The sequence below is a fragment of the Anarhichas minor genome, unplaced genomic scaffold (assembly GCF_050575085.1).
Source record: "Anarhichas minor isolate MPS153535 unplaced genomic scaffold, ASM5057508v1 ptg000136l, whole genome shotgun sequence".
Classification (NCBI taxonomy): Eukaryota; Metazoa; Chordata; class Actinopteri; order Perciformes; family Anarhichadidae; genus Anarhichas; species Anarhichas minor.
This window is the reverse complement of record NW_027466582.1, coordinates 18919186-19063364: the sequence shown is the minus strand read 5'-3', so window position 1 is coordinate 19063364 and position 144179 is coordinate 18919186. Positions and strand designations below refer to the sequence as shown.

Genomic DNA, 144179 nt, shown 5'->3' with positions numbered 1-144179 from the left:
CTCTGAACATTGAATAAAGCCCGGTTTCATTCTGTTGACATATTAGAGTGAAATGTTTCTTCAGAGGGGATTTTGGATATATCTTTGTCTCACTCCATAAATCAGGAAATACTGTCAACAGCCAAACTCTCATAATTGATCTGTTCTCTCTGACACTTTTTAGTTCAAACATCTGATGTGCTGCCGCTCAAACGTCTCATTTGCACATATAGTGAACTCTCTCCTGAGACTGAGCAGTAAGTCAATCTGGAGCTCTGTTCAAAGGGAAGTCTCGCTTTCCTTTTTTACAAGATGAAGAGACTGAAGAGGAGGATTGGTAGCTTTTATCTTCAGCTTGACGTTAACTCAGCAGCAGAATCAACCCGGGGCCAATGACACAACTGATCACACACCCAATAATCTCTGGTAGAGACCTGTCAATCACCGTGTAGCCCCGCCCTAAAGCATCCCCTGCTTTATGGTCTGTTTGACTCTAAATGGACCATAATTTACTAAATTAGAATTGGCCGCAGCATTATGTGAGAGAGATGGCTTTGCTGCTCTCTGCCTGCATCTGTTCAGCATGTGTGTGTGTGTGTGTGTGTGAAGGTTGGATAGTTGCAATAAATACTCTTGTCACTGTAACTGAGACGCGGTATGAAAAATAATAATTTTGCTTTCATTGAGGTAGGTGTTTGATGAGGTTTTGTAATTCTGTATCTTTGGAAAGGCGACAGTCAGAGGCCGGTGTGTCGTTCTACTGTCAGTCAGGAGCATTTTCCATTTCGGTTTGTTTTGTAGAAACTCTTTTAGGATGATCTGTGAAAAAACATGTTTGAAGACCAAGCTTCACTCCTTTTTAAACTAGTTTGGAAGTAGCAAATAACATTTAAATAGTTCCCTTCATCCTTTCCGTGTATGGATACTGGCCGTGCTGCAGTGTGAAACATTGTGACATGGTGTGGTTTGTGTCTGACCTGTCAACACGTTCTCACTCCCAACTCAAATATGGCAGCTACACTTCAAAACTATGACGCTCGACGGACCCCTCTAGATGGGTCAAGAAGCACATCACTTTCACCCAGGAGACAGCTGTTACAGTCCCGCGTGAAACCAAAAGTAATCAACGACTTTGTGCTTGTTACGTCACGTTGTTATGCCTCTTACGTAACGTATTTTAGAAAGTCTGCTTCGTTTATAGGTCGACAGCAACGTATTCCGTGGTTTGCAGAAATGTAAAATGCCAACTTTGGCGAGTGGGTCGTCGTTACGTAGTTCAGTAGGCTACGATAAGTAGTCGATGAAAGTAGATAACTTTAAATAAGTCAACGCTAACTTTTGGTTTCACACGTGACACTAGCAGCCGTGTGGGTAAACATGTTTGTTTGACCCAACCATCCATCCGTCCACCCGAACCTCCTCACTGTGTTCCTCATGTGAAACGAGAAATCAACTTTGATGTTTTCTGCCGTTTCCTGTGAAGACGGAAGTTTTGAAAAGACTGTATTCATGTAACAAGCGTACATTTACTGTCATAGTTCAGCTCCACACCCTCCTCGCTCTACTTGTCAGTCACTCCCTCCTCATCAGTCTAAACTCCCTTCACCTGTTCACTCCAGCCGTCCAAGGGCTCGGTGCCCACTGGGGCTACCCAGCCAGACTCTGTTCCATCTGCAGCTTCAGACGTTGAAGAGGAGCCGTCTTCCGGCCAGGACGACTCACCCGCCGAGGATGAGGAGAGGATGAAGATGTCAGATGAATATTAGCCCTCCTCCAGGCCCCCTCCGCCCACCCGGCTTGGTTGTGGCTGTTTGGGACGTCGGGAGCCGTCCCTTAAAGGGGGGGTTCTGTCACAGTTCAGCTCCACACCCTCCTCACTCTACTTGTCAGTCACTCCCTCCTCATCAGTCTAAACTCCCTTCACCTGTTCACTCACCTGCCTCTGATCAGTAATCAAGCCCCTATATAGACTCCTGCCTCCCAGACACATTTGCCAGATTGTTCTTCGGTTTTCCATGCCAGACTCTCCAGCACGCTCTCACGGACTGATCTCCTGTTACCGACCCTGCCTGCCCCTGTTCTACCCGTCTTGCCTGACTCCCGGTAAACCCACCAGCCTTCTGATCCTGACCCTGATTAAACTCTGTCTGCTGTTATCGAAGTTTGTAATAAAAGGTCAAAGATCCCTGGAATCCTGTGTGTTGCATTTGGGTCCATATACAACCCGTTACATTTACACGTGTTTGCTGGCTTTTGTAGGAAAACCGTTACGAAGCGTTGTATGTCAGTGTGAGACGTTAAGGGTGGTTATTTGAACATTAGGTAGAAAAAGGCTCAATGGAAATAAGACAAACCTTTCTAATAGAATTCATTAAGAGAGTGAGAGAAATCAGACAGCTCTGAGATTTACTGCATTGGTCTCGTCTCTCGTTTAAAATGTACTGGAGCAGAATGGGACTGAAAGTAAGATGAATTTGACTTTAAAACAGAATTGTTTTCTTGTATTTGCTCATGTGGACTGACCCTTCCTTCACCACACTTGGTATCCAGTCTGGCGTTGTCATATCAACACGTCTTCTTGGTGAAAAGCAGAAAGCCTTGGGCTGTTTCAACCTCTTCAGCCGCTGTCTCCAAAGTTAAGAGAACTCTGAAATAGTTGAATCTTAACAAGGAAATCAAATCATTTTGGGAATGCAAGGACTTGCTGGAGAGGTTAGTGTCTCACAGAGTCTCATTCTTCAAATACAAAGAAATAGATTTTTCTTTTCCGTGTCAAGTTGTCCTTCGACTGAAGGCAACAGGTTGGACTCGGCTGTCGATACCTTGAACCCTCTCTGAGCTGTTTTTGTTCAACATTTCAGGCAGCTGAGATATTTGGGGAAGTAATGACAAACAAATCAGCCACGTATGGATAGAAATAGGATTTCTAAAATACTAAAGTTCAAGAACTCTGAAAGCCAACGGGGGAAAAAAGTGCATAAAAAAATCTTGAGTCTGATATTCTTTACTTTAAAAAGTAACAATGAATGAATTAGTATCTCTTCTTCCTCTGCTCTATTAAAACACATCAGTGAGCGTCGCTGTAGTTCCATCAACACACAACGTAGCTGTGGATTAATCCGCTGCTGAAAATAGTCCCCAACACAGTCACTATTTCCTCCTGTTTGTTTGAAGACGACAGTGACCAGCTGTTTTAGGAGATTACTGAGACTTTTTAAATAAATGAAACTATACGTTGGTAGGACTCGTTCAGTAGGAACCAATGAGCTAAGAGCTACAGAGAAGGAAGTCAGAAGGTCTGAAGAGAAGGTCTAACAATTAGCTGGTTTTGCTCTTTATCGTGGAAATTATTGACAAAGGAAGATAAAGAATACCTCCAGCCTGTTTTGTCATTTACAAAGTCTTGAGCAGATCTGCAGAGCTTTCTATGGACAAGCTTTGTGTTTCCTGGTCTAATTCCCGATACTCCCCTCTCTGCTGCTACAGTGGACAACATTCTCCATGGAAGCTCATCAAAGGATTACAAACCAACATGAAAGGAGTGTGAAGCAAACAGCGTTCAGCTCACGCCTCGACTTTATTGATCTTTAACTCGAGGAGAGAACAAACATGCAGCGGGCGTTGTAGATAGTCATCTCTACATGAAGGTACAGATCAAAGAAATCTGACACTGATGTTATCTCATCTTCACACCAGGAAGGCTTCAGCTCTGTAAACACCAGCTTGTTAACAGTGACTCTCTCCTCAACACATCACATGACACAATGTCAATTCTTTACAATAATCATTCCAGCCTCACAGAGCCTCAAGAGTGACTTGTAGACTTTAAGTCTCATTTGATGAAATGTCACTTGGGGACTGTTGATAACTAACTATTGACATGTTGCTAAGAGAACATACAAAAACATAAAATGTAATTCAACATTATTTTGAAAGAGATGTAGGAAGTTTATTCAGTGGAACCTGTGGTCAGTTTATCTTGGAAAGCCTCATGCAGCGTCCGTAAGGTGAAAAGTCGACCCAAAGCTGCTACCACCGAGATATCAGACTCCAACCTGTTGGGGAACATCCAACAACGAGGGTCAAAGTAACGTCACACAGCCTTCAAAACTAGTTTTTTGCCTGTACATGTATACAATCCAGAGTTCAGTAAAATAGAACTGTCCTCACCTGGTGCCGTTGTGTAGATCAGCTGAGCTGTGTGGAGTCTTCTGATGATCTGTGATGTGTTGGTGATTCTTCTATTGTGTCGTATTTTATCTGACCGTTGGCTTTCTGTTGCGCAAACCCAATCAGGAAGCCCGGATAGACGGCTTCGTTGAATTTAGTGCTGACGGTGTGGAGGTGTGTCACCCAGTTAGTGGTCACCATGTAGAAGGACACAGCGGGCCAGTCCAGACACACTCCCAGCTGTTTAAAGCCAGGCGTGGCGCACCTTTTTATGCTTGTTAGTGTGATTGTATCCAGATGAGTTTTCAGTGTGTCCAATCGAGGCGTCTGAGCCCCGTGTTGATTCCTCTATATGTGACACCTGCGCAAACATAACCAGACCACTCTATTTGTAACGGCGCCCAGTCAGCCCCTTGTTTCACATCGCCTGCTGATAGTTCTCCAACCTCTCTTGGTGGCGGTCAGATGTGTTCGATTTTCCCGACACTGTCTTTTTGTTGCCCTCAGGCAGAGTCAGGACCGGGTGTGCTGGGTCGGGGTCCAGGGTGAACTCACTGGCATCTGGTGGAGAGACCAAGACATAATCTATTACCAGTTATTCTCATCACCATCCACACTGTAATTCACAGCCATGTTCAAATTAAGTATTATACTTTCAAACTGTATCTTACCCCACATTATCATATATACTTAAGAATTGTTTTAATTGAAAATGTATAGTACAATATAATACATATGGCTCTGAAGTTTACTATTTGATAAGATTAACTACAGTAAAAGATAAGACAATGGTTTGTTTATAAAGGCACTGTTAAAAGTAATTGTACATATTAAATATAGGATAAAAGTCCTAATCAAAAATAAGCTGCACGTTTTGAATAAAGATTCTAGTGTTGGAGGTGGAGTTTGATGATTAATCAAAGGTTATCAAGATACCACTCTGGTTTGACAAGATGTTACTTTCTTTGGAATATGACTCATGACAGGAAAGACTTGCACAATGGGAAAGACCATCTCTCTATATAAAGGCAGCTGACCTGCAGTGAGTACAACAGAATCCAGAGGACCAGCTGACTTCTTCCTGCCGCTCTATCACTGACTGTCAGCAGACACGTAAGTCTTCAAGAATGTCATGTTTTATGGTTGTGGAACATAAAGTTTTTTATTTCAGATCTTAATTGATTATATTCACTGTGATTAGTGTAAATGGTGGCAGTGTGCATGCACATTTAAAAAGTAATTCATGTTAGATGTCATTATGGTGATCCATATTTCAGCGCTGATATTTTAATTTGTAGTGATGATATTGGAGCTCACCTGAAGACGCACAGTCATGCTGCTAACTGTTTACTCATGATATGTCTTTCTTTAATGCAGTTACCCACCATGCCCACCTACATCTCACAACTTGATGTGTCCCTCAATGATGTAGAGGAGCAAAATCTCAGAGGCAAGGGCTTCAAGCAGCTCCCAGTTAATCTGAACAAAGGAACAGGTGGAGATTGCATCTATCTTTGGTACAAAGAGGGGCCAAAAGCAATCACTAAGCTTCAAGTTACATTCAACGATGACATGACTGCTGGATTGAGCAGTGCAGGGTACAAAAAGATCTATAAAGATCTCAATTGTGGAGCAGGAGGTAGTAGCGTCTACCTTTGGTCCTACCAAGGGTCTGGAGAGTATGATACTCACATAGTGGACATTGATGTCACAACAGATGCAAAAGATGAAGCTGCAAAGTTTAGGTTCGGCTGGGAGAGACTGGCCTGTGATCTGAACCGCGAGGCCGGAGGGGCCTTGATCCACATCTGGGTGAAGAGAGAGAAACAAACCTACATCTGAGACATCACTGCCACTGATTCCTACGGATCAGACAACGACCTGTTTGGAACCGGTTACATCCGTGTGGATGAAGATACTAACAGGGGAGCAGGAGGATCCTACGTCTTCATCTGGTACCGTCAGACCACCGACCCCAAGCGTGCCCTCGCTGATCTGAAAGTCTCCATCAGTGACAAGGAGGCTCGTGAATATCAGCAGCAACAATACATCAAACTGAATGTCAACCTCAACGAAGGAACCGGTGGTAGCCAAGTGTACCTGTGGTACAAGAAGGAGGAATCCGGCGATCCCATTAAGACCATCGTCCTGCTTCTCAACACAGCTTTGGTTGATGAGTACAGGAAGGCTGGTCTCACTGTAATCGAGAAAGATCTCAACGCAGGCAATGATGGCTACATTGAGCACCTGTGTGTGTATCAGTGAAAGCAAAAAGCCCTCTTCATGGTAGCAGAGCTGAGAATTCCCAACACTCACTGAAGTGGAAAGAAAAGTCCAGCAATGCAGTTAAATCTTTTTGGTGATGGACTCTTTCACTTTTTTTCTCTTTTTCGATGTAAAAATGATGATTCATTATATTACAGTCACTCAATAGTATCACAAAGTATCAAAGGTTTATGGGTTTAATATTAAACTTGCTGATTAGATCAAAGAGTCCTGTTTTATTAGAGAGGACAGGATGGAATAGAAGGTGAAGGAGATCAGACTGATGTGAAAAGGCTCAATACAACAATGATGTTAAATCATTTTAATGATGGATTCTTTCACTTTTTTCTCTTTTTCACTATAAAACAATGTGATTATCATATTACTGTAATACTACTGGTAATATCAGAAAGTATCAATAGTATATGATTTCTACTGTTAAACCTGATGTCAATGAAATGAATCAAACTATTTCACATTGTTTTTTAACACTGTTAATGAATGATGAATATTAAGTCTCTGTGTCACTTTATTCTGCACATTTCCTGCTTTTTAATAAAAACAACTTTGCATATGAAGTGTGTTTGCTTCAGACTCTATAGAAACTTCACTTTGAGTGTTTTTATGTGTTTTCATCACCTTTCATCACCTACTCAGATCTCTGACTCTAGTCAAGTCAAAGGTGCAGCACCACAGTATATAAATACAAGTTAAAGTCCTACATTACTTATTATTGGATTATAATAATGCATGAATATGTACATTGCTTTAATGATGCAGTTTCTTACTGTATTTACTGCCATGTAGCAAGGGATCAATAAAGTCTACATCATCTGTTATTTGTTGATTATATTTATTTTTAGTACTCTGAATCTGTAAAGTAACTAAATGTATCAAATAAGTGTAGAAGAGTAAAAAGTACAACATTAGCCTCTGAAATGTAGTAAAGTAGTACAAGAAAGTAAAGTATAGGAACCTCAACATTGTACAGAAGTACTTGACTGAATGTATTTAGTTACATTTCACCACTGTGGACTCAAGCTGCTCTATTGGACAAAGTCATTATTAGTGTTTTCTGATAACAGAGACTTCACACAATGTCAGTCATCTCATGTCAATCACTTATATTTCTGCAGAGTAAGAGTAACATTGCAAGATTTTAATTTTTTTTTAAGAATAAACAATTTGGCAGAGGTAGGGCAAATCCTTGTCTCAGATTGGCTCTCGGCATACATGTGATCACGTGACACACACACACACACACACACACACACACACACACACACACGAACTAACATTCTTCATTCCTCAGTGTCCCATGTTCGTGAACTGTCTTCTCCACAGGGAGCAGCTAACTACAGTACAGCTACTCTAACTGCAGTAACAACAGATTGATACTGGATATGCATTCATGCATCATCCTCTTCAACAGCACTCTCTCATAAATAACCATAAACTGATGCAACACCATGTATGTGATGTTTCCCCAGAAGCTGAAGCAGACTCGGTCACACTGAAGCTGCATTCTCCAGGACAATAAAGAAGTTCCTCCAGCACTTGAACTGAGATCATGAGCTAAATGATTCCTGTATATTTTATTTATTTATATATCTGTTGTTTATTGGTTGAATAAATAGCTCTGGATAGATGACTATTTATTGTGTGATAGTCTAAATAGCATAATATTAAAGGTGCAAGATAAGGGATTGGCAGCAGATCGATTGCCTCTCAACAGATCTCAACATGACGACGGCAAGTCTGCATGAACATGGACTGAAAGCATGCAGGGCGGCCCGGCTATGTCCACAAAACAAGGAGAAGCCCGGATACCAACACACATACAGAGGGAGAGCGGCTTCATTCTCAATAGTTGTTTACTGCTACATTAATGTTCAGAATATCATAAAGACAACCTTTAAACAAACACTCTGCTCTTTGTTTGCTGTATTTCTTGTTACAATGAAAAACACAGATATAGATTATAGGCGTCTGCTGCTATATTAGTAGGGGTGGGAATCACCAGAGGTCCCGCGGTACGATATTATCACGATACTGCGATATTATCACGATACTGCGATATTATCACGATACTGCGATGTTCTGAGTATTGCGATAACATAGGCCTATATTGCGATTTATTACTTTTTTCAACTTCAAATTATGTCCCCAAAGGAAAACTGTGTCAACATGTTTTATCTAATAAGATAAAGTTTTCAGTCTGTTCATCTCACTTCAATCATTTTTATTGCAGCAAAATAGGATTGTCAAGCAGACAGACTGACCAACAATGTCATAAATGTTGCACCTGACAAACTGAACTGTTTGTATTAGTCCAACTTAACTGAATGCAAACATGTCTATAACTTATATAAGTAGGACATAAGAGTTATATAACTCAGTATAACTTGCGATGCGTGGACATCAAGGCAGAGAGCCAGTTATGCGCTGCACTCTCCCCATGAGCCTGGCTACTGTTGGCAGATTTAACCCCGTTGTGAGGCCAGATTGAGCGTGTGAGCGAAACACTTCACATGCAGGAATCCCGCTAACTGAACGGCAACGCCCACGTTAGAAGCGTTGTTACAACCACCAGGTTTTTGTCGGCAATCCCACATTCTTGTGCTGCATTTAGCAGGAGGTCTGTAATGTTTGCCCCGGTGTGACTTACGTGTACTGCTCTAGTTTGGAGAACGTGAGACAGCAGTCGGCAGTCCTCTGAGATAATGTGCTGTTAAAGTCACATAGGAATCCACTGCGCTTGACGTCCACGCATCGCAAGTTAATGCAACTCTTTCTGCTGTACTCAAAGACTCCTCAACTTGAAGCTTCACTTCTCTGTAGAGCTTGGGCACAGCTGTGTCGGTGAAAAAACGCTGCGACGGTGTCATATTCATGTGTCATATCAATGTGTCACATCCATGACCTTCTTCCCTTCCTTGTTAAAAAATCCAAAATAAGTCCAGACGTCTGATTTAAACGCGGAAGGTGCATTTCTGATTTCTTTCTCTTTGTTTTGACCAACTTCCTACCAATCACGCTGACCCGGGACCTTTGCTGACCTCACCAGAAAACAACTCAGCACCATCTAGTGGACTGAAAAAGCAATTGATTTGATTTTTCTAGTAATTATTATTATTTTTTTTTTTTATAGTTTATATAATAAAAGATCGATACTTGGCGTCCGTGTACAATATCGCCACGCAAAATATCGCGATAATATGCTGTATTGATTTTTTCCCCCACCCCTATATATTAGTCCACACATATCACATGCAGCACTTTAAAGCTACTATAAGAAGAAGAAGAAGAATCATATAATAATAATAATCATAATAAGTGGGATAATGATGTACAAAAGGTTTAGATGCTAACATTTGGCGTTTAACCACAAGCTACATTTTATTTTTATTTAGGTTAATATCCACAGCAGGTATGTGTGAGCCTTACCTTAATGTAGTATATTTACAAGTATGAATAGTATATAAAAACAACATAAACATAAAAAATACAGCAACAATCAAACTAGTAAACTGCCGATATGACAATACTACTCATTGTCTACAGGTGGCGGTGCATTAAAAATATCATATATTAGTTTCCATTTCCAAGAATTTGAGAACACTGTTGTGGGAGGAGCAATCTTAATTATTACAGTACTTCTTTTTTCAGCCCTGATCCTTTTGTTTCTGATCAAACAGTTTAGTTTTGGCTCAGAAAGGCCGAGACTTGAGAAAACTCCAGGGCTTAGAGAAAGCCTCAGTGAAAACTAGTGCTGCAAAATGTCAAAGTTTCTCTGTCCGTGGTTCATCCGTCATTCAGCAGGATAACAAAAATACCCTTGAAGGAGACCAGAGGGGTAGTACAGGACCACTATGGACTGTTCTGGTTTCTGGAGAGACTCTAATACATCCTGCCACATCGTCTCACATTGCCTTTGCTTCATTGTGTAGTTTGCTGCTTATACATCAATCCCCCTTCTTTTTATTCTGAAAGCACAGAAGTTAATGGGCCAAGACCTTGACCTAAGATGGACACGGATATGCAGGCAGTCAGCTGCATGGATCACAAGTTACATGATGCAAGCTTATGATAGCTTGTTGCAGAAACAAGTTATAAAACAGTTTACTTATAAGAATATAAAATACTTATAAGAATATCATATTTCCATTACCCAACAGCAAGATGCATTTGAGCATGTATGTTAACACAAAGGGTGAAGGTGTACTGAGTTCAGAGCAAAAGTACAAGTGCTTAAGCATTTACACAATATACTAAGACCGTGGCACATGAGGTAGAGAGGGTTGTCCGGTAACCGCAAGGTTGTAAGGGTTAGGGTTGTAATTGTCCCTGAGCAAGACACTGAACCTCTAACTGCTCCCCGGGTGCTTCTCAGGGGCAGCCCACTGCTCCCTATATACTAGGGATGGGTCAAATGCCCCTTATTAGTCACTGCAGGACTAATAAGGGATTGTTTCATCTTTAAAATATATACTAAGTAGAAATGTATCATTACAGACCTTCAGTTCATCCTTGAGGTGGAAGGTCAACATCTCACTTTGAAACAGTTGAAAACACCTTCTGAAGCATCCTAAACAATCTCTCCTGTGGAGAGACTTCAGGTGGACGTATGAAGAAGGGATGCAGGCTACCCAGAGTCAATCAACGCAGTCAATAACAATTCATATGACTTTATTATTATTCTGTGCAAATTCAAAAGGACAAGACTGGTCTCAATAAGAGACGTGTGTCCAGGGCCCTCTCAGGACCAGGATCCGGCCCTGCTGTCTCGTCTCTTACATTCATCAATAAGAAAAACATAGACGATACTGCTGACAGGGGATCAGTCCAGCAGCTAAACAGCTACGACGAGTATTTTATCACGTTTAGTGTTTTTCTTACATTTCAAGTACACATTTGCGTGGCGACTGAGATTCTTGTTGAGAAAACCAACCTCGCTTATTCTCACAAATACATAATCAATAATTAGCGGGCAAGATTTGTCAGCTGTTTAACGAGATGTAGAGATCCAGAGACCATCAGTGGGTGACGACCAGTGTGTTCAGGTCTTCTGATCCTGGTTCTGTTCCCAGCTTTGACCCCTCAGATGAATTCTATAGTTATATCACTAAAACAAGTAAACCGACAAACACAAGGTGCAGGGTTCATGGGTCTTACAGTCACACTCACTGTAAAAAGTGCAAACACACACACACACACACACTGGGCGACCTTTACAGTGGCTACTGTTGAAGGTGGAGAGGGAAGCTACCAATGTTGTTAGTGCATCATAGTATACTTTACCCTCTATACATGATAGCTCTACAGGCTCCTTCAGAGGGCCACTGGATGCCGGTCCTGGCATCCTTCTTCCTGTTACTAATTCATGGGGAGAGAAACCCGTACTGCTGTTTATTAATGATCTAATGCTCATTAGTACATGTGGTAATGCCTCTACCCAATTGAGGCCGGTTTCTCTGCAGGCTTTTGACAATTTGTCCTTGAGAGTTCAGTTTGCTCTCTCCACCTTCCCCTGGGAAGAGTGCGTTATGTTTAACACAGCCTCTACCTTTTTTAGGTCCTTGCTTGAAAAATGTGTACCATTATCTGATCTTATCCTCATAGGGAGTCCATGCCTAGAGATATGTTGATTTACCAAATATTTTATCACCGACGTGGCGTCGCCTTTTGTAGTGGGGACTGCCTCCACCCACTTTGAGAAACAGTCGACTATTACTAACATGAACCTGTGAACTCCGACTCGTTGTTCTTGTCCCATGTCTGTATAATCGATCATTATTTCTTGCCATGGCGCTGTAGGAACTGGATAGCTGCCCATGGTTGGTTTCACTGTTGGTTTAGCATTATGTTCATTACATATTTTGCACTGTAGTACATTAGTACGTCTCTAACCCCCTCTTTTTTCTGGAATAAGGTGGCATTGACAATGCCTGCTTTTTCAGAAACATCCAAATAGAAAGGCAATGTGCAGTCTGGCACAGAGAGTGAGACTGCTTCTGACAACGATTGTTTGAGTGAAATGAACTGTGCTTCAGCGTTAGCGGTCCAAGTCAGCTGCGCTGTGAGGTTGCGATGACCTACAGCGGCGACAAGGGCACATAGGCCTAGAAAAGAGAGCATGTCTTTTACTGTGGTAGGTTTTGAGTGGTGCAGGATTGATGTTTTATGAGCACTAGAGAGGCCAGAAGAGTTTTGAGCAACTTCTCGGCCTAAGAAGGCAACAACCTGTCTGCAGAGTTGAACCTTAGTTTTGCTTACTTTAAACCCGCATTCAGCCAATCGTGCGAGCACCTGGTGGCTTGCACTCATGCATGTCTCTGCTGACGGTGCAGCAATCAGTAAGTCGTCCACATATTGAATTAACAATACGTCCTCAGGAAGTTCAAGAGTTGACAAGTCATGTTTCAAATGTTGGTTAAACAGTCCTGGCGAGAGAACCAAGCCTTGTGGCAGTCTGGTGTAGGTGTACTGCTGTCCCTGGAAAGTAAATGCAAAAACCTCTTGTAAGGCTGGGTCAAGTGGAAGACAGAAAAACGCATTTGCGAGGTCAACGACAGTGAAATGCGAGTGAGCAGGAGACAATGATGAGAGAGCAGTGTGAGGGTTGGGCACGGACATAGAATGTGTGGTGATTATTTTGTTAATCAACCTTAAGTCATGAACCATTCTAGTTCAAGAATGGTGGAGCAAGAACTGAACTTCTGACTCACCCAGAATCTCATAGGTATTTTATTATTGCTTCAACTAAGTTGTCTTTATAGCTGTACTTAGGCTTGCCTCAGTGGTGATTGGACTGAGTTTCTGCCTGTCTGAGGAGGTGTGATTTAGTCTCAGCTGCTGAATAGCTTTGCTAATTGCAAGGGAGGAGCCTACACTCCTGGCAGACAATCGGTAGATTGCTGTCCTTAAGCACTTCTGTAGGCTGGAAGCGTCAGGCAAACGAAGGCTAGGGCGAACAAAGGCAACAAGGTGACTTTTTCAAGCCCGACTTCGTCAAGCTAAGACTTCTCGAACGTGTAGTTACCTCATTTTTATTGTTCAAACCATGTGTTTGCATCCGATCTCGGTCCTCTCTTCTGCTCGGTGGTCATGTAGACATTGGGCCACTCCCAGGTGCCGTGACCCCGCTAACCTCATTTATCCTACTCTCTCAGCTCATGTTGAGCAAGTGGTATCGGGAGGGCTCTGGAATTGCCAGTCGGCAGTGCCGAAAGCTGAGTTTATCTCGGGCTACGCTTCCTTGCTCTCTCTCAGCTTTCTTGCTCTAACTGAGACCTGGATCACGCCAGAAAATACCACCACACCTGCAGCTCTGTCAGAAGTGTACTCTTTCTCTCACACTCCCAGAGCTGCGAGGCGGGGTGGTGGTACTGGCTTGCTAATTTCCCCAAAATGGAAATACACTCTTGTCTCGGTTCCTCAGTTCTCCCCGTCCTCTTTCGAATTTCATGCGGTTACTGTCACTTATCCAGTCAAGCTCACCATTGCTGTTGTGTATCGCCCACCAGGCCCTCTTGGTGAGTTCTTGGAAGATCTCGACACATTAGTCTCACACTTCCATGATGATGGCTCCGCACTCATCCTGCTCGGAGACTTTAACATCCAGACTGATAAATTAGAACCGCTTCTTTCCTTCCTCTCCTCATTTGACCTTTACCCCGCCTCTTCTCCTCCTACCCACAAGGCCGGCAACCAGCTGGATCTTATCTTCACTAGACACTGTTCTACTGCTAACCTCTCCGTCACTCCCCTCCAGCTCTCTGACCACTATTTCATGTCCTACTCCCTCTCCTCTCACCCCGTACTTCCACCACCTACCCACATGGTTTCTACCCGTAGTCATATCCGCTCCCTCTCCCCGGCTGATCTTTCATCTTCTGTTACCTCTGCTCTCCCTGACCCTGAAGCCTTCTCTCTCCTATCCCCTGATATTGCTACTGATCTTCTCCTCTCCACCCTTTCCTCTTCTTTGGACAACCTCTGTCCCTTCACCTCCAGGCCTGCACGGCCAACCCCACCTGCCCCGTGGCTGTCGGACTCAGTGCGTAATGACAGACGGAGCCTAAGAGAGGCTGAGCGTAAATGGAGAAATGGCAAACTCCCGGGGGACCTTCTTAACTTCCAAGCTCTTCTTTCCACTTTTTCCATCACTCTATCTACTGCTAAAGCTGCTTTCTTTCGCTCCAAAATCCTAACCTCTGCTTCCAATCCTAAAAAACTCTTCGAAACTTTCTCTTCACTCCTCCAACCCCCACCCCCTCCTCCTACGTCCTCCCTTCTCCCTGACGATTTCGCCAACTTCTTTGTCAAGAAGGTAAACGATATCAGATCCTCCTTCTCTCAGCCCCCCTGTCCACCCTCTCCCTCTCTACCATCTCCAGCTCTTCCCCCACAGCTCTCCCTCCCCTCTCCATGCCCCATCTTACCCTATCTTGCTCCCCTCTCCCCTAACGAGGTCCTCAACCTTGTTACATCTAACCGCCCCACCACGTGCTCCCTTGACCCGATCCCCTCCCCTCTTCTTCAGTCTATTGCGACTGAACTCCTTCCTTTTCTCACCCACCTCATGAACACATCTCTTGTTTCAGGATACTTTCCCACGGCTTTCAAGACTGCTAGAGTCACCCCCCTTCTGAAGAAACCATCACTTGACCCCTCTGATGTCAAGAACTTCAGACCGGTGTCTCTTCTACCCTTTCTTTCCAAAACACTTGAACGTGCTGTCTTTACTCAACTATCCTCCTATCTCCACCAAAACAACCTCTTGGACCCTCACCAGTCCGGGTTCAAAGTGGGTCACTCGACTGAGACAGCCCTCCTTGCGGTGACGGAGTCGCTTCATGCAGCGAGATCTAACTCTCTCTCCTCTGTCCTGATTCTCCTGGACCTGTCTGCGGCGTTTGACACTGTTAACCACCAGATCCTCCTATCCACCCTCGAGGGGATGGGCGTTTCAGGCTCTGCACTCTCCCTGTTTGCATCCTACCTGACAGGTCGATCCTACCAGGTGTCATGGAGGGGCTCTGTGTCGGAACCACGCATACTGACTACGGGGGTTCCGCAAGGCTCAGTCCTGGGCCCCCTTCTCTTCTCGCTCTACACAACATCTCTGGGTTCTGTTACATCTCTGGGTTCTGTTATTCGCTCGCATGACTTCTCCTACCATTGTTATGCCGATGACACCCAGCTGGTCTTGTCATTTCCCCCAGGGGACACTCAAGTGGAGGCACGCATCGCTGCGTGCTTGGCTGACATCTCGAAGTGGATGACGACACACCACCTCAAGCTCAACCTGGACAAAACCGAGCTACTGTTCCTCCCGGGGAAGGGTTGCCCGCACCGAGACCTGTCCATCACCATTGATGGTGACGCCAACTCAGACTGCGAGAAACCTGGGTGTGACCCTGGATGACCAACTGTCGTTCTCAGCAAACATTGCATCGGTTACACGCTCCTGCAGATTCCTGCTCTACAACATCAGGAGGATTCGCCCCTTCCTCACTGATGAGACGGCGCAGGTGCTAATCCAGGCTCTTGTCATCTCCCGCCTGGACTACTGCAACTCACTACTTGCCGGAGCCCCGGCGCTGGCCATCAGACCTCTGGAGCTTGTCCAGAAAGCTGCAGCTCGCCTGGTGTTCAATCGCCCCAAGTTCTCCCACACAACTTGCCTTCTCCGTTCTCTACACTGGCTACCTGTAAGAGCCCGCATCCAGTTTAAGACTCTGGTGCTAGCCTACAGGGCAGTGAAAGGAACAGCTCCTTCCTATCTCCAGGCCATGGTCAAGCCCTACACCCCCGCCCGACCACTTCGCTCTGCTACCTCGGGGCGACTGGTTGCCCCGTCGCTCAGAGGTCCCTACGGCCGATCGACCCGGTCACGGCTGTTTTCTGTCCTGGCCCCATAGTGGTGGAATGAACTCCCCACTGATGTCAGGCCTACCCTGAGCCTCCCACTTAGCACTTATTGTATTCATACTAGTTTGCTGCACTTATTGTATTCGTATTAGTTTGTGGCACTTATTGTATTTGTTTGTTTCTGAACTGTACGTTTGCTCTGGTTTATGCTCTTAGATGCTTGTTTGAAAAAGGAGATGCACTTGTGACTTCTGGTAACTAGTAGTTCTCTTGAAAACCGATGTTGAATACACTTATTGTAAGTCACTTTGGATAAAAGCGTCTGCTAAATGACTGTAATGTAATGTAGTGTAATGTACATTACAAAATCAGAACGCTTTGTGTTCTTATCAAGTGTTTGGTCCAGTTCTGTGTAAGTCACACCTGCTTTGAGAAAGTTAACAACTGTTTTCTTGTTGGGCCAGAATCAGCTTTATTCTTGTTGTTTGCATTCAGCTAACGTGTTAATCATCATGACTAATGATAGTTTGTTCAAACGTGCAGCTTGAAAGAAGTCTGAGCTCTCTTAAAAAGCATTTTTACATCATGAGGAACTTCTTAAGTTAAAAGACTGGGTAAAGGATTTTCACTTGTATTTTTTACACTTTTTACAAAGTTGTCTTTATTGAAATGTGCAGAATAAAGTGATACAGAGACGTAACATTCAATCATTCATAAACATTTTCCTATCACATCCCCTTCCTCTGGAATGACCTTTCTGCTCACATCAACAGTTGAGGCCTTTAAATCCCAATTTGAAACTCATCTTTTGGTCCTAACCTTCAGTTATTTGCTTTTTCTTTGATTACTTCAGGCCTCTTATCTGTTGCCAGTAACGCAATTATTCCCTGTCTGAGAATTCCAAAGAATCTTTCATTGTACCTGTTGTCATTAACCTTTCAGCAGCTCAGTCATTGTGCAGTCATTACCTGTAGAAGCCATATTCCAAAGAATTGTTATTTTTCTAAATACTGTCTCACAACAGATAAAACACACCTTGGTTACCTTTAATTCCATTCTCACACTCAGCCTCTGACTTTCTGCCATAAGTCCTGAAGCTATCTTGTCCAGCACTTGAAGTCAATGTCTGTCCTGCTGACGAGAACATAGTAAACGTCCTGAAAAGCACTGCATCTCTCTGAGCCTGTGTTTGTTTGTTGTCCCACAAACACATGAGCATCCAAGCTGTGTGCCTCTCTCTCTCTCTTCTCCCTCTCTCTCTCTCTCTATCTTCTCCCATAAGGAATTCTCAAGTTAATGTTGTTTTTACAAGTAATAAAAGTAAAGCATTTTTTCTTTAATTCTTCACATAAGTCTAAAATGTCCCTTTATCAGTTTATTAAATGATGTCCTACAAGCACATGTCTCTGGTCTCCTAGTTTGTCCTCCTTGTCCTCTCTCTTCACTCAGGCTTAATGGTGCTGGGCTATCTTCAAGCCTTGTGTTTGGCAGGACTTTGAGGAAGACGCGTCTATCATGAAAAGAAGCAGAACATGAACACACACACACACATCACACACACACACACACACGCACAAACACACATTTCTTTGGGTGAAATGCACCCTTATTGTGACTCTGCAGACACATTTTAACATTTGGTTTGCAGTTATCATAACATCTGTAACATCTAATACAGCTGTGTTCTGTTTGAACTCACTCAAAACCAAACTAGATGAGAAATGAGAAGCTGCCAGGGTACAAAGATAAACTACCAAAGACACACCAGAAAAATGAGAGTTAAATATTTATCCTGAACATGAGAATGCTGGATTCACCCCACGTCAACAATCTAATTTATTTACAATAAATAGAGATGAAACTGAAATGGTGTACAGCCTAGCTGTGGAACCGATACCCCCTCCTAGTGCGAGAGAAGCGCTGGAAGACGGCTTGTTCAGTAACCTCTGACCTAGGTAACGAACGCACGCCCAAGATCTACACGCGAGACCATCTTAGCCTGCTTAGTGAGGCGAAAGCCAGGATAACTTAATAACACTAGCCACCGCCGTATCACTGATTTCAGGCTAAAAACGTCGGCCTCCCCGACAGCCGGATATCAACGGATTTAGGTGTGTGTGTGCAATAGGTGTGGGAGGACTGGAAGTACCCCAGGGTAGACCCGCTCTAAAGGGCCACTGGAGGAGGAACCCTGTGTGGTTGGGAAACTCACTCGGTTCTTCAGGGCAGTAAGGACCCTGGCCCTAACACCCCCAATTTAGATGCCAATCTGACCCCTATTGCTTCCTAATACACAACAGCTAATGTCTAATTATTATCATCACACTGCAACATCACATAAAATACGTTTGCAGAGCTTCAAAGTCAATCTGAGCCAACCAAGTTAGTAAATCACAACAATGCTGAACAACACCATCTTAACCTTATAGCTTGTAACAGGAATGTCATTCAAAATGTCATGTCTGATTTATTTACCACTGTCAGCCTATCGCAGGGGAAGAGCACTCTTACCTTTAGGAGACTACGAGGACCCCACCAGAGATGAGCAGCACTGGACTTTAGTTGGAATGCACAAAATACAAAACACTTTTATTTGGTTTTCACAAAAAGTAACTTCAAATATTACTAAAAATGAATATCGGAAAATGATCTAAAAGTTAATACAAAATGTCAAATGTCTAGAGCATGAACCCTCCAGAAGTCATCAAAAAAGCCTCCGTCCTTCGTTGTCTCCTCTTATACGCTTCTCCTTGGCGCTTCCTGCAACCTCCAGGTCCATATCGTGTAGAGAACAGATCACTCTCAAGTCATAGTGTGGATTACAACACCATCTGGTGTGCACACAGAGGATTACTCAAATAGTCCCTTACATGTGGAGATGTGGTTTGAAAGGTTTATTCTGAATGATGACTTTCAGGTGAAATGCACCTTTATTGTAGTGATTTACAATCCATGATCTCTCTGAAGCATAATAGAAGATAGTGGAGCAGGGAGGAAGTTCTGCTGCTGGTGGATGAGCTACATCAGAGAGATCATATAATATTTAAATATATAGTAGACCAGGGGTATTTCATTCATATTCAATGAGGTACATTTAGAGAGAATCTCCTCATGCAAAGGTCCAGAACATCACAATAATGTTTAACTTGTGCTGACTTAGTCCCATATATATTGAAGTAGACAACAGTTCTATCAACATCTGTATGTAGCCAACAACTGACTGTCAAATCAAAGAAAGAAAGTTTGATTGAATAATATCTTAACAATATTTATTGTCTGTTTTTTTGTCAGCAGTGCAGTTTAAATGCTTTCGGGCTTCAACAATTTTCAGACGGGTAGTCTCCCATTTCTTAATTTTCAGCAATTTTTTACAATTCATTTCAGCTTTCAGCATTCCAATGCATTTTCTAGTTTTAAATACAATCTCGCTTTAGGTCCAAACACTGACAATGCTCCATAAATGGGGAAAATGGAAGATTTCAAAAATACCCCTCCTTTTCAGACAACTAGTTGCAATGAAGGTTGTATTTGGGAGATGACTATAAAAGATGAACAGCTTCCAACCCAACACACTCTCAAGATTTTTTTACAAATGGAAAAGTCTGGCCAAAACAATTTATTCTGATTTACAGTACTTCAAATTTTGCATTTTTACTCAACATGTATTCATCTGCTATAGTTACTAGTTACTTTTATGTCACAATAAAAAAAAGACTGTCTATCGCCATCAGCCACTGTCATTAGAATCAAATGTATCCTCTCTGGACATTGGATACATGTAGCTAATTCCATAGCAATCCACCCGATAGATGTTGAGAGCCACAATGCCGCTAGCGTTAAGCTATATGTGTTATCAACTTATAAAATATGATATATTATTATAGATATTATAACCCTGCACACCCACGGAGGTGTTTGCAGTTATTGTGTCTGATTAGAGCTACTAATGATGAAGGAGCACTAAGCTATTCTGGGATTTATGTGAGATCACCAATCTCCATGTACAAGCTTTGGGGCTTTCTTTCTGTATGTGCTGAAGATAAGATTTGAAGCTGCAGGCCTTTAAGGTCAGTAAGCACAGTGACACCTGTGCTCCCAGTTGACCACACAAGAAAAATCTGCGCTGTATAAATATTCCGTGCAATAAAAAAATGTCTGTATATATAATATTTTTAGTTATTGTGGATTTTTACTTTTTCGTTTTCGTTTTCGTTACCATTTATACTTGTTTTTACTATGTCTCTTGTTTGCACCATTTACTATGCCGCTGTAATCATGTACATTTTTCCACTGCGGGACTACAGTACAGAATCAAATCCCAGGATGCACTTTGTCAGACCCCATTCGTCTTCCCCTCCCCAGAGAAATAAGGAAACCAAAATATCATAAAAATTTTTTTTTTCAAAACGGATATAAAAGTACGGACAAGCAGAAAGACGCTACTGTGTAGCTGCGGCTGTCGGCCAGGAGGGAGCGGTCGCCCTTGGCCACGAGGCCGCCGTCGGCCAGTAGGGAGCGGTCGCCCTTGGCCACGAGGCCGCCGGCGGCCTGGAGGGAGCGGTCGCCCTTGGCCACGAGGCCGCCGGCGGCCTGGAGGGAGCGGTCGCCCTTGGCCACGAGGCCGCCGTCGGCCAGGAGGGAGCGGTCGCCCTTGGCCACGAGGCCGCCGTCGGCCAGGAGGGAGCGGTCGCCCTTGGCCACGAGGCCGCCGTCGGCCAGGTGGGAGCGGTCGCCCTTGGCGCCGAGGCCGCCGTCGGCAAGGTGGGAGCGGTTGCTTTCAACAAGAACGTATAGGTGGACAGCTGATGCCTCAACATCCACTTCATTGGCTTCCACTGTCACTGAAATAAAGACATTCGATTAATAAATTAAAATCTAAGACGTGATTTTCAACTTCTCTAGACTTTTACAGTGCTTTGAGAATTCTCTGTTCATAAACTTAAAGCAAACACTTGCTCTTAATATTTGGCTTTAAAGATTTAAAATATATATGTTTTACTACAACACGACAGTACATACACCTCTCACGGTGTCCAATGATAAATACGCAGCAACTGTATACCTGAAATCTTATAGTCAATGTAGCTTAGACATTTCTTTGGAATCCAAACACCAAAAGACAGACAAAGCATTAATGAAAACTTAACTAATCACATTATGACACCAGGAACCTGAGCCGTACACAAACTTGCATTTTTCCAATAGGGTTAAGCAGAACCTGCTCACCTTTTTTATACTTTCGCACAGACATGGCCTCATGTGAATGGTGAAGTGTAAGGGCCTTCTTTATGAACGTTTGGCCTTTTTTAACAAATGCTGTGGAGGCGGTCAAGGAGACTGGTTTTATGGGATGCAGCTCCTGGAGTGTACACCCCTCCTCTGTCAATCACAACAGAGAGCGAATGAGGGATGATGTGAAGAGAGGAGGAAGGCAGATATAGATGAGACAGAAGGTTTTCACCAAATCTCCCCGTTTATGAAGAGAAAACGGACTAAACTGACCTCCTGGGCAGAGAGTGCAGCTCATTCAGCAAGGTTACGGCTGCTTGTACCAGAGCAGAGACTGTAGCGACATAACCAGGCTCTGTAAACCAGAACAAAAACACAAACAAGATAAAAACAGCTCCAGAAATGGTCAACGTTCATTTTTATTTTTTTTTACTATTTCTTTTGTTTATTAGCGGTTTTCAAATGACAACAAAGACCAAAGTGAATTGAAGTGTTTAATCTAGATTTAAGTAAACATCCTCTCACAGGAGTTTAGCCCACTAAACTGCTGTCCAGGATAATTGAAATGCTCGCTTGCGCTTCAGCTCATCAACTTTGTCTTTTCTCGCGAGTGCCCGATCGCTACTGAGCATGAGCAACTCTCAACAGAGACGAGAAGGAAGCGTGACGGCTCACTCCTTAGCTACTTCCATCATCAGCTCTGGAACAACAACATGTGTTTGATTCTTTTTACCACTTACCAGATCGAACAAGGGAATTGCTAGATGTACTATCAACCCCGCTTACACCGTCCTGCTGCTCTTAATACTCCCTCGGGCACCAAATGTGGATGAATCCACCGCAGGATATAGTCCCCAACAAATGCACGATTTACTCCTGTTTGTGTAAGAAATTCTAAAAACGACACAGAGCCTTTTGATACAGAACACCAGCCTGATCCTTTAACTGCTAACTGCTAAAGCTGAATGGGCCTTTTTCACAGCACTACTTGTACTACTACACAGCAGGAGAAGCACAGGTGTTACTCACAACCCCTGATGAAATAATCATGAATTGTATAATGATATATGTTTCCATTAAACACAACTAGAAGCCTATGTGTACTGTACTTTACCTGCTCCTATGACCTGAGTGCAGATCTTTGCGTTGGGTCGGCCCTGCGTGGGATCTGAACCCTCTGAGCAGCCCTCCCCAAAAAGTGTCACGCTGAAACACGTGTCTTCTATCTGAGGGAAGAGAAAGAACCGAATGGGCGGACAAATCCATGAAACTACTGCACAACAAAGTGAGCAGCTAAACACAGTGTAGGAAAGAGACATCTGGTAAATCTTCTTATGTTAGGGTGTTTTTGTATCCCTCCTAGTAGCTCATAGTTGACCACTCACATTTAATTTGACACGACATTAAAGCACCAAAATGCTCTAAATCCATACTTACCCCGACCAATCAGGGACAGAAACACAAATAACCAAAACTGTTGCTAATTCTGTTGGACCCCATCACTCAATATGAGAACATGATTAAGAAAATAGGTTTTCAGGGCCTTTAACAATACAAACTTAATGTTGCTGGCTTTCCTTTCACTTGGTTACTGCGGCCGATGTTTAGCAGCCATTTCACAGGCTTTCAATTCATCTCAGAGTCCCACAATGATACAAAGAGCACTAGTACAGTATTTATGTCACCTGCTTCAAGGTTGGACCAGATTTGGTGAACAAGCCAAAGGAGAAGAGTGATGGGAACTTTAGGAAAGACAAAGAACAAATATATCAATCATACCAATATATCAATACATATACTGTATATTTAAATGTCACAAAATGGTGCTTACAGCAGAATGATATGCTAAGTCTGTAAGGACCATTTACTGACTCCATTGACTCTCCATGACTTGCAGTGCTGACAAATGAAGCATTAAAACTGTATAATTCATGTTGGTTAGAGACATTTCTACGCTCACAAGCATCAAGTAGTACAACAGTAGTACAACAGAAGTACAACAGAAGTACAACAGTAGTACAACAGTTGTATAACAGTTGCTGCATTTAACGTGAGTAGCTTTGGGTAAGCCTTTCAGCTAAATACCCACACCTAACTGTGACATTCATCAGCGTTTAAATGCCTGGAATAATCCTAAAGCTGGAGTTTGGGAAATGTTTAACTTTAACTACCACCACTGAAATAAATAATATTAAATAATAATAATAAAACACAGCGCGAGTCCTTGTGTTGATTTTATCTTACTGGCGACCGGTGTTCCTCCTCGTAGAGGAAACTGTCACGATCAGGCTTTTCCTTCTGTGTTCTGTGTGTGTGTCTTTGTATAGCTCCACCCTCCTCACTCTACCTGTCAGCCACTCCCTCAGCACCAGTCTAACTCCCTTCACCTGCCTCTGATCACTAATCAAGCACTCCCTCATCAGCACAACTCTCCTCACCTGTTCTAGCCACTATTTAAACCCCTGCCTCTCAGTCACTCACTGCCAGATCATTGCCATGTCTACCTGCCAGTTTGGCTTGTCCTGTTCCCCACGTCTGCCTGCCCTGCCTCGTCCTGCTGGATTTCCCCCCTTCGTCTCTATTCTCGTCTGTGAATTCCCTGTGTGTTCTTGTAAGTGTCGTGTGTTCATTAAATTCCCACTTCCCTCTACTTCTGGTCTGGTCTGCGTTTGAGTCCTCCATCATGCCCCGTGACAGAAACGCTGGGATCTCTACTGAGGGGTCAGAACCCATGAATGGGATGGCCTACTGCTCCATCTCTCTGCTGAAAAACACAAACCCCCTGGACGAACACACACACACCAAATTACAAAAGGAGGAAGCACAGTGGTCAACGCTCACCATTTACTCATTTAGTGTATTCCAGCTCATTTTATCCCCCCCCCCCCCCCCTGCACCACATGTTCATTACATTAAATTAAATATACTTGGTGAGGATTGCATTTGCTGAAATGAAACTATATTAAAAATGATTAAAAATAACTCCATATTTCACTCTGGAATCAAACTATTGAAACGAAGGTCAGGCGTCAAAAAGATGCATCAGTTTCAGAGGAAAATCCCTCTCTGCTGTACATTAAAGAAACACCTTCCTTCACTAATCGCTGCCAAGCTCCAGACAGTAATGGCTCAGTTATAGCCTCACCTCTTTTTGACTTTGGCTCCCACCACAGGCAGCGGCTTGTGGCCGAGCTTCTTCCTCAGCTGGCGGAGGGATCCGCTGTCTGCGAAGCCGTACACGGCGAACCGCTAAGTGGCATCGTGGCCATCCAAGTCCTGCAAGGGGGTTGAGATGGCTTTAACCTGGGTCACGGACAGCGCAGAGGAAACCAGTGCTATCCAAGAGTCCCCTCCGTACACACCAAAGGTTTGATGTGAAGACACGATTCATTTATTCTGACTGACAGTTATGTGACGTGAGCATGCTGGGGATGGCTTTGCTCACCTTTAAAAACAGGACTGGCACTGCAGCCAAGTCAGTTAAAAGACTGAATTAATTAATTACTTAATCTAGTTACTACTAAAGAAAATGAATATATAAGCATCAGGTTTTAAAAGTGAGTGTCTAGTGTTGTACACCTTTATATATTGAGAATACTGAATGTTTAACTTTTTACCGACTTCATTGAGTAAACCAGTTACAGGCTCTATGGTTCTCAATGGCTGACTGAGCCTTCTGTTTTTACCTTTGAACTGCTTCTGTGTGTAGAGAACACCCAGGTCGGCCGGTACGGAGTCGAAGCCACAGCTGCCGATCACATCCACTCCCCTGTCCAACGCCTTAGTGTGGTGCTCGAGCTGCATGCGCTCTAGGAACTATAGAGGATGGATACACACACGTACACACCAAAACTAAATGCACCTGAACCGCCACGCACAGAGAAGTCGATATAGTCCGTCTACTTAAAGATGAGTTATAACCGAGCTATAATACAAAGTAACACAGTGAATCAACACCTAAAAAACACAGTGGACATTTCTTTTCCTACCTGAGGCTCCCCACAGATGTCCATGTAGTGAGCTCCATTTGCTATGCAGGCTTTGACCACTGGTTGGCCATAAAACCTGTACTGAAAGGACAAAGAGCATAGAGAGAATAGTTTCTACACAAACCACAATATTTCAGTGTTGTCGGTTCGAATCCAATTCACAAACGTGTGTCAAATGTCATCTGAAAGTCTCCTTCGCCCCCCTCCCTGAGACAAAGTGTGGATAACATACTTACAGGGCCCACACAGTTGAGAATCACCACGCCTTGTTGGCACATGATGGCCAGCGATTCCTCGACAGACACATCAGCAACAATGATTTCAACGTCCGTCCTCAGCTCTGGCATAGCTGTCAGAGGAGAGGAGATATTTCTGTAAATGAACAGTGGATAACTACACAGAGCCCTCACCTCATTTGTGGTACTCTATGTGTTCATGTCAGACTTTAACTGCAACACCACATATACAATACAGGAAGTCTGTGAAGCATTATTGAGCCACCTTTATTTCATGGTCATTAAAAGCAAAGCTGAAAATATCAGATATCTTTAATATATGAATGTAATTATTTCTAAATGCTTATTGCTGCATATCAGCTGTCTCAGTGCTCTGGTATTACGTTGAGAGGGGCGCGTGACCTGTCCTCAAATACAGTGAACTACTGTGACTACAGCATAAACTAGAAAAATCTCCCTTTCTCATTGTAAAGTGACTTTGCTGGACTGGGTCAACTGTGAGCTGCACCGCTCAATAACCAACTGTCCATCCAGAAAGCTCGTTAGCTGTTTCGGGGCAAAACAAGACATTTTATTTAGGGCTCAGGTTCAAAATTGTTCATAATTATAGATAATTATTGTTTAATTTACATTATTTATTATGATTATAGTTGTATTATTTTTAAAGATTTACAATGTACATGTGTTTATTCCACAGGTGACGTTATGTTATTCCACATTTATTTAATATTCTAACATATCCAATATCTAGGGCACGATGCACTCACTCAACTACAAACTAGAAGAACAAATCCCCCAAAAAGCCTTTCGTTTTTTCGTTACCCCTACCCGAGGTAGAACAAAGCACAACCAGGTTTTTCTAACTTTAATGTGTCTAGTTTTTAAAGAAATGGACTGTTGTATGAAATATTTTACTGCTAAATGAGTTTTTTTGGTTGATGTTTGGATTCTCCCCAAAACCGCAAATGTAGGCTTCTCCAAAAGGGACAGCGTCTGCCTTATCACATGTATCTCTGGAAACAATGATCATAATGTCACCAAATGTGAACTGGATGTTCACGGACAGTTATTGCATCCAATAAAGCAAATGTTTCATCCATACCTCTGTTCATCTTTGAAATGTGCACAGTTAAACAAACATGAATTATAAGCAGAACGTGAATAGGAAACTAAAAATCCAAAATCCATGTGTATATACGTATGTCTGTCATTATCATAGTAAGGAGACTGATACTGATCACAAAAGAGTCATTTATACACCAAAGACTGTTATCTTATCATAAAAGTAGGTTATCTGACTATTCCCTTCACCCTCTGATGTCACCAGCCCTAACAGGGAACTAGTGCAGCCTGCACTTCAAACTGACTCATACAATGGGGCCCTATTGGTGTAGATGAGTGAAGAGAAGGACACAAACCATAGATTAAAGCTAAGAACAGGTTATAAGATGAATATATATGGTAATAATCTTTCTTCATCACTATAGGGACAGCCTTTCTCTATATTGTATGTGATCTTTGAATAACGCATATGATGCTGTGAGCCTACAGCTGCATGACACAATATGTTTACATGATTTAATTGAAAACTTTGAATTAATGAATTGGAAAAATTGGAATACATATATGTACAGTATGTAGATATACACTGTACTATATATAGTTTATTACATATAAAGCTATAAAGAAGAATTTTAGCTTTCTATTCATCATTCCTACTTTTAAGATTTACCTAGTATCTTAAATAATAATTCATATGTGCAATAATGTGAATTCAACTGTTTAATCTGTATACTGATTACATTTAATTTTTACAGTTTCACTCATTTATTATATCTTGCTTTAGTTTACTAATGCTTCTTGTTATTGCACAATCTCCTTTTCTGCTGCAACATTGCAAATGTATTATCTTAGCTTATCATATAAGGCATTGATTAATCTCCTAAGAGCACACAGTCAAATGTGTACAGCATTGTTATCAGCCTCAGACAGCTGTAAAGGCATAAACATTATGTGGCATTTTAAGATTTACATGAATGTGTTGTGGATGTGACTGATAGAGCTGTCAAGCATTAACGCAGTGTGCTGCCCTCTACAGGCCAGCCTCGGAGGTCACGTGCGTCTCATGCTGACAGGAGCTGCTCCCATCCCTCCTACTGTCCTCACCTTGCTCAGAGCTGCAATAGGCTGTCAGGTAACACACACACACACACACACACACACACACACACACAGGCCCTTGTTTCAAATGTTATCTTGATATCTATGTCTCTTTCTATCACCTGTCCTGAAAATCTGCAGTGCAACAGGTCATTTAAATAAAAAAGTAGAAATGCTCCTTCTCTGTCCCCAATAGGTTCTATGTTGCATAATCCTGTGTTTGTAGCAGCAGTAGTAGTCATGATAATACTAATAATCATGTGTTTTTTCTTTGTCTCAGTTCTATGAAGGTTATGGAACACAGAGTGTACTGCTGGATGCACCATGACCATGCCCGGAGACTGGAAAGCAGGTAATAAATAAGAAGGACTTACTCAAGTGTTACATCTCTCAACGCTCTGAGTTATAAAGAAAAAGTTGAGTGAATGCTCTGAACTTGACCTCATGCCCGCAGGTCACGTTGCAGCTCCTCTGCCCTGTAACTCACTTAAACTGGTGGATGTGCCCGAGATGAAGTACCTGGCTGTAAACGGGGAGGGAGAGGTGAAATACAAAGACAAGCAGACATCTTCACAGAAGCTCTGTCTTTTACCATAATATTACATCACTCATACGTGTGTGTGTTAGTGTCTAGGTGTGTGTGAAGGGCCTTAACGTGTTCCAGGGCTACCTGAAGGACCCCGAGAAGACTGCGGAGGCCATCGATGCAGATGGATGGCTTCACACAGGAGACATTGGAAAATGGCTTCCTGTAGGTGTAGTGCCGTTTTGACTTATGTTTGAATCAACCTCGCTTCATTCATCTCAGCTTCACAATAGCTATTTTGAGATAATATTTTCATGAAGGATGTTTTTAAAAGGGAAATATCAAAGTGCAGCTCTGTAGCTTCTCAGGACTTTACTGGCAGGAACCACACACAATACCTCCTACACACACGTACACACACACCTTTTCATTTCAAGTAGACGACTGAGCATTGAAACGGGTTCTCAAACAGCTCACACACTGCATCTTCAACATTTCAGTGTCTTTCTCAGATGTCATGATTTTATCTTATTGTGTTTCTCGAGTTCGTAGAAAGTTGAAATCCACAATGGATAACGGGATTGTTTCTGTTGGGTCCTTTCTTTCATGAATAAGCTTGGGTCCAATTAGGACCCTGTTAACCAGCAGAGTGAGCAATATTAAAGATAATCTGAACAGAGCCAGGTGGAAACAGGGAATTCAGCTACTAAAGAACATTCAGGACAAAGGCAAACTGTCAGTGTTTTTAACTTACTGATACACTCTCATGTACGTGTGAATAAGGTCAATAAGGTCAAATGTAAATTTGAAGAAAAAAAAAACACACATGCACGCGCTTTGGTGTACTGCAGGGATTCCCAAAGTGTGGTGCGCTCGCGCGAGCTGCCTCTAGGGTGTGCGCGAGAGGAACAATGTAATGGTGGTCTAATGGTGCAGTCCTGTCTCCTAAAAATTACGTTCCCCCAAAACTAAAATGCATTCTCAATTATGTTTGACCATAAACGTATTTTCTCCCTGATTACGTTTGTGTTTGATGTATTACAAATACGTTTCTCATCAACATATCTTTGCCATACTCTAGTCTTTATTATTTTTCTGTGATCTGCCTCGCCTCTACCCCCGCCACCCACAAGTTGTTCCCCCGTGGCCTGTTCCGAGGGCTGACAGACACTGACGATGGGGTGCCTCAGGGCGGGGGCGGCTGGAGACCTCGCGTCCGGCGCCGAAGGGTGAGCGCCCGCCACTCGGAACCATAAAACCAAGTCCCGGATTTCACCCGGGGGACATTCTGGAGGTATTGTGGCCGGGTGATGTGCCTCATTGCTGGGGCGGTATGAGCCGAGAGTGGCGGGGTGTTATGGAGGTATATTTTATTTATTTGTATCCATCTAACCCTAACCATAACTTCCACTAAGAAGCCACGTCCCCACCCAAACCTAACCCTTAAGAGAGTCACGGTTACTCCCGGATTTTACACGCGGGCCTTTGTGGAGGTATTGTAGCCGCGTAATGTATCGTTGCTCGGCCTGGATGAGCGCGTTTCTGCTGGAGACAGGCGGGGTGTTTTGGTAGTATTCTGACCGCATAATAGGGAGAAGGAGAGGCGGTGGTGGAGAGGGAAAAAAAGGTTAAAGTGTTAAAATGTTGATTAGAAACGTATTTGTAATAAGTCAATGTAATAAGTCAAACACAAACATAATCTGGGAGAAAATACGTTTTTGGTCAAAGGTAATTGAGAATGCATTTTAGTTTTGGGGGAACTTAATTTTTAGGAGACAGGGCAGCAGTGAGGTTCTGGCTAACAGCTGTCTGAAGCCCTCTTATTTACGTCGCCACCTGAACACCAAGCATGCCAGTGCAAGTCAAAAGTTCCTTACATTGTTCATATCGAAATTGGAGGAGTTACAAAACAGCCCAAAACAACTGCAGTCTCATTCATGTGTTGGGTCTACAAAACACGCACTGCGGGCTTCATATCTGGTCAGTTACAGTGTGCTTACCAGCTGCCAAAGAGATGGTGGAATGTATGATTGGAGAGAGAGAAGCAAACAAGTTGGACATGATCCCGGTGTCCAACAACACTGTGTCGCCGCATCGATGCTTTGTCCGAAGACATCCTGGCTACATTAGTCAGTCCGGTGAAGAAGAGTGAGGTTTACTCTCTGCAAGCAGACGAGTCTACACATGTGGCCAATCTGGCCAATCTTCTGGTGTACGTCCGTTACCTTTTCGAAGGCACAGTGCAGGAAGATTTTTTTGTCTTTTTTGTGTTTATCTTGTAAACAAACGCCACGCGCGAGCAAACTGTTCTCTCATTGGTCCGATTTTTATAAATAGGCTCTGTTGCTTTTTTTTTTTTTTTTTAGGTGTAATTGGGGGTGCGTGAACCCGGTCGGGATGTAGAAGGGGGTGCGTGGCCTAAAACGTTTGGGAACCGCTGGTGTACTGTATATACCACTAAAATAGACCACGGATCTTTTATGATTAAATCTTTACACTTTAGCTAAATGTAAACAGATTTGAGTCAAAATCTCTCACAACTGTTATCAGACTCATGATTTAAAATCACAAACCTATTTCTTAATATTCAAAGTTGATCCTAATTTTTAAGAAACTTCAATGTACTGATTATACATTAACTGAGGTTAACACCATAACTTCAGAAACTTTTTTGATTATTATTATTAGTATCATGATTGTTGTTGTTAGTATTTATTATTATCATTATCATTATTAAGATTATTTCTAGTATATACTTTAATGTCCGTTTGAAACTGAGTAAAAAAATGTAATATCATTTAAATTTGGAAGTGAGGTCACATCAATTTAATTTTAGCCAAATATCACAAATCATGTTTTATTGAATGCATGATTATAATATTTTTTTTATTAAAGTCTGTACATCATATGATACGTGTCACCATTCACCCATTCACACCCATTCATACACTGATGACAGGTGCTACCATGATGTGGACAGGAGGAGCCCGGGATCAAATTTTCGATCTTCAGATTGTTAGACCGGTGATTCTCAACTGGTGGGTCGCGACCCAAAAGTGGGTCGCAGACCCGTTTTCAGTGGGTCGCGGGCCTTTGCCTGACAAAAAATAAATACAAATAAAAATGTTGTGATTTTATTTTGAAGGGCATTATTTGTGCATTGGAATTATTCCAGCATTTACTTGTTCAGTGGTGCAGGAAAAACACCCAATGCGTTGTGAATCACATCATGTGATGCACCTCAGCCAATCAAATATGGGTATTCTGACAAGTGTCCTGACTTGAGTGAGATGTACACACACCGTGACACACGGGGGAGAGACGAGGATATAGATAGCAGGGCAGGGCCCCGTTCCTCGTACGTGGCTAACTGAGTTAGCCGGATAATTTTCAGGATAACATTACATAGATCAGGCTTTTCAGTTCCACGAAGCAAGTTTGGCAAAATCAACATAGCAACACATCCATAAGCTTGAACCTGCTCCAGCGCAGGCTAACTGAAGGTAGCTGGATAAGCTTGCCACACCCCCGGAAAAAATGGCAGCTCCTGTCATATACGGTAGTCTAATGCGCTTGCCCCAGGGGTTTCATTAGGCCTATTTTAGGGGGGCTGAAGCCCCCCTAAAATGTTCTTCAGTCTCCCCAAATAATTTGGCATTATTGGCTTTAAAAAAATAAAAAATAAAAATATATATATTGTTTTGGTGATGTCATTAAATTAAACTATTGTTTCTCACATGGACAAGTTATTTATAACTCTAACATGCTACATCTGTGCGTGCATTCTGGTTTGTATGTTTTCTCCCCCTTCAAATTACAATCCAACAGCCTATCATCATACCTAACGATGTAAAGTTGACACTGTCAGGTCCATTCTCCATCCATTGTGTGCGGCCCTTTTAAGAATTAGGATTTGGGAGTGACGCGGATATGAAAGCTAGTTTATCCGTCTTTCCTTTACAAGCAGGAAAATTATTTCTCTCTCTTTATTTGAGAAAAGTTCATATTTGTGTTGTCAAATTTCACTATGACCCTGAAATTCTGTCTCTTGTGTTATCATATACTGAATGCAAGCAAGACTACAGAGCAAAATCACACTCTTTCTGATTGAACCAATCTATGAACTGTCTGAAAGAATGGATATCCACGGCCCCAAATGGGGCGCGCAAACATGCCACTCTCCTTGGGGCTTAGCCCCCCCTTTCTTTGAATCCTAGAAACGCCCCTGGCTTGCACATATACTGGGGGTTATACGGGAGTTCATGTAAAGTGAGACACGGTGATCCATTAAACATTATTGTGATGTTCTGGACCTTTGCATGAGGAAATTCTCTCTAAAAGTACCTCGTTGAATATGAATGAAATACCCCTGGTCTACTATATATTTAAATATTATATGATTTCTCTGATGTAGCTCATCCACCAGCAGCAGAACTTCCTCCCTGCTCCACTATTTTCTATTACGCTTCAGAGAGATCATGGATTGTAAATCACTACAATAAAGGTGCATTTCACCTGAAAGTTATCATACAGAATAAACCTTTCAAACCACATCTCCACATGTAAGGGACTATTTGAGTAATCCTCTGTGTGCACACCAGATGGTGTTGTAATCCACACTATGACTTGAGAGTGATCTGTTCTCTACCCGATATGGACCTGGAGGTTGCAGGAAGCGCCAAGGAGAAGCGTATAAGAGGAGACAACAAAGGACGGAGGCTTTTTTGATGACTTCTGGAGGGTTCATGCTCTAGACCAGGGGTCTCAAACTCATCTTCACTCTGGGCCACATCAGCATCATAGTTTCCCTCAAAGGGCCGGTTGTAAATGTAAGACTGTATAACTGTAACTACTCCTAACATATTGTTAAATAACTGTCTCTGCATTTGATTATTGTTGATTCAAGTGTAAAAATATTGTACATGCAGTTATATAAATGTAAAACTATATTTAAGCACATTTCTGTTATTATAACTTAAATCCTTTTAATTTAGGGTTAATAAACCCACATTACTCTATCAAAGATCAAACTATTAAAGAAAATATCAAAGACAAATATCAAACAAGTTATTACAATAACTTTGTTCAATGCTTAAAATCCTTTCAAGGGTGCGTTTGCACAATCCCACGTGAAGTATTTCATGTGTTTTAAAGACACGTTTAAAGTAGTCTTCAATGTACTCACAATACATTTCCATTCCAAGTGTACAGTAACCAGCCAAAGAGCTGCTTCTGTGACTGTGTTTAAGTATCTCATAATTTCGACTAAGGGGATATATTTATTATCAAGTCTAACTTGAGGCTAAAATGACGTGGTGGGCCGGATTTGGCCCGCGGGCCTTGAGTTTGAGACCCCTGGTCTAGACATTTGACATTTTGTATTAACTTTTAGATCATTTTCCGATATTCACTTTATGTAATATTTGAACTTGCTTTTTGTGAAAACCAAATAAAAGTGTTTTGTATTTTGTGCATTCCAACTAAAGTCCAGTGCTGCTCATCTCTGGTGGGGTCCTCGTAGTCTCCTAAAGGTAAGAGTGCTCTTCCCCTGCGATAGGCTGACAGTGGTAAATAAATCAGACATGACATTTTGAATGACATTCCTGTTACAAGCTAAGGTTAAGATGGTGTTGTTCAGCATTGTTGTGATTCACTAACTTGGTTGGCTCAGATTGACTTTGAAGCTCTGCAAATGTATTTTATGTGATGTTGCAGTGTGATGATAATAATTAGACATTAGCTGTTGTGTATTAGGAAGCAATAGCGGTCAGATTGGCATCTAAATTGGGGGTGTTAGGGCCAGGGTCCTTAAGCTGCCCTGAAGAACCAAGTGAGTTTCCCAACCACACAGGGTTCCTCCTCCAGTGGCCCTTTAGAGCGGGTCTACCCTGGGGTACTTCCAGTCCTCCCACACCTATTGCACACACACACCTAAATCCGTTGATATCCGGCTGTCGGGGAGGCCGACGTTTTTAGCCTGAAATCAGTGATACAGCGGTGGCTAGTGTTATTAAGTTATCCTGGCTTTCGCCTCACTAAGCAGGCTAAGACGGTCTCGCGTGTAGATCTTGGGGGTGCGTTCGTTACCTAGGTCAGAGGTTACTGAACAAGCCGTCTTCCAGCGCTTCTCTCGCACTAGGAGGGGGTATCGGTTACACAGCTAGGCTGTACACCATTTCAGTTTCATCTCTATTATTTATTGTAAATAAATTAGATTGTTGACGTGGGGTGAATCCAGCATTCTCATGTTCAGGATAAATATTTAACTCTCATGTTTCTGGTGTGTCTTTGGTAGTTTATCTTTGTACCCTGGCAGCTTCTCATTTCTCATCTAGTTTGGTTTTGAGTGAGTTCAAACAGAACACAGCTGTATTAGAAGTTACAGATGTTATAATAACTGCAAACCAAATGTTAAAATGTGTCTGCAGAGTCACAATAAGAGTGCATTTCACCCAAAATAATGTGTGTGTGTGTGTGTGTGTGTGTGTGTGTGTTCATGTTCTGCTTCTTTTCATGATAGACGCGTCTTCCTCAAACTCCTGCCAAACACAAGGATTGAAGATAGCCCAGCACCATTAAGCCTGAGTGAAGAGAGAGGACGAGGAGGACAAACTAGGAGACCAGAGACATGTGCTTGTAGGACATCATTTAATAAACTGATAAAGGGACATTCTAGACTTATGTGAAAAATTAAAGAAAAAATGCTTTACTTTTATTACTTGTAAAAACAACATTAACTTGAGAATTCCTTATGGGAGAAGAGAGAGAGAGAGCGGCACACAGCTTAGTTAAAGGTAACCAAGGTGTGTTTTATCTGTTGTGACACAGTATTTAGAAAAAGAACAATTCTTTGGAATATGGCTCCTACAGGTAATGATTGAACAATGACTGAACTGCTGAAAGGTTAATGACAACAGGTACAATGAAAGATTCTTTGGAATTCTCAGACAGGCAATAATTGTGTTACTGGCAACAGATAAGAGGCCTGAAGTAATCAAAGAAAAAGCAAATAACTGAAGGTTAGGACCAAAAGATGAGTTTCAAATTGGGATTTAATTTAATAAACTGATAAAGGGACATTTTAGACTTATGTGAAAAATTAAAGAAAAAAACTTTACTTTTATTACTTGTAAAAACAACATTAACTTGAGAATTCCTTATGATGTTGAAATTATTTTACAAAAAAATAATACGTTAGCTGATTCAATATGTAGAGTTCATAAAAAGGGTAGTTTTAGTGTATTATATTCATTGATTTGAACCTTTGATCAGATATTTCACAACTTTTTATTCGTGGCATTCTTCAGGAGTGCAAACAACAAGAATAAAGCTGATTCTGGCCCAACAAGGAAACAGTTACTTTCTCAAAGCAGGTGTGACTTAAACAGAACTGGACCAAACACTTGATAAGAACACAAAGTGTGCTGATGGACCAGCACAGGACAAGAAGGAGAGAGAGAGAGAGGGAGACAGAGGGAGAAGAGAGAGAGAGACAGAGGGAGAAGAGAGAGAGAGAGAGAGAGAGACAGAGGGAGAAGAGAGAGAGAGAGGGAGACAGAGGGAGAAGAGAGAGAGAGAGGCACACAGCTTGGATGCTCATGTGTTTGTGGGACAACAAACAAACACAGGCTCAGAGAGATGCAGTGCTTTTCAGGACGTTTACTATGTTCTCGTCAGCAGGACAGACATTGACTTCAAGTGCTGGACTTATTTGGGTCTTTGAGACTGAGACTGGCCCGTGAGAAGGATAATGATTCAGGTTCAAGCAAACACAAGCAGTGAGACCCAAACATCACTGGACGTGGACAAGATAGCTTCAGGACTTATGGCAGAAAGTCAGAGGCTGAGTGTGGGAATGGAATTAAAGGTAAACAAGGTGTGTTTTATCTGTTGTGACACAGTATTCAGAAAAATAACAATTCTTTGGAATATGACTCCTACAGGTAATGACTGCACAATGACTGAGCTGCTGGAAGGTTAATGACAACAGGTACAATGAAAGATTCTTTGGAATTCTCAGACAGGGTATAATTGCGTTACTGGCAACAGATAAGAGGCCTGAAGTAATCAAAGAAAAAGCAAATAACTGAAGGTTAGGACCAAAAGATGAGTTTCAAATTGGGATATAAACATAAAAATGATGATTCATTATACTACAGTCCCTCAATAATATCATAAAGTAACAATGGTTTCATGGGTTTTAATGTTAAACTTGCTGATTAAATCAAAGAGTAAGCAACTGATATCAGACAGATATGAAGAGGCACAGTCCAACAATGATGTTAAATCATGTTACTGATGGATTCTTTCTCTTTTTCATTATAAAACAATGTGATTATCATATTACTGTAATACTACTGGTAATATCAGAAAGTATCAATAGTATATGATTTCTACTGTTAAACCTGATGTCAATGAAATGAATCAAACTATTTCACATAATTGTTTTTCAACAGCATTAATGAATGATGAATATTAAGTCTCTGTGTCACTTTATTCTGCACATTTCCTGCTTTTCAATAAAGACAACTTTGCATATGAAGTGTGTTTGCTTCAGACTCTATAGAAACTTCACTTTGAGTGTTTTCATGTGTTGTCAAACTGCTAAAGTGATGTTTTGGACTCACAGTGGTGGAAGAAGTACTCAGATCTCTGACTCAAGTAAAAGTATCAGTACCACAGTGTAGAAATACAAGTAAAAGTCCTGCATTTAAAAATGTAGGTAAGTTAAAGTACAAAAGTACTTTAAAGTGATGAACTCATTTGTTAGTGCTTGTGTTAGTCTGTTATATATTTAAATATGATATGATTTCTCTGATGTAGCTCATCCACCAGCAGCAGAACTTCCTCCCTGCTCCACATTTCATCTCTATTAAGTACAGTAAATATATTAGATTGTTGTTATTTAATCTCATTTTGTGGACTTCACTCAAATAAAGCTTGAGTTGTTGTTTTTAACATTTTTGCAGAATATGAGAGTAAAACATAACTTTTCTTCTTTTTTTTGTAATTCTTTATTAGATTCATTGAGACTGAGACTGACCCGTCAGAAGGGTAACAGCAGCACAGAGAGGGCCCAACACTGTAGAGAGCTTTAGACAGCCGAGGTCACAGATAAGAAGTTTGAAACATGACGTCAGAAGAGAGCGTTGGTGAATAAACACTTTTGCCTTCAGACGTCTTCAAATAACTGGCTGTGTGTTTACCAGCAGCCCCGCTGAGGACGTGTCCAACAGACACAGGGTCACCCATGTGTCCCATTGTACATGGAAGGTTGGACTGGTTCATATGAACACATATCAATAAACACACAATAAACACATGAGCATTGGAACAAGGTAGCTTTGGTGATTGTTTTGGAAAGAATTCAGAGGTTGAGTTTGATGATATTTACTGAAAGGTAATCAAGATATCAATAGTTTGATAAGATATTATATACTTTAGAATATGACTCCTCACAGATAATAACTAAACAATGAGCTACATTTTGTAGAAATACTAGTAAAAGTACTGCATTCAAAAGTTTACTTCAGTTAAAGTACAAAAGTACTAACATCGAAATATACTTTAAGAACTAAAAGTAAAAGCAAACATTACACAGAAGAGCTTATTTCAGAATAAGAATTATATTATTGAATTATAATTATGAACGCATCAATATGTACATTGCTTTAATGTTGCAGTTGTTTTACTTTATATAGTGCTAAGTAGCAAAGGATCAATAAAGTCTACATCTTTATTGATTTGTTGATTATATTCATTATTATTACTCTGAATCTGTAAAGTAACTAAAGGGGTGTAGAAGGGGCCGTTTGCAACACTGTTAATGAATGATGAATATTACGTCTCTGTGTCACTTTATTCTGCACATTTCCTGCTTTTCAATAAAGACAACTTTGCATATGAAGTGTGTTTGCTTCAGACTCTATAGAAACTTCACTTTGAGTGTTTAGTGTGAGTCAACCCCCAACGACATTTGTTGGAACTTAAATCACAGCGTTTGTGTTGCATTTTATGGCTATTAAACACATGTATTACCCATGTCTGCCATTGGACATGGAAGGTTTGACTGCTCCGAAAAGACAAGATTTAAAATATTAAGACATTTAGTTTTGTCCAGATTGTTCAGCTGCAACTTTTTGTTGAGCTGGAAACGATTAAATAGAAACAAAAAAGACACATGAGCCGTGGAACAAGGAAGCTTTTGTGCTTGTTTGGCAAGAGTTTAGAGGTGGAGTTTGATGATATTAATCAAAGGTTATCAAGATACCACTCTGGTTTGACAATATGTTACTTTCTTTGGAATATGACTCATGACAGGAAAGACTTGCACAATGGGAAAGACCATCTCTCTATATAAAGGCAGCTGACCTGCAGTGAGTACAACAGAATCCAGAGGACCAGCTGACTTCTTCCTGCCGCTCTATCACTGACTGTCAGCAGACACGTAAGTCTTCAAGAATGTCATGTTTTATGGTTGTGGAACATAAAGTTTTCTATTTCAGATCTTAATTGATTATATTCACTGTGATTAGTGTAAATGGTGGCAGTGTGCATGCACATTTAAAAAGTAATTCATGTTAGATATCATTATGGTGATCCATATTTCAGCACTGATATTTTAATTTGTAGTGATGATATTGGAGCTCACCTGAAGACGCACAGTCATGCTGCTAACTGTTTACTCATGATGTGTCTTTCTTTAATGCAGTTACCCACCATGCCCACCTACATCTCAGAACTTGATGTGTCCCTCAATGATGGAGAGGAGCAAAATCTCAGAGGCAAGGGCTTCAAGCAGCTCCCAGGTGATCTGAACAAAGGAGCAGGTGGAAATGAAATCTATCTTTGGTACAAAGAGGGGCCAAAAGCAATCACTAAGCTTCAAGTTACATTCAACGATGACATGACTGCTGGATTGATCAGTGCAGGGTACAAAAAGATCTATAAAGATCTCAATGCTGGAGCAGGAGGTAGTAGCGTCTACCTTTGGTCCTACCAAGGGTCTGGAGAGTTTGATACTCCCATAGTGGACATTGATGTCACTACAGATGCAAAAGATGAAGCTGCAAAGTTTGGCTTCGGCTGGGAGAGAGTGGCCTGTGATCTGAACCGCAAGACCCGAGGGGCCTGGATCCACATCTGGGTGAAGAGAGAGAAACAAACCTACATCTGCGACATCACTGCCACTGATTCCTACGGATCAGACGCCGACCTGTTTGGAACCGGTTACATCCGTGTGGATGAAGATACTAACAGGGGAGCAGGAGGATCCTACGTCTTCATCTGGTACCGTCAGACCACCGACCCCAAGCGTGCCCTCGCTGATCTGAAAGTGTCCATCAGTGACAAGGAGGCTCGTGAATATCAGCAGCAACAATACAGGAGTGTGGATGTCAACCTCAACGAAGGAACCGGTGGTAACCCAGTGTACCTGTGGTACAAGAAGGAGGAATCCAGCGATCCCATTAAGACCATCGCCCTGCTTCTCAACACAGCTCTGGTTAATAAGTACAGGAAGGCTGGTCTCACTGTAATCGAGAAAGATCTCAACGCAGGCAATGGTGGCGTCATTGAGCACCTGTGTGTGTATCAGTGAAAGCAAAAAGCCCTCTTCATGGTAGCAGAGCTGAGAATTCCCAACACTCACTGAAGTGGAAAGAAAAGTCCAGCAATGCAGTTAAATCTTTTTGGTGATGGACTCTTTCACTATTTTTCCTCTTTTTCGATGTAAAAATGATGATTCATTATATTACAGTCACTCAATAGTATCACAAAGTATCAAAGGTTTATGGGTTTAATGTTAAACTTGCTGATTAGATCAAAGAGTCCTGTTTTATTAGAGAGGACAGGATGGAATAGAAGGTGAAGGAGATCAGACTGATGTGAAAAGGCTCAATACAACAATGCAGTTAAATCATTTTAATGATGGATTCTTTCACTTTTTTATCTTTTTCACTATAAAACAATGTGATTATCATATTACTGTAATACTACTGGTAATATCAGAAAGTATCAATAGTATATGATTTCTACTGTTAAACCTGATGTCAATGAAATGAATCAAACTATTTCACATTGTTTTTTAACACTGTTAATGAATGATGAATATTAAGTCTCTGTATCACTTTATTCTGCACATTTCCTGCTTTTCAATAAAGACAACTTTGCATATGAAGTGTGTTTGCTTCAGACTCTATAGAAACTTCACTTTGAGTGTTTTCATGTGTTTTCATCACCTTTCATCACCTACTCAGATCTCTGACTCTAGTCAAGTCAAAGGTGCAGCACCACAGTATATAAATACAAGTTAAAGTCCTACATTACTTATTATTGGATTATAATAATGCATGAATATGTACATTGCTTTAATGATGCAGTTTGTTACTGTATTTACTGCCAGGTAGCAAGGGATCAATAAAGTCTACATCGTCCGTTATTTGTTGATTATATTTATTTTTAGTACTCTGAATCTGTAAAGTAACTAAATGTATCAAATAAGTGTAGAAGAGTAAAAAGTACAATATTAGCCTCTGAAATGTAGTAAAGTAGTACAAGAAAGTAAAGTATAGGAACCTCAACATTGTACAGAAGTACTTGACTGAATGTATTTAGTTACATTTCACCACTGTGGACTCAAGCTGCTCTATTGGACAAAGTCATTATTAGTGTTTTCTGATAACAGAGACTTCACACAATGTCAGTCACGTCATGTCAATCACTTGTATTTCTGCAGAGTAAGAGTCAAATTGCAAGATTTTAATTTTTTTTGAAGAATAAACAATTAAATATAAGCAGAGGTAGGGCAAATTCTTGCCTCAGATTGGCTCTCGACATACATGTGATCACGTGACGCTCGCACACACACACACACACACACACACACACACACACACACACACACACACATGAACTAACATTCTTCATTCCTCAGTGTCCCATGTTAGTGAACTGTCTTCTCCACAGGGAGCAGCTAACTACAGTACAGCTACTCTAACTGCAGTAACAACAGATTGATACTGGATATGCATTCATGCATCATCCTCTTCAACAGCACTCTCTCATAAATAACCATAAACTGATGCAACACCATGTATGTGATGTTTCCCCAGAAGCTGAAGCAGACTCGGTCACACTGAAGCTGCATTCTCCAGGACAATAAAGAAGTTCCTCCAGCACTTGAACTGAGATCATGAGCTAAATGATTGCTGTATGTTTTATTTATTTATATATCTGTTGTTTATTGGTTGAATAAATAGCTCTGGATAGATGACTATTTCTTGTGTGATAGTCTAAATAGCATAATATTAAAGGTCAGAATATCATAAAGAGAACCTTTAAACAAACACTCTGCTCTTTGTTTGCTGTATTTCTTGTGTTACAATGAAAAACACAGATATAGATTATAGGCGTCTGCTGCTATATTAGTGCACACATATCACATGCAGCACTTGAAAGCTACTATAAGAAGAAGAAGAAGAAGAAGAAGAAGAAGAAGAAGAAGAAGAAGAATCATATAATAATAATAATAATCATAATAAGTGGGATAATGATTTACAAAAGGTTTAGATGCTAACATTTGGCGTTTAACCACAAGCTACATTTTCTTTTTATTTAGGTTTTCAATATCCACAGCAGGTATGTGTGAGCCTTACCTTAATGCTGTGGCGGGCCGTGCATTTTATACCTGGGCCTTCAGTGCTGTCCTACTACAGTTGAACCATCTCCTAATAACCTCATTATGATGCCACAGCTAGAGCTCCTCACTCTACCTGTCAGCCACTCCCTCAGCACCAGTCTAACTCCCTTCACCTGCCTCTGATCACTAATCAAGCACTCCCTCATCAGCACAACTCTCCTCACCTGTTCTAGCCACTATTTAAACCCCTGCCTCTCAGTCACTCACTGCCAGATCATTGCCATGTCTACCCGCCAGTTTGGCTTGTCCTGTTCCCCACGTCTGCCTGCCCTGCCTCGTCCTGCTGGATTTCCCCCCTTCGTCTCTATTCTCGTCTGTGAATTCCCTGTGTGTTCTTGTAAGTGTCGTGTGTTCATTAAATTCCCACTTCACTCTACTTCTGGTCTGCGTTTGAGTCCTCCATCATGCCCCGTGACAGAAACGCTGGGTTCTCTACTGAGGGGTCAGAACCCATGAATGGGATGGCCTACTGCTCCATCTCTCTGCTGAAAAACACAAACCCCCTGGACGAACACACACACACCAAATTACAAAAGGAGGAAGCACAGTGGCCAACGCTCACCATTTACTCATTTAGTGTATTCCAGCTCATTTTACCCCCCCCCCCCCCCCTGCACCACATGTTCATTACATCAAATTAAATATACTTGGTGAGGATTGCATTTGCTGAAATGAAACTATATTAAAAATGATAAAAAAAAACTCCATATTTCACTCTGGAATCAAACTATTGAAACGAAGGTCAGGCGTCAAAAAGATGCATCAGTGTCAGAGGAAAATCCCTCTCTGCTGTACATTAAAGAAACACCTTCCTTCACTAATCGCTGCCAAGCTCCAGACAGTAATGGCTCAGTTATAGCCTCACCTCTTTTTGACTTTGGCTCCCACCACAGGCAGCGGCTTGTGGCCGAGCTTCTTCCTCAGCTGGCGGAGGGATCCGCTGTCTGCGAAGCCGTACACGGCGAACCGCTAAGTGGCATCGTGGCCATCCAAGTCCTGCAAGGGGGTTGAGATGGCTTTAACCTGGGTCACGGACAGCGCAGAGGAAACCAGTGCTATCCAAGAGTCCCCTCCGTACACACCAAAGGTTTGATGTGAAGACACGATTAGTTTCTTCTGACTGACAGTTATGTGACGTGAGCATGCTGGGGATGGCTTTGCTCACCTTTAAAAACAGGACTGGCACTGCAGCCAAGTCAGTTAAAAGACTGAATTGATTAATTACTTAATCTAGTTACTACTAAAGAAAATGAATATATAAGCATCAGGTTTTAAAAGTGAGTGTCTAGTGTTGTACACCTTTATATATTGAGAATACTAGAATGTTTAACTTTTTACCGACTTCATTGAGTAAACCAGTTACAGGCTCTATGGTTCTCAATGGCTGACTGAGCCTTCTGTTTTTACCTTTGAACTGCTTCTGTGTGTAGAGAACACCCAGGTCGGCCGGTACGGAGTCGAAGCCACAGCTGCCGATCACATCCACTCCCCTGTCCAACGCCTTAGTGTGGTGCTCGAGCTGCATGCGCTCTAGGAACTATAGAGGATGGATACACACACGTACACACCAAAACTAAATGCACCTGAACCGCCACGCACAGAGAAGTCGATATAGTCCGTCTACTTAAAGATGAGTTATAACCGAGCTATAATACAAAGTAACACAGTGAATCAACACCTAAAAAACACAGTGGACATTTCTTTTCCTACCTGAGGCTCCCCACAGATGTCTATGTAGTGAGCTCCATTTGCTATGCAGGCTTTGACCACTGGTTGGCCATCAAACCTGTACTGAAAGGACAAAGAGCATAGAGAGAATAGTTTCTACACAAACCACAATATTTCAGTGTTGTCGGTTCGAATCCAATTCACAAACGTGTGTCAAATGTCATCTGAAAGTCTCCTTCGCCCCCCTCCCTGAGACAAAGTGTGGATAACATACTTACAGGGCCCACACAGTTGAGAATCACCACGCCTTGTTGGCACATGATGGCCAGCGATTCCTCGACAGACACATCAGCAACAATGATTTCAACGTCCGTCCTCAGCTCTGGCATAGCTGTCAGAGGAGAGGAGATATTTCTGTAAATGAACAGTGGATAACTACACAGAGCCCTCACCTCATTTGTGGTACTCTATGTGTTCATGTCAGACTTTAACTGCAACACCACATATACAATACAGGAAGTCTGTGAAGCATTATTGAGCCACCTTTATTTCATGGTCATTAAAAGCAAAGCTGAAAATATCAGATATCTTTAATATATGAATGTAATTATTTCTAAATGCTTATTGCTGCATATCAGCTGTCTCAGTGCTCTGGTATTACGTTGAGAGGGGCGCGTGACCTGTCCTCAAATACAGTGAACTACTGTGACTACAGCATAAACTAGAAAAATCTCCCTTTCTCATTGTAAAGTGACTTTGCTGGACTGGGTCAACTGTGAGCTGCACCGCTCAATAACCAACTGTCCATCCAGAAAGCTCGTTAGCTGTTTCGGGGCAAAACAAGACATTTTATTTAGGGCTCAGGTTCAAAATTGTTCATAATTATAGATAATTATTGTTTAATTTACATTATTTATTATGATTATAGTTGTATTATTTTTAAAGATTTACAATGTACATGTGTTTATTCCACAGGTGACGTTATGTTATTCCACATTTATTTAATATTCTAACATATCCAATATCTAGGGCACGATGCACTCACTCAACTACAAACTAGAAGAACAAATCCCCCAAAAAGCCTTTCGTTTTTTCGTTACCCCTACCCGAGGTAGAACAAAGCACAACCAGGTTTTTCTAACTTTAATGTGTCTAGTTTTTAAAGAAATGGACTGTTGTATGAAATATTTTACTGCTAAATGAGTTTTTTTGGTTGATGTTTGGATTCTCCCCAAAACCGCAAATGTAGGCTTCTCCAAAAGGGACAGCGTCTGCCTTATCACATGTATCTCTGGAAACAATGATCATAATGTCATCAAATGTGAACTGGATGTTCACGGACAGTTATTGCATCCAATAAAGCAAATGTTTCATCCATACCTTTGTTCATCTTTGAAATGTGCACAGTTAAACAAACATGAATTATAAGCAGAACGTGAATAGGAAACTAAAAATCAAAAATCCATGTGTATATACGTATGTCTGTCATTATCATAGTAAGGGGACTGATACTGATCACAAAAGAGTCATTTATACACCAAAGACTGTTATCTTATCATAAAAGTAGGTTATCTGACTATTCCCTTCACCCTCTGATGTCACCAGCCCTAACAGGGAACTAGTGCAGCCTGCACTTCAAACTGACTCATACAATGGGGCCCTATTGGTGTAGATGTGTGAAGAGAAGGACACAAACCATAGATTAAAGCTAAGAACAGGTTATAAGATAAATATATATGGTAATAATCTTTCTTCATCACTATAGGGACAGCCTTTCTCTATATTGTATGTGATCTTTGAATAACGCATATGATGCTGTGAGCCTACAGCTGCATGACACAATATGTTTACATGATTTAATTGAAAACTTTGAATTAATGAATTGGAAAAATTGGAATACATATATGTACAGTATGTAGATATACACTGTACTATATATAGTTTATTATATATAAAGCTATAAAGAAGACATTTAGCTTTCTATTCATCATTCCTACTTTTAAGATTTACCTAGTATCTTAAATAATAATTCATATGTGCAATAATGTGAACTCAACTGTTTAATCTGTATACTGATTACATTTCATTTTTACAGTCTCACTCATTCATTATATCTTGCTTTAGTTTACTAATGCTTCTTGTTATTGCACAATCTCCTTTTCTGCTGCAACATTGCAAATGTATTATCTTAGCTTATCATATAAGGCATTGATTAATCTCCTAAGAGCACACAGTCAAATGTGTACAGCATTGTTATCAGCCTCAGACAGCTGTAAAGGCATAAACATTATGTGGCATTTTAAGATTTACATGAACATGTTGTGGATGTGACTGGTAGAGCTGTCAAGCATTAACGCAGTGTGCTGCCCTCTACAGGCCAGCCTCGGAGGTCACGTGCGTCTCATGCTGACAGGAGCTGCTCCCATCCCTCCTACTGTCCTCACCTTGCTCAGAGCTGCAATAGGCTGTCAGGTAACACACACACACACACACACACACACACACACACACACACACACACACACAGGCCCTTGTTTCAAATGTTATCTTGATATCTATGTCTCTTTCTATCACCTGTCCTGAAAATCTGCAGTGCAACAGGTAATTTAAACAAAAAAGTAGAAATGCTCCTTCTCTGTCCCCAATAGGTTCTATGTTGCATAATCCTGTGTTTGTAGCAGCAGTAGTAGTCATGATAATACTAATAATCATGTGTTTTTTCTTTGTCTCAGTTCTATGAAGGTTATGGAACACAGAGTGTACTGCTGGATGCACCATGACCATGCCCGGAGACTGGAAAGCAGGTAATAAATAAGAACGACTTACTCAAGTGTTACATCTCTCAACGCTCTGAGTTATAAAGAAAAAGTTGAGTGAATGCTCTGAACTTGACCTCATGCCCGCAGGTCACGTTGCAGCTCCTCTGCCCTGTAACTCACTTAAACTGGTGGATGTGCCCGAGATGAAGTACCTGGCTGTAAACGGGGAGGGAGAGGTGAAACACAAAGACAAGCAGACATCTTCACAGAAGCTCTGTCTTTTACCATAATATTACGTCACTCATACGTGTGTGTGTTGGTGTCTAGGTGTGTGTGAAGGGCCTTAACGTGTTCCAGGGCTACCTGAAGGACCCCGAGAAGACTGCGGAGGCCATCGATGCAGATGGATGGCTTCACACAGGAGACATTGGAAAATGGCTTCCTGTAGGTGAAGTAGTGCCGTTTTGACTTATGTTTGAATCAACCTCGCTTCATTCATCTCAGCTTCACAATAGCTATTTTGAGATAATATTTTCATGAAGGATGTTTTTAAAAGGGAAATATCAAAGTGCAGCTCTGTAGCTTCTCAGGACTTTACTGGCAGGAACCACACACAATACCTCCTACACACACGTACACACACACCTTTTCATTTCAAGTAGACGACTGAGCACTGAAACGGGTTCTCAAACAGCTCACACACTGCATCTTCAACATTTCAGTGTCTTTCTCAGATGTCATGATTTTATCTTATTGTGTTTCTCGAGTTCGTAGAAAGTTGAAATCCACAATGGATAACGGGATTGTTTCTGTTGGGTCCTTTCTTTCATGAATAAGCTTGGGTCCAATTAGGACCCTGTTAACCAGCAGAGTGAGCAATATTAAAGATAATCTGAACAGAGCCAGGTGGAAACAGGGAACTCAGCTACTAAAGAACATTCAGGACAAAGGCAAACTGTCAGTGTTTTTAACTTACTGATACACTCTCATGTACGTGTGAATAAGGTCAATAAGGTCAAATGTAAATTTGAAAAAAAAAAAAAAAACACACACGCGCTTTGGTGTACTGTATATACCACTAAAATAGACCACGGATCTTTCATGATTAAATCTTTACACTTTAGCTAAATGTAAACAGATTTGAGTCAAAACCTCTCACAACTGTTATCAGACTCATAATTTAAAATCACAAACCTATTTCTTAATATTCAAAGTTGATCCTAATTTTTAAGAAACTTCAATGAACTGATTATACATTAACTGAGGTTAACATCATAACTTCAGAAACTTTTTTGATTATTATTATCATGATTGTTGTTGTTAGTATTTATTATTATCATTATCATTATTCAGATTATTTCTAGTATATACTTTATTCAGTAATGTCCGTTTAAAACTGAGTAAAAAAATTTAATATCATTTAAATTTGGAAGTGAGGTCACATCAATTTAATTTTAGCCAAATATCACAAATCATATTTTATTGAATGCATGATTATAATAATTGTTTTAATAAAGTCTGTACATCATATGACACGTGTCACCATTCACCCATTCACACCCATTCATACACTGATGACAGGTGCTACCATGATGTGGACAGGAGGAGCCCGGGATCGAATTTTCGATCTTCAGATTGTTAGACGACCCTCTCTACCTCTCACCCACAGCCGCCCCGGTGGACCTGGGACTCCTCTCCTCCGGTGGACCTGGGACTCCTCTCCTCCGGTGGACCTGAGACTCCTCTCCTCCAGTGGACCTGGGACTCCTCTTCTCCTCCGGTGGACCTGGGACTCCTCTCCTCCTCCAGTGGGCCTGGGACTCCTCTTCTCCTCCGGTGGGCCTGGGACTCTTCTCCTCCGGTGGGCCTGGGACTCCTCTCCTCCTCCAGTGGACCTGAGACTCCTCTCCTCCTCCAGTGGGCCTGGGACTCCTCTTCTCCTCCGGTGGGCCTGGGACTCCTCTTCTCCTCCGGTGGGCCTGGGACTCTTCTCCTCCGGTGGACCTGGGACTCTTCTCCTCCTCCGGTGCACCTGAGACTCCTCTCCTCCTCCAGTGGGCCTGGGACTCCTCTTCTCCTCCGGTGGGCCTGGGACTCCTCTTCTCCTCCGGTGGGCCTGGGACTCTTCTCCTCCGGTGGACCTGGGACTCCTCTCCTCCTCCGGTGGGCCTGGGACTCCTCTTCTCCTCCGGTGGACCTGGGACTCTTCTCCTCCGGTGGGCCTGGGACTCTTCTCCTCCGGTGGACCTGGGACTCTTCTCCTCCAGTGGACCTGAGACTCCTCTCCTCCTCCGGTGGGCCTGGGACTCCTGTTCTCCTCCGGTGGGCCTGGGACTCTTCTCCTCCGGTGGACCTGGGACTCTTCTCCTCCGGTGGACCTGAGACCCCTCTCCTCCGGTTGAACTGGGACTCCTCTCCTCCGGTGGGCCTAGGACTCCTCTTCTCCTCCGGTTGACCTGCAGATAGGGTTGGGGATTAAGATTTTAGGAATTCAATTCAAGTTTTCACTGTGTTAATCCCCTTAATCTGGTACGTCATATTGTAAACTCTTTACTTGTGTATTGACACATGTGACAGCAATGTAGAGGAATAGTTGGTCCACACTTTGCTTTTCATATTTGCAAGTTTCTTAACAATCCCCCGGTTCTTAGAAATTTGAAAAGGCTTCTCCACAAACGTACTGTAGTCGAGTGGATCCTCGCTTTAGAGTTGTATTATTTATAATTCATCCAGTTCAATTTGAAAACAGACAATAAATATTGTTAAGATATTATTCAATCAAACTTTCTTTCTTTGATTTGACAGTCAGTTGTTGGCTACATACAGATGTTGATACAACTGTTGTCTACTTCAATATATATGGGACTAAGTCAGCACAAATTAAACATTATTGTGATGTTCTGGACCTTTGCATGAGGAGATTCTCTCTAAAAGTACCTCGTTGAATTCTAATGAAATACCCCTGGTCTACTATATATTTAAATATTATATGATTTCTCTGATGTAGCTCATCCACCAGCAGCAGAACTTCCTCCCTGCTCCACTATCTTCTATTACGCTTCAGAGAGATCATGGATTGTAAATCACTACAATAAAGGTGCATTTCACCTGAAAGACATCACACAGAATAAACCTTTCTAACCACATCTCCACATGTAAGGGACTATTTGAGTAATCCTCTGTGTGCACACCAGATGGTGTTGTAATCCACACGACGATTTGAGAAAACTCAAATGTAAAGGATCCAGCCAGTCCAGCAGAGTTTGACATGATGCTTAAAGCCCCTGAACTCATAAGTATTTCTCTAAAACATTCGATATTCTCAACCAAATAGGCATCAATCTGACCCACATATTCATCAAGAGTTTAACACGGAAAAACTTCTTCAGGACTTTGTGGGTGATGTTCGATCAGATTTGATTGACAGCCATCTCTAAAGCCCAAAAACCAAAGTGTGAAAATGAGATGCTGTGGTTTTATGGAGGGTTGTGTGCTGTTCTAGGTCTATACGCTTCATGTTAGCCGAGCTAACAGGCTGCTGGCTATCGATTCATATTTAGAGAGTGGTATCTATCTTCTCATCTAACTCTGCAAGAAAGGGAAGAAGCTAATTTCCACAAGCTGTCAAACTATGATGATGATGATGATGAGGTTACATTCTTGATAAAGTGATTTACAATGTTTTCGTGGAGCTTTGTGAGCTGTTTTCAATGCGTCCGTCTCCAACACGCCTGTCGATGCAGAAGAAACAGTGTAGAACAATTCATCAAAAGTGCACGTTTAATGTGAGCTCTGTGTATCTTACAACAGTCTGAGGCTGGCTGCTTCAAATGTAACCAGCGGATCTGTCGCGCATAACTGTGGCTTGACTGTGCAGATGGAACAGACACCTGCAGCCTTCAGGTGGCTGTAAAGAGTCACCAGTGAAAAGGAAAGACCTTCAGTATAGAACTAAAGTGCCTCAGAGAACAGCAGTGTTCACGTTTACTCGTTGTAAAGAACCCAGCGCCTGTAAGCTAACCCTAACCCATGATGCAACGATCGACAGGGACGGGGCAGACTCAGAGGTTTGAGGATCACAGCACGAGCTCGCCAGCTGCATCACACTATTAGAATGCCCTCCTTTGAACACATGGAGGCCAGCAAACTCCATTAGCTGCAAGATGAGCAGGCTCCACCTTGTACTGGAGCAGCAGCACAACCAGCAAACAAACAGGTACAGTAGTACTCCAGGAAATATTGGCTGCCCAAGTTAACTGGTTTAGTGGCCGGAGTCGACAGTCCTATTCATTTTTACAGTTTATGCATGGTTTAAATATATATTTTTAAAGTTTTAATGGTTGGCATTTCAAATCTAATACCAATACACCAAATGAACAACAACAATAATAGTAATAATGATGAATTGATATATTGTTTTAGTGGTTATAGTCTTGTATATCTTGTATATCTTGTCTTGTATGTTGGCGACTAAAGTTTATAGTTTATCCACCTTTTTTGTACGCCATGAGAGAGCTTCTGTTGATATGCACTACCTCTCATCTGTCTCATGTTTCATAGTTTCTCTGAGTATTAAAGAAAACTGAACAGTTCTTTAATCTACAAAAAACTGTATTACTTTAGTTGTATTACTTAACGTTGTCTTTGCTATATTACGCTTTAGAGCAGAGGTCTTCAACAGGGGGTCCGCAGCCCCTAGGGGGTCCGCGGAGGTACTGCAGGGGGTCCGCGAAATTTTTGGTTGATTAGACTATTTAAAATTTTTTTTTTTTTTTCTCTAAACATGAATGTGTCCATTATTTTAATAGTTCAGTATTGTATGAAAGATAACATGTGTATGCATGGCAGTGGCACTAATAGCATCACTAATTTTTCGTTTCCACATTTATGTTTAAGAGCAGCAGGACGGTGTAAGCGGGGTTGATGGTACATCTAGCAATTCCCTTGTTCGATCTGGTAAGTGGTAAAAAGAATCAAACACATGTTGTTTTTCCAGAGCTGATGATGGAAGTAGCTAAGGAGTGAGCCGTCACGCTTCCTTCTCGTCTCTGTTGAGAGTTGCTCATGCTCAGTAGCGATCGGGCACTCGCGAGAAAAGACAAAGTTGATGATCTGAAGCGCAAGCGAGCATTTCAATTATCCTGGACAGCAGTTTAGTGGGCTAAACTCCTGTCAGTCATTTACTTAAATCTAGATTAAACACTTCAATTCACTTTGGTCTTTGTTGTCATTTGAAAACCGCTAATAAACAAAAGAAATAGTAAAAAAAAATTTAAATGAACGTTGACCATTTCTGGAGCTGTTTTTATCTTGTTTGTGTTTTTGTTCTGGTTTACAGAGCCTGGTTATGTCGCTACAGTCTCTGCTCTGGTACAAGCAGCCGTAACCTTGCTGAATGAGCTGCACTCTCTGCCCAGGAGGTCAGTTTAGTCCGTTTTCTCTTCATAAACGGGGAGATTTGGTGAAAACCTTCTGTCTCATCTATATCTGCCTTCCTCCTCTCTTCAAGCATCATCCCTCATTCTCTCGCTAGCTCTATTGTGATTGACAGAGGAGGGGTGTACACTCCAGGAGCTGCATCCCATAAAACCAGTCTCCTTGACCGCCTCCACAAGCACAGCATCAAGTTCTCAGTCAGGAACTACCAGTAGCCCTTTGAAAGGTGGAGTCAGTGATTTTAATCAGAACACTTTTGGTCACAGTCAGTGAATATCTCCTCAGTCAGTTAGCTGTCCATTCTGTGAGTGCACATCTGGTGTTCAGATGCAGTCCTGGCTCTGATGGGGAACATACACTATTCCAGCCAATCAGCAACAGAGAGCACTGGTGCTGGGGCACAGGACAGAGGAACACTTCCATGGGTGTACAAAGAGAAAGGCAGTGGAAGGTAAATCTTTTTTTATTTGACTGGGTTGTTGAGTTCAAATATGAACTCTTTCTGCAGAATCACTGACTCCACCTTCAACAGTAGCCACTGTAAAGGTCGCCCAGTGTGTGTGTGTGTGTGTGTGTGTGTGTGTGTGTGTTTGCACTTTTTACAGTGAGTGTGACTGTAAGACCCATGAACCCTGCACCTTGTGTTTGTCGGTTTACTTGTTTTAGTGATATAACTATAGAATTCATCTGAGGGGTCAAAGCTGGGAACAGAACCAGGATCAGAAGACCTGAACACACTGGTCGTCACCCACTGATGGTCTCTGGATCTCTACATCTCGTTAAACAGCTGACAAATCTTGCCCGCTAATTATTGATTATGTATTTGTGAGAATAAGCGAGGTTGGTTTTCTCAACAAGAATCTCAGTCGCCATGCAAATGTGTACTTGAAATGTAAGAAAAACAAAAACACTAAACGTGATAAAATACTCGTCGTTGCTGTTTAGCTGCTGGACTGATCCCCTGTCAGCAGTATCGTCTATGTTTTTCTTATTGATGAATGTAAGAGACGAGACAGCAGGGCCGGATCCTGGTCCTGAGAGGGCCCTGGACACACGTCTCTTATGGAGACCAGTCTTATCCTTTGAATTTGCACAGAAGAATAATAAAGTCATATGAATTGTTATTGACTGCGTTGATTGACTCTGGGTAGTGTTGAGTTCGAGAGCCTCTTAAACTGTGGGGAAGACCGCCTTTGACCCGGCCTTACTAAAAAGTCAGCCGGTTTCAATTATGAACAAAAGTATTTCATACTTCAGAAGCTAAAACAATTGCAAAGTGAAGTACATTATTTACAGTTACATAAAATATGACCCCGTGCCTCCCCCCAGAAAGCATTACCACCCACCCGGTGGTACAGGAGCAAGAGACAGAATCTTTCTCTGACTCCCTCTTCACAGTTTGAAAACCCCTCCCCTCTTGTCCATCTTAGTTCCTATTGGCTAACTCCAGCTGGCTCCTCCTTCTCTCTCAGCCAGCTAGGACCCCTGGCTCGGGTGATGCTCCTTCTGCGTCCGCTGCAATTGCCTGTCTAGAAATCTCTGTCTATCCCTCCGCTACTCTTTACAGTTTAATACATTCAATGACTGTCTTTTATGGTTTAACACTTCTATGATAAACATTCTATATAAAGATAGGATTTGCAACTTTTGGCAAAAACGTCACACGTTTTACAAGCATAGCTGGTACTCCCCAAGTATGTGCTATATTATTATCCACCTGTAAGAGGTGCTACTAATTCTACTAAGAAACATTTCTAACTATAAAAAACACTCCTATAATTATGACTAATTATGAATTCTTAATTATGAATCATTAAACACTTCTATTATAATTTCTTAAAGCACAGTTCTAAATCCAAATTTCCTACAGTAGCCTGCATCCCTTCTTCATGAGTCCACCTGAAGTTGAGCATGAACCTTTTTCCACAGGAGAGATTGTTTAGGATGCTTCAGAAGGTGTTTTCAACTGTTTCAAAGTGAGATGTTGACCTTCCACCTCAAGGATGAACTGAAGGTCAAAGGTCACTGTGACCTCTGTAATGGGAAAATATGTTATAGTATCATGTGAAGTTTTAAAGAATGTACAACTGAAAGTGAGGAACACAGGCAGACAACAGAACAGCAGTTCTGCAGATGATTTTAATTAGTTTTGTATCCAGGTGTCTTGTTATCTTTTCCCACAAGGGTGAGAAGTGAAGAGACTCTGTGTCTTTGTTGGTAAGACAAAGACACAGAGAGACCTTGACTCCAGAACTCAATGTCCGCAGAAACAGACAGCCTGTGTCTGAAATACTTATACTCCCCTTTTGACACATTATCTGAAGTTGTAAAGGCGTGAACCTTTTGTATGCATAAATGATGTTGAATGTTGCACTTTGTCAAAGCTGTTGTGCTTTCTTCCCTCTTGCAAGAAAATAAACGGAAAAAGACAACTTTGAATCTTCTGATGACTTCATTATTGATATGTGAACAAAAACTCTCTTCTCCCGATTAACCTAGACATTTTCCACCACACCTCACAACACACCTTTTTGACCATAACTCAATAATGAATTTGCATAATTATGATAATTCATGAATTGCAACATTATTTATTGAGTTATTAATTGAGTTATTCAACATTAGTAATTATTTTGAACATTGTGGACAGACATTCAGCGGGTGAGTTATGATACATTTCGACTTAGTATATACAGTATTTGAAAGATTAAACAATCCCATATTAGTGCTGCAGTGACTAATAAGGGGCATTTGACCCATCCCTAGTATATAGGGAGCAGTGGGATATGCATATCCAGTATCAATCTGTTGTTACTGCAGTTAGAGTAGCTGTACTGTAGTTAGCTGCTCCCTGTGGAGAAGACAGTTCACTAACATGGAACACTGAAGAATGAAGAATGTTCATGAGCTCTGTGTGTGTGTGTGTGTGTGTGTGTGTGTGTGTGTCTGAGTGTCTGACAGGGAAAATGTGGAGAGAAATAGATCTCAATACTGAACTCTAAAGCATGTTTCATGATACACATAAAACATTTACATATTTGATTTCATAGAAAGCACAAATGCATCTTCCTCCTCACAAACCAATACAACCAAACTAGGAAAGAAAAACTTGTACATGAATGAATAACTTCACCAAAAATGCTCTAAAGAGCCAACTGGCTCAGTGTGAAGAATAAGAAGCAAGAACAACTTGAAGTGATCACATGTATACCGAGAGCCAATCAGAGGCAAGGATTTGCCCTACCTCTGCCAAATTGTATATTCTTTAAAAAAAAATTGAATCTTGCAATGTTACTCTTACTCTGCAGAAATATAAGTGATTGACATGAGATGACTGACATTGTGTGAAGTCTCTGTTATCAGAAAACACTAATAATGACTTTGTCCAATAGAGCAGCTTGAGTCCACAGTGGTGAAATGTAACTAAATACATTCAGTCAAGTACTTCTGTACAATGTTGAGGTTCCTAGACTTTACTTTCTTGTAAAGTCAGAACTAAACATGGAGAAGCAGCGTTCAGTTGTTCTGCTCCACATATCTGGAACAAAGTCCCAGAGAGCTGCAGGTCTGCTGAGACCCTCAGCTCCTTTAAATCAAGATGGAAGACTTTTCTGTTTGCTGCCTTTAATTGAACCATATTCAAGGATATTAATCACTTTCCTGCATTTCTGCATTTTACTACTGTATTTTATATCTTACACTGCTTTTTAGTGTTTTAATGACTGTTTTTAATGTTTTAATAAATGTTCTTAATTGTTTTTAAATCTCCTTTTCTTTTGCCTTATGTTTTGATGCTTTTAATGGTTTTGTGTGAAGCACTTTGAATTACCTTGTTGTTGAAATGTGCTATACAAATAAACCTGCCTTGCCTTGTACTACTTTACTACATTTCAATGGCCAATATTGTACTTTTTACTCTTCTACACTTATTTGATACATTTAGTTACTTTACAGATTCAGAGTACTAAAAATAAATATAATCAACAAATAACGGATGATGTAGACTTTATTGATCCCTTGCTACCTGGCAGTAAATATAGTAAAAAACTGCATCATTAAAGCAATGTACATATTCATGCATTATTATAATCCAATAATAAGTAATGTAGGACTTTAACTTGTATTTATATACTGTGGTGCTGCACCTTTGACTTGACTAGAGTCAGAGATCTGAGTAGGTGATGAAAGGTGATGAAAACACATGAAAACACTCAAAGTGAAGTTTCTATAGAGTCTGAAGCAAACACACTTCATATGCAAAGTTGTCTTTATTGAAAAGCAGGAAATGTGCAGAATAAAGTGATACAGAGACTTAATATTCATCATTCATTAACAGTGTTAAAAAACAATGTGAAATAGTTTGATTCATTTCATTGACATCAGGTTTAACAGTAGAAATCATATATTATTGATACTTTCTGATATTACCAGTAGTATTACAGTAATATGATAATCACATTGTTTTATAGTGAAAAAGAGAAAAAAGTGAAAGAATCCATCATTAAAATGATTTAACTGCATTGTTGTATTGAGCCTTTTCACATCAGTCTGATCTCCTTCACCTTCTATTCCATCCTGTCCTCTCTAATAAAACAGGACTCTTTGATCTAATCGGCAAGTTTAACATTAAACCCATAAACCTTTGATACTTTGTGATACTATTGAGTGACTGTAATATAATGAATCATCATTTTTACATCGAAAAAGAGAAAAAAAGTTGAAAGAGTCCATCACCAAAAAGATTTAACTGCATTGCTGGACTTTTCTTTCCACTTCAGTGAGTGTTGGGAATTCTCAGCTCTGCTACCATGAAGAGGGCTTTTTGCTTTCACTGATACACACACAGGTGCTGAGTGTGGCAACGATTGCCTGCGTTGAGATCTTTCTCGATTACAGTGAGACCAGCCTTCCTGTAGTCATTAACCAAAGCTGTGTTGAGAAGCAGGACGATGGCCTTAATGGGATCGCTGGATTCCTCCTTCTTGTACCACAGGTACACTTGGTTACCACCGGTTCCTTCGTTGAGGTTGACATTCACACTCTTGTATTTTTGGTCCTGATATTCACGAGCCTCCTTGTCATTGATGGAGACTTTCAGATCAGTGAGGGCACGCTTGGGGTCGGTGGTCTGACGGTACCAGATGAAGACGTCGGATCCTCCTGCTCCCCTGTTAGTATTTTCATCCTCACGGATGTAACCGCTTCCAAACAGGTCGGCGTCTGATCCGTAGGAATCAGTGGCAGTGATGTCGCAGATGTAGTTTTGTTTCTCTCTCTTCACCCAGATGTGGATCCAGGCACCTCCGGTCTTGCGGGTCAGATCACAGGCCACTCTCTCATAGTCAAAGCCAAACTTTGCAGCTTCATTGTTTGCATCTGTAGTGACATTAATTTTCACTATGGGAGTATCAAACTCTCCAGACCCTTGGTAGGACCAAAGGTAGATGCGATCACCTCCTGTTCCAGCATTGAGATTTTTATTGATCTTTTTGTACCCTGCACTGCTCAATCCAGTAGTCATGTCATCGTTGAATGTAACTTGAAGGTTAGTGATTGCTTTTGACCCCTCTTTGTACCAAAGATAGATTTCATTTCCACCTGCTTCTTTGTTCAGATTACCTCGGATCTGCATGAAGCCCTTGCCTCTGAGATTTTGCTCCTCTGCATCATTGAGGGACACATCAAGTTGTGAGATGTAGGTGGGCATGGTGGGTAACTGCATTAAAGAAAGACACATCATGAGTAAACAGTTAGCAGCATGACTGTGCGTCTTCAGGTGAGCGCCAATATCATCAGTACAAATTAAAATATCAGTGCTGAATTATGGATCACCATAATGACATCTAACATTAATTACTTTTTAAATGTGCATGCACACTGCCACCATTTACACTAATCACAGTGAATATAATCAATTAAGATCTGAAATAGAAAACTTTATGTTCCACAACCATAAAACATGACATTCTTGAAGACTTACGTGTCTGCTGACAGTCAGTGATAGAGCGGCAGGAAGAAGTCAGCTGGTCCTCTGGATTCTGTTGTACTCACTGCAGGTCAGCTGCCTTTATATAGAGAGATGCTCTTTCCCATTGTGCAAGTCTTTCCTGTCATGAGTCATATTCCAAAGAAAGTAATATCTTGTCAAACCAAAGTGGTACCTTGATAACCTTTAATTAATATCATCAAACTGCACCTCTAAACTCTTGCCAAATCAAGCACAACAAATGACTTGTTCCACTGCTCATGTTTCTTGCCATTAACCTTCCAGCAGCTCAGTCATTGTGCAATCATTACCTGTAGGAGTCATATTCCAAAGAATTGTTATTTTCTAAATACTGTGTCACAACAGATAAAACACACCTTGGTTACCTTTAATTCCATTCCCACACTCAGCCTCTGACTTTCTGCCATAAGTCCTGAAGCTATCTTGTCCACGTCCAGTGATGTTTGGATCTCACTGCTTGTGTTTGCTTGAACCTGAATCATTATCCTTCTCACGGGCCAGTCTCAGTCTCAAAGACCCAAATAAGTCCAGCACTTGAAGTCAATGTCTGTCCTGCTGACGAGAACATAGTAAACGTCCTGAAAAGCACTGCATCTCTCTGAGCCTGTGTTTGTTTGTTGTCCCACAAACACATGAGCATCCAAGCTGTGTGCCTCTCTCTCTCTCTTCTCCCTCTGTCTCCCTCTCTCTTCTCCCTCTGTCTCTCTCTCTCTTCTCCCTCTGTCTCCCTCTCTCTCTCTCTCTCTCTCTCTCTTCTCCCTCTGTCTCCCTCTCTCTCTCTCTCTCTCTCTTCTCCCTCTGTCTCTCTCTCTCTTCTCCCTCTGTCTCCCTCTCTCTCTCTCTCCTTCTTGTCCTGTGCTGGTCCATCAGCACGCTCTGTGTTCTTATCAAGTGTTTGGTCCAGTTCTGTTTAAGTCACACCTGCTTTGAGAAAGTAACTGTTTCCTTGTTGGGCCAGAATCAGCTTTATTCTTGTTGTTTGCACTCCTGAAGAATGCTACAAATAACAAGTTGTGAAATATCTTATCAAAGGTTCAAATCAATGAATATAATACACTAAAATACCCTTTTTATGAACTGATATTGAATCAGCTAACGTATTTTTTTTTTGTTAAAATAATTTCGACATCATAAGGAATTCTCAAGTTAATGTTGTTTTTACAAGTAATAAAAGTAAAGTATTTTTCTTTAACTTTTCACATAAGTCTAAAATGTCCCTTTATCAGTTTATTAAATGATGTCCTACAAGCACATGTCTCTGGTCTCCCTACGTCTATCATGAAAAGAAGCAGAACATGAACACACACACACACACACACACACACACACACACACACACTGTGTAAAGCTCTCTACAGTGTTGGGCCCTCTCTGTGCTGCTGTTACCCTTCTGACGGGTCAGTCTCAGTCTCAATGAATCTAATAAAGAATTACAAAAAAAAGAAGAAAAGTTGTGTTTTACTCTCATATTCTGTAAAAATGTTCTTAAAAACAACAACTCAAGCTTTATTTGAGTGAAGTCCACAAAATGAGATTAAATAACAACAATCTAATATATTTACTGTACTTAATAGAGATGAAATGTGGAGCAGGGAGGAAGTTCTGCTGCTGGTGGATGAGCTACATCAGAGAAATCATATCATATTTAAATATATAACAGACTAACACAAGCATTAACGAATGAGTTCATCACTTTAAAGTACTTTTGTACTTTAACTTAACTACATGTTTAAATGCAGGACTTTTACTTGTATTTCTACACTGTGGTACTGATACTTTTACTTGAGTCAGAGATCTGAGTACTTCTTCCACCACTGTGAGTCCAAAACATCACTTTAGCAGTTTGACAACACATGAAAACACTCAAAGTGAAGTTTCTATAGAGTCTGAAGCAAACACACTTCATATGCAAAGTTGTCTTTATTGAAAAGCAGGAAATGTGCAGAATAAAGTGATACAGAGACTTAATATTCATCATTCATTAACAGTGTTAAAAAACAATGTGAAATAGTTTGATTCATTTCATTGACATCAGGTTTAACAGGAGAAATCATATACTATTGATACTTTCTGATATTACCAGTAGTATTACAGTAATATGATAATCACATTGTTTTATAGTGAAAAAGAGAAAGAGAAAGAATCCATCACTAAAATGATTTAGCATCATTGTTGGACTGTGCCTCTTCATATCAGTCTGATATCAGCTTTATTCTTGTTGTTTGCATTCAGCTAACGTGTTAATCATCATGACTAATGATAGTTTGTTCAAACATGCAGCTTGAAAGAAGTCTGAGCTCTCTTAAAAAGCATTTTTACATCATGAGGAACTTCTTAAGTTAAAAGACTGGGTAAAGGAGTTTCACTTGTATTTTTTACACTTTTTACAAAGTTGTCTTCATTGAAATGTGCAGAATAAAGTGATACAGAGACGTAACATTCAATCATTCATAAACATTTTCCTATCATATCCCTTTCCTCTGGAATGACCTTTCTGCTCACATCAGCAGTTGAGGCCTTTAAATCCTAATTTGAAACTCATCTTTTGGTCCTAACCTTCAGTTATTTGCTTTTTCTTTGATTACTTCAGGCCTCTTATCTGTTGCCAGTAACGCAATTATTTCCTGTCTGAGGATTCCAAAGAATCTTTCATTGTACCTGTTGCCATTAACCTTCCAGCAGCTCAGTCATTGTGCAATCGTTACCTGTAGGAGTCATATTCCTAAGAATTGTTATTTTCTAAATACTGTGCCACAACAGATAAAACACACCTTGGTTACCTTTAATTCCATTCCCACACTCAGCCTCTGACTTTCTGCCATAAGCCCTGAAGCTATCTTGGTCCACGTCCAGTGATGTTTGGACCTCACTGCTTGTGTTTGCTTGAACCTGAATCATTATCCTTCTCACGGGCCAGTCTCAGTCTCAAAGACCCAAATAAGTCCAGCACTTGAAGTCAATGTCTGTCCTGCTGACGAGAACATAGTAAACGTCCTGAAAAGCACTGCATCTCTCTGAGCCTGTGTTTGTTTGTTGTCCCACAAACACATGAGCATCCAAGCTGTGTGCCTCTCTCTCTCTCTTCTCCCTCTGTCTCCCTCTCTCTCTCTCTCCTTCTTGTCCTGTGCTGGTCCATCAGCACACTTTGTGTTCTTATCAAGTGTTTGGTCCAGTTCTGTTTAAGTCACACCTGCTTTGAGAAAGTAACTGTTTCCTTGTTGGGCCAGAATCAGCTTTATTCTTGTTGTTTGCACTCCTGAAGAATGCTACAAATAACAAGTTGTGAAATATCTTATCAAAGGTTCAAATCAATGGAAATAATACACTAAAATACCCTTTTATGAATTTTACATATTGATTCAGCTAACGTATTATTTTTTTGTTAAAATAATTTTGACATAAGAAATTCTCAAGTTAATGTTTTTACAAGAAATAAAAGTAAAATATTTTTCGTTAATTTTTCACATAAGTCTAAACTGTCCCTTTGTCAGTTTATTAAATGATGTCCTACAAGCACATGTCTCTGGTCTCCTAGTTTGTCCTCGTCCTCTCTTGTCACTCAGGCTTAATGGTGCTGGGCTATCTTCAAGCCTTGTGTTTGGCAGGACTTTGAAGAAGACGTAAGGATGAAGGGGAAAACCCAACTATAACAAACACACCTACAAATGTTCCCTTTAAGTGTTTGTTCAGTTCTGTGTAAGGTTATCGTTATTGTGAACGTACTGAAACCCTGGCACCATGTAACATAGAATTCCACTTTTCTTCCTGCACTGGCTTCAAAACTGAAGACACAAGAAATAAACTTTTGGTTTGTTGTATAGAAACAAAGCATTAGCTTTAATATTGTGTTCTCGACCGCATCGGGTAGACACAAGACATCAGTTTTAAATTATCTCAAGTTTAAAAATGTTATGTTTTAATTCAATTCAATTCAATTTATTTTTGTGTAGCCCAAAATCACAAATTACAAATTAGCCTCAGAGGGCTTTACAATCTGTACACATCGCCCCGAGGCAGCAGAGCGAAGTGGTCGGGTGGGGGTGTAGGGCTTGACCATGGCCTGGAGATAGGAAGGAGCTGTTCCTTTCACTTTCCTGTAGGCTAGCACCAGGGTCTTAAACTGGATGCAAGCTTTTACAGGGAGCCAGTGTAGAGAACTGAGAAGGGAAGTTGTGTGGGAGAACGGTCCGTGTACGTTTTAGTCATCTGTTTTACCGTTAAGACGAAAATACGGAAACACCATGGTATTCTTGTTTTTCGTTTCAAACCAAAAACGGAAAAACCAAAGTCAAATAACGAGCCGTATTTCGTTTTTGCAAATCCCTTTTTTGTTTTTTCCTTTAAAACGAGACGCAGAGCACAACAGGTAACCCGGAAAGAAGAATATTTCAAAATAAAAGTGAAGACGATATAATGACCGTATGCAAGAAATTAATACATTAATTAATTAATTAATCTGGGCCGATGGGAGTGCGTTAGCATCAGTAGTTGACTACATGCTGTTTAATATTCATTTATCTATGTACACAGCAATAATTAAGTTTTCGATTAATCGGTGCATTGTTTGATGCAATACAGTTCGTGATATAGTTTAATCAAAGTCATTTTCGTGTTCACAGAGCACTGATATTTATTTTTCCACCGTATTGTGCTGTTGATTTAGTGAACGTGAAGTAGATGCAAAGTCAAAGTGTTTGCCATTTTTACCAGTAGATGACAGTATAAGTGTATTTAAACCATAGATTTAGTCATATTTACCTGTGCCTTTAGGTTATTGATACAGATGTATTTAATGCTGATTATTTCATCTGATATTTGATGTTTATGGTTAATTTGCATTAGTTGTATACATCATGTATTTACATGTTATATTTGTGTCATTTAAGAACTCAACATAGCAGCAAGACACACCAAGAAGCAAAGTAACAGAGTAACCAAAAATATTTTTTTTAAGTATTAAAAAATGCACAATATATACAATGAAATAGAATAGTGTTAAATGAACTAACTAGGTGAATAACAGTAGTGCAAAATCAACCCCAGCAAACAACAGTGAAGCAGTGTGTAATTATGTGGAGGATGATCTGGCCAGAGGTGATTTATTGTAAAGTGTTATTGCAGAGGGCAGGAATGTTTTCCTGTATCGGTCCTTGTGACAGCGGAGCTGGATCAGTCTGTTGGAGAAAGTGCTCCCCTGTCCCTGCAGTAGGTGGTGGAGAGGGTGGTCCGCGTTATCCAATATGGATAATAAGTTCTTCAGTGTCCTCCTCTCCACCACCTCTTCCAGATAGTCTTGTTTGCAGCCAATGATGGAGCCGGCCTTCTTAACAAGTTTGTTAAGTCTGTTGGTGTCTCCGGCTCCAATGCTGCTCCCCCAGCAGACTACAGAAGTACAGTGCACTGGCCACAACAGACTGGTAGAACATCTCCAGCATCTTGCTGCACACGTTGAAGGATCGAAGTTTCCTCAAGAAGAAGAGTCGACTCATCCCCTTCTTGTACACAGCGTTGATGTTGGTCTGCCAGTTCAGTCTGCTGTCGATGGAGAAACCCAGGAACTTGTACTCCTCCACCATGTCCACATCCTCTCCCAGAACTCTCAGCGGTTGTGGAGCCGTCGTCTTCCTCCTGAAGTCGACCACCATCTCTCTGGTCTTGGCCACGTTCAGACGCAGGTGATTTCTACCGGCCCACTCCACAAAATCATCCACTACTGCCCTGTACTCCTCCTCCCGTCTGTTCCTTATACACCCGACCACTGCAGAGTCATCAGAGAACTTCTGCAGATGGCATGACCCTGAGTTGTACTGGAAGTCAGTGGTGTACAAGGTGAGCAGGAAGGGAGACAGGACAGTTCCCTGTGGGGCTCCAGTATCACTGACCACCGTATCAGACAGCACACGGCGTAGTCGGACAAACTGTGGTCTGCCTGTGAGGTAGTCAGTGATCCAGGAGACAGTGGACGCGTTAACCCCCATCACACGGTGCTTCTCACTCAGCAGCACTGGTTGGATGGTGTTGAATACACTGGAGAAATCAAAGAAAGTGATTCTCACAGAGCCACCGGATCCATCCAGGTGCGACTGAGCTCGTTGCAGCAGGTAGATGATGGCGTCGTCCACTCCCACATGAGGCTGGTATGCAAATTGCAGAGGGTCCAGTGAGGATTTCACCTGCGGTCGGAGGTGGGCCAAGACCAGCCTCTCCAGCACCTTCATCACATGAGATGTGAGGGCAACTGGTCGGTAGTTATTGAGGCCAGATGGTGTCGTCTTCTTTGGTACAGGAACCAGGCACGACGTCTTCCACAGCACCGGGACTTCCTCCTGCTTCAGGCTCAGGTTGAAGAGGTGTTGCAGGACAACAGACAGCTGGCTGGCGCAGGTCTTCAGGACCCTGGGGCTGATGCCATCAGGTCCAGCAGCCTTGCCTTGGTGGAGTCTCTCCAGCTGTCTCCTAACCTGGCCAGTCGTCACAGAGAGGGCGGGGAGGGTGGAAGAGCCCTTTGATGTTGAGGGCTCTGTGTCCATGCAGCTCACCAGGGGGGACAGAGGGGGAGGTGGTGGTGTTTGGGAGGTGTGGTGTGTGGAGGACATAGATGAGGGCTCTGAGCTAAACCTAAATTGAAGAAAGAGTTTAGCTCGTTGGCCCTCTCCAGGGAGCCCCCTGGTTGTCTGCCTCCAACCTTGAAGCCGGTAATCTGCTTCATCCCCGTCCACACCTCCTTCCCGTTGTTCTGCTGGAGTTTGGCCTCCAGCTTCCTCCTGTAGGTGTCCTTGCACTCTCTGATCATCAACTTCAGGTCGCGCTGGACTCTCCTGAGCTCGTCCCTGTCCCCAGACCTGAAAGCTGCTTTCTTCTTGTTAAGAAGAGCTTTCAGGTTGGACCCATATGTGGGTTAAATGCTGTAGTCCAAATAAAATGACTTCAGTTTTAATGCCATTGAGTTACAGAGAGTTTGACTCTAGAATGTTTTCATTTGTTTTCCCTAATCTCAAAAGACAAGAGCAAAAACCAGATTAATTGGTTCTCTTTTCTTCTTTGCTGCCATGTTACCGGTCTCGTGACCCCTCAGATTGATCTCTGGAGCTGTAGGCGGATGCAGACCGTCAGGATGAATTGAGTTGGGAACTAATGCAACAGACTACCAGTTATTTAGCATGTTGGCCACACCAGCATGACACTGTCTCGTAAAATTAAGTTCCCATCCAATAACACTGGTCTGCAGAAGACTGCTGTGGGAGGAGGGCTGTTGAAAACTGTTGAAAACTGCGACTGCGATATGAGAGAAAAAACATGTCCCTCGAAATGTAATTGAAATTGCAGTTTAATGATATTGGAATGTAATTTTGTAGGAAAAAGGAATGTTTCTAGTGAGATACAATATTAGTTTCCTCTTTCGTTGTAAATTGGATTAATTTGCTCTATTATCACGAAGGTCAAAGGTCACATTTTGCCTGAGTACACTGTGTTGGCCTTCATAGTGATTTAAATGATCAGATCCCCTTCCAGGCAGCAGGTGCTTGTGATTCTATACAGGCAGTATGACGCGTCTCCTTTAAATAAAAAGTTTGGAATTTTATGTGGTACTTATTTCGCTTTCAAGTCAATAAAGTAGTAAAGGAAAAACTAAGTTTGCTAGTGTAATGCATGCACAGAAAACACATTGTGATAAGTGTAACCACAAATATTAACAATATCTGATGTAATTGATCTTGTTTTGAACAATAAGATTAAACAATAATAAAAAGTTCAAAAACATTTATTGAATTTCAAATATATTCTTAATATATTATATATATATATAATAGTACATTGCAAATACATTGCCAATAATTTTACTATTTGCAAATATATAAAATATACTAACATTGTACGTCTAACAATTTACAAATTAAATCTTTAAACACACTTTCAAATATATGTAATGTAGTGCATTTTCGAGAAATATAACAAAAATATACTTAAGAGAGAGCAAAAAAATTCTGATTTAAGTTAATATGGAACTGCTCGTTGTTAGACTTCCGTCTGATGACCGCTCGCACGTCCGAGGCTCTCGTCTGCGGAAACTCTTGAATAACAGCATCTGTTAAGAGAAGAGACGAGAAATGATGTCACACAGCATATTCATACAACATTTTCTTCTATTTTGACTACACAGGAAATCCTGTTGAACCAATATTATTTTTTGAACAGTAAATCAGGATTAATATTGAGGAACTATATCAATATGATATGCCAATATTCCTACCAGTGCAGGTCAAACATATATTTCATCACGGGTGGTGTGTTGAACATGTGATCCTGCTGCTTTATAAATCACAGAAGCTTTAAATGATCTACATACGAGTCAAGACAATTACCTACCTGTTATGGCCTGCACTTTGGCAACGTCCAGTTGTCTTTTAGGAGGTCCCACTTTCCCAGACTTCCCAGTCAGGGTGGACAGTACAAGGACCTCCTTTGTGAACACCAGAGCAGCCAGCTCCTGGAAAAAAAGGGTCATGATCGATTAAGCCGCAGGAAGGCCCTCTTTGAAACCATCACTGTGCTGCCAGCCAAGGCCTGCTGTATATGAGAGAATCAATGGAACACATTAATATACAGTTGGAAGATCTCTCCCTGCCTATTAGGAATTAATAGACCTTATTCACATATGAATACAATGTGCTTCATTATTTAAAACACTGCCAGTAGTCTGTACATCTCTCTATGGTGTGGAGGTTCCCACTCTCTACTAATTCACATGACTGATGTGTGACACATGTAACCTAGTAAATCCCATCACTTTATTTCTGACACATTTGAACTTGAACAGCAGACGATGCTGGGGAAGACAAAAGGAACGTGGTGTCATTTTTCTATAGCCCTTACACTGAGCAATCAACATTTACTTCACAATGACAAGTTAAAGCAAAAAAGTTCAGCATTGTTTTCCTTTCTCAAAATCACAGACATGTTCTATACCTATTCAACAGGTGTGAACTGAGTTTTGTGGGCTGTCGCAATGACTTGTTATAACTATTAGTGATATTAGGATCTTAAAACATTTTCTGTAATACAAAACAGTACATGTGGCTGGTTACATTGACTTACCATATACTTCAGAATGAGATGTCCATCATCTTCCTCAAGTTGGATGCCTAGAGGATGGCCGCCCTTGAAAGCGCTTGTCGCCTGTATAAAAGGATTACACTTGTTGAAATATCCCTCAAAACATCAATAATTACAAAAAATGTTTAGAATATATATATAGGGCCTATGGCAGTGGTTCTCAAACTTTTTCTGTCACGCCCCACTTTGGAGGAAGAAAAATGTTCATGCCCCACCGCCCACAAAAAATAGCTTATTGTGGCTGCAATTAACCTGTTTTGCACTGAATATCTTTCTAAGATAATAACAATAAAGTGCAACCTGTGAAAAACTAAACAAAACAAGTTCAAATATTTGGCAATAAAGAGTTTTACTGAGTTTTACACTGCATATCTTTTCAAAACAACAATAACGTGCAATCTGTGCAAAACAAAACAAAATGCTCCAGATATGTGTCACACATATCTGGAGCATTTTATTTTAAATATGAGCTTTAAAATGTAGCATTCTAAAAGTAAAATAGCTGTGATTTAACAGCACGTGGGACTGTTGGGACTGTTAGTACACTGGCTGTGGTCATCACAGTGAACAGTGTGTACAGTGTGATGAGAGGACATGTGAGCCCTTGTTGCTGTACTTTATCTCCTTGGAGCAGAGGCTGCATTTAGCATACCTGCCTTATCAATGTATTTAAAACACTGTGACAGCAGGAAGCTGTACTCACGTCTGTTTAGACCTCCACCTTTATCCAGGCCCAGCTCCACCTTTATCCAGGCCCAGCTCCACCTTTATCCAGGCCCACCTCCACCTTTATCCAGGCCCAGCTCCACCTTTATCCAGGCCCACCTCCACCTTTATCCAGGCCCACCTCCACCTTTATCCGGGCCCACCTCCACCTTTATCCAGGCCCACCTCCACCTTTATCCAGGCCCAGCTCCACTCACAGCTCAGCCCTGCGTCAAGCTGCGCTACACAAACAGCCTCCTCTCCCTGGAGCTCTTTGACCTCATCATCTCATCAGTATCTGGGCCTTTCATTCTACTTTGAGTTAAAACAAACAACCTGCAACCAGATCCGCCGGTGGTTTAACGTTAACGAGTGACCGCGTGAACTGAACCGGAACACGGGGGGCTTCATGTTTCATCACGTTACGTTTTTTCCTCCTAAATCGTGATAATGACGAACATTAACAGTCCACGAAGTTCCGCATGCAGTGGACGTTAACTTAACCCAGCAAGTATGAACGGTAACGGGACATAACGTAACTTAAACTGTAACGGAGGGAAAGACGGTGTAGACATCTTAACGCTGATTGGCCAAGACTCGACACGTCACATCAGAGATGTTTTATTGTGAAGATCACGACATCACCTTTTCTCCTCGTCTCACTCCAATTTGAGAAACGCTGGCTGGCCAGTTGACCCCCCCCCCCAAAAAAAAACCCCTCTACGGATCTACACGATTCACGTGGATGATATATTTTGATTCAAAACAGCGAATTTCGCCGAAAAGCGACAAGTTTGCAGGTAAGAATAAAGTTCTTGAAATAAAAAAATTCTGCATTTCCCCCTGCGCCCCACCTGCAATACCGCCGCGGCCCACAGTTTGAGAACCACTGCTTTAAAGGTTCTCTTTATGATATTCTGAACATTAATGGAGCAGTAAACAACTATTGAGAATGAAGTCGCTCTCCCTCTGTATGTGTGTTGGTATCCGGGCTTCTCCTTGTTTTGTGGACATAGCCGGGCCGCCCTGCATGCTTTGTGAGGAATTTAAGTTTTGAAGCTCCTAATTATGGATATTATATGTTACAATGTGTTTACTTATGGAAGTTTAGACCAATAAATGTGTTTGAGTGTCTGTGTGATCAGGTTTGAGGAATATGCTGGAGCGGGGGTTGGGCGAAAGTGTCTGCTTGAGGTGTTGGAGAAGAACAATAGCCCAAGAGCCAAGGGGGGTTGGGAAGTAGCTTCGTGAGGTGTTATGCTACATCCATACTACTCCGTTTCTATTTGGAAGCAGATTTGTCAAATAGAAACGATCTCCGTCCACACGGGAGTTTCAGCATCATTCTCGAGTTGATCTGCATCCACACGGCAACCTTCGAAGACGGACAGCACGTGACCATTAACGTACACTGGGCATGCGCGTGATGGTGTAAACAGGAAGTGGATTGGTTGCTTAGTTAAAAAAAATACGACAGAGTAATAAAGTAGTCTTTAATAATGAAAGGTTGTATTTGATACTTAAGATCTTCCTCTAAAATCTCCCTCTATAAACTCAAACAGACACAGTTCGTGGAACGTTTTAGAAGTTTTATTTTTCAGACTTAGTTACAGCGCTGCGGGTCTCTCTCTCTCTCTCTCTCTCTCTCTCTCTCTCTCTCTCTCTCTCTCTCTCTCTATCTCTCTCTCTCACATCAAACTTACTTTAAAATCAACACTTACACGTAAACGTTTACTAGATTATGGGTCCATAAATGTGGTCAACACACGTCTCTCACTCTATTCTGCTCTTGCTTAGCCATCATGTAACATGTCCGACTAGCTAGCTTCTAAGCTAATTTTAACATTACCGCCAATGGAGAAATGCGAACCGCGATTAGCATTTAATACAACACAAATGCTATACTAAAAGAGCGAATAGAATATATCTCCGTACATCTTTTCATGCTTCATAAATACATACTTACAGACTAAGGTCTCTCAAGGCTACCAAACGGAAGAAGTAAAACGTTAGTGCAGCGTGTCTTCTCATTAGAATCTAAAAACAACGAGGCACTAACTACGGCAAGAGAAGAGGGATAAATACGAGCATGCAAATGTCATTTTTTCTAAACACATCAGTTTCCGACCGTCCACACTCAAACGCAACCCCGGAGTTTTCAAACACCTCCAATCTCGGGGGTGTTTTCAAACTCCTCCGTTTCGGCTGCTCCAAAACTCCGGCGTAGTGTGGCTGCTCAGTGTAAACGTAGCAAAACATGTGTTTCCAAACGTAAACAGAGTAGTATGGACATGGCCTAAGAGGTCTCAACAGGTCAAGAGCCAAGGAGGGGCTTGTTGGACTTCAGCCAATCAATGAGCTGATCGATGAGCTGAGAGATGTAACTTTGAGGGGACAAAAGGGTCTAAAGCTCTGGCGGGTTTCAGATCTTCTGCTGGCCACCCAGGAGGCATACCAGTCTCCTGGGTGGCTCGGATTGGATCTCACATTTCATGGAATTTATATATTTGTTTTCTATCGATAGTGTAATTCAGGTTGTAACTGTTTAGCCTCTGTAATTATTAAATACATTTTTGATTATAAACCGGATCCAGCTGACTTTTTGGCACGCAGCAGCGAGAGACGTGCGGTCTTCCACAGTTCCGAGAGGTTCTACTCTGTGGGGGCTGAAATCTTCCCCACCAAGAGAAGGCCGGAGAGCACGCTCCACTGTTGTTTTACAGTAGAGTTGCTTCTTAATAAATCTACCATAAACTGGTCTACAATTAAAAGTATTTAATCCTACTGAAGCTAATACAATTACAGAATGAAGTACACTACTAACAAAATATATAATAATATGATCCGCGCGGAAAAGCTATTCACTCGCGACTCAGCCCGGAAACACAGATGTTTCCGGGCTGAGAGCCGGGAAGAAAGAGAGTGAATTCCTTTCCAGCACTTCCTCTTACAGTTTGAAATCCCCTCCCTTTTGTCCATCTTAATTCCTATTGGCTAATTTCGGTTGCCTCCTCCTGGCGTCAGGCTTCCGAAAACCCTCGCGCGGGTACAACCTGCAAATGTCTGTCTAGAAGTCTGACTTTCCCTTGGCTATTCTTCACAGTTTAATACATTCAATGACTGTCTTTTATGGCTTAACACTTCTATGGTAAACATTCTATATAAAGATTAGGATTTGCAACTTTTGGCAAAAACCTTCACAAGTTTCACAAGCAAATATAAAGGTGCTACAAATTCTACTAAGATACACTTCTAACTACAAATCACTTCTTCAATTATGAATCTTCTAATTATGTATTTCAAAACACTTATAATTATGATTTCTTAATTATGAATCATTAAACACTTCTATTATGATTTCTTAAAACACTTCTAAACCCAAATTTCCTACAACTCCCAACACTTTTAGTCCATGTTCATGCAGACTTGCCGTCGCCATGTTGAGATCTGTTGAGAGGCAATCGATCTGCTGCCAATCCCTTATCTTGCACCTTTAATATTATGCTATTTAGACTATCACACAAGAAGTAGTCATCTATCCAGAGCTATTTATTCAACCAATAAACAACAGATATATAAATAAATAAAACATACAGCAATCATTTAGCTCATGATCTCAGTTCAAGTGCTGGAGGAACTTCTTTATTGTCCTGGAGAATGCAGCTTCAGTGTGACCGAGTCTGCTTCAGCTTCTGGGGAAACATCACATACATGGTGTTGCATCAGTTTATGGTTATTTATGAGAGAGTGCTGTTGAAGAGGATGATGCATGAATGCATATCCAGTATCAATCTGTTGTTACTGCAGTTAGAGTAGCTGTACTGTAGTTAGCTGCTCCCTGTGGAGAAGACAGTTCACTAACATGGGACACTGAGGACTGAAGAATGTTAGTTCATGTGTGTGTGTGTGTGTGTGTGTGTGTGTGTGTGTGTGTGTGTGTGTGTGTGTGCGTGCGTGCGTGCGTGCGTGCGTGCGTGCGTGTGTGTGTGTCTGACACGGAAAATTTGGAGAGAAATTGATCTCAATACTGAACTCTAAAGCATGTTTCATGATACACATAAAACATTTACATATTTGATTTCATAGAAAGCACAAATGCATCTTCCTCCTCACAAACCAATACAACCAAACTTGGAAAGAAAAACTTGTACATGAATGAATAACTTCACCAAAGAATGCTCTGAAGAGCCAACTGGCTCAGTGTGAAGAATAAGAAGCAAGAACAACTTGAAGTGATCACATGTATGCCGAGAGCCAATCAGAGGCAAGGATTTGCCCTACCTCTGCCAAATTGTATATTCTTTAAAAAAAAATGTAATCTTGCAATTTTACTCTTACTCTGCAGAAATATAAGTGATTGACATGAGATGACCGACATTGTGTGAAGTCTCTGTTATCAGAAAACACTAATAATGACTTTGTCCAATAGAGCAGCTTGAGTCCACAGTGGTGAAATGTAACTAAATACATTCAGTCAAGTACTTCTGTACAATGTTGAGGTTCCTATACTTTACTTTCTTGTAAAGTCAGAACTAAACATGGAGAAGCAGCGTTCAGTTGTTCTGCTCCACATATCTGGAACAAAGTCCCAGAGAGCTGCAGGTCTGCTGAGACCCTCAGCTCCTTTAAATCAAGATGGAAGACTTTTCTGTTTGCTGCCTTTAATTGAACCATATTCAAGGATATTAATCACTTTCCTGCATTTCTGCATTTTACTACTGTATTTTATTTCTTACACTTACACTATATCTTACATATCTTAGTGTTTTAATGACTGTTTTTAATGTTTCAATGAATGTTCTTAATTGTTTTTAAATCTCCTTTTCTTTTGCCTTATGTTTTGATGCTTTTAATGGTTTTATGTGAAGCACTTTGAATTACCTTGTTGTTGAAATGTGCTATACAAATAAACCTGCCTTGCCTTGTACTACTTTACTACATTTCAGAGGCCAATATTGTACTTTTTACTCTTCTACACTTACTTGATGTTTAGTTACTTTACAGATTCAGAGTACTAAAAATATATATTATCAACAAATAATGGACGATGTAGACTTTATTGATCTCTTGCTACCTGGCAGTAAATATAGTAAAAAACTGCATTATTAAAGCAATGTACATTGTCATGCATTATTAATTATAACCAATAATAAGTAATGTAGGACTTTAACTTGTATTTATATACTGTGGTGCTGCACCTTTGACTTGACTAGAGTCAGAGATCTGAGTAGGTGATGAAAACACATGAAAACACTCAAAGTGAAGTTTCTATAGAGTCTGAAGCAAACACACTTCATATGCAAAGTTGTCTTTATTGAAAAGCAGGAAATGTGCAGAATAAAGTGATACAGAGACTTAATATTCATCATTCATTAACAGTGTTAAAAAACAATGTGAAATAGTTTGATTCATTTCATTGACATCAGGTTTAACAGTAGAAATCATATACTATTGATACTGTCTGATATTACCAGTAGTATTACAGTAATATAATAATCACATTGTTATATAGTGAAAAAGAGAAAAAAAGTGAAAGAGTCCATCACCAAAAAGATTTAACTGCATTGCTGGACTTTTCTTTCCACTTCAGTGAGTGTTGGGAATTCTCAGCTCTGCTACCATGAAGAGGGCTTTTTGCTTTCACTGATACACACACAGGTACTGAGTGTGGCAACAATCACCTGCGTTGAGATTTTTCTCGATTACAGTGAGACCAGCCTTCCTGTAGTCATCAGCCAAAGCTGTGTTGAGAAGCAGGGCGATGGTCTTAATGGGATCGCTGGATTCCTCCTTCTTGTACCACAGGTACACTGGGTTACCACAGGATTCATCGTTGAGGTTGACATTCACAATACTGTATCTTTGGTCCTGATATTCACGAGACTCCTTGTCACTGATGGAGACTTTCAGATCAGCGAGGGCACGCTTGGGGTCGGTGGTCTGACGGTACCAGATGAAGACCTTGGATCCTCCTGTTCCCTTGTTAGTATTTTCATCCACACGGATGTAACCGGTTCCAAACAGGTCGGCGTCTGATCCGTAGGAATCGGTGGCAGTGATGTCGCAGATGTAGTTTTGTTTCTCTCTCTTCACCCAGATGTGGATCCAGGCCCCTCCGGTCTCGCGGTTCAGATCACAGGCCAGTCTCTCCCAGTCGAAGCCAAACTTTGCAGCTTCATTGTTTGCATCTGTAGTGACATCAATGTCCACTATGGGAGTATCAAACTCTCCAGACCCTTGGTAGGACCAAAGGTAGATGCTACTACCTCCTGCTCCAGCATTGAGATCTTTATAGATCTTTTTGTACCCTGCACTGATCAATCCAGCAGTCATGTCATCGTTGAATGTAACTTGAAGCTTAGTGATTGCTTTTGACCCCTCTTTGTACCAAAGATAGATTTCATTTCCACCTGCTCCTTTGTTCAGATTACCTCGGAGCTGCTTGAAGCCCTTGCCTCTGAGATTTTGCTCCTCTACATTACTTTGGGACACATCAAGTTGTGAGATGTAGGTGGTCATGGTGGGTAACTGCATTAAAGAAAGACACATCATGAGTAAACAGTTAGCAGCATGACTGTGCGTCTTCAGGTGAGCGCCAATATCATCACTACAAATTACAATATCAGTGCTGAAATATGGATCACCATAATGACATCTAACATAAATTACTTTTTAAATGTGCATGCACACTGCCACCATTTACACTAATCACAGTGAATATAATCAATTAAGATCTGAAATAGAAAACTTTATGTTCCACAACCATAAAACATGACATTCTTGAAGACTTACGTGTCTGCTGACAGTCAGTGATAGAGCGGCAGGAAGAAGTCAGCTGGTCCTCTGGATTCTGTTGTACTCACTGCAGGTCAGCTGCCTTTATATAGAGAGATGCTCTTTCCCATTGTGCAAGTCTTTCCTGTCATGAGTCATATTCCAAAGAAAGTGACATATTGTCAAACCAGAGTGGTATCTTGATAACCTTTGATTAATATCATCAAACTCCACCTCTAAACTCTTGCCAAACAATCACAAAAGCTTCCTTGTTCCACGGCTCATGTGTCTTTTTTGTTTCTATTTAATCGTTTCCAGCTCAACAAAAAGTTGCAGCTGAACAATCTGGACAAAACTAAATGTCTTAATATTTTAAATCTTGTCTTTTCGGAGCAGTCAAACCTTCCATGTCCAATGGCAGACATGGGTAATACATGTGTTTAATAGCCATAAAATGCAACACAAACGCTGTGATTTAAGTTCCAACAAATGTCGTTGGGGGTTGACTCACACTAAACACTCAAAGTGAAGTTTCTATAGAGTCTGAAGCAAACACACTTCATATGCAAAGTTGTCTTTATTGAAAAGCAGGAAATGTGCAGAATAAAGTGACACAGAGACGTAATATTCATCATTCATTAACAGTGTTGAAAACGGCCCCTTCTACACCCCTTTAGTTACTTTACAGATTCAGAGTAATAATAATGAATATAATCAACAAATCAATAAAGATGTAGACTTTATTGATCCTTTGCTACTTAGCACTATATAAAGTAAAACAACTGCAACATTAAAGCTATGTACATATTGATGCGTTCATAATTATAATTCAATAATATAATTCTTATTCTGAAATAAGCTCTTCTGTGTAATGTTTGCTTTTACTTTTCGTTCTTAAAGTATATTTTGATGTTAGTACTTTTGTACTTTAACTGAAGTAAACTTTTGAATGCAGTACTTTTACTGGTACTTCTACAACAGAGATGCTATAGCTGATTGTTTAGTTATTATCTGTGAGGAGTCATATTCTAAAGTATATAATATCTTATCAAACTATTGATATCTTGATTACCTTTCAGTAAATATCATCAAACTCAACCTCTGAATTCTTTCCAAAACAATCACCAAAGCTACCTTGCTCCAATGCTCATGTGTTTATTGTGTGTTTATTGATATGTGTTCATATGAACCAGTCCAACCTTCCATGTACAATGGGACACATGGGTGACCCTGTGTCTGTTGGACACGTCCTCAGCGGGGCTGCTGGTAAACAAACAGCCAGTTATTTGAAGACGTCTGAAGGCAAAAGTGTTTATTCACCAACGCTCTCTTCTGATGTCATGTTTCAAACTTCTTATCTGTGACCTCGGCTGTCTAAAGCTCTCTACAGTGTTGGGCCCTCTCTGTGCTGCTGTTACCCTTCTGACGGGTCAGTCTCAGTCTCAATGAATCTAATGAGTCGAGCTCTTAAAGTCAATGTCTGTCCTGCTGACGAGATCATAGGTTCTCCTTCTTGTCCTGTGCTGGTCCATCAGAACGCTTTGTGTTCTTATCAAGTGTTTGGTCCAGTTCTGTGTAAGTCACACCTGCTCTGCTGCCTCGGGGCGATTGGTTGCCCCGTCGCTCAGAGGTCCCTGCGGCCGATCGACCCGATCACGGCTGTTTTCTGTCCTGGCCCCACAGTGGTGGAATGAACTCCCCACTGATGTCAGGCCTACCCTGAGCCTTCCACTTAGCACTTATTGTATTCGTACTAGTTTGCTGCACTTATTGTATTCGTATTAGTTTGTGGCACTTATTGTATTTGTTTGTTTCTGAACTGTACGTTTGCTCTGGTTTATGCTCTTAGATGCGTGTTTGAAAAAGGAGATGCACTTGTGACTTCTGGTGACTAGTAGTTCTCTTGAAAACCGATGTTGAATACACTTATTGTAAGTCACTTTGGATAAAAGCGTCTGCTAAATGACTGTAATGTAATGTAGTGTAATGTACATTACAAAATCAGAACGCTTTGTGTTCTTATCAAGTGTTTGGTCCAGTTCTGTGTAAGTCACACCTGCTTTGAGAAAGTTAACAACTGTTTCCTTGTCGGGCCAGAATCAGCTTTATTCTTGTTGTTTGCATTCAGCTAACGTGTTAATCATCATGACTAATGATAGTTTGTTCAAACATGCAGCTTGAAAGAAGTCTGAGCTCTCTTAAAAAGCATTTGTACATCATGAGAGACTTCTTAAGTTAAAAGACTGGGTAAAGGATTATCACTTGTATTTATTACACTTTTTACAAAGTTGTCTTTATTGAAATGTGCAGAATAAAGTGATACAGAGACGTAACATTCAATCATTCATAAACATCTTCCTATCACATCCCCTTCCTCTGGAATGACCTTTCTGCTCACATCAGCAGTTGAGGCCTTTAAATCCTAATTTGAAACTCATCTTTTGGTCCTAACCTTCAGTTATTTGCTTTTTCTTTGATTACTTCAGGCCTCTTATCTGTTGCCAGTAACACAATTATTGCCTGTCTGAGGATTCCAAAGAATCTTTCATTGTACCGGTTGCCTTAACCTTTCAGCAGTTCAGTCATTGTGCAATCGTTACCTGTAGGAGTCATATTCCAAAGAATGTTTCCTTTTCTAAATACCGTGTCAAAACAGATAAAACACACCTTGTTTACCTTTAATTACATTCTCACACTCAACCTCTGACTTTCTGCCACAACAAGACTTAGAGCTATCTTGGTGATCTTTGGATCTCCCTCCTTGTTTGTTTCCTTTCTCCTATCTGTGTGAATGGTGGGCTTGAGTTTTGCCTCTTGTGTGTTTCTGTAGTCTTTCTTCTTCCAGAGGAGTGAACTATGAGGGGAGATTGATGGGGTAGTGGGCTAAGTTGAGGCTAAAGCTGGAGTTTTTGATGTCACGATGGTGACTTTATTGTAACCACTAGATCACCATGGTAATTTACGACTAATCTGCTCCGGAGTAAAAATGTTCAGTGTATCAGTTATACTTACTTATTCAGCATTTCTTTCCTCTGTGTCTCTGATCAAATGTAGACTGTTTCTGGGGTTTACTGTTTGTTGTTGGATGTCCCACAAGCACATGTCTCTGGTCTCCTAGTTTGTCCTCCTTGTCCTCTCTTGTCACTCAGGCTTAATGGTGCTGGGCTATCTCCAAGCCTTGTGTTTGACAGGAGTTTGAGGAAGAAGGAAGGATGAAGAGGAAAACCCAACTATAACAAACACTCCTACAAATGTTCCCTTTTAGTGTTTGTTCAGTTCTGTGTAAGGTTATCGTTATTGTGAACGTACTGAAACCCTGGCACCATGTATCATAGAATTCCACTTTTCTTCCTGCACTGGCTTCAAAACTGAAGACACAAGAAATAAACTTTTGGTTTGTTGTATAGAAACAAAGCATTAGCTTTAATATTGTGTTCTCGACCGCATCGGGTAGACACAACACATCAGTTTTAAATTATCTTAAGTTTAAAAATGTTATGTTCTACAATAAATAACACGATTGATTACATGTCATCATGGGTTAGGGTTAGCTTACAGGCGCTGGGTTCTTTACAACGAGTAAACGTGAACACTGCTGTTCTCTGGGGCACTTTAGTTCTATACTGAAGGTCTTTCCTTTTCACTGGTGACTCTTTACAGCCACCTGAAGGCTGCAGGTGTCTGTTCCATCTGCACAGTCAAGCCACAGTTATGCACGACAGATCCGCTGGTTACATTTGAAGCAGCCAGCCTCAGACTGTTGTAAGATACACAGAGCTCACATTAAACGTGCACTTTTGATGAATTGTTCTACACTGTTTCTTCTGCATCGACAGGCGTGTTGGAGACGGACGCATTGAAAACAGCTCACACAGCTCCACGAAAACATTGTAAATCACTTTATCAAGAATGTAACCTCATCATCATCATCATCATAGTTTGACAGCTTGTGGAAATTAGCTTCTTCCCTTTCTTGCAGAGTTAGATGAGAAGATAGATACCACTCTCTAAATATGAATCGACAGCCAGCAGCCTGTTAGCTCGGCTAACATGAAGCGTATAGACCTAGAACAGCACACAACCCTCCATAAAACCACAGCATCTCATTTTCACACTTTGGTTTTTGGGCTTTAGAGATGGCTGTCAATCAAATCTGATCGAACATCACCCACAAAGTCCTGAAGAAGTTTTTCCGTGTTAAACTCTTGATGAATATGTGGGTCAGATTGTTGCCTATTTGGTTGAGAATATCGAATGTTTTAGAGAAATACTTATGAGTTCAGGGGCTTTAAGCATCATGTCAAACTCTGCTGGACTGGCTGGATCCTTTACATTTGAGTTTTCTCAAATCATCGTGTGGATTACAACACCATCTGGTGTGCACACAGAGGATTACTCAAATAGTCCCTTACATGTGGAGATGTGGTTAGAAAGGTTTATTCTGTGTGATGTCTTTCAGGTGAAATGCACCTTTATTGTAGTGATTTACAATCCATGATCTCTCTGAAGCGTAATAGAAGATAGTGGAGCAGGGAGGAAGTTCTGCTGCTGGTGGATGAGCTACATCAGAGAAATCATATAATATTTAAATATATAGTAGACCAGGGGTATTTCATTCATATTCAATGAGGTACATTTAGAGAGAATCTCCTCATGCAAAGGTCCAGAACATCACAATAATGTTTAATTTGTGCTATGAATTAGTCATAATTCATAGCACAGTGTGGACCAGCTATTCCTCTACATTGCTGTCACATGTGTCAATACACAAGTCAAGAGTTTACAATATAACGTACCAGATTAAGGGGATTAACACAACTGAAAACTTGAATTGAATTCCTAAAATCTTAATCCCCAACCCTATCTGCAGGTCAACCGGAGGAGAAGAGTCCCAAGTCCACAAGAGGAGTCCCAGGTCCACTGGAGGAGAGGAGTCTCAGGTCCACAAGAGGAGTCCCAGGTCCACTGGAGGAGAGGAGTCTCAGGTCCACTGGAGGAGAGGAGTCCCAGGTCCACCGGAGGAGAGGAGTCTCAGGTCCACCGGAGGAGAGGAGTCCCAGGTCCACCGGAGGAGAAGAGTCCCAGGTCCACCGGAGGAGAGGAGTCCCAGGTCCACCGGAGGAGAGGAGTCTCAGGTCCACCGGGGCGGCTGTGGGTGAGAGGTAGAGAGGGTCGTCTAACAATCTGAAGATTGAAAATTTGATCCCGGGCTCCTCCTGTCCACATCATGGTAGCACCTGTCATCAGTGTATGAATGGGTGTGAATGGGTGAATGGTGACACGTGTCATATGATGTACAGACTTTATTAAAACAATTATTATAATCATGCATTCAATAAAATATGATTTGTGATATTTGGCTAAAATTAAATTGATGTGACCTCACTTCCAAATTTAAATGATATTACATTTTTTACTCAGTTTCAAACAGACATTACTTAATAAAGTATATACTAGAAAAAATCTTAATAATGATAATGATAATAATAAATACTAACAACAATGATGATAATAATAATAATAACAATCAAAAACGTTTCTGAAGTTATGGTGTTAACCTCAGTTAATGTATAATCAGTTCATTGAAGTTTCTTAAAAATTAGGATCAACTTTGAATATTCAGAAATAGGTTTGTGATTTTAAATTATGAGTCTGATAACAGTTGTGAGAGGTTTTTTCTCAAATCTGTTTACATTTAGCTAAAGTGTAAAGATTTAATCATGAAAGATCCGTGGTCTATTTTAGTGGTATATACAGTACACCAAAGCACGTGTGTGTTTTTTTTTTTTTTTCAAATTTACATTTGACCTTATTGACCTTATTCACACGTACATGAGAGTGTATCAGTAAGTTAAAAACACTGACAGTTTGCCTTTGTCCTGAATGTTCTTTAGTACCTGAATTCCCTGTTTCCACCTGGCTCTGTTCAGATTATCTTTAATATTGCTCACTCTGCTGGTTAACAGGGTCCTAATTGGACCCAAGCTTATTCATGAAAGAAAGGACCCAACAGAAACAATCCCGTTATCCATTGTGGATTTCAACTTTCTACGAACTCGAGAAACACAATAAGATAAAATCATGACATCTGAGAAAGACACTGAAATGTTGAAGATGCAGTGTGTGAGCTGTTTGAGAACCCGTTTCAGTGCTCAGTCGTCTACTTGAAATGAAAAGGTGTGTGTGTACGTGTGTGTAGGAGGTATTGTGTGTGGTTCCTGCCAGTAAAGTCCTGAGAAGCTACAGAGCTGCACTTTGATATTTCCCTTTTAAAAACATCCTTCATGAAAATATTATCTCAAAATAGCTATTGTGAAGCTGAGATGAATGAAGCGAGGTTGATTCAAACATAAGTCAAAACGGCACTACACCTACAGGAAGCCATTTTCCAATGTCTCCTGTGTGAAGCCATCCATCTGCATCGATGGCCTCCGCAGTCTTCTCGGGGTCCTTCAGGTAGCCCTGGAACACGTTAAGGCCCTTCACACACACCTAGAAACCAACACACACGTATGAGTGACGTAATATTATGGTAAAAGACAGAGCTTCTGTGAAGATGTCTGCTTGTCTTTGTGTTTCACCTCTCCCTCCCCGTTTACAGCCAGGTACTTCATCTCGGGCACATCCACGTTCTTATTTATTACCTGCTTTCCAGTCTCCGGGCATGGTCATGGTGCATCCAGCAGTACACTCTGTGTTCCATAACCTTCATAGAACTGAGACAAAAAACACATGATTATTAGTATTATCATGACTACTGCTGCTGCTACAAACACAGGATTATGCAACATAGAACCTATTGGGGACAGAGAAGGAGCATTTCTACTTTTTTGTTTAAATTACCTGTTGCACTGCAGATTTTCAGGACAGGTGATAGAAAGAGACATAGATAACAAGATAACATTTGAAACAAGGGCCTGTGTGTGTGTGTGTGTGTGTGTGTGTGTGTTACCTGACAGCCTATTGCAGCTCTGAGCAAGGTGAGGACAGTAGGAGGGATGGGAGCAGCTCCTGTCAGCATGAGACGTGACCTCCGAGGCTGGCCTGTAGAGGGCAGCACACTGCGTTAATGCTTGACAGCTCTATCAGTCACATCCACAACACATTCATGTAAATCTTAAAATGCCACATAATGTTTATGCCGTTACAGCTGTCTGAGGCTGATAACAATGCTGTACACATTTGACTGTGTGCTCTTAGGAGATGAATCAATGCCTTATATGATAAGCTAAGATAATACATTTGCAATGTTGCAGCAGAAAAGGAGATTGTGCAATAACAAGAAGCATTAGTAAACTAAAGCAAGATATAATAAATGAGTGAAACTGTAAAAATGAAATGTAATCAGTATACAGATTAAACAGTTGAGTTCACATTATTGCACATATGAATTATTATTTAAGATACTAGGTAAATCTTAAAAGTAGGAATGATGAATAGAAAGCTAAAAGTCTTCTTTATAGCTTTATATATAATAAACTATATATAGTACAGTGTATATCTAGATACTGTACATATATGTATTCCAATTTTTCCAATTCATTAATTCAAAGTTTTCAATTAAATCATGTAAACATATTGTGTCATGCAGCTGTAGGCTCACAGCATCATATGCGTTATTCAAAGATCACATACAATATAGAGAAAGGCTGTCCCTATAGTGATGAAGAAAGATTATTACCATATATATTCATCTTATAACCTGTTCTTAGCTTTAATCTATGGTTTGTGTCCTTCTCTTCACACATCTACACCAATAGGGCCCCATTGTATGAGTCAGTTTGAAGTGCAGGCTGCACTAGTTCCCTGTTAGGGCTGGTGACATCAGAGGGTGAAGGGAATAGTCAGATAACCTACTTTTATGATAAGATAACAGTCTTTGGTATATAAATGACTCTTTTGTGATCAGTATCAGTCCCCTTACTATGATAATGACAGACATACGTATATACACATGGATTTTTGATTTTTAGTTTCCTATTCACGTTCTGCTTATAATTCATGTTTGTTTAACTGTGCACATTTCAAAGATGAACAGAGGTATGGATGAAACATTTGCTTTATTGGATGCAATAACTGTCCGTGAACATCCAGTTCACATTTGGTGACATTATGATCATTGTTTCCAGAGATACATGTGATAAGGCAGACGCTGTCCCTTTTGGAGAAGCCTACATTTGCGGTTTTGGGGAGAATCCAAACATCAACCAAAAAAACTCATTTAGCAGTAAAATATTTCATACAACAGTCCATTTCTTTAAAAACTAGACACATTAAAGTTAGAAAAACCTGGTTGTGCTTTGTTCTACCTCGGGTAGGGGTAACGAAAAAACGAAAGGCTTTTTGGGGGATTTGTTCTTCTAGTTTGTAGTTGAGTGAGTGCATCGTGCCCTAGATATTGGATATGTTAGAATATTAAATAAATGTGGAATAACATAACGTCACCTGTGGAATAAACACATGTACATTGTAAATCTTTAAAAATAATACAACTATAATCATAATAAATAATGTAAATTAAACAATAATTATCTATAATTATGAACAATTTTGAACCTGAGCCCTAAATAAAATGTCTTGTTTTGCCCCGAAACAGCTAACGAGCTTTCTGGATGGACAGTTGGTTATTGAGCGGTGCAGCTCACAGTTGACCCAGTCCAGCAAAGTCACTTTACAATGAGAAAGGGAGATTTTTCTAGTTTATGCTGTAGTCACAGTAGTTCACTGTATTTGAGGACAGGTCACGCGCCCCTCTCAACGTAATACCAGAGCACTGAGACAGCTGATATGCAGCAATAAGCATTTAGAAATAATTACATTCATATATTAAAGATATCTGATATTTTCAGCTTTGCTTTTAATGACCATGAAATAAAGGTGGCTCAATAATGCTTCACAGACTTCCTGTATTGTATATGTGGTGTTGCAGTTAAAGTCTGACATGAACACATAGAGTACCACAAATGAGGTGAGGGCTCTGTGTAGTTATCCACTGTTCATTTACAGAAATATCTCCTCTCCTCTGACAGCTATGCCAGAGCTGAGGACAGACGTTGAAATCATTGTTGCTGATGTGTCTGTCGAGGAATCGCTGGCCATCATGTGCCAACAAGGCGTGGTGATTCTCAACTGTGTGGGCCCTGTAAGTATGTTATCCACACTTTGTCTCAGGGAGGGGGGCGAAGGAGACTTTCAGATGACATTTGACACACGTTTGTGAATTGGATTCGAACCGACAACACTGAAATATTGTGGTTTGTGTAGAAACTATTCTCTCTATGCTCTTTGTCCTTTCAGTACAGGTTTGATGGCCAACCAGTGGTCAAAGCCTGCATAGCAAATGGAGCTCACTACATAGACATCTGTGGGGAGCCTCAGGTAGGAAAAGAAATGTCCACTGTGTTTTTTAGGTGTTGATTCACTGTGTTACTTTGTATTATAGCTCGGTTATAACTCATCTTTAAGTAGACGGACTATATCGACTTCTCTGTGCGTGGCGGTTCAGGTGCATTTAGTTTTGGTGTGTACGTGTGTGTATCCATCCTCTATAGTTCCTAGAGCGCATGCAGCTCGAGCACCACACTAAGGCGTTGGACAGGGGAGTGGATGTGATCGGCAGCTGTGGCTTCGACTCCGTACCGGCCGACCTGGGTGTTCTCTACACACAGAAGCAGTTCAAAGGTAAAAACAGAAGGCTCAGTCAGCCATTGAGAACCATAGAGCCTGTAACTGGTTTACTCAATGAAGTCGGTAAAAAGTTAAACATTCCAGTATTCTCAATATATAAAGGAATACAACACTAGACACTCACTTTTAAAACCTGATGCTTATATATTCATTTTCTTTAGTAGTAACTAGATTAAGTAATTAATCAATTCAGTCTTTTAACTGACTTGGCTGCAGTGCCAGTCCTGTTTTTAAAGGTGAGCAAAGCCATCCCCAGCATGCTCACGTCACATAACTGTCAGTCAGAATAAATGAATCGTGTCTTCACATCAAACCTTTGGTGTGTACGGAGGGGACTCTTGGATAGCACTGGTTTCCTCTGCGCTGTCCGTGACCCAGGTTAAAGCCATCTCAACCCCCTTGCAGGACTTGGATGGCCACGATGCCACTTAGCGGTTCGCCGTGTACGGCTCCGCAGACAGCGGATCCCTCCGCCAGCTGAGGAAGAAGCTCGGCCACAAGCCGCTGCCTGTGGTGGGAGCCAAAGTCAAAAAGAGGTGAGGCTATAACTGAGCCATTACTGTCTGGAGCTTGGCAGCGATTAGTGAAGGAAGGTGTTTCTTTAATGTACAGCAGAGAGGGATTTCCCTCTGAAACTGATGCATCTTTTTGACGCCTGACCTTCGTTTCAATAGTTTGATTCCAGAGTGAAATATGGAGTTATTTTTAATCATTTTTAATATAGTTTCATTTCAGCAAATGCAATCCTCACCAAGTATATTTAATTTAATGTAATGAACATGTGGTGCAGGGGGGGGGGGGGGGGATAAAATGAGCTGGAATACACTAAATGAGTAAATGGTGAGCGTTGACCACTGTGCTTCCTCCTTTTGTAATTTGGTGTGTGTGTGTTCGTCCAGGGGGTTTGTGTTTTTCAGCAGAGAGATGGAGCAGTAGGCCATCCCATTCATGGGTTCTGACCCCTCAGTAGAGAACCCAGCGTTTCTGTCACGGGGCATGATGGAGGACTCAAACGCAGACCAGACCAGAAGTAGAGGGAAGTGGGAATTTAATGAACACACGACACTTACAAGAACACACAGGGAATTCACGGACGAGAATAGAGACGAAGGGGGGAAATCCAGCAGGACGAGGCAGGGCAGGCAGACGTGGGGAACAGGACAAGCCAAACTGGCGGGTAGACATGGCAATGATCTGGCAGTGAGTGACTGAGAGGCAGGGGTTTAAATAGTGGCTAGAACAGGTGAGGAGAGTTGTGCTGATGAGGGAGTGCTTGATTAGTGATCAGAGGCAGGTGAAGGGAGTTAGACTGGTGCTGAGGGAGTGGCTGACAGGTAGAGTGAGGAGGGTGGAGCTATACAAAGACACACACAGAACACAGAAGGAAAAGTCTGATCGTGACAGTTTCCTCTACGAGGAGGAACACCGGTCGCCAGTAAGATAAAATCAACACAAGGACTCGCGCTGTGTTTTATTATTATTATTATTTAATATTATTTATTTCAGTGGTGGTAGTTAAAGTTAAACATTTCCCAAACTCCAGCTTTAGGATTATTCCAGGCATTTAAACGCTGATGAATGTCACAGTTAGGTGTGGGTATTTAGCTGAAAGGCTTACCCAAAGCTACTCACGTTAAATGCAGCAACTGTTATACAACTGTTGTACTACTGTTGTACTTCTGTTGTACTTCTGTTGTACTACTGTTGTACTTCTGTTGTACTACTGTTGTACTACTGTTGTACTTCTGTTGTACTACTGTTGTACTACTTGATGCTTGTGAGCGTAGAAATGTCTCTAACCAACATGAATTATACAGTTTTAATGCTTCATTTGTCAGCACTGCAAGTCATGGAGAGTCAATGGAGTCAGTAAATGGTCCTTACAGACTTAGCATATCATTCTGCTGTAAGCACCATTTTGTGACATTTAAATATACAGTATATGTATTGATATATTGGTATGATTGATATATTTGTTCTTTGTCTTTCCTAAAGTTCCCATCACTCTTCTCCTTTGGCTTGTTCACCAAATCTGGTCCAACCTTGAAGCAGGTGACATAAATACTGTACTAGTGCTCTTTGTATCATTGTGGGACTCTGAGATGAATTGAAAGCCTGTGAAATGGCTGCTAAACATCGGCCGCAGTAACCAAGTGAAAGGAAAGCCAGCAACATTAAGTTTGTGTTGTTAAAGGCCCTGAAAACCTATTTTCTTAATCATGTTCTCATATTGAGTGATGGGGTCCAACAGAATTAGCAACAGTTTTGGTTATTTGTGTTTCTGTCCCTGATTGGTCGGGGTAAGTATGGATTTAGAGCATTTAGGTGCTTTAATGTCGTGTCAAATTAAATGTGAGTAGTCAACTATGAGCTACTAGGAGGGATACAAAAACACCCTAACATAAGAAGATATACCAGATGTCTCTTTCCTACACTGTGTTTAGCTGCTCACTTTGTTGTGCAGTAGTTTCATGGATTTGTCCGCCCATTCGGTTCTTTCTCTTCCCTCAGATAGAAGACACGTGTTTCAGCGTGACACTTTTTGGGGAGGGCTGCTCAGAGGGTTCAGATCCCACGCAGGGCCGACCCAACGCAAAGATCTGCACTCAGGTCATAGGAGCAGGTAAAGTACAGTACACATAGGCTTCTAGTTGTGTTTAATGGAAACATATATCATTATACAATTCATGATTATTTCATTAGGGGTTGTGAGTAACACCTGTGCTTCTCCTGCTGTGTAGTAGTACAAGTAGTGCTGTGAAAAAGGCCCATTCAGCTTTAGCAGTTAGCAGTTAAAGGATCAGGCTGGTGTTCTGTATCAAAAGGCTCTGTGTCGTTTTTAGAATTTCTTACACAAACAGGAGTAAATCGTGCATTTGTTGGGGACTATATCCTGCGGTGGATTCATCCACATTTGGTGCCCGAGGGAGTATTAAGAGCAGCAGGACGGTGTAAGCGGGGTTGATAGTACATCTAGCAATTCCCTTGTTCGATCTGGTAAGTGGTAAAAAGAATCAAACACATGTTGTTGTTCCAGAGCTGATGATGGAAGTAGCTAAGGAGAGAGCCGTCACGCTTCCTTCTCGTCTCTGTTGAGAGTTGCTCATGCTCAGTAGCGATCGGGCACTCGCGAGAAAAGACAAAGTTGATGAGCTGAAGCGCAAGCGAGCATTTCAATTATCCTGGACAGCAGTTTAGTGGGCTAAACTCCTGTCAGAGTCATTTACTTAAATCTAGATTAAACACTTCAATTCACTTTGGTCTTTGTTGTCATTTGAAAACCGCTAATAAACAAAAGAAATAGTAAAAAAAAATAAAAATGAACGTTGACCATTTCTGGAGCTGTTTTTATCTTGTTTGTGTTTTTGTTCTGGTTTACAGAGCCTGGTTATGTCGCTACAGTCTCTGCTCTGGTACAAGCAGCCGTAACCTTGCTGAATGAGCTGCACTCTCTGCCCAGGAGGTCAGTTTAGTCCGTTTTCTCTTCATAAACGGGGAGATTTGGTGAAAACCTTCTGTCTCATCTATATCTGCCTTCCTCCTCTCTTCAAGCATCATCCCTCATTCGCTCTCTGTTGTGATTGACAGGGGAGGGGTGTACACTCCAGGAGCTGCATCCCATAAAACCAGTCTCCTTGACCGCCTCCACAGCATTTGTTAAAAAATTAAAGAAGGCCCTTACACTTCACCATTCACATGAGGCCATGTCTGTGCGAAAGTATAAAAAAGGTGAGCAGGTTCTGCTTAACCCTATTGGAAAAATGCAAGTTTGTGTACGGCTCAGGTTCCTGGTGTCATAATGTGATTAGTTAAGTTTTCATTAATGCTTTGTCTGTCTTTCGGTGTTTGGATTCCAAAGAAATGTCTAAGCTACATTGACTATAAGATTTCAGGTATACAGTTGCTGCGTATTTATCATTGGACACCGTGAGAGGTGTATGTACTGTCGTGTTGTAGTAAAACATATATATTTTAAATCTTTAAAGCCAAATATTAAGAGCAATTGTTTGCTTTAAGTTTATGAACAGAGAATTCTCAAAGCACTGTAAAAGTCTACAGAAGTTGAAAATCACTTCTTAGATTTTAATTTATTAATCGAATGTCTTTATTTCAGTGACAGTGGAAGCCAATGAAGTGGATGTTGAGGCATCAGCTGTCCACCTATACGTTCTTGTTGAAAGCAACCGCTCCCTCCTGGCCGACGGCGACCTCGGCGCCAAGGGCGACCGCTCCCTCATGGCCGCCGGCGGCCTCATGGCCAAGGGCGACCGCTCCCTCCTGGCCGACGGCGGCCTCATGGCCAAGGGCGACCGCTCCCTCCTGGCCGACGGCGGCCTCATGGCCAAGGGCGACCGCTCCCTCCTGGCCGACGGCGGCCTCATGGCCAAGGGCGACCGCTCCCTCCTGGCTGACGGCAGCCTCATGGCCAAGGGCGACCGCTCCCTCCTGGCCGCCGGCGGCCTCATGGCCAAGGGCGACCGCTCCCTCCTGGCCGACGGCGGCCTCATGGCCAAGGGCGACCGCTCCCTCCTGGCTGACGGTGGCCTCATGGCCAAGGGCGACCGCTCCCTCCTGGCCGCCGGCGGCCTCATGGCCAAGGGCGACCGCTCCCTCCTGGCTGACGGCGGCCTCATGGCCAAGGGCGACCGCTCCCTCCTGGCCGACGGCGGCCTCATGGCCAAGGGCGACCGCTCCCTCCTGGCCGACGGCCGCAGCTACACAGTAGCGTCTTTCTGCTTGTCCGTACTTTTATATCCGTTTTGAATAAAACTTTTTTTAATGATATTTTGGTTTCCTTATTTCTCTGGGGAGGGGAAGATGAATGAGGTCTGACAAAGTGCATCCTGAGATTTGATTCTGTACTGTAGTCCCGCAGTGGAAAAATGTACAGGATTACAGCGGCATAGTAAATGGTGCAAACAAGAGACATAGTAAAAACAAGTGTAAATGGTAACGAATATTAAACAAGTAAAAATCCACAATAACTAAAAATATTATATATACAGACATTTTTTATTGCACGGAATATTTATACAGCGCAGATTTTTCTTGTGCGGTCAACTGGGAGCACAGGTGTCACTGTGCTTACTGACCTTAAAGGCCTGCAGCTTCAAATCTTATCTTCAGCACATACAGAAAGAAAGCCCCAAAGCTTGTACATGGAGATTGGTGATCTCACATAAATCCCAGAATAGCTTAGTGCTCCTTCAACATTAGTATCTCTAATCAGACACAATAACTGCAAACACCTCCGTGGGTGTGCAGGGTTATAATATCTATAATAATATATCATATTTTATAAGTTGATAACACATATAGCTTAACGCTAGCGGCATTGTGGCTCTCAACATCTATCGGGTGGATTGCTATGGAATTAGCTACATGTATCCAATGTCCAGAGAGGATACATTTGATTCTAATGACAGTGGCTGATGGCGATAGTCTTTTTTATTGTAACATAAAAGTAACTAGTAACTATAGCAGATGAATACATGTAGAGTAAAAATGCAAAATTTGAAGTACTGTAAATCAGAATAAATTGTTTTGGCCAGACTTTTACTTTTGTAAAAAAATCTTGAGAGTGTGTTGGGTTGGAAGCTGTTCATCTTTTATAGTCATCTCCCAAATACAACCTTCATTGCAACTAGTTGTCTGAAAAGGAGGGGTATCTTTGAAATCTTCCATTTTCCCCATTTATGGAGCATTGTCAGTGTTTGGACCTAAAGCGAGATTGTATTTAAAACTAGAAAATGCATTGGAATGCTGAAAGCTGAAATGAATTGTAAAAAATTGCTGAAAATTAAGAAATGGGAGACTACCCGTCTGAAAATTGTTGAAGCCCGAAAGCATTTAAACTGCACTGCTGACAAAAAAACAGACAATAAATATTGTTAAGATATTATTCAATCAAACTTTCTTTCTTTGATTTGACAGTCAGTTGTTGGCTACATACAGATGTTGATAGAACTGTTGTCTACTTCAATATATATGGGACTAATTCAGCACAAGTTAAACATTATTGTGATGTTCTGGACCTTTGCATGAGGAGATTCTCTCTAAATGTACCTCATTGAATATGAATGAAATACCCCTGGTCTACTATATATTTAAATATTATATGATTTCTCTGATGTAGCTCATCCACCAGCAGCAGAACTTCCTCCCTGCTCCACTATCTTCTATTACGCTTCAGAGAGATCATGGATTGTAAATCACTACAATAAAGGTGCATTTCACCTGAAAGACATCGTCCAGAATAAACCTTTCAAACCACATCTCCACATGTAAGGGACTATTTGAGTAATCCTCTGTGTGCACACCAGATGGTGTTGTAATCCACACTATGACTTGAGAGTGATCTGTTCTCTACACGATATGGACCTGGAGGTTGCAGGAAGCGCCAAGGAGAAGCGTATAAGAGGAGACAACAAAGGATGGAGGCTTTTTTGATGACTTCTGGAGGGTTCATGCTCTAGACATTTGACATTTTGTATTAACTTTTAGATCATTTTCCGATATTCACTTTCTGTAATATTTGAACTTGCTTTTTGTGAAAACCAAATGAAAGTGTTTTGTATTTTGTGCATTCCAACTAAAGTCCAGTGCTGCTCATCTCTGGTGGGGTCCTCGTAGTCTCCTAAAGGTAAGAGTGCTCTTCCCCTGCGATAGGCTGACAGTGGTAAATAAATCAGACATGACATTTTGAATGACATTCCTGTTACAAGCTAAGGTTAAGATGGTGTTGTTCAGCATTGTTGTGATTCACTAACTTGGTTGGCTCAGATTGACTTTGAAGCTCTGCAAACGTATTCTATGTGATGTTGCAGTGTGATGATAATAATTAGACATTAGCTGTTGTGTATTAGGAAGCAATAGCGGTCAGATTGGCATCTAAATTGGGGGTGTTAGGGCCAGGGTCCTTAAGCTGCCCTGAAGAACCAAGTGAGTTTCCCAACCACACAGGGTTCCTCCTCCAGTGGCCCTTTAGAGCGGGTCTACCCTGGGGTACTTCCAGTCCTCCCACACCTATTGCACACACACACCTAAATCCGTTGATATCCGGCTGTCGGGGAGGCCGACGTTTTTAGCCTGAAATCAGTGATACGGCGGTGGCTAGTGTTATTAAGTTATCCTGGCTTTCGCCTCACTAAGCAGGCTAAGACGGTCTCGCGTGTAGATCTTGGGGTTGCGTTCGTTACCTAGGTCAGAGGTTACTGAACAAGCCGTCTTCCAGCGCTTCTCTCGCACTAGGAGGGGGTATCGGTTACACAGCTAGGCTGTACACCATTTCAGTTTCATCTCTATTTATTGTAAATAAATTAGATTGTTGACGTGGGGTGAATCCAGCATTCTCATGTTCAGGATAAATATTTAACTCTCATTTTTCTGGTGTGTCTTTGGTAGTTTATCTTTGTACCCTGGCAGCTTCTCATTTCTCATCTAGTTTGGTTTTGAGTGAGTTCAAACAGAACACAGCTAGTTACAGATGTTATGATAACTGCAAACCAAATGTTAAAATGTGTCTGCAGAGTCACAATAAGGGTGCATTTCACCCAAAGAAATGTGTGTTCGTGCGTGTGTGTGTGTGTGTCTTTATGTGTGTGTGTGTGATGTGTGTGTGTGTGTGTGTGTGTGTGTGTGTGATGTGTGTGTGTGTGTGTTCATGTTCTGCTTCTTTTCATGATAGACGCGTCTTCCTCAAACTCCTGCCAAACACAAGGCTTGAAGATAGCCCAGCACCATTAAGCCTGAGTGAAGAGAGGGGACGAGGACAAACTGGGAGACCAGAGACATGTGCTTGTAGGACATCATTTAATAAACTGATAAAGGGACATTCTAGACTTATGTGAAAAATTAAAGAAAAAATGCTTTACTTTTATTACTTGTAAAACCAACATTAACTTGAGAATTCCTTATGGGAGAAGAGAGAGAGAGCGGCACACAGCTTAGTTAAAGGTAACCAAGGTGTCTTTTATCTGTTGTGACACAGTATTTAGAAAAATAACAATTCTTTGGAATATGACTCCTACAGGTAACGATTGCACAATGACTGAGCTGCTGAAAGGTTAATGGCAACAGATACAATGAAAGATTCTTTGGAATCCTCAGACAGGCAATAATTGCGTTACTGGCAACAGATAAGAGGCCTGAAGTAATCAAAGAAAAAGCTAATAACTGAAGGTTAGGACCAAAAGATGAGTTTCAAATTAGGATTTAAAGGCCTCAACTGCTGATGTGAGCAGAAAGGTCATTCCAGAGGAAGGGGATGTGATAGGAAAATGTTTATGAATGATTGAATGTTACGTCTCTGTATCACTTTATTCTGCACATTTCAATAAAGACAACTTTATAAAAAGTGTAATAAATACAAGTGATAATCCTTTACCCAGTCTTTTAACTTAAGAAGTTCCTCATGATGTACAAATGCTTTTTAAGAGAGCTCAGACTTCTTTCAAGCTGCATGTTTGAACAAACTATCATTAGTCATGATGATTAACACGTTAGCTGAATGCAAACAACAAGAATAAAGCTGATTCTGGCCCAACAAGAAAACAGTTGTTAACTTTCTCAAAGCAGGTGTGACTTACACAGAACTGGACCAAACACTTGATAAGAACACAAAGCGTTCTGATGGACCAGCACAGGACAAGAAGGAGAACCTATGATCTCATCAGCAGGACAGACATTGACTTTAAGAGCTCGACTCATTAGATTCATTGAGACTGAGACTGACCCGTCAGAAGGGTAACAGCAGCACAGAGAGGGCCCAACACTGTAGAGAGCTTTAGACAGCCGAGGTCACAGATAAGAAGTTTGAAACATGACGTTGGAAGAGAGCGTTGGTGAATAAACACTTTTGCCTTCAGACGTCTTCAAATAACTGGCTGTTTGTTTACCAGCAGCCCCGCTGAGGACGTGTCCAACAGACACAGGGTCACCCATGTGTCCCATTGTACATGGAAGGTTGGACTGGTTCATATGAACACATATCAATAAACACACAATAAACACATGAGCATTGGAGCAAGGTAGCTTTGGTGATTGTTTTGGAAAGAATTCAGAGGTTGAGTTTGATGATATTTACTGAAAGGTAATCAAGATATCAATAGTTTGATAAGATATTATATACTTTAGAATATGACTCCTCACAGATAATAACTAAACAATCAGCTATAGCATCTCTGTTGTAGAAGTACCAGTAAAAGTACTGCATTCAAAAGTTTACTTCAGTTAAAGTACAAAAGTACTAACATCAAAATATACTTTAAGAACGAAAAGTAAAAGCAAACATTACACAGAAGAGCTTATTTCAGAATAAGAATTATATTATTGAATTATAATTATGAACGCATCAATATGTACATTGCTTTAATGTTGCAGTTGTTTTACTTTATATAGTGCTAAGTAGCAAAGGATCAATAAAGTCTACATCTTTATTGATTTGTTGATTATATTCATTATTATTACTCTGAATCTGTAAAGTAACTAAAGGGGTGTAGAAGGGGCCGTTTTCAACACTGTTAATGAATGATTGAATATTACGTCTCTGTGTCACTTTATTCTGCACATTTCCTGCTTTTCAATAAAGACAACTTTGCATATGAAGTGTGTTTGCTTCAGACTCTATAGAAACTTCACTTTGAGTGTTTAGTGTGAGTCAACCCCCAACGACATTTGTTGGAACTTAAATCACAGCGTTTGTGTTGCATTTTATGGCTATTAAACACATGTATTACCCATGTCTGCCATTGGACATGGAAGGTTTGACTGCTCCGAAAAGACAAGATTTAAAATATTAAGACATTTAGTTTTGTCCAGATTGTTCAGCTGCAACTTTTTGTTGAGCTGGAAACGATTAAATAGAAACAAAAAAGACACATGAGCCGTGGAACAAGGAAGCTTTTGTGATTGTTTGGCAAGAGTTTAGAGGTGGAGTTTGATGATATTAATCAAAGGTTATCAAGATACCACTCTGGTTTGACAATATGTCACTTTCTTTGGAATATGACTCATGACAGGAAAGACTTGCACAATGGGAAAGACCATCTCTCTATATAAAGGCAGCTGACCTGCAGTGAGTACAACAGAATCCAGAGGACCAGCTGACTTCTTCCTGCCGCTCTATCACTGACTGTCAGCAGACACGTAAGTCTTCAAGAATGTCATGTTTTATGGTTGTGGAACATAAAGTTTTCTATTTCAGATCTTAATTGATTATATTCACTGTGATTAGTGTAAATGGTGGCAGTGTGCATGCACATTTAAAAAGTAATTTATGTTAGATGTCATTATGGTGATCCATATTTCAGCACTGATATTGTAATTTGTAGTGATGATATTGGAGCTCACCTGAAGACGCACAGTCATGCTGCTAACTGTTTACTCATGATGTGTCTTTCTTTAATGCAGTTACCCACCATGACCACCTACATCTCACAACTTGATGTGTCCCTCAATGATGGAGAGGAGCAAAATCTCAGAGGCAAGGGCTTCAAGCAGCTCCGAGGTAATCTGAACAAAGGAGCAGGTGGAAATGAAATCTATCTTTGGTACAAAGAGGGGTCAAAAGCAATCACTAAGCTTCAAGTTACATTCAACGATGGCATGACTGCTGGATTGATCAGTGCAGGGTACAAAAAGATCTATAAAGATCTCAATGCTGGAGCAGGAGGTAGTAGCATCTACCTTTGGTCCTACCAAGGGTCTGGAGAGTTTGATACTCCCATAGTGGACATTGATGTCACTACAGATGCAAACAATGAAGCTGCAAAGTTTGGCTTCGACTGGGAGAGACTGGCCTGTGATCTGAACCGCGAGACCGGAGGGGCCTGGATCCACATCTGGGTGAAGAGAGAGAAACAAACCTACATCTGCGACATCACTGCCACCGATTCCTACGGATCAGACGCCGACCTGTTTGGAACCGGTTACATCCGTGTGGATGAAAATACTAACAAGGGAACAGGAGGATCCAAGGTCTTCATCTGGTACCGTCAGACCACCGACCCCAAGCGTGCCCTCACTGATCTGAAAGTCTCCATCAGTGACAAGGAGTCTCGTGAATATCAGGACCAAAGATACAGTATTGTGAATGTCAACCTCAACGATGAATCCTGTGGTGACCAAGTGTACCTGTGGTACAAGAAGGAGGAATCCAGCGATCCCATTAAGACCATCGCCCTGCTTCTCAACACAGCTTTGGCTGATGACTACAGGAAGGCTGGTCTCACTGTAATCGAGAAAAATCTCAACGCAGGTGATTGTTGCCACACTCAGTACCTGTGTGTGTATCAGTGAAAGCAAAAAGCCCTCTTCATGGTAGCAGAGCTGAGAATTCCCAACACTCACTGAAGTGGAAAGAAAAGTCCAGCAATGCAGTTAAATCTTTTTGGTGATGGACTCTTTCACTTTTTTTCTCTTTTTCACTATATAACAATGTGATTATTATATTACTGTAATACTACTGGTAATATCAGAAAGTATCAATAGTATATGATTTCTACTGTTAAACCTGATGTCAATGAAATGAATCAAACTATTTCACATTGTTTTTTAACACTGTTAATGAATGATGAATATTAAGTCTCTGTGTCACTTTATTCTGCACATTTCCTGCTTTTCAATAAAGACAACTTTGCATATGAAGTGTGTTTGCTTCAGACTCTATAGAAACTTCACTTTGAGTGTTTTCATGTGTTTTCATCACCTTTCATCACCTACTCAGATCTCTGACTCTAGTCAAGTCAAAGGTGCAGCACCACAGTATATAAATACAAGTTAAAGTCCTACATTACTTATTATTGGTTATAATTAATAATGCATGACAATGTACATTGCTTTAATAATGCAGTTTTTTACTATATTTACTGCCAGGTAGCAAGGGATCAATAAAGTCTACATCGTCCATTATTTGTTGATAATATTTATTTTTAGTACTCTGAATCTGTAAAGTAACTAAATATCAAGTAAGTGTAGAAGAGTAAAAAGTACAATATTGGCCTCTGAAATGTAGTAAAGTAGTACAAGGCAAGGCAGGTTTATTTGTATAGCACATTTCAACAACAAGGTAATTCAAAGTGCTTCACATAAAACCATTAAAAGCATCAAAACATAAGGCAAAAGAAAAGGAGATTTAAAAACAATTAAGAACATTCATTGAAACATTAAAAACAGTCATTAAAACACTAAGATATGTAAGATATAGTGTAAGTGTAAGAAATAAAATACAGTAGTAAAATGCAGAAATGCAGGAAAGTGATTAATATCCTTGAATATGGTTCAATTAAAGGCAGCAAACAGAAAAGTCTTCCATCTTGATTTAAAGGAGCTGAGGGTCTCAGCAGACCTGCAGCTCTCTGGGACTTTGTTCCAGATATGTGGAGCAGAACAACTGAACGCTGCTTCTCCATGTTTAGTTCTGACTTTACAAGAAAGTAAAGTATAGGAACCTCAACATTGTACAGAAGTACTTGACTGAATGTATTTAGTTACATTTCACCACTGTGGACTCAAGCTGCTCTATTGGACAAAGTCATTATTAGTGTTTTCTGATAACAGAGACTTCACACAATGTCGGTCATCTCATGTCAATCACTTATATTTCTGCAGAGTAAGAGTAAAATTGCAAGATTACATTTTTTTTTAAAGAATATACAATTTGGCAGAGGTAGGGCAAATCCTTGCCTCTGATTGGCTCTCGGCATACATGTGATCACTTCAAGTTGTTCTTGCTTCTTATTCTTCACACTGAGCCAGTTGGCTCTTCAGAGCATTCTTTGGTGAAGTTATTCATTCATGTACAAGTTTTTCTTTCCAAGTTTGGTTGTATTGGTTTGTGAGGAGGAAGATGCATTTGTGCTTTCTATGAAATCAAATATGTAAATGTTTTATGTGTATCATGAAACATGCTTTGGAGTTCAGTATTGAGATCAATTTCTCTCCAAATTTTCCGTGTCAGACACACACACGCACGCACGCACGCACGCATGCACACACACACACACACACACACACACACACACACACACACACACACACACACACACACACACATGAACTAACATTCTTCAGTCCTCAGTGTCCCATGTTAGTGAACTGTCTTCTCCACAGGGAGCAGCTAACTACAGTACAGCTACTCTAACTGCAGTAACAACAGATTGATACTGGATATGCATTCATGCATCATCCTCTTCAACAGCACTCTCTCATAAATAACCATAAACTGATGCAACACCATGTATGTGATGTTTCCCCAGAAGCTGAAGCAGACTCGGTCACACTGAAGCTGCATTCTCCAGGACAATAAAGAAGTTCCTCCAGCACTTGAACTGAGATCATGAGCTAAATGATTGCTGTATGTTTTATTTATTTATATATCTGTTGTTTATTGGTTGAATAAATAGCTCTGGATAGATGACTATTTATTGTGTGATAGTCTAAATAGCATAATATTAAAGGTGCAAGATAAGGGATTGGCAGCAGATCGATTGCCTCTCAACAGATCTCAACATGGCGACGGCAAGTCTGCATGAACATGGACTAAAGGTGTTGGGAGTTGTAGGAAATTTGGGTTTAGAAGTGTTTTAAGAAATCATAATAGAAGTGTTTAATGATTCATAATTAAGAAATCATGATTATAAGTGTTTTGGAATACATAATTAGAAGATTCATAATTGAAGAAGTGATTTGTAGTTAGAAGTGTATCTTAGTAGAATTTGTAGCACCTTTATATTTGCTTGTGAAACTTGTGAAGGTTTTTGCCAAAAGTTGCAAATCCTAATCTTTATATAGAATGTTTACCATAGAAGTGTTAAGCCATAAAAGACAGTCATTGAATGTATTAAACTGTGAAGAATAGCCAAGGGAAAGTCAGACTTCTAGACAGACATTTGCAGGTTGTACCCGCGCGAGGGTTTTCGGAAGCCTGACGCCAGGAGGAGGCAACCGAAATTAGCCAATAGGAATTAAGATGGACAAAAGGGAGGGGATTTCAAACTGTAAGAGGAAGTGCTGGAAAGGTATTCACTCTCTTTCTTCTCGGCTCTCAGCCCGGAAACATCTGTGTTTCCGGGCTGAGTCGCGAGTGAATAGCTTTTCCGCGCGGATCATATTATTATATATTTTGTTAGTAGTGTACTTCATTCTGTAATTGTATTAGCTTCAGTAGGATTAAATACTTTTAATTGTAGACCAGTTTATGGTAGATTTATTAAGAAGCAACTCTACTGTAAAACAACAGTGGAGCGTGCTCTCCGGCCTTCTCTTGGTGGGGAAGATTTCAGCCCCCACAGAGTAGAACCTCTCGGAACTGTGGAAGACCGCACGTCTCTCGCTGCTGCGTGCCAAAAAGTCAGCTGGATCCGGTTTATAATCAAAAATGTATTTAATAATTACAGAGGCTAAACAGTTACAACCTGAATTACACTATCGATAGAAAACAAATATATAAATTCCATGAAATGTGAGATCCAATCCGAGCCACCCAGGAGACTGGTATGCCTCCTGGGTGGCCAGCAGAAGATCTGAAACCCGCCAGAGCTTTAGACCCTTTTGTCCCCTCAAAGTTACATCTCTCAGCTCATCGATCAGCTCATTGATTGGCTGAAGTCCAACAAGCCCCTCCTTGGCTCTTGACCTGTTGAGACCTCTTAGGCCATGTCCATACTACTCTGTTTACGTTTGGAAACACATGTTTTGCTACGTTTACACTGAGCGGCCACACTACGCCGGAGTTTTGGAGCACCCGAAACGGAGGAGTTTGAAAACACCCCCGAGATTGGAGGTGTTTGAAAACTCCGGGGTTGCGTTTGAGTGTGGACGGTCGGAAACTGATGTGTTTAGAAAAAATGACATTTGCATGCTCGTATTTATCCCTCTTCTCTTGCCGTAGTTAGTGCCTCGTTGTTTTTAGATTCTAATGAGAAGACACGCTGCACTAACGTTTTACTTCTTCCGTTTGGTAGCCTTGAGAGACCTTAGTCTGTAAGTATGTATTTATGAAGCATGAAAAGATGTACGGAGATATATTCTATTCGCTCTTTTAGTATAGCATTTGTGTTGTATTAAATGCTAATCGCGGTTCGCAATTCTCCATTGGCGGTAATGTTAAAATTAGCTTAGAAGCTAGCTAGTCGGACATGTTACATGATGGCTAAGCAAGAGCAGAATAGAGTGAGAGACGTGTGTTGACCACATTTATGGACCCATAATCTAGTAAACGTTTACGTGTAAGTGTTGATTTTAAAGTAAGTTTGATGTGAGAGAGAGAGATAGAGAGAGAGAGAGAGAGAGAGAGAGAGAGAGAGAGAGAGAGAGAGAGAGAGAGACCCGCAGCGCTGTAACTAAGTCTGAAAAATAAAACTTCTAAAACGTTCCACGAACTGTGTCTGTTTGAGTTTATAGAGGGAGATTTTAGAGGAAGATCTTAAGTATCAAATACAACCTTTCATTATTAAAGACTACTTTATTACTCTGTCGTATTTTTTTTAACTAAGCAACCAATCCACTTCCTGTTTACACCATCACGCGCATGCCCAGTGTACGTTAATGGTCACGTGCTGTCCGTCTTCGAAGGTTGCCGTGTGGATGCAGATCAACTCGAGAATGATGCTGAAACTCCCGTGTGGACGGAGATCGTTTCTATTTGACAAATCTGCTTCCAAATAGAAACGGAGTAGTATGGATGTAGCATAACACCTCACGAAGCTACTTCCCAACCCCCCTTGGCTCTTGGGCTATTGTTCTTCTCCAACACCTCAAGCAGACACTTTCGCCCAACCCCCGCTCCAGCATATTCCTCAAACCTGATCACACAGACACTCAAACACATTTATTGGTCTAAACTTCCATAAGTAAACACATTGTAACATATAATATCCATAATTAGGAGCTTCAAAACTTAAATTCCTCACAAAGCATGCAGGGCGGCCCGGCTATGTCCACAAAACAAGGAGAAGCCCGGATACCAACACACATACAGAGGGAGAGCGACTTCATTCTCAATAGTTGTTTACTGCTCCATTAATGTTCAGAATATCATAAAGACAACCTTTAAAGCAGTGGTTCTCAAACTGTGGGCCGCGCCCCTCTAGTTGGGCGCGGCGGTATTGCAGGTGGGGCGCAGGGGGAAATGCAGAATTTTTTTATTTCAAGAACTTTATTCTTACCTGCAAACTTGTCGCTTTTCGGCGAAATTCGCTGTTTTGAATCAAAATATATCATCCACGTGAATCGTGTAGATCCGTAGAGGGTTTTTTTTTGGGGGGGGGGGTCAACTGGCCAGCCAGCGTTTCTCAAATTGGAGTGAGACGAGGAGAAAAGGTGATGTCGTGATCTTCACAATAAAACATCTCTGATGTGACGTGTCGAGTCTTGGCCAATCAGCGTTAAGATGTCTACACCGTCTTTCCCTCCGTTACAGTTTAAGTTACGTTATGTCCCGTTACCGTTCATACTTGCTGGGTTAAGTTAACGTCCACTGCATGCGGAACTTCGTGGACTGTTAACGTTCGTCATTATCACGATTTAGGAGGAAAAAACGTAACGTGATGAAACATGAAGCCCCCCCGTGTTCCGGTTCAGTTCACGCGGTCACTCGTTAACGTTAAACCACCGGCGGATCTGGTTGCAGGTTGTTTGTTTTAACTCAAAGTAGAATGAAAGGCCCAGATACTGATGAGATGATGAGGTCAAAGAGCTCCAGGGAGAGGAGGCTGTTTGTGTAGCGCAGCTTGACGCAGGGCTGAGCTGTGAGTGGAGCTGGGCCTGGATAAAGGTGGAGCTGGGCCTGGATAAAGGTGGAGCTGGGCCTGGATAAAGGTGGAGCTGGGCCTGGATAAAGGTGGAGCTGGGCCTGGATAAAGGTGGAGGTGGGCCTGGATAAAGGTGGAGCTGCGCCTGGATAAAGGTGGAGGTGGGCCTGGATAAAGGTGGAGGTGGGCCTGGATAAAGGTGGAGGTGGGCCTGGATAAAGGTGGAGGTGGGCCTGGATAAAGGTGGAGCTGGGCCTGGATAAAGGTGGAGGTGGGCCTGGATAAAGGTGGAGCTGGGCCTGGATAAAGGTGGAGGTGGGCCTGGATAAAGGTGGAGCTGGGCCTGGATAAAGGTGGAGCTGGGCCTGGATAAAGGTGGAGCTGGGCCTGGATAAAGGTGGAGGTGGGCCTGGATAAAGGTGGAGCTGGGCCTGGATAAAGGTGGAGGTTCTAAACAGACGTGAGTACAGCTTCCTGCTGTCACAGTGTTTTAAATACATTGATAAGGCAGGTATGCTAAATGCAGCCTCTGCTCCAAGGAGATGAAGTACAGCAACAAGGGCTCACATGCCCTCTCATCACACTGTACACACTGTTCACTGTGATGACCACAGCCAGTGTACTAACAGTCCCAACAGTCCCACGTGTTGTTAAATCACAGCTATTTTACTTTTAGAATGCTACATTTTAAAGCTCATATTTAAAATAAAATGCTCCAGATATGTGTGACACATATCTGGAGCATTTTGTTTTGTTTTGCACAGATTGCACGTTATTGTTGTTTTGAAAAGATATGCAGTGTAAAACTCAGTAAAACTCTTTATTGCCAAATATTTGAACTTGTTTTGTTTAGTTTTTCACAGGTTGCACTTTATTGTTATTATCTTAGAAAGATATTCAGTGCAAAACAGGTTAATTGCAGCCACAATAAGCTATTTTTTGTGGGCGGTGGGGCATGAACATTTTTCTTCCTCCAAAGTGGGGCGTGACAGAAAAAGTTTGAGAACCACTGCCATAGGCCCTATATATATATTCTAAACATTTTTTGTAATTATTGATGTTTTGAGGGATATTTCAACAAGTGTAATCCTTTTATACAGGCGACAAGCGCTTTCAAGGGCGGCCATCCTCTAGGCATCCAACTTGAGGAAGATGATGGGCATCTCATTCTGAAGTATATGGTAAGTCAATGTAACCAGCCACATGTACTGTTTTGTATTACAGAAAATGTTTTAAGATCCTAATATCACTAATAGTTATAACAAGTCATTGCGACAGCCCAAAAAACTCAGTTCACACCTGTTGAATAGATATAGAACATGTCTGTGATTTTGAGAAAGGAAAACAATGCTGAACTTTTTTGCTTTAACTTGTCATTGTGAAGTAAATGTTGATTGCTCAGTGTAAGGGCTATAGAAAAATGACACCACGTTCCTTTTGTCTTCCCCAGCATCGTCTGCTGTTCAAGTTCAAATGTGTCAGAAATAAAGTGATGGGATTTACTAGGTTACATGTGTCACACATCAGTCATGTGAATTAGTAGAGAGTGGGAACCTCCACACCATAGAGAGATGTACAGACTACTGGCAGTGTTTTAAATAATGAAGCACATTGTATTCATATGTGAATAAGGTCTATTAATTCCTAATAGGTAGGGAGAGATCTTCCAACTGTATATTAATGTGTTCCATTGATTCTCTCATATACAGCACGCCTTGGCTGGCAGCACAGTGACGGTTTCAAAGAGGGCCTTCCTGCGGCTTAATCGATCATGACCCTTTTTTGCCAGGAGCTGGCTGCTCTGGTGTTCACAAAGGAGGTCCTTGTACTGTCCACCCTGACTGGGAAAGTGGGACCTCCTAAAAGACAACTGGACATTGCCAAAGTGCAGGCCATAACAGGTAGGTAATTGTCTTGAGTCGTATGTAGATCATTTAAAGCTTCTGTGATTTATAAAGCAGCAGGATCACATGTTCAACACACCACCCGTGATGAAATATGTTTGACCTGCACTGGTAGGAATATTGGCATATCATATTGATATAGTTCCTCAATATTAATCCTGATTTTCTGTTCAAAAAATAATATTGGTTCAACAGGATTTCCTGTGTGGTCAAAATAGAAGAAACTGTTGTATGAATATGCTGTGTGACATCATTTCTCGTCTCTTAACAGATGCTGTTATTCAAGAGTTTCCACAGACGAGAGCCTCGGACGTGCGAGCGGTCATCAGACGGAAGTGTAACAACGAGCAGTTCAACCAAAAGAAAGGAACATAATGTGGAGCATGTTTGTGTTTCTATTTAGTGAGCGAGAGTCTGCAGCGGTGCAATTTGTTTTGATAGTTCAGTGTTCTGTGTTGTTTTAATTTGAAACATGGTCATTCTGTTTTGTTTAGTAATACATGTACCATATCAACTTAAATCAGAATTTTTTTGCTCTCTGTTAAGTATATTTTTGTTATATTTCTCGAAAATGCACTATATTACATTTATTTGAAAGTGTGTTTAAAGATTTAATTTGCAAATTGTTAGACGTACAATGTTAGTATATTTTATATATTTGCAAATAGTACAATTATTGGCAATGTATTTGCAATGTACTATTATATATATATATAATATATTAAGAATATATTTGAAATTCAATAAATGTTTTTGAACTTTTTATTATTGTTGAATCTTATTGTTCAAAACAAGATCAATTACATCAGATATTGTTAATATTTGTGGTTACACTTATCACAATGTGTTTTCTGTGCATGCATTACACTAGCAAACTTAGTTTTTCCTTTACTACTTTATTGACTTGAAAGCGAAATAAGTACCACATCAAATTCCAAACTTTTTATTTAAAGGAGACGCGTCATACTGCCTGTATAGAATCACAAGCACCTGCTACCTGGAAGGGGATCTGATCATTTAAACCACTATGAAGGCCAACACAGTGTACTCAGGCAAAATGTGACCTTTGACCTTCGTGATGATAGAGCAAATTAATCCAATTTACAACGAAAGAGGAAACTAATATTGTATCTCACTAGAAACATTCCTTTTTCCTACGAAATTACATTCCAATATCATTAAACTGCAATTTCAATTACATTTCGAGGGACATGTTTTTCTCTCATATTACGGTCGCAGTTTTCAACAGTTTTCAACAGTTTTCAACAGCCCTCCTCCCACAGCAGTCTTCTGCAGACCAGTGTTATTGAATGGGAACTTAATTTTACGAGACAGTGTCATGCTGGTGTGGCCAACATGCTAAATAGCTGGTAGTCTGTTGCATTGGTTCCCAACTCAATTCATCCTGACGGTCTGCATCCGCCTACAGCTCCAGAGATCAATCTGAGGGGTCACGAGACCGGTAACATGGCAGCAAAGAAGAAAAGAGAACCAATTAATCTGGTTTTTGCTCTTGTCTTTTGAGATTAGGGAACACAAATGAAAACATTCTAGAGTCAAACTTTCTGTAACTCAATGGCATTAAAACTGAAGTCATTTTATTTGGACTACAGCATTTAACCCACATATGGGTCCAACCTGAAAGCTCTTCTTAACAAGAAGAAAGCAGCTTTCAGGTCTGGGGACAGGGACGAGCTCAGGAGAGTCCAGCGCGACCTGAAGTTGATGATCAGAGAGTGCAAGGACACCTACAGGAGGAAGCTGGAGGCCAAACTCCAGCAGAACAACGGGAAGGAGGTGTGGACGGGGATGAAGCAGATTACCGGCTTCAAGGTTGGAGGCAGACAACCAGGGGGCTCCCTGGAGAGGGCAAACAAGCTAAACTCTTTCTTCAATAGGTTTAGCTCAGAGCCCTCATCTATGTCCTCCACACACCACACCTCCCAAACACCCCCACCTCCCCCTCTGTCCCCCCTGGTGAGCTGCATGGACTCAGAGCCCTCCACTTCAAAGGGCTCTGCCACCACTGACACTATGACCCCCCTCCCCTCTCTGTGACGACTGGCCAGGTTAGGAGACAGCTGGAGAGACTCCACCAAGGCAAGGCTGCTGGACCTGATGGCATCAGCCCCAGGGTCCTGAAGACCTGCGCCAGCCAGCTATCTGTTGTCCTGCAACATCTCTTCAACCTGAGCCTGAAGCAGGAGGAAGTCCCGGTGCTGTGGAAGACGTCGTGCCTGGTTCCTGTACCAAAGAAGACGACACCATCTGGCCTCAATGACTACCGACCAGTTGCCCTCACATCTCATGTGATGAAGGTGCTGGAGAGGCTGGTCTTGGCCCACCTCCGACCGCAGGTGAAATCCTCACTGGACCCTCTGCAATTTGCATACCAGCCTCATGTGGGAGTGGACGACGCCATCATCTACCTGCTGCAACGAGCTCAGTCACACCTGGATGGATCCGGTGGCTCTGTGAGAATCACTTTCTTTGATTTCTCCAGTGCATTCAACACCATCCAACCAGTGCTGCTGAGTGAGAAGCTGCGGGTGGTGGGGGTTAACGCGTCCACCGTCTCCTGGATCACTGACTACCTCACAGGCAGACCACAGTTTGTCCGACTGGGCCGTGTGCTGTCTGATACGGTGGTCAGTGATACTGGAGCCTCACAGGGAACTGTTCTGTCTCCCTTCCTGCTCACCTTGTACACCACTGACTTCCAGTACAAGGTCATGCCATCTGCAGAAGTTCTCTGATGACTCTGCAGTGGTCGGGTGTATAGGGGACGGACGGGAGGAGGAGTACAGGGCAGTTGTGGATGACTTTGTGGAGTGGGCCGGTAGAAATCACCTGCATCTGAACGTGGCCAAGACCAGAGAGATGGTGGTCGACTGCAGGAGGAAGACGACGGCTCCACAACCGCTGAGAGTTCTGGGAGAGGACGTGGACATGGTGGAGGAGTACAAGTACCTGGGTGTCTCCATCGACAGTAGACTGAACTGGCAGACCAACATCAACGCTGTGTACAAGAAGGGGATGAGTCGACTCTTCTTCTTGAGGAAACTTCGATCCTTCAACGTGTGCAGCAAGATGTTGGAGATGTTCTACCGGTCTGTTGTGGCCAGTGCACTGTACTTCTGTAGTCTGCTGGGGGAGCAGCATTGGAGCCGGAGACACCAACAGACTTAACAAACTTGTTAAGAAGGCCGGCTCCATCATTGGCTGCAAACTGGACACTCTGGAAGAGGTGGTGGAGAGGAGGACACTGAAGAAACTATTATCCATATTGGATAACGCGGACCACCCTCTCCACCACCTACTGCAGGGACAGCGGAGCACTTTCTCCAACAGACTGATCCAGCTCCGCTGTCAAAAGGACAGATACAGGAGAACATTCCTGCCCTCTGCAATAACACTTTACAATAAATCACCTCTGGCCAGATCATCCTCCACATAACTACACACTGCTTCACTGTTGTTTGCTGGGGTTGATTTTTGCACTACTGTTATTCACCTAGTTAGTTCATTTAACACTATTCTATTTCATTGTATATATTGTGCATTTTTTAATACTTAATATTTTTGGTTACTCTGTTACTTTGCTTCTTGGTGTGTCTTGCTGCTATGTTGAGTTCTTAAATGACACAAATATAACATGTAAATACATGATGTATACAACTAATGCAAATTAACCATAAACATCAACTATCAGATGAAATAATCAGCATTAAATACATCTGTATAATAACCTAAAGGCACAGGTAAATATGACTAAATCTATGGTTTAAATACACTTATACTGTCATCTACTGGTAAAAATGGCAAACACTTTGACTTTGCATCTACTTCACGTTCACTAAATCAACAGCACAATACGGTGGAAAAATAAATATCAGTGCTCTGTGAACACGAAAATGACTTTGATTAAACTATATCACGAACTGTATTGCATCAAACAATGCACCGATTAATCGAAAACTTAATTATTGCTGTGTACATAGATAAATGAATATTAAACAGCATGTAGTCAACTACTGATGCTAACGCACTCCCATCGGCCCAGATTAATTAATTAATTAATGTATTAATTTCTTGCATACGGTCATTATATCGTCTTCACTTTTATTTTGAAATATTCTTCTTTCCGGGTTACCTGTTGTGCTCTGCGTCTCGTTTTAAAGGAAAAAACAAAAAAGGGATTTGCAAAAACGAAATACGGCTCGTTATTTGACTTTGGTTTTTCCGTTTTTGGTTTGAAACGAAAAACAAGAATACCATGGTGTTTCCGTATTTTCGTCTTAACGGTAAAACAGATGACTAAAACGTACACGGACCGTTCTCCCACACAACTTCCCTTCTCCGTTCTCTACACTGGCTCCCTGTAAAAGCTTGCATCTAGTTTAAGACCCTGGTGCTAGCCTACAGGAAAGTGAAAGGAACAGCTCCTTCCTATCTCCAGGCCATGGTCAAGCCCTACACCCCCACCCGACCACTTCGCTCTGCTGCCTCGGGGCGATTGGTTGCCCCGTCGCTTAGAGGTCCCTGCGGCCGATCGACCCGGTCACGGCTGTTTTCTGTCCTGGCCCCACAGTGGTGGAATGAACTCCCCACTGATGTCAGGCCTACCCTGAGCCTTCCACTTAGCACTTATTGTATTCGTACTAGTTTGTGGCACTTATTGTATTTGTTTGTTTCTGAACTGTACGTTTGCTCTGGTTTATGCTCTTAGATGCGTGTTTGAAAAAGGAGATGCACTTGTGACTTCTGGTGACTAGTAGTTCTCTTGAAAACCGATGTTGAATACACTTATTGTAAGTCGCTTTGGATAAAAGCGTCTGCTAAATGACTGTAATGTAATGTAGTGTAATGTACATTACAAAATCAGAACGCTTTGTGTTCTTATCAAGTGTTTGGTCCAGTTCTGTGTAAGTCACACCTGCTTTGAGAAAGTTAACAACTGTTTTCTTGTTGGGCCAGAATCAGCTTTATTCTTGTTGTTTGCATTCAGCTAACGTGTTAATCATCATGACTAATGATAGTTTGTTCAAACATGCAGCTTGAAAGAAGTCTGAGCTCTCTTAAAAAGCATTTGTACATCATGAGGAACTTCTTAAGTTAAAAGACTGGGTAAAGGAGTATCACTTGTATTTATTACACTTTTTACAAAGTTGTCTTTATTGAAATGTGCAGAATAAAGTGATACAGAGACGTAACATTCAATCATTCATAAACATTTTCCTATCACATCCCCTTCCTCTGGAATGACCTTTCTGCTCACATCAGCAGTTGAGGCCTTTAAATCCTAATTTGAAACTCATCTTTTGGTCCTAACCTTCAGTTATTAGCTTTTTCTTTGATTACTTCAGGCCTCTTATCTGTTGCCAGTAACGCAACTATTGCCTGTCTGAGGATTCCAAAGAATCTTTCATTGTATCTGTTGCCATTAACCTTTCAGCAGCTCAGTCATTGTGCAATCGTTACCTGTAGGAGTCATATTCCAAAGAATTGTTATTTTTCTAAATACTGTGTCACAACAGATAAAAGACACCTTGGTTACCTTTAACTAAGCTGTGTGCCGCTCTCTCTCTCTCTCTTCTCCCATAAGGAATTCTCAAGTTAATGTTGTTTTTACAAGTAATAAAAGTAAAGCTTTTTTTCTTTAATTCTTCACATAAGTCTAAAATGTCCCTTTATCAGTTTATTAAATGATGTCCTACAAGCACATGTCTCTGGTCTCCCAGTTTGTCCTCCTCGTCCTCTCTCTTCACTCAGGCTTAATGGTGCTGGGCTATCTTCAAGCCTTGTGTTTGGCAGGAGTTTGAGGAAGACGCGTCTATCATGAAAAGAAGCAGAACATGAACACACACACACACACATCACACACACACACACACACACACACATCACACACACACACACATCACACACACACACACACACACACACACACATTATTTTGGGTGACATGCGCTCTTATTGTGACTCTGCAGACACATTTTAACATTTGGTTTGCAGTTATCATAACATCTGTAACTAGCTGTGTTCTGTTTGAACTCACTCAAAACCAAACTAGATGAGAAATGAGAAGCTGCCAGGGTACAAAGATAAACTACCAAAGACACACCAGAAACATGAGAGTTAAATATTTATCCTGAACATGAGAATGCTGGATTCACCCCACGTCAACAATCTAATTTATTTACAATAAATAGAGATGAAACTGAAATGGTGTACAGCCTAGCTGTGTAACCGATACCCCCTCCTAGTGCGAGAGAAGCGCTGGAAGACGGCTTGTTCAGTAACCTCTGACCTAGGTAACGAACGCACCCCCAAGATCTACACGCGAGACCGTCTTAGCCTGCTTAGTGAGGCGAAAGCCAGGATAACTTAATAACACTAGCCACCGCCGTATCACTGATTTCAGGCTAAAAACGTCGGCCTCCCCGACAGCCGGATATCAACGGATTTAGGTGTGTGTGTGCAATAGGTGTGGGAGGACTGGAAGTACCCCAGGGTAGACCCGCTCTAAAGGGCCACTGGAGGAGGAACCCTGTGTGGTTGGGAAACTCACTCGGTTCTTCAGGGCAGCTTAAGGACCCTGGCCCTAACACCCCCAATTTAGATGCCAATCTGACCGCTATTGCTTCCTAATACACAACAGCTAATGTCTAATTATTATCATCACACTGCAACATCACATAAAATACGTTTGCAGAGCTTCAAAGTCAATCTGAGCCAACCAAGTTAGTGAATCACAACAATGCTGAACAACACCATCTTAACCTTAGCTTGTAACAGGAATGTTATTCAAAATGTCATGTCTGATTTATTTACCACTGTCAGCCTATCGCAGGGGAAGAGCACTCTTACCTTTAGGAGACTACGAGGACCCCACCAGAGATGAGCAGCACTGGACTTTAGTTGGAATGCACAAAATACAAAACACTTTCATTTGGTTTTCACAAAAAGCAAGTTCAAATATTACAGAAAGTGAATATCAGAAAATGATCTAAAAGTTAATACAAAATGTCAAATGTCTAGAGCATGAACCCTCCAGAAGTCATCAAAAAAGCCTCCATCCTTTGTTGTCTCCTCTTATACGCTTCTCCTTGGCGCTTCCTGCAACCTCCAGGTCCATATCGTGTAGAGAACAGATCACTCTCAAGTCATCGTGTGGATTACAACACCATCTGGTGTGCACACAGAGGATTACTCAAATAGTCCCTTACATGTGGAGATGTGGTTAGAAAGGTTTATTCTGTGTGATGACTTTCAGGTGAAATGCACCTTTATTGTAGTGATTTACAATCCATGATCTCTCTGAAGCGTAATAGAAGATAGTGGAGCAGGGAGGAAGTTCTGCTGCTGGTGGATGAGCTACATCAGAGAAATCATATAATATTTAAATATATAGTAGACCAGGGGTATTTCATTCATATTCAATGAGGTACATTTAGAGAGAATCTCCTCATGCAAAGGTCCAGAACATCACAATAATGTTTAACTTGTGCTGACTTAGTCCCATATATATTGAAGTAGACAACAGTTCTATCAACATCTGTATGTAGCCAACAACTGACTGTCAAATCAAAGAAAGAAAGTTTGATTGAATAATATCATAACAATATTTATTGTCTGTTTTTTTGTCAGCAGTGCAGTTTAAATGCTTTCGGGCTTCAACAATTTTCAGACGGGTAGTCTCCCATTTCTTAATTTTCAGCAATTTTTTACAATTCATTTCAGCTTTCAGCATTCCAATGCATTTTCTAGTTTTAAATACAATCTCGCTTTAGGTCCAAACACTGACAATGCTCCATAAATGGGGAAAATGGAAGATTTCAAAGATACCCCTCCTTTTCAGACAACTAGTTGCAATGAAGGTTGTATTTGGGAGATGACTATAAAAGATGAACAGCTTCCAACCCAACACACTCTCAAGATTTTTTTACAAAAGTAAAAGTCTGGCCAAAACAATTTATTCTGATTTACAGTACTTCAAATTTTGCATTTTTACTCTACATGTATTCATCTGCTATAGTTACTAGTTACTTTTATGTTACAATAAAAAAGACTATCGCCATCAGCCACTGTCATTAGAATCAAATGTATCCTCTCTGGACATTGGATACATGTAGCTAATTCCATAGCAATCCACCCGATAGATGTTGAGAGCCACAATGCCGCTAGCGTTAAGCTATATGTGTTATCAACTTATAAAATATGATATATTATTATAGATATTATAACCCTGCACACCCACGGAGGTGTTTGCAGTTATTGTGTCTGATTAGAGATACTAATGTTGAAGGAGCACTAAGCTATTCTGGGATTTATGTGAGATCACCAATCTCCATGTACAAGCTTTGGGGCTTTCTTTCTGTATGTGCTGAAGATAAGATTTGAAGCTGCAGGCCTTTAAGGTCAGTAAGCACAGTGACACCTGTGCTCCCAGTTGACCACACAAGAAAAATCTGCGCTGTATAAATATTCCGTGCAATAAAAAATGTCTGTATATATAATATTTTTAGTTATTGTGGATTTTTACTTGTTTAATATTCGTTACCATTTATACTTGTTTTTACTATGTCTCTTGTTTGCACCATTTACTATGCCGCTGTAATCATGTACATTTTTCCACTGCGGGACTACAGTACAGAATCAAATCTCAGGATGCACTTTGTCAGACCCCATTCGTCTTCCCCTCCCCAGAGAAATAAGGAAACCAAAATATCATTAAAAAAAGTTTTATTCAAAACGGATATAAAAGTACAGACAAGCAGAAAGACGCTACTGTGTAGCTGCGGCTGTCGGCCATGAGGCCGCCGTCGGCCAGGAGGGAGCGGTTGCTTTCAACAAGAACGTATAGGTGGACAGCTGATGCCTCAACATCCACTTCATTGGCTTCCACTGTCACTGAAATAAAGACATTCGATTAATAAATTAAAATCTAAGACGTGATTTTCAACTTCTCTAGACTTTTACAGTGCTTTGAGAATTCTCTGTTCATAAACTTAAAGCAAACACTTGCTCTTAATATTTGGCTTTAAAGATTTAAAATATATATGTTTTACTACAACACGACAGTACATACACCTCTCACGGTGTCCAATGATAAATACGCAGCAACTGTATACCTGAAATCTTATAGTCAATGTAGCTTAGACATTTCTTTGGAATCCAAACACCAAAAGACAGACAAAGCATTAATGAAAACTTAACGAACCACATTATGACACCAGGAATCTGAGCCGTACACAAACTTGCATTTTTCCAATAGGGTTAAGCAGAACCTGCTCACCTTTTTTATACTTTCGCACAGACATGGCCTCATGTGAATGGTGAAGTGTAAGGGCCTTCTTTATGAACGTTTGGCCTTTTTTAACAAATGCTGTGGAGGCGGTCAAGGAGACTGGTTTTATGGGATGCAGCTCCTGGAGTGTACACCCCTCCTCTGTCAATCACAACAGAGAGCGAATGAGGGATGATGTGAAGAGAGGAGGAAGGTAGATATAGATGAGACAGAAGGTTTTCACCAAATCTCCCCGTTTATGAAGAGAAAACGGACTAAACTGACCTCCTGGGCAGAGAGTGCAGCTCATTCAGCAAGGTTACGGCTGCTTGTACCAGAGCAGAGACTGTAGCGACATAACCAGGCTCTGTAAACCAGAACAAAAACACAAACAAGATAAAAACAGCTCCTGAAATGGTCAACGTTCATTTTTATTTTTTTTACTATTTATTTTGTTTATTAGCGGTTTTCAAATGACAACAAAGACCAAAGTGAATTGAAGTGTTTAATCTAGATTTAAGTAAATGACTCTGACAGGAGTTTAGCCCACTAAACTGCTGTCCAGGATAATTGAAATGCTCGCTTGCGCTTCAGCTCATCAACTTTGTCTTTTCTCGCGAGTGCCCGATCGCTACTGAGCATGAGCAACTCTCAACAGAGACGAGAAGGAAGCGTGACGGCTCTCTCCTTAGCTACTTCCATCATCAGCTCTGGAACAACAACATGTGTTTGATTCTTTTTACCAGATCGAACAAGGGAATTGCTAGATGTACCATCAACCCCGCTTACACCGTCCTGCTGCTCTTAATACTCCCTCGGGCACCAAATGTGGATGAATCCACCGCAGGATATAGTCCCCAACAAATGCACGATTTACTCCTGTTTGTGTAAGAAACTCTAAAAACGACACGGAGCCTTTTGATACAGAACACCAGCCTGATCCTTTAACTGCTAACTGCTAAAGCTGAATGGGCACTACTTGTACTACTACACAGCAGGAGAAGCACAGGTGTTACTCACAACCCCTGATGAAATAATCATGAATTGTATAATGATATATGTTTCCATTAAACACAACTAGAAGCCTATGTGTACTGTACTTTACCTGCTCCTATGACCTGAGTGCAGATCTTTGCGTTGGGTCGGCCCTGCGTGGGATCTGAACCCTCTGAGCAGCCCTCCCCAAAAAGTGTCAAGCTGAAACACGTGTCTTCTATCTGAGGGAAGAGAAAGAACCGAATGGGCGGACAAATCCATGAAACTACTGCACAACAAAGTGAGCAGCTAAACACAGTGTAGGAAAGAGACATCTGGTATATCTTCTTATATTAGGGTGTTTTTGTATCCCTCCTAGTAGCTCATAGTTGACCACTCACATGTAATTTGACACGACATTAAAGCACCTAAAAAAAACTAGATTTTCTCAAAAACATTTCTCTGTCATCCCACTTTGATGCTCTAAATCCGGATTTACCCCGACCAATCAGGGACAGAAACACAAATAACCAAAACTGTTGCTAATTCTGTTGGACCCCATCACTCAATATGAGAACATGGTTAAGAAAATAGGTTTTCAGGGCCTCTAACAACACAAACTTAATGTTGCTGGCTTTCCTTTCACTTGGTTACTGCGGCCGATGTTTAGCAGCCATTTCACAGGCTTTCAATTCATCTCAGAGTCCCACAATGATACAAAGAGCACTAGTACAGTATTTATGTCACCTGCTTCAAGGTTGGACCAGATTTGGTGAACAAGCCAAAGGAGAAGAGTGATGGGAACTTTAGGAAAGACAAAGAACAAATATATCAATCATATCAATATATCAATACATATACTGTATATTTAAATGTCACAAAATGGTGCTTACAGCAGAATGATATGCTAAGTCTGTAAGGACCATTTACTGACTCCATTGACTCTCCATGACTTGCAGTGCTGACAAATGAAGCATTAAAACTGTATAATTCATGTTGGTTAGAGACATTTCTACGCTCACAAGCATCAAGTAGTACAACAGTAGTACAACAGTAGTACAACAGAAGTACAACAGTAGTACAACAGAAGTACAACAGAAGTACAACAGTAGTACAACAGAAGTACAACAGTAGTACAACAGTTGTATTACAGTTGCTGCATTTAACGTGAGTAGCTTTGGGTAAGCCTTTCAGCTAAATACCCTCACCTAACTGTGACATTCATCAGCGTTTAAATGCCTGGAATAATCCTAAAGCTGGAGTTTGGGAAATGTTTAACTTTAACTACCACCACTGAAATAAATAATATTAAATAATAATAATAATAAAACACAGCGCGAGTCCTTGTGTTGATTTTATCTTACTGGCGACCGGTGTTCCTCCTCGTAGAGGAAACTGTCACGATCAGACTTTGCCTTCTGTGTTCTGTGTGTGTCTTTGTATAGCTCCACCCTCCTCACTCTACCTGTCAGCCACTCCCTCAGCACCAGTCTAACTCCCTTCACCTGCCTCTGATCACTAATCAAGCACTCCCTCATCAGCACAACTCTCCTCACCTGTTCTAGCCACTATTTAAACCCCTGCCTCTCAGTCACTCACTGCCAGATCATTGCCATGTCTACCCGCCAGTTTGGCTTGTCCTGTTCCCCACGTCTGCCTGCCCTGCCTCGTCCTGCTGGATTTCCCCCCTTCGTCTCTATTCTCGTCCGTGAATTCCCTGTGTGTTCTTGTAAGTGTCGTGTGTTCATTAAATTCCCACTTCCCTCTACTTCTGGTCTGGTCTGCGTTTGAGTCCTCCATCATGCCCCGTGACAGAAACGCTGGGTTCTCTACTGAGGGGTCAGAACCCATGAATGGGATGGCCTACTGCTCCATCTCTCTGCTGAAAAACACAAACCCCCTGGACGAACACACACACACCAAATTACAAAAGGAGGAAGCACAGTGGTCAACGCTCACCATTTACTCATTTAGTGTATTCCAGCTCATTTTATCCCCCCCCCTGCACCACATGTTCATTACATTAAATTAAATATACTTGGTGAGGATTGCATTTGCTGAAATGAAACTATATTAAAAATGATTAAAAATAACTCCATATTTCACTCTGGAATCAAACTATTGAAACGAAGGTCAGGCGTCAAAAAGATGCATCAGTGTCAGAGGGAAATCCCTCTCTGCTGTACATTAAAGAAACACCTTCCTTCACTAATCGCTGCCAAGCTCCAGACAGTAATGGCTCAGTTATAGCCTCACCTCTTTTTGACTTTGGCTCCCACCACAGGCAGCGGCTTGTGGCCGAGCTTCTTCCTCAGCTGGCGGAGGGATCCGCTGTCTGCGAAGCCGTACACGGCGAACCGCCGAGTGGCGTCGTGGCCGTCCGAGTCCTGCAAGGGGGTTGAGATGGCTTTAACCTGGGTCACGGACAGCGCAGAGGAAACCAGTGCTATCCAAGAGTCCCCTCCGTACACACCAAAGGTTTGATGTGAAGACACGATTCATTTATTCTGACTGACAGTTATGTGACGTGAGCATGCTGGGGATGGCTTTGCTCACCTTTAAAAACAGGACTGGCACTGCAGCCAAGTCAGTTAAAAGACTGAATTGATTAATTACTTAATCTAGTTACTACTAAAGAAAATGAATATATAAGCATCAGGTTTTAAAAGTGAGTGTCTAGTGTTGTACACCTTTATATATTGAGAATACTAGAATGTTTAACTTTTTACCGACTTCATTGAGTAAACCAGTTACAGGCTCTATGGTTCTCAATGGCTGACTGAGCCTTCTGTTTTTACCTTTGAACTGCTTCTGTGTGTAGAGAACACCCAGGTCGGCCGGTACGGAGTCGAAGCCACAGCTGCCGATCACATCCACTCCCCTGTCCAACGCCTTAGTGTGGTGCTCGAGCTGCATGCGCTCTAGGAACTATAGAGGATGGATACACACACGTACACACCAAAACTAAATGCACCTGAACCGCCACGCACAGAGAAGTCGATATAGTCCGTCTACTTAAAGATGAGTTATAACCGAGCTATAATACAAAGTAACACAGTGAATCAACACCTAAAAAACACAGTGGACATTTCTTTTCCTACCTGAGGCTCCCCACAGATGTCCATGTAGTGAGCTCCATTTGCTATGCAGGCTTTGACCACTGGTTGGCCATCAAACCTGTACTGAAAGGACAAAGAGCATAGAGAGAATAGTTTCTACACAAACCACAATATTTCAGTGTTGTCGGTTCGAATCCAATTCACAAACGTGTCAAATGTCATCTGAAAGTCTCCTTCGCCCCCCTCCCTGAGACAAAGTGTGGATAACATACTTACAGGGCCCACACAGTTGAGAATCACCACGCCTTGTTGGCACATGATGGCCAGCGATTCCTCGACAGACACATCAGCAACAATGATTTCAACGTCCGTCCTCAGCTCTGGCATAGCTGTCAGAGGAGAGGAGATATTTCTGTAAATGAACAGTGGATAACTACACAGAGCCCTCACCTCATTTGTGGTACTCTATGTGTTCATGTCAGACTTTAACTGCAACACCACATATACAATACAGGAAGTCTGTGAAGCATTATTGAGCCACCTTTATTTCATGGTTATTAAAAGCAAAGCTGAAAATATCAGATATCTTTAATATATGAATGTAATTGTTTCTAAATGCTTATTGCTGCATATCAGCTGTCTCAGTGCTCTGGTATTACGTTGAGAGGGGCGCGTGACCTGTCCTCAAATACAGTGAACTACTGTGACTACAGCATAAACTAGAAAAATCTCCCTTTCTCATTGTAAAGTGACTTTGCTGGACTGGGTCAACTGTGAGCTGCACCGCTCAATAACCAACTGTCCATCCAGAAAGCTCGTTAGCTGTTTCGGGGCAAAACAAGACATTTTATTTAGGGCTCAGGTTCAAAATTGTTCATAATTATAGATAATTATTGTTTAATTTACATTATTTATTATGATTATAGTTGTATTATTTTTAAAGATTTACAATGTACATGTGTTTATTCCACAGGTGACGTTATGTTATTCCACATTTATTTAATATTCTAACATATCCAATATCTAGGGCACGATGCACTCACTCAACTACAAACTAGAAGAACAAATCCCCCAAAAAGCCTTTCGTTTTTTCGTTACCCCTACCCGAGGTAGAACAAAGCACAACCAGGTTTTTTCTAACTTTAATGTGTCTAGTTTTTAAAGAAATGGACTGTTGTATGAAATATTTTACTGCTAAATGAGTTTTTTTGGTTGATGTTTGGATTCTCCCCAAAACCGCAAATGTAGGCTTCTCCAAAAGGGACAGCGTCTGCCTTATCACATGTATCTCTGGAAACAATGATCATAATGTCACCAAATGTGAACTGGATGTTCACGGACAGTTATTGCATCCAATAAAGCAAATGTTTCATCCATACCTCTGTTCATCTTTGAAATGTGCACAGTTAAACAAACATGAATTATAAGCAGAACGTGAATAGGAAACTAAAAATCAAAAATCCATGTGTATATACGTATGTCTGTCATTATCATAGTAAGGGGACTGATACTGATCACAAAAGAGTCATTTATATACCAAAGACTGTTCTCTTATCATAAAAGTAGGTTATCTGACTATTCCCTTCACCCTCTGATGTCACCAGCCCTAACAGGGAACTAGTGCAGCCTGCACTTCAAACTGACTCATACAATGGGGCCCTATTGGTGTAGATGTGTGAAGAGAAGGACACAAACCATAGATTAAAGCTAAGAACAGGTTATAAGATAAATATATATGGTAATAATCTTTCTTCATCACTATAGGGACAGCCTTTCTCTATATTGTATGTGATCTTTGAATAACGCATATGATGCTGTGAGCCTACAGCTGCATGACACAATATGTTTACATGATTTAATTGAAAACTTTGAATTAATGAATTGGAAAAATTGGAATACATATATGTACAGTATGTAGATATACACTGTACTATATATAGTTTATTACATATAAAGCTATAAAGAAGAATTTTAGCTTTCTATTCATCATTCCTACTTTTAAGATTTACCTAGTATCTTAAATAATAATTCATATGTGCAATAATGTGAATTCAACTGTTTAATCTGTATACTGATTACATTTAATTTTTACAGTTTCACTCATTTATTATATCTTGCTTTAGTTTGCTAATGCTTCTTGTTATTGCACAATCTCCTTTTCTGCTGCAACATTGCAAATGTATTATCTTAGCTTATCATATAAGGCATTGATTAATCTCCTAAGAGCACACAGTCAAATGTGTACAGCATTGTTATCAGCCTCAGACAGCTGTAACGGCATAAACATTATGTGGCATTTTAAGATTTACATGAATGTGTTGTGGATGTGACTGATAGAGCTGTCAAGCATTAACGCAGTGTGCTGCCCTCTACAGGCCAGCCTCGGAGGTCACGTGCGTCTCATGCTGACAGGAGCTGCTCCCATCCCTCCTACTGTCCTCACCTTGCTCAGAGCTGCAATAGGCTGTCAGGTAACACACACACACACACACACACACACACACAGGCCCTTGTTTCAAATGTTATCTTGATATCTATGTCTCTTTCTATCACCTGTCCTGAAAATCTGCAGTGCAACAGGTAATTTAAATAAAAAAGTAGAAATGCTCCTTCTCTGTCCCCAATAGGTTCTATGTTGCATAATCCTGTTTGTAGCAGCAGCAGTAGTCATGATAATACTAATAATCATGTTTTTTCTTTGTCTCAGTTCTATGAAGGTTATGGAACACAGAGTGTACTGCTGGATGCACCATGACCATGCCCGGAGACTGGAAAGCAGGTAATAAATAAGAACGACTTACTCAAGTGTTACATCTCTCAACGCTCTGAGTTATAAAGAAAAAGTTGAGTGAATGCTCTGAACTTGACCTCATGCCCGCAGGTCACGTTGCAGCTCCTCTGCCCTGTAACTCACTTAAACTGGTGGATGTGCCCGAGATGAAGTACCTGGCTGTAAACGGGGAGGGAGAGGTGAAATACAAAGACAAGCAGACATCTTCACAGAAGCTCTGTCTTTTACCATAATATTACGTCACTCATACGTGTGTGTGTTAGTGTCTAGGTGTGTGTGAAGGGCCTTAACGTGTTCCAGGGCTACCTGAAGGACCCCGAGAAGACTGCGGAGGCCATCGATGCAGATGGATGGCTTCACACAGGAGACATTGGAAAATGGCTTCCTGTAGGTGAAGTAGTGCCGTTTTGACTTATGTTTGAATCAACCTCGCTTCATTCATCTCAGCTTCACAATAGCTATTTTGAGATAATATTTTCATGAAGGATGTTTTTAAAAGGGAAATATCAAAGTGCAGCTCTGTAGCTTCTCAGGACTTTACTGGCAGGAACCACACACAATACCTCCTACACACACGTACACACACACCTTTTCATTTCAAGTAGACGACTGAGCACTGAAACGGGTTCTCAAACAGCTCACACACTGCATCTTCAACATTTCAGTGTCTTTCTCAGATGTCATGATTTTATCTTATTGTGTTTCTTGAGTTCGTAGAAAGTTGAAATCCACTATGGATAACGGGATTGTTTCTGTTGGGTCCTTTCTTTCATGAATAAGCTTGGGTCCAATTAGGACCCTGTTAACCAGCAGAGTGAGCAATATTAAAGATAATCTGAACAGAGCCAGGTGGAAACAGGGAATTCAGCTACTAAAGAACATTCAGGACAAAGGCAAACTGTCAGTGTTTTTAACTTACTGATACACTCTCATGTACGTGTGAATAAGGTCAATAAGGTCAAATGTAAATTTGAAGAAAAAAAAAACACACATGCACGCGCTTTGGTGTACTGCAGGAATTCCCAAAGTGTGGTGCGCTCGCGCGAGCTGCCTCTAGGGTGTGCGCGAGAGGAAAAATGTAATGGTGGTCTAATGGTGCAGTCCTGTCTCCTAAAAATTACGTTCCCCCAAAACTAAAATGCATTCTCAATTATGTTTGACCATAAACGTATTTTCTCCCTGATTACGTTTGTGTTTGACTTATTACTAATACGTTTCTCATCAACATATCTTTGCCATACTCTAGTCTTTATTATTTTTCTGTGATCTGCCTCGCCTCTACCCCCGCCACCCACAAGTTGTTGCCCCGTGGCCTGTTCCGAGGGCTGACAGACACTGACGATGGGGTGCCTCAGGGCGGGGGCGGCTGGAGACCTCGCGTCCGGCGCCGAAGGGTGAGCGCCCGCCACTCGGAACCATAAAACCAAGTCCCGGATTTCACCCGGGGGACATTCTGGAGGTATTGTGGCCGGGTGATGTGCCTCATTGCTGGGGAGGTATGAGCCGAGAGTGGCGGGGTGTTATGGAGGTATATTTTATTTATTTGTATCCATCTAACCCTAACCATAACTTCCACTAAGAAGCCACGTCCCCACCCAAACCTAACCCTTAAGAGAGTCACGGTTACTCCCGGATTTTACACGCGGGCCTTTGTGGAGGTATTGTAGCCGCGTAATGTATCGTTGCTCGGCCTGGATGAGCGCGTTTCTGCTGGAGACAGGCGGGGTGTTTTGGTAGTATTCTGACCGCGTAATAGGGAGAAGGAGAGGCGGTGGTGGAGAGGGAAAAAAAGGTTAAAGTGTTAAAATGTTGATTAGAAACGTATTTGTAATAAGTCAATGTAATAAGTCAAACACAAACATAATCTGGGAGAAAATACGTTTTTGGTCAAAGGTAATTGAGAATGCATTTTAGTTTTGGGGGAACTTAATTTTTAGGAGACAGGGCAGCAGTGAGGTTCTGGCTAACAGCTGTCTGAAGCCCTCTTATTTACGTCGCCACCTGAACACCAAGCATGCCAGTGCAAGTCAAAAGTTCCTTACATTGTTTATATCGAAATTGGAGGAGTTACAAAACAGCCCAAAACAACTGCAGTCTCATTCATGTGTTGGGTCTACAAAACACGCACTACGGGCTTCATATCTGGTCAGTTACAGTGTGCTTACCAGCTGCCAAAGAGATGGTGGAATGTATGATTGGAGAGAGAGAAGCAAACAAGTTGGACATGATCCCGGTGTCCAACAACACTGTCGCGCCGCATCGATGCTTTGTCCGAAGACATCCTGGCTACATTAGTCAGTCCGGTGAAGAAGAGTGAGTTTTACTCTCTGCAAGCAGACGAGTCTACACATGTGGCCAATCTGGCCAATCTTCTGGTGTACGTCCGTTACCTTTTCGAAGGCACAGTGCAGGAAGATTTTTTTGTCTTTTTTGTGTTTATCTTGTAAACAAACGCCACGCGCGAGCAAACTGTTCTCTCATTGGTCCGATTTTTATAAATAGGCTCTGTTGCTTTTTTTTTTTTTTTAGGTGTAATTGGGGGTGCGTGAACCCGGTCGGGATGTAGAAGGGGGTGCGTGGCCTAAAACGTTTGGGAACCGCTGGTGTACTGTATATACCACTAAAATAGACCACGGATCTTTTATGATTAAATCTTTACACTTTAGCTAAATGTAAACAGATTTGAGTCAAAATCTCTCACAACTGTTATCAGACTCATGATTTAAAATCACAAACCTATTTCTTAATATTCAAAGTTGATCCTAATTTTTAAGAAACTTCAATGTACTGATTATACATTAACTGAGGTTAACACCATAACTTCAGAAACTTTTTTGATTATTATTATTAGTATCATGATTGTTGTTGTTAGTATTTATTATTATCATTATCATTATTAAGATTATTTCTAGTATATACTTTAATGTCCGTTTGAAACTGAGTAAAAAAATGTAATATCATTTAAATTTGGAAGTGAGGTCACATCAATTTAATTTTAGCCAAATATCACAAATCATGTTTTATTGAATGCATGATTATAATATTTTTTTTATTAAAGTCTGTACATCATATGATACGTGTCACCATTCACCCATTCACACCCATTCATACACTGATGACAGGTGCTACCATGATGTGGACAGGAGGAGCCCGGGATCAAATTTTCGATCTTCAGATTGTTAGACCGGTGATTCTCAACTGGTGGGTCGCGACCCAAAAGTGGGTCGCAGACCCGTTTTCAGTGGGTCGCGGGCCTTTGCCTGACAAAAAATAAATACAAATAAAAATGTTGTGATTTTATTTTGAAGGGCATTATTTGTGCATTGGAATTATTCCAGCATTTACTTGTTCAGTGGTGCAGGAAAAACACCCAATGCGTTGTGAATCACATCATGTGATGCACCTCAGCCAATCAAATATGGGTATTCTGACAAGTGTCCTGACTTGAGTGAGATGTACACACACCGTGACACACGGGGGAGAGACGAGGATATAGATAGCAGGGCAGGGCCCCGTTCCTCGTACGTGGCTAACTGAGTTAGCCGGATCATTTTCAGGATAACATTACATAGATCAGGCTTTTCAGTTCCACGAAGCAAGTTTGGCAAAATCACCATAGCAACACATCCATAAGCTTGAACCTGCTCCAGCGCAGGCTAACTGAAGGTAGCTGGATAAGCTTGCCACACCCCCGGAAAAAATGGCAGCTCCTGTCATATACGGTAGTCTAATGCGCTTGCCCCAGGGGTTTCATTAGGCCTATTTTAGGGGGGCTGAAGCCCCCCTAAAATGTTCTTCAGTCTCCCCAAATAATTTGGCATTATTGGCTTTAAAAAAATAAAAAATAAAAATATATATATTGTTTTGGTGATGTCATTAAATTAAACTATTGTTTCTCACATGGACAAGTTATTTATAACTCTAACATGCTACATCTGTGCGTGCATTCTGGTTTGTATGTTTTCTCCCCCTTCAAATTACAATCCAACAGCCTATCATCATACTTAACGATGTAAAGTTGACACTGTCAGGTACATTCTCCATCCATTGTGTGCGGCCCTTTTAAGAATTAGGATTTGGGAGTGACGCGGATATGAAAGCTAGTTTATCCGTCTTTCCTTTACAAGCAGGAAAATTATTTCTCTCTCTTTATTTGAGAAAAGTTCATATTTGTGTTGTCAAATTTCACTATGACCCTGAAATTCTGTCTCTTGTGTTATCATATACTGAATGCAAGCAAGACTACAGAGCAAAATCACACTCTTTCTGATTGAACCAATCTATGAACTGTCTGAAAGAATGGATATCCACGGCCCCAAATGGGGCGCGCAAACATGCCACTCTCCTTGGGGCTTAGCCCCCCCTTTCTTTGAATCCTAGAAACGCCCCTGGCTTGCACATATACTGGGGGTTATACGGGAGTTCATGTAAAGTGAGACACGGTGATCCATTAAACATTATTGTGATGTTCTGGACCTTTGCATGAGGAAATTCTCTCTAAAAGTACCTCGTTGAATTCTAATGAAATACCCCTGGTCTACTATATATTTAAATATTATATGATTTCTCTGATGTAGCTCATCCACCAGCAGCAGAACTTCCTCCCTGCTCCACTATTTTCTATTACGCTTCAGAGAGATCATGGATTGTAAATCACTACAATAAAGGTGCATTTCACCTGAAAGTTATCATACAGAATAAACCTTTCAAACCACATCTCCACATGTAAGGGACTATTTGAGTAATCCTCTGTGTGCACACCAGATGGTGTTGTAATCCACACTATGACTTGAGAGTGATCTGTTCTCTACCCGATATGGACCTGGAGGTTGCAGGAAGCGCCAAGGAGAAGCGTATAAGAGGAGACAACAAAGGATGGAGGCTTTTTTGATGACTTCTGGAGGGTTCATGCTCTAGACCAGGGGTCTCAAACTCATCTTCACTCTGGGCCACATCAGCATCATAGTTTCCCTCAAAGGGCCGGTTGTAAATGTAAGACTGTATAACTGTAACTACTCCTAACATATTGTTAAATAACTGTCTCTGCATTTGATTATTGTTGATTCAAGTGTAAAAATATTGTACATGCAGTTATATAAATGTAAAACTATATTTAAGCACATTTCTGTTATTATAACTTAAATCCTTTTAATTTAGGGTTAATAAACCCACATTACTCTATCAAAGATCAAACTATTAAAGAAAATATCAAAGACAAATATCAAACAAGTTATTACAATAACTTTGTTCAATGCTTAAAATCCTTTCAAGGGTGCGTTTGCACAATCTCACGTGAAGTATTTCATGTGTTTTAAAGACACGTTTAAAGTAGTCTTCAATGTACTCACAATACATTTCCATTCCAAGTGTACAGTAACCAGCCAAAGAGCTGCTTCTGTGACTGTGTTTAAGTATCTCATAATTTCGACTAAGGGGATATATTTATTATCAAGTCTAACTTGAGGCTAAAATGACGTGGTGGGCCGGATTTGGCCCGCGGGCCTTGAGTTTGAGACCCCTGGTCTAGACATTTGACATTTTGTATTAACTTTTAGATCATTTTCCGATATTCACTTTATGTAATATTTGAACTTGCTTTTTGTGAAAACCAAATAAAAGTGTTTTGTATTTTGTGCATTCCAACTAAAGTCCAGTGCTGCTCATCTCTGGTGGGGTCCTCGTAGTCTCCTAAAGGTAAGAGTGCTCTTCCCCTGCGATAGGCTGACAGTGGTAAATAAATCAGACATGACATTTTGAATGACATTCCTGTTACAAGCTAAGGTTAAGATGGTGTTGTTCAGCATTGTTGTGATTCACTAACTTGGTTGGCTCAGATTGACTTTGAAGCTCTGCAAATGTATTTTATGTGATGTTGCAGTGTGATGATAATAATTAGACATTAGCTGTTGTGTATTAGGAAGCAATAGCGGTCAGATTGGCATCTAAATTGGGGGTGTTAGGGCCAGGGTCCTTAAGCTGCCCTGAAGAACCAAGTGAGTTTCCCAACCACACAGGGTTCCTCCTCCAGTGGCCCTTTAGAGCGGGTCTACCCTGGGGTACTTCCAGTCCTCCCACACCTATTGCACACACACACCTAAATCCGTTGATATCCGGCTGTCGGGGAGGCCGACGTTTTTAGCCTGAAATCAGTGATACAGCGGTGGCTAGTGTTATTAAGTTATCCTGGCTTTCGCCTCACTAAGCAGGCTAAGACGGTCTCGCGTGTAGATCTTGGGGGTGCGTTCGTTACCTAGGTCAGAGGTTACTGAACAAGCCGTCTTCCAGCGCTTCTCTCGCACTAGGAGGGGGTATCGGTTACACAGCTAGGCTGTACACCATTTCAGTTTCATCTCTATTATTTATTGTAAATAAATTAGATTGTTGACGTGGGGTGAATCCAGCATTCTCATGTTCAGGATAAATATTTAACTCTCATGTTTCTGGTGTGTCTTTGGTAGTTTATCTTTGTACCCTGGCAGCTTCTCATTTCTCATCTAGTTTGGTTTTGAGTGAGTTCAAACAGAACACAGCTGTATTAGAAGTTACAGATGTTATAATAACTGCAAACCAAATGTTAAAATGTGTCTGCAGAGTCACAATAAGAGTGCATTTCACCCAAAATAATGTGTGTGTGTGTGTGTGTGTTCATGTTCTGCTTCTTTTCATGATAGACGCGTCTTCCTCAAACTCCTGCCAAACACAAGGATTGAAGATAGCCCAGCACCATTAAGCCTGAGTGAAGAGAGAGGACGAGGAGGACAAACTAGGAGACCAGAGACATGTGCTTGTAGGACATCATTTAATAAACTGATAAAGGGACATTCTAGACTTATGTGAAAAATTAAAGAAAAAATGCTTTACTTTTATTACTTGTAAAAACAACATTAACTTGAGAATTCCTTATGGGAGAAGAGAGAGAGAGAGCGGCACACAGCTTAGTTAAAGGTAACCAAGGTGTGTTTTATCTGTTGTGACACAGTATTTAGAAAAAGAACAATTCTTTGGAATATGGCTCCTACAGGTAATGATTGAACAATGACTGAACTGCTGAAAGGTTAATGACAACAGGTACAATGAAAGATTCTTTGGAATTCTCAGACAGGCAATAATTGTGTTACTGGCAACAGATAAGAGGCCTGAAGTAATCAAAGAAAAAGCAAATAACTGAAGGTTAGGACCAAAAGATGAGTTTCAAATTGGGATTTAATTTAATAAACTGATAAAGGGACATTTTAGACTTATGTGAAAAATTAAAGAAAAAAACTTTACTTTTATTACTTGTAAAAACAACATTAACTTGAGAATTCCTTATGATGTTGAAATTATTTTACAAAAAAATAATACGTTAGCTGATTCAATATGTAGAGTTCATAAAAAGGGTAGTTTTAGTGTATTATATTCATTGATTTGAACCTTTGATCAGATATTTCACAACTTTTTATTCGTGGCATTCTTCAGGAGTGCAAACAACAAGAATAAAGCTGATTCTGGCCCAACAAGGAAACAGTTACTTTCTCAAAGCAGGTGTGACTTAAACAGAACTGGACCAAACACTTGATAAGAACACAAAGTGTGCTGATGGACCAGCACAGGACAAGAAGGAGAGAGAGAGAGAGGGAGACAGAGGGAGAAGAGAGAGAGAGACAGAGGGAGAAGAGAGAGAGAGAGAGAGAGAGACAGAGGGAGAAGAGAGAGAGAGAGGGAGACAGAGGGAGAAGAGAGAGAGAGAGGCACACAGCTTGGATGCTCATGTGTTTGTGGGACAACAAACAAACACAGGCTCAGAGAGATGCAGTGCTTTTCAGGACGTTTACTATGTTCTCGTCAGCAGGACAGACATTGACTTCAAGTGCTGGACTTATTTGGGTCTTTGAGACTGAGACTGGCCCGTGAGAAGGATAATGATTCAGGTTCAAGCAAACACAAGCAGTGAGACCCAAACATCACTGGACGTGGACAAGATAGCTTCAGGACTTATGGCAGAAAGTCAGAGGCTGAGTGTGGGAATGGAATTAAAGGTAAACAAGGTGTGTTTTATCTGTTGTGACACAGTATTCAGAAAAATAACAATTCTTTGGAATATGACTCCTACAGGTAATGACTGCACAATGACTGAGCTGCTGGAAGGTTAATGACAACAGGTACAATGAAAGATTCTTTGGAATTCTCAGACAGGGTATAATTGCGTTACTGGCAACAGATAAGAGGCCTGAAGTAATCAAAGAAAAAGCAAATAACTGAAGGTTAGGACCAAAAGATGAGTTTCAAATTGGGATATAAACATAAAAATGATGATTCATTATACTACAGTCCCTCAATAATATCATAAAGTAACAATGGTTTATGGGTTTTAATGTTAAACTTGCTGATTAAATCAAAGAGTAAGCAACTGATATCAGACAGATATGAAGAGGCACAGTCCAACAATGATGTTAAATCATGTTACTGATGGATTCTTTCTCTTTTTCATTATAAAACAATGTGATTATCATATTACTGTAATACTACTGGTAATATCAGAAAGTATCAATAGTATATGATTTCTACTGTTAAACCTGATGTCAATGAAATGAATCAAACTATTTCACATAATTGTTTTTCAACAGCATTAATGAATGATGAATATTAAGTCTCTGTGTCACTTTATTCTGCACATTTCCTGCTTTTCAATAAAGACAACTTTGCATATGAAGTGTGTTTGCTTCAGACTCTATAGAAACTTCACTTTGAGTGTTTTCATGTGTTGTCAAACTGCTAAAGTGATGTTTTGGACTCACAGTGGTGGAAGAAGTACTCAGATCTCTGACTCAAGTAAAAGTATCAGTACCACAGTGTAGAAATACAAGTAAAAGTCCTGCATTTAAAAATGTAGGTAAGTTAAAGTACAAAAGTACTTTAAAGTGATGAACTCATTTGTTAGTGCTTGTGTTAGTCTGTTATATATTTAAATATGATATGATTTCTCTGATGTAGCTCATCCACCAGCAGCAGAACTTCCTCCCTGCTCCACATTTCATCTCTATTAAGTACAGTAAATATATTAGATTGTTGTTATTTAATCTCATTTTGTGGACTTCACTCAAATAAAGCTTGAGTTGTTGTTTTTAACATTTTTGCAGAATATGAGAGTAAAACATAACTTTTCTTCTTTTTTTTGTAATTCTTTATTAGATTCATTGAGACTGAGACTGACCCGTCAGAAGGGTAACAGCAGCACAGAGAGGGCCCAACACTGTAGAGAGCTTTAGACAGCCGAGGTCACAGATAAGAAGTTTGAAACATGACGTCAGAAGAGAGCGTTGGTGAATAAACACTTTTGCCTTCAGACGTCTTCAAATAACTGGCTGTTTGTTTACCAGCAGCCCCGCTGAGGACGTGTCCAACAGACACAGGGTCACCCATGTGTCCCATTGTACATGGAAGGTTGGACTGGTTCATATGAACACATATCAATAAACACACAATAAACACATGAGCATTGGAACAAGGTAGCTTTGGTGATTGTTTTGGAAAGAATTCAGAGGTTGAGTTTGATGATATTTACTGAAAGGTAATCAAGATATCAATAGTTTGATAAGATATTATATACTTTAGAATATGACTCCTCACAGATAATAACTAAACAATGAGCTACATTTTGTAGAAATACTAGTAAAAGTACTGCATTCAAAAGTTTACTTCAGTTAAAGTACAAAAGTACTAACATCGAAATATACTTTAAGAACTAAAAGTAAAAGCAAACATTACACAGAAGAGCTTATTTCAGAATAAGAATTATATTATTGAATTATAATTATGAACGCATCAATATGTACATTGCTTTAATGTTGCAGTTGTTTTACTTTATATAGTGCTAAGTAGCAAAGGATCAATAAAGTCTACATCTTTATTGATTTGTTGATTATATTCATTATTATTACTCTGAATCTGTAAAGTAACTAAAGGGGTGTAGAAGGGGCCGTTTGCAACACTGTTAATGAATGATGAATATTACGTCTCTGTGTCACTTTATTCTGCACATTTCCTGCTTTTCAATAAAGACAACTTTGCATATGAAGTGTGTTTGCTTCAGACTCTATAGAAACTTCACTTTGAGTGTTTAGTGTGAGTCAACCCCCAACGACATTTGTTGGAACTTAAATCACAGCGTTTGTGTTGCATTTTATGGCTATTAAACACATGTATTACCCATGTCTGCCATTGGACATGGAAGGTTTGACTGCTCCGAAAAGACAAGATTTAAAATATTAAGACATTTAGTTTTGTCCAGATTGTTCAGCTGCAACTTTTTGTTGAGCTGGAAACGATTAAATAGAAACAAAAAAGACACATGAGCCGTGGAACAAGGAAGCTTTTGTGCTTGTTTGGCAAGAGTTTAGAGGTGGAGTTTGATGATATTAATCAAAGGTTATCAAGATACCACTCTGGTTTGACAATATGTTACTTTCTTTGGAATATGACTCATGACAGGAAAGACTTGCACAATGGGAAAGACCATCTCTCTATATAAAGGCAGCTGACCTGCAGTGAGTACAACAGAATCCAGAGGACCAGCTGACTTCTTCCTGCCGCTCTATCACTGACTGTCAGCAGACACGTAAGTCTTCAAGAATGTCATGTTTTATGGTTGTGGAACATAAAGTTTTCTATTTCAGATCTTAATTGATTATATTCACTGTGATTAGTGTAAATGGTGGCAGTGTGCATGCACATTTAAAAAGTAATTCATGTTAGATATCATTATGGTGATCCATATTTCAGCACTGATATTTTAATTTGTAGTGATGATATTGGAGCTCACCTGAAGACGCACAGTCATGCTGCTAACTGTTTACTCATGATGTGTCTTTCTTTAATGCAGTTACCCACCATGCCCACCTACATCTCACAACTTGATGTGTCCCTCAATGATGGAGAGGAGCAAAATCTCAGAGGCAAGGGCTTCAAGCAGCTCCCAGGTGATCTGAACAAAGGAGCAGGTGGAAATGAAATCTATCTTTGGTACAAAGAGGGGCCAAAAGCAATCACTAAGCTTCAAGTTACATTCAACGATGACATGACTGCTGGATTGATCAGTGCAGGGTACAAAAAGATCTATAAAGATCTCAATGCTGGAGCAGGAGGTAGTAGCGTCTACCTTTGGTCCTACCAAGGGTCTGGAGAGTTTGATACTCCCATAGTGGACATTGATGTCACTACAGATGCAAAAGATGAAGCTGCAAAGTTTGGCTTCGGCTGGGAGAGAGTGGCCTGTGATCTGAACCGCAAGACCCGAGGGGCCTGGATCCACATCTGGGTGAAGAGAGAGAAACAAACCTACATCTGCGACATCACTGCCACTGATTCCTACGGATCAGACGCCGACCTGTTTGGAACCGGTTACATCCGTGTGGATGAAGATACTAACAGGGGAGCAGGAGGATCCTACGTCTTCATCTGGTACCGTCAGACCACCGACCCCAAGCGTGCCCTCGCTGATCTGAAAGTGTCCATCAGTGACAAGGAGGCTCGTGAATATCAGCAGCAACAATACAGGAGTGTGGATGTCAACCTCAACGAAGGAACCGGTGGTAACCCAGTGTACCTGTGGTACAAGAAGGAGGAATCCAGCGATCCCATTAAGACCATCGCCCTGCTTCTCAACACAGCTCTGGTTAATAAGTACAGGAAGGCTGGTCTCACTGTAATCGAGAAAGATCTCAACGCAGGCAATGGTGGCGTCATTGAGCACCTGTGTGTGTATCAGTGAAAGCAAAAAGCCCTCTTCATGGTAGCAGAGCTGAGAATTCCCAACACTCACTGAAGTGGAAAGAAAAGTCCAGCAATGCAGTTAAATCTTTTTGGTGATGGACTCTTTCACTATTTTTCCTCTTTTTCGATGTAAAAATGATGATTCATTATATTACAGTCACTCAATAGTATCACAACGTATCAAAGGTTTATGGGTTTAATGTTAAACTTGCTGATTAGATCAAAGAGTCCTGTTTTATTAGAGAGGACAGGATGGAATAGAAGGTGAAGGAGATCAGACTGATGTGAAAAGGCTCAATACAACAATGCAGTTAAATCATTTTAATGATGGATTCTTTCACTTTTTTATCTTTTTCACTATAAAACAATGTGATTATCATATTACTGTAATACTACTGGTAATATCAGAAAGTATCAATAGGATATGATTTCTACTGTTAAACCTGATGTCAATGAAATGAATCAAACTATTTCACATTGTTTTTTAACACTGTTAATGAATGATGAATATTAAGTCTCTGTATCACTTTATTCTGCACATTTCCTGCTTTTCAATAAAGACAACTTTGCATATGAAGTGTGTTTGCTTCAGACTCTATAGAAACTTCACTTTGAGTGTTTTCATGTGTTTTCATCACCTTTCATCACCTACTCAGATCTCTGACTCTAGTCAAGTCAAAGGTGCAGCACCACAGTATATAAATACAAGTTAAAGTCCTACATTACTTATTATTGGATTATAATAATGCATGAATATGTACATTGCTTTAATGATGCAGTTTGTTACTGTATTTACTGCCAGGTAGCAAGGGATCAATAAAGTCTACATCATCCGTTATTTGTTGATTATATTTATTTTTAGTACTCTGAATCTGTAAAGTAACTAAATGTATCAAATAAGTGTAGAAGAGTAAAAAGTACAATATTAGCCTCTGAAATGTAGTAAAGTAGTACAAGAAAGTAAAGTATAGGAACCTCAACATTGTACAGAAGTACTTGACTGAATGTATTTAGTTACATTTCACCACTGTGGACTCAAGCTGCTCTATTGGACAAAGTCATTATTAGTGTTTTCTGATAACAGAGACTTCACACAATGTCAGTCACGTCATGTCAATCACTTGTATTTCTGCAGAGTAAGAGTCAAATTGCAAGATTTTAATTTTTTTTGAAGAATAAACAATTAAATATAAGCAGAGGTAGGGCAAATTCTTGCCTCAGATTGGCTCTCGACATACATGTGATCACGTGACGCTCGCACACACACACACACACACACACACACACACACACACACACACACACACATGAACTAACATTCTTCATTCCTCAGTGTCCCATGTTAGTGAACTGTCTTCTCCACAGGGAGCAGCTAACTACAGTACAGCTACTCTAACTGCAGTAACAACAGATTGATACTGGATATGCATTCATGCATCATCCTCTTCAACAGCACTCTCTCATAAATAACCATAAACTGATGCAACACCATGTATGTGATGTTTCCCCAGAAGCTGAAGCAGACTCGGTCACACTGAAGCTGCATTCTCCAGGACAATAAAGAAGTTCCTCCAGCACTTGAACTGAGATCATGAGCTAAATGATTGCTGTATGTTTTATTTATTTATATATCTGTTGTTTATTGGTTGAATAAATAGCTCTGGATAGATGACTATTTCTTGTGTGATAGTCTAAATAGCATAATATTAAAGGTCAGAATATCATAAAGAGAACCTTTAAACAAACACTCTGCTCTTTGTTTGCTGTATTTCTTGTGTTACAATGAAAAACACAGATATAGATTATAGGCGTCTGCTGCTATATTAGTGCACACATATCACATGCAGCACTTGAAAGCTACTATAAGAAGAAGAAGAAGAAGAAGAAGAAGAAGAAGAAGAAGAAGAAGAAGAATCATATAATAATAATAATAATCATAATAAGTGGGATAATGATTTACAAAAGGTTTAGATGCTAACATTTGGCGTTTAACCACAAGCTACATTTTCTTTTTATTTAGGTTTTCAATATCCACAGCAGGTATGTGTGAGCTTTACCTTAATGCTGTGGCGGGCCGTGCATTTTATACCTGGGCCTTCAGTGCTGTCCTACTACAGTTGAACCATCTCCTAATAACCTCATTATGATGCCACAGCTAGAGCTCCTCACTCTACCTGTCAGCCACTCCCTCAGCACCAGTCTAACTCCCTTCACCTGCCTCTGATCACTAATCAAGCACTCCCTCATCAGCACAACTCTCCTCACCTGTTCTAGCCACTATTTAAACCCCTGCCTCTCAGTCACTCACTGCCAGATCATTGCCATGTCTACCCGCCAGTTTGGCTTGTCCTGTTCCCCACGTCTGCCTCGTCCTGCTGGATTTCCCCCCTTCGTCTCTATTCTCGTCCGTGAATTCCCTGTGTGTTCTTGTAAGTGTCGTGTGTTCATTAAATTCCCACTTCACTCTACTTCTGGTCTGCGTTTGAGTCCTCCATCATGCCCTGTGACAGAAACGCTGGGTTCTCTACTGAGGGGTCAGAACCCATGAATGGGATGGCCTACTGCTCCATCTCTCTGCTGAAAAACACAAACCCCCTGGACGAACACACACACACCAAATTACAAAAGGAGGAAGCACAGTGGCCAACGCTCACCATTTACTCATTTAGTGTATTCCAGCTCATTTTACCCCCCCCCCCCCCCCTGCACCACATGTTCATTACATCAAATTAAATATACTTGGTGAGGATTGCATTTGCTGAAATGAAACTATATTAAAAATGATAAAAAAAAACTCCATATTTCACTCTGGAATCAAACTATTGAAACGAAGGTCAGGCGTCAAAAAGATGCATCAGTGTCAGAGGAAAATCCCTCTCTGCTGTACATTAAAGAAACACCTTCCTTCACTAATCGCTGCCAAGCTCCAGACAGTAATGGCTCAGTTATAGCCTCACCTCTTTTTGACTTTGGCTCCCACCACAGGCAGCGGCTTGTGGCCGAGCTTCTTCCTCAGCTGGCGGAGGGATCCGCTGTCTGCGAAGCCGTACACGGCGAACCGCTAAGTGGCATCGTGGCCATCCAAGTCCTGCAAGGGGGTTGAGATGGCTTTAACCTGGGTCACGGACAGCGCAGAGGAAACCAGTGCTATCCAAGAGTCCCCTCCGTACACACCAAAGGTTTGATGTGAAGACACGATTAGTTTCTTCTGACTGACAGTTATGTGACGTGAGCATGCTGGGGATGGCTTTGCTCACCTTTAAAAACAGGACTGGCACTGCAGCCAAGTCAGTTAAAAGACTGAATTGATTAATTACTTAATCTAGTTACTACTAAAGAAAATGAATATATAAGCATCAGGTTTTAAAAGTGAGTGTCTAGTGTTGTACACCTTTATATATTGAGAATACTAGAATGTTTAACTTTTTACCGACTTCATTGAGTAAACCAGTTACAGGCTCTATGGTTCTCAATGGCTGACTGAGCCTTCTGTTTTTACCTTTGAACTGCTTCTGTGTGTAGAGAACACCCAGGTCGGCCGGTACGGAGTCGAAGCCACAGCTGCCGATCACATCCACTCCCCTGTCCAACGCCTTAGTGTGGTGCTCGAGCTGCATGCGCTCTAGGAACTATAGAGGATGGATACACACACGTACACACCAAAACTAAATGCACCTGAACCGCCACGCACAGAGAAGTCGATATAGTCCGTCTACTTAAAGATGAGTTATAACCGAGCTATAATACAAAGTAACACAGTGAATCAACACCTAAAAAACACAGTGGACATTTCTTTTCCTACCTGAGGCTCCCCACAGATGTCTATGTAGTGAGCTCCATTTGCTATGCAGGCTTTGACCACTGGTTGGCCATCAAACCTGTACTGAAAGGACAAAGAGCATAGAGAGAATAGTTTCTACACAAACCACAATATTTCAGTGTTGTCGGTTCGAATCCAATTCACAAACGTGTGTCAAATGTCATCTGAAAGTCTCCTTCGCCCCCCTCCCTGAGACAAAGTGTGGATAACATACTTACAGGGCCCACACAGTTGAGAATCACCACGCCTTGTTGGCACATGATGGCCAGCGATTCCTCGACAGACACATCAGCAACAATGATTTCAACGTCCGTCCTCAGCTCTGGCATAGCTGTCAGAGGAGAGGAGATATTTCTGTAAATGAACAGTGGATAACTACACAGAGCCCTCACCTCATTTGTGGTACTCTATGTGTTCATGTCAGACTTTAACTGCAACACCACATATACAATACAGGAAGTCTGTGAAGCATTATTGAGCCACCTTTATTTCATGGTCATTAAAAGCAAAGCTGAAAATATCAGATATCTTTAATATATGAATGTAATTATTTCTAAATGCTTATTGCTGCATATCAGCTGTCTCAGTGCTCTGGTATTACGTTGAGAGGGGCGCGTGACCTGTCCTCAAATACAGTGAACTACTGTGACTACAGCATAAACTAGAAAAATCTCCCTTTCTCATTGTAAAGTGACTTTGCTGGACTGGGTCAACTGTGAGCTGCACCGCTCAATAACCAACTGTCCATCCAGAAAGCTCGTTAGCTGTTTCGGGGCAAAACAAGACATTTTATTTAGGGCTCAGGTTCAAAATTGTTCATAATTATAGATAATTATTGTTTAATTTACATTATTTATTATGATTATAGTTGTATTATTTTTAAAGATTTACAATGTACATGTGTTTATTCCACAGGTGACGTTATGTTATTCCACATTTATTTAATATTCTAACATATCCAATATCTAGGGCACGATGCACTCACTCAACTACAAACTAGAAGAACAAATCCCCCAAAAAGCCTTTCGTTTTTTCGTTACCCCTACCCGAGGTAGAACAAAGCACAACCAGGTTTTTCTAACTTTAATGTGTCTAGTTTTTAAAGAAATGGACTGTTGTATGAAATATTTTACTGCTAAATGAGTTTTTTTGGTTGATGTTTGGATTCTCCCCAAAACCGCAAATGTAGGCTTCTCCAAAAGGGACAGCGTCTGCCTTATCACATGTATCTCTGGAAACAATGATCATAATGTCATCAAATGTGAACTGGATGTTCACGGACAGTTATTGCATCCAATAAAGCAAATGTTTCATCCATACCTTTGTTCATCTTTGAAATGTGCACAGTTAAACAAACATGAATTATAAGCAGAACGTGAATAGGAAACTAAAAATCAAAAATCCATGTGTATATACGTATGTCTGTCATTATCATAGTAAGGGGACTGATACTGATCACAAAAGAGTCATTTATACACCAAAGACTGTTATCTTATCATAAAAGTAGGTTATCTGACTATTCCCTTCACCCTCTGATGTCACCAGCCCTAACAGGGAACTAGTGCAGCCTGCACTTCAAACTGACTCATACAATGGGGCCCTATTGGTGTAGATGTGTGAAGAGAAGGACACAAACCATAGATTAAAGCTAAGAACAGGTTATAAGATAAATATATATGGTAATAATCTTTCTTCATCACTATAGGGACAGCCTTTCTCTATATTGTATGTGATCTTTGAATAACGCATATGATGCTGTGAGCCTACAGCTGCATGACACAATATGTTTACATGATTTAATTGAAAACTTTGAATTAATGAATTGGAAAAATTGGAATACATATATGTACAGTATGTAGATATACACTGTACTATATATAGTTTATTATATATAAAGCTATAAAGAAGACATTTAGCTTTCTATTCATCATTCCTACTTTTAAGATTTACCTAGTATCTTAAATAATAATTCATATGTGCAATAATGTGAACTCAACTGTTTAATCTGTATACTGATTACATTTCATTTTTACAGTCTCACTCATTCATTATATCTTGCTTTAGTTTACTAATGCTTCTTGTTATTGCACAATCTCCTTTTCTGCTGCAACATTGCAAATGTATTATCTTAGCTTATCATATAAGGCATTGATTAATCTCCTAAGAGCACACAGTCAAATGTGTACAGCATTGTTATCAGCCTCAGACAGCTGTAAAGGCATAAACATTATGTGGCATTTTAAGATTTACATGAACATGTTGTGGATGTGACTGGTAGAGCTGTCAAGCATTAACGCAGTGTGCTGCCCTCTACAGGCCAGCCTCGGAGGTCACGTGCGTCTCATGCTGACAGGAGCTGCTCCCATCCCTCCTACTGTCCTCACCTTGCTCAGAGCTGCAATAGGCTGTCAGGTAACACACACACACACACACACACACACACACACACACACACACACACACACAGGCCCTTGTTTCAAATGTTATCTTGATATCTATGTCTCTTTCTATCACCTGTCCTGAAAATCTGCAGTGCAACAGGTAATTTAAACAAAAAAGTAGAAATGCTCCTTCTCTGTCCCCAATAGGTTCTATGTTGCATAATCCTGTGTTTGTAGCAGCAGTAGTAGTCATGATAATACTAATAATCATGTGTTTTTTCTTTGTCTCAGTTCTATGAAGGTTATGGAACACAGAGTGTACTGCTGGATGCACCATGACCATGCCCGGAGACTGGAAAGCAGGTAATAAATAAGAACGACTTACTCAAGTGTTACATCTCTCAACGCTCTGAGTTATAAAGAAAAAGTTGAGTGAATGCTCTGAACTTGACCTCATGCCCGCAGGTCACGTTGCAGCTCCTCTGCCCTGTAACTCACTTAAACTGGTGGATGTGCCCGAGATGAAGTACCTGGCTGTAAACGGGGAGGGAGAGGTGAAACACAAAGACAAGCAGACATCTTCACAGAAGCTCTGTCTTTTACCATAATATTACGTCACTCATACGTGTGTGTGTTGGTGTCTAGGTGTGTGTGAAGGGCCTTAACGTGTTCCAGGGCTACCTGAAGGACCCCGAGAAGACTGCGGAGGCCATCGATGCAGATGGATGGCTTCACACAGGAGACATTGGAAAATGGCTTCCTGTAGGTGAAGTAGTGCCGTTTTGACTTATGTTTGAATCAACCTCGCTTCATTCATCTCAGCTTCACAATAGCTATTTTGAGATAATATTTTCATGAAGGATGTTTTTAAAAGGGAAATATCAAAGTGCAGCTCTGTAGCTTCTCAGGACTTTACTGGCAGGAACCACACACAATACCTCCTACACACACGTACACACACACCTTTTCATTTCAAGTAGACGACTGAGCACTGAAACGGGTTCTCAAACAGCTCACACACTGCATCTTCAACATTTCAGTGTCTTTCTCAGATGTCATGATTTTATCTTATTGTGTTTCTCGAGTTCGTAGAAAGTTGAAATCCACAATGGATAACGGGATTGTTTCTGTTGGGTCCTTTCTTTCATGAATAAGCTTGGGTCCAATTAGGACCCTGTTAACCAGCAGAGTGAGCAATATTAAAGATAATCTGAACAGAGCCAGGTGGAAACAGGGAACTCAGCTACTAAAGAACATTCAGGACAAAGGCAAACTGTCAGTGTTTTTAACTTACTGATACACTCTCATGTACGTGTGAATAAGGTCAATAAGGTCAAATGTAAATTTGAAAAAAAAAAAAAAAACACACACGCGCTTTGGTGTACTGTATATACCACTAAAATAGACCACGGATCTTTCATGATTAAATCTTTACACTTTAGCTAAATGTAAACAGATTTGAGTCAAAACCTCTCACAACTGTTATCAGACTCATAATTTAAAATCACAAACCTATTTCTTAATATTCAAAGTTGATCCTAATTTTTAAGAAACTTCAATGAACTGATTATACATTAACTGAGGTTAACATCATAACTTCAGAAACTTTTTTGATTATTATTATCATGATTGTTGTTGTTAGTATTTATTATTATCATTATCATTATTCAGATTATTTCTAGTATATACTTTATTCAGTAATGTCCGTTTAAAACTGAGTAAAAAAATTTAATATCATTTAAATTTGGAAGTGAGGTCACATCAATTTAATTTTAGCCAAATATCACAAATCATATTTTATTGAATGCATGATTATAATAATTGTTTTAATAAAGTCTGTACATCATATGACACGTGTCACCATTCACCCATTCACACCCATTCATACACTGATGACAGGTGCTACCATGATGTGGACAGGAGGAGCCCGGGATCGAATTTTCGATCTTCAGATTGTTAGACGACCCTCTCTACCTCTCACCCACAGCCGCCCCGGTGGACCTGGGACTCCTCTCCTCCGGTGGACCTGGGACTCCTCTCCTCCGGTGGACCTGAGACTCCTCTCCTCCAGTGGACCTGGGACTCCTCTTCTCCTCCGGTGGACCTGGGACTCCTCTCCTCCTCCAGTGGGCCTGGGACTCCTCTTCTCCTCCGGTGGGCCTGGGACTCTTCTCCTCCGGTGGGCCTGGGACTCCTCTCCTCCTCCAGTGGACCTGAGACTCCTCTCCTCCTCCAGTGGGCCTGGGACTCCTCTTCTCCTCCGGTGGGCCTGGGACTCCTCTTCTCCTCCGGTGGGCCTGGGACTCTTCTCCTCCGGTGGACCTGGGACTCTTCTCCTCCTCCGGTGCACCTGAGACTCCTCTCCTCCTCCAGTGGGCCTGGGACTCCTCTTCTCCTCCGGTGGGCCTGGGACTCCTCTTCTCCTCCGGTGGGCCTGGGACTCTTCTCCTCCGGTGGACCTGGGACTCCTCTCCTCCTCCGGTGGGCCTGGGACTCCTCTTCTCCTCCGGTGGACCTGGGACTCTTCTCCTCCGGTGGGCCTGGGACTCTTCTCCTCCGGTGGACCTGGGACTCTTCTCCTCCAGTGGACCTGAGACTCCTCTCCTCCTCCGGTGGGCCTGGGACTCCTGTTCTCCTCCGGTGGGCCTGGGACTCTTCTCCTCCGGTGGACCTGGGACTCTTCTCCTCCGGTGGACCTGAGACCCCTCTCCTCCGGTTGAACTGGGACTCCTCTCCTCCGGTGGGCCTAGGACTCCTCTTCTCCTCCGGTTGACCTGCAGATAGGGTTGGGGATTAAGATTTTAGGAATTCAATTCAAGTTTTCACTGTGTTAATCCCCTTAATCTGGTACGTCATATTGTAAACTCTTTACTTGTGTATTGACACATGTGACAGCAATGTAGAGGAATAGTTGGTCCACACTTTGCTTTTCATATTTGCAAGTTTCTTAACAATCCCCCGGTTCTTAGAAATTTGAAAAGGCTTCTCCACAAACGTACTGTAGTCGAGTGGATCCTCGCTTTAGAGTTGTATTATTTATAATTCATCCAGTTCAATTTGAAAACAGACAATAAATATTGTTAAGATATTATTCAATCAAACTTTCTTTCTTTGATTTGACAGTCAGTTGTTGGCTACATACAGATGTTGATACAACTGTTGTCTACTTCAATATATATGGGACTAAGTCAGCACAAATTAAACATTATTGTGATGTTCTGGACCTTTGCATGAGGAGATTCTCTCTAAAAGTACCTCGTTGAATTCTAATGAAATACCCCTGGTCTACTATATATTTAAATATTATATGATTTCTCTGATGTAGCTCATCCACCAGCAGCAGAACTTCCTCCCTGCTCCACTATCTTCTATTACGCTTCAGAGAGATCATGGATTGTAAATCACTACAATAAAGGTGCATTTCACCTGAAAGACATCACACAGAATAAACCTTTCTAACCACATCTCCACATGTAAGGGACTATTTGAGTAATCCTCTGTGTGCACACCAGATGGTGTTGTAATCCACACGACGATTTGAGAAAACTCAAATGTAAAGGATCCAGCCAGTCCAGCAGAGTTTGACATGATGCTTAAAGCCCCTGAACTCATAAGTATTTCTCTAAAACATTCGATATTCTCAACCAAATAGGCATCAATCTGACCCACATATTCATCAAGAGTTTAACACGGAAAAACTTCTTCAGGACTTTGTGGGTGATGTTCGATCAGATTTGATTGACAGCCATCTCTAAAGCCCAAAAACCAAAGTGTGAAAATGAGATGCTGTGGTTTTATGGAGGGTTGTGTGCTGTTCTAGGTCTATACGCTTCATGTTAGCCGAGCTAACAGGCTGCTGGCTATCGATTCATATTTAGAGAGTGGTATCTATCTTCTCATCTAACTCTGCAAGAAAGGGAAGAAGCTAATTTCCACAAGCTGTCAAACTATGATGATGATGATGATGAGGTTACATTCTTGATAAAGTGATTTACAATGTTTTCGTGGAGCTTTGTGAGCTGTTTTCAATGCGTCCGTCTCCAACACGCCTGTCGATGCAGAAGAAACAGTGTAGAACAATTCATCAAAAGTGCACGTTTAATGTGAGCTCTGTGTATCTTACAACAGTCTGAGGCTGGCTGCTTCAAATGTAACCAGCGGATCTGTCGCGCATAACTGTGGCTTGACTGTGCAGATGGAACAGACACCTGCAGCCTTCAGGTGGCTGTAAAGAGTCACCAGTGAAAAGGAAAGACCTTCAGTATAGAACTAAAGTGCCTCAGAGAACAGCAGTGTTCACGTTTACTCGTTGTAAAGAACCCAGCGCCTGTAAGCTAACCCTAACCCATGATGCAACGATCGACAGGGACGGGGCAGACTCAGAGGTTTGAGGATCACAGCACGAGCTCGCCAGCTGCATCACACTATTAGAATGCCCTCCTTTGAACACATGGAGGCCAGCAAACTCCATTAGCTGCAAGATGAGCAGGCTCCACCTTGTACTGGAGCAGCAGCACAACCAGCAAACAAACAGGTACAGTAGTACTCCAGGAAATATTGGCTGCCCAAGTTAACTGGTTTAGTGGCCGGAGTCGACAGTCCTATTCATTTTTACAGTTTATGCATGGTTTAAATATATATTTTTAAAGTTTTAATGGTTGGCATTTCAAATCTAATACCAATACACCAAATGAACAACAACAATAATAGTAATAATGATGAATTGATATATTGTTTTAGTGGTTATAGTCTTGTATATCTTGTATATCTTGTCTTGTATGTTGGCGACTAAAGTTTATAGTTTATCCACCTTTTTTGTACGCCATGAGAGAGCTTCTGTTGATATGCACTACCTCTCATCTGTCTCATGTTTCATAGTTTCTCTGAGTATTAAAGAAAACTGAACAGTTCTTTAATCTACAAAAAACTGTATTACTTTAGTTGTATTACTTAACGTTGTCTTTGCTATATTACGCTTTAGAGCAGAGGTCTTCAACAGGGGGTCCGCAGCCCCTAGGGGGTCCGCGGAGGTACTGCAGGGGGTCCGCGAAATTTTTGGTTGATTAGACTATTTAAAATTTTTTTTTTTTTTTCTCTAAACATGAATGTGTCCATTATTTTAATAGTTCAGTATTGTATGAAAGATAACATGTGTATGCATGGCAGTGGCACTAATAGCATCACTAATTTTTCGTTTCCACATTTATGTTTAAGAGCAGCAGGACGGTGTAAGCGGGGTTGATGGTACATCTAGCAATTCCCTTGTTCGATCTGGTAAGTGGTAAAAAGAATCAAACACATGTTGTTTTTCCAGAGCTGATGATGGAAGTAGCTAAGGAGAGAGCCGTCACGCTTCCTTCTCGTCTCTGTTGAGAGTTGCTCATGCTCAGTAGCGATCGGGCACTCGCGAGAAAAGACAAAGTTGATGATCTGAAGCGCAAGCGAGCATTTCAATTATCCTGGACAGCAGTTTAGTGGGCTAAACTCCTGTCAGTCATTTACTTAAATCTAGATTAAACACTTCAATTCACTTTGGTCTTTGTTGTCATTTGAAAACCGCTAATAAACAAAAGAAATAGTAAAAAAAAATTTAAATGAACGTTGACCATTTCTGGAGCTGTTTTTATCTTGTTTGTGTTTTTGTTCTGGTTTACAGAGCCTGGTTATGTCGCTACAGTCTCTGCTCTGGTACAAGCAGCCGTAACCTTGCTGAATGAGCTGCACTCTCTGCCCAGGAGGTCAGTTTAGTCCGTTTTCTCTTCATAAACGGGGAGATTTGGTGAAAACCTTCTGTCTCATCTATATCTGCCTTCCTCCTCTCTTCAAGCATCATCCCTCATTCTCTCGCTAGCTCTATTGTGATTGACAGAGGAGGGGTGTACACTCCAGGAGCTGCATCCCATAAAACCAGTCTCCTTGACCGCCTCCACAAGCACAGCATCAAGTTCTCAGTCAGGAACTACCAGTAGCCCTTTGAAAGGTGGAGTCAGTGATTTTAATCAGAACACTTTTGGTCACAGTCAGTGAATATCTCCTCAGTCAGTTAGCTGTCCATTCTGTGAGTGCACATCTGGTGTTCAGATGCAGTCCTGGCTCTGATGGGGAACATACACTATTCCAGCCAATCAGCAACAGAGAGCACTGGTGCTGGGGCACAGGACAGAGGAACACTTCCATGGGTGTACAAAGAGAAAGGCAGTGGAAGGTAAATCTTTTTTTATTTGACTGGGTTGTTGAGTTCAAATATGAACTCTTTCTGCAGAATCACTGACTCCACCTTCAACAGTAGCCACTGTAAAGGTCGCCCAGTGTGTGTGTGTGTGTGTGTGTGTGTGTGTGTGTGTTTGCACTTTTTACAGTGAGTGTGACTGTAAGACCCATGAACCCTGCACCTTGTGTTTGTCGGTTTACTTGTTTTAGTGATATAACTATAGAATTCATCTGAGGGGTCAAAGCTGGGAACAGAACCAGGATCAGAAGACCTGAACACACTGGTCGTCACCCACTGATGGTCTCTGGATCTCTACATCTCGTTAAACAGCTGACAAATCTTGCCCGCTAATTATTGATTATGTATTTGTGAGAATAAGCGAGGTTGGTTTTCTCAACAAGAATCTCAGTCGCCATGCAAATGTGTACTTGAAATGTAAGAAAAACAAAAACACTAAACGTGATAAAATACTCGTCGTTGCTGTTTAGCTGCTGGACTGATCCCCTGTCAGCAGTATCGTCTATGTTTTTCTTATTGATGAATGTAAGAGACGAGACAGCAGGGCCGGATCCTGGTCCTGAGAGGGCCCTGGACACACGTCTCTTATGGAGACCAGTCTTATCCTTTGAATTTGCACAGAAGAATAATAAAGTCATATGAATTGTTATTGACTGCGTTGATTGACTCTGGGTAGTGTTGAGTTCGAGAGCCTCTTAAACTGTGGGGAAGACCGCCTTTGACCCGGCCTTACTAAAAAGTCAGCCGGTTTCAATTATGAACAAAAGTATTTCATACTTCAGAAGCTAAAACAATTGCAAAGTGAAGTACATTATTTACAGTTACATAAAATATGACCCCGTGCCTCCCCCCAGAAAGCATTACCACCCACCCGGTGGTACAGGAGCAAGAGACAGAATCTTTCTCTGACTCCCTCTTCACAGTTTGAAAACCCCTCCCCTCTTGTCCAT

At 41.2% G+C, this 144179-nt stretch overlaps 1 long non-coding RNA gene and 6 pseudogenes across 1 annotated transcript; 5 read left to right on the top strand and 2 right to left on the bottom strand.

Moving 5' to 3' along the window:
- Window positions 1-19109: 19109 nt before the first annotated feature.
- Window positions 19110-25855, bottom strand: LOC142942005 (saccharopine dehydrogenase-like oxidoreductase; annotated as a pseudogene).
- An 18977-nt stretch (window positions 25856-44832) lies between these two features.
- LOC142942004 (long-chain-fatty-acid--CoA ligase 1-like) lies at window positions 44833-47125 on the top strand (annotated as a pseudogene).
- Window positions 47126-83623: 36498 nt separating this feature from the next.
- Window positions 83624-142969, top strand: LOC142942003 (saccharopine dehydrogenase-like oxidoreductase; annotated as a pseudogene).
- On the top strand, window positions 102130-103611 carry LOC142942335 (uncharacterized). The gene is made up of 3 exons (XR_012951589.1): window positions 102130-102211; window positions 102740-102931; window positions 103206-103611. It is a non-coding gene; the product is annotated as an uncharacterized LOC142942335 (long non-coding RNA).
- LOC142941848 (saccharopine dehydrogenase-like oxidoreductase) lies at window positions 112313-116644 on the bottom strand (annotated as a pseudogene).
- LOC142941847 (long-chain-fatty-acid--CoA ligase 1-like) lies at window positions 117291-119560 on the top strand (annotated as a pseudogene).
- LOC142941846 (long-chain-fatty-acid--CoA ligase 1-like) lies at window positions 135595-137887 on the top strand (annotated as a pseudogene).
- Window positions 142970-144179: the final 1210 nt, after the last annotated feature.